Source organism: Sinohyriopsis cumingii, unplaced genomic scaffold (genome assembly GCF_028554795.1).
Source record: "Sinohyriopsis cumingii isolate HCF-2022 unplaced genomic scaffold, ASM2855479v2 utg000127l, whole genome shotgun sequence".
NCBI lineage: Eukaryota > Metazoa > Mollusca > Bivalvia > Unionida > Unionidae > Sinohyriopsis > Sinohyriopsis cumingii.
The window spans coordinates 2,193,625-2,337,803 of record NW_028315871.1 but is presented as its reverse complement, the minus strand read 5'-3'; the positions used below and the strand labels follow the sequence as shown (position 1 = coordinate 2,337,803).

At 36.8% G+C, this 144,179-nt stretch overlaps 1 protein-coding gene and 1 pseudogene across 1 annotated transcript; both read left to right on the top strand.

Annotated features, from left to right (window-relative positions):
• Positions 1 to 47,217: 47,217 nt before the first annotated feature.
• LOC149774841 (hemicentin-1-like) lies at positions 47,218 to 122,272 on the top strand. The gene is made up of 11 exons (XM_089944657.1): positions 47,218 to 47,405; positions 54,996 to 55,346; positions 63,276 to 63,584; positions 69,376 to 69,648; positions 79,889 to 80,161; positions 82,973 to 83,245; positions 99,943 to 100,218; positions 104,371 to 104,670; positions 107,379 to 107,673; positions 109,656 to 109,787; positions 122,242 to 122,272. The coding sequence occupies exons 1-10, from the start codon at positions 47,360 to 47,362 to the stop codon at positions 109,669 to 109,671; spliced, it is 2,412 nt and encodes an 803-aa protein (XP_089800783.1). The 5' UTR covers positions 47,218 to 47,359; the 3' UTR covers positions 109,672 to 109,787; positions 122,242 to 122,272.
• Positions 73,635 to 75,204, top strand: LOC149774842 (uncharacterized; annotated as a pseudogene).
• Positions 122,273 to 144,179: the final 21,907 nt, after the last annotated feature.

Genomic DNA, 144,179 nt, shown 5'->3' with positions numbered 1-144,179 from the left:
ATGTTACTTGAAGGTGTTGGTGGACGAATGCGAATCGTTGATGCACCATTAGAAAACATGTAGGCAATTAGACCAATCGCGTTAATTATAAAAATGTCATACAATCACGTCAATGTCACTCTGACTGCCGCTCAGGCGAAAAAATTGCAATCAAAAAACGCGAGCGCATGTGGGACAAAAATAAAACTAAAGCAAGATCAAATTGCTAATGGTGGTCCAAACAAGTTATCGTTGACTAAAACTCAACTAAAACAAACTGAAGCAAGCAAAAACCGGAGTTCAACTTGATTTCGCTCCAAAAGCAATCAGCGATATGATTAAAACTGGTGGTATATTTCCACTCCTCGCAGCAATACCAGTGCTGATAGCTGCTGCTGCTCAAGCTGTTGCAAAAGCAGCCGCGTTAGGTGCTGTTGAAACAGCTGCTGGAATGGCATTAAAGAAAGCAACTGGAAAAGGATATTAAAAAAGGGAGTGGGTCTAAGACATCCAGGAACTCCGCCCTCATGGTACGGAAAGGGTCTAAGACTACCGGGAACTCCGCCCTCATGGTACCTCAAACGTTGATGATGCCGATGTCAAATTTTGATTTACCCGATGCCGCTAAACAATTAAATATAAAAAGTTTCAGAGGGATTTTATGAGAGATCAGTTACCGCGTGAACCGAAAAATCCAGAAACAGGAATTATTAATCTCGATAACAGCGATGGTCCAGGAACTCATTGGGTTGCTTACGCGATACATCCACGTGGAATTGTTTATTTTGATTCGTATGGGTTAGCAACACCAGTTGAATTTTTAAGATACGCACAAAGCACTTCCGCTCCCATTCCAGTCTGATATTCAATGATACCAACACAAACATTAACCGATCCACCAATATGCGACCGTGAAGTAATTAATTTATCAAAATCAACCAAACCACCTAACAAAATCGTGCACGAGTATACCACGGATAAATTAAACAATCCCTAAAGAATAATGGTTGATGTTTACGGAAGATCTCTCAGCACGAGTAAAAGTAAAAAACGCGACGATGTCGATTTATTAAAATATGCAACCAAAGATGAAATCGATAATCTTTTAACCCTCTCCTGGATAGACCCAGATGAGGTTGTTATTTTTCAGGACCGATATGGCAAGCTAAAAACCAGCGATATCAAATGGTATGACATAGTTCGCAGGGTTCTTGGAGCTACCCCGCGGTAACATCCCTGTGTTCACTGACAGAGGAAAAATCAGAGATTCAAGCATGTCGATTGGCGGCATCAAAGATGAAATTGCAAAAAATGTTGCTAATCGATTAAAAAATACCGGTGACACAATGACAGGTGAACTCGGCATGAATGGAAACAAGATAGAGATTTTAAGATATCCAACATCACCGGAAGATGCCGCGACGAAAAAGTATGTTGACGAATTTTTTACAACCGTTGGAACCATATTCGCTAGTCGTTTAAAAAGCACCGGTAACACAATGACAGACAAACTTGACATAAGCGGAAATAACATAGTAATGTTAGCAGTTGAAACATCCCGGAGGATGCCACGACGAAAAAGTATGTTGACGTTAACTACAGCACCGTTGACGGTAAATTATCCACGTTGCGGGCCGAGCATGACGTTCACGTAAACGCGTTTACAAATCTCCGTAGAAACTTTAGAAAAATTATTGAAACCGCAGAGGAATTCTTTGGTACCCTATTGACCGTTTACACAAAACTTTACGATATCAAAACTAACATTAACACGATCAAGAAAACACTTGAAGATGTCGTAAATGGGATTCCTGAGATCGTTAACAAAATTAATCTTATTAAAATCCCACCTGTTGTAACTTTCGGGCATATTACCAATATCGTATACACTGTGTCATCCGGGTTCGCAACATGGCCAAAACAAAATAATGCTATCAAATATACCGCAACAGTCACTGGTGTGTACAGGCTGTCTGTGTTCAGTATTAATTTTCCAACTGCGATTCCAGTAAGCGAGATCGCGCTAGCACAGTTGCGAGTATACCACAGCTAGCCCAATATCAGATCAAAATCATTTGGTGGATTACCAGCAAATAATTCGTTTGTGTTTGCAAATAAAAATAAACAAGATGGTACACCCGACTGGAACGTTGTTGGAATACCAACAGAAATCTATCAACTCGAAGAAATCAATGAGGAATTGCAACGTCGAATAAAACATATCACCGGGAAAGAATCCAAAATAGCAATAACAGCTCACGAACCAACGCTGTCTTCCGCAATTGAGATAAACTCTCCCGACGACGCCGTGGATATATATCAGAGTTCGATCAGAGCGGTGTTAGGATGGCCTGAAATTGCTCCGGATGCACCTCCGATACTACCAGAACCAAAAAATATCCGACTACACCACGGACATTGTTATCAAGAATAAATCTCAAACTAACAGACCAATTAGGCCACTTATTGGTTTTGAGAATTGAAAACGGTAAATGTTAATTTAATTGTGAAATCGCGAAACTGTTAACAGTTTTAAATCTACGGTTCAAGAAAACAGTAACAAATATAATATTTCTCCTGACAGTCATGGTGGATATCTTTTTAATGAATGTCGCTCGGAATTAAAAGAAATTTATTTTTTACTGAAAATCGGTCGAATTTCTCAATTCTGAATGATATTTAAGTTATCAAAATCGTGTGCATCGACTGATTTCACAAGCAAGTATAATAATTTTATTTTTTGTGCATGGGGAACAGTAAAAATATTTTATATATATATATATATATATATATATATATATATATATATATATATATATATATATATATATATATATATATATATATATATATATATATATATATATATATATATATATATATATATATATATATATATACATACATACATACATATATATATATATATATATATATATATATATATATATATATATATATATATATATATATATATATATATTGTGCATAGAGTGCAAAGCAAAAACAATTATAATATTGTCAGTGAAAAACAAAAAAAATATAATATAATATTTTACTGAAATCTGTAGTGTAATCAGAAATTTATTTTTTACTTTCGATTTCATTTCCATGTACCTACTTGATTTCCACGTACCTACTTGATAAAATCAACGAGTCTAATTTTCGTTTTCGATCGCTTAACGATCTGACATAATTTTTCTTAATTGTCTCACACGATTATTAATTATCTTCTTTGCTTCATATTCAAGAGATAACTGTGATCTAATTTTTTCGATTGCACGATTATTCGCGTTTCTTCTACTGTGGCTAGTGATTGACACATAGCCGTCTAAATCTTATTTATAAATCTATATTCAGACGGCAAAATATATCTTCCTTCTTGTTTATCATCCTGCAGTGTTTCAAAATCAGAAATAATTTTTTCAGAATTTAGTTCATCGGATATGTTTATGCTGTCATGTTCTAATTTTTTAATAGCAACAATTATATCGTTGATATTTTCGTAATTCATTATTATATATACCGAATATTATATATTTAAAAGAACAATATTTTCGACCAAAAATAAACAGTAGCTATGATGAGCGGTTATCGTTTCATGGGTCCCTGCAGTGGCCTGTGTGTCTTTCATGAGATCCTTGTTTGAGACTTTGTCTTTGTTTGAGACTTTTGTCTTTTCTAGAGACCTTTCTTATGGTCTTCTTTTAGCCAAACATTCTTTCTGAATGTTTTTGTGGATACCCATGTGACTTAGAGCTTATTCATCCACGCTACTGTTTATTTTGGGATAGTGTACACCCACCTCAAAAGATCAAATCCCGGGGTAAGTGCAAAAGACGCACTCACTACGTAATTGACGTGATGGGAAATGTACACGGGCTGCTGGCGACCCCATTATATATAGAAAACCCAAATAATCGGTACCATCGACAATATGTCTGTAACGAGATTTGAACCGCTGACCCCCACAACGAGAATCAGCCTCTCTACCACTGCGCCATGGCTCTAATCTACTGGCATATGATTTAAAAATTATTATGTAGTTACCGCATGAGAAGTGTAATAAAGACAGTACTGATTAAAATTACTCTGATAAAATTAGTCCATACCTCCGACTGTTTCCGAAAAAATACATTTATTTCTGCACCGGATCTAAAATTAACCGAAAAAATACACTGTATATTTCTGTAACGGATCTAAAAATAAATCACTGTTGTCCAATGTGTAACCGTAGTTATTTTTTCTGTTTGTAAGGTAGAAACCATAAATATCCTTAATTACGACGTAGGTGGTTAATTAATTAATTACGACGTAGGTGGTTAATTAATTAATTACGACGTAGGTGGTTCATTACGACTACAACTACGGAGAAAGCTACGTTACATAATTATCTCCTTTCGCTCAGGTCTAAAAAGAAATAGTATGTAAATAGGAATTTCTGACCAAAATAATTAAATAAATTTAATAAAGTAACTACATCTTAGCTCTCTCTTAATGATATTTAAAAATAACTTTTTGGTTATATTTCTTAGAGAATGCGGATTCGTATATATTTTCTGCGGCTTTTCGTACTGAGGGTATGCAAATGCCAACATATATTCAGCTGAATTCATTGATTGAAATATTCTCTCTTCGCCAGTCTCTAAATTTATAGATACAGATGCTTTTGGCGCTCTTATCATTATAGCCAGTATTACCAGACTTACAATTCTGGCTTTGCGTGACAGCTATCAGATTGAATAAAGAATTATCGGTTTTTATATTGTTGATGTGATCGATCACAAGACCATCTTTGATTTCTCCAAAGAAACATCCGAATACAAACCTGTGATTGTGATACTTCTTTCTCCCAGCGGTAAACCTAAGATAACCAACATTATCAACTACACCAACTAGTTTTTTCGGCCTACCATTTCGAACTACACCATCAAGAGACGCTTCATAATTCTTAATGATAGGATGTCTGACAAATTCTTTTTCTCCATTATATATAATGTATTTGTCTAAATCATAATTTGTCTGAGAACTTATTTAAATAATCCTCTTCACGTTTTATAACTCTATCACTGTCATTATTTTTCTTGTCGTAATATCTTTTGAGTTCCCTGTATCGCTTACCAGTGCTACGCGCGCACAACTGTCTTCCCCTGGACTCCGACACCACATCGCAGACATGGTATTGGTCCTAAGCTAACATTACGAACACATTGTGAATTTGTTACCCGCAGAATTCTTTTACGCAGGATTTGAGACAGTGAGTCAATATACCCACCATAAGCCATTTACGCTGATTTCGTACTTGATTCATTATATATAATATTTTTTATTTAAATGTTTTTCTTAATTATATATGGATAAGTTTGAGAGATTATCCAGAATTCTGACTGATGTGATTGATATTATCAGGGATGCCAACAAAGAATTTCGTGACGATGGAGCATCTCACGTGTGGTCTACATTCAAAATTATACGCGACGACTCTCATTGATGCTACAATCAACGACACACTATCATCGATTACCCCAATCAGAAATATCTTCTCAGAATAAAGTTTATTGTGCAAGCCGATTCGGATACGTGGATTATCCGTGACAAACGTGATACTGTCCTTGCTAATGGAAAAACTGCTGTATTAAGTAAAGATTCCAAACCAGGAATGTTAGCTGGGATTGACAGATCATATGCTCGATCATATCCTGTGACTGCGGTTATTTATGGCATTTATCAAGTAAATGATAGACCTAACATTAATGAGGTTTTCATCATTGAATTGTGTAGCCAAGCGAGTAATGGAATATTTTACAAATGCGAAGCGTGGAAACGGTTTAACTGATCTGCGACGTGAAAAAAATAGCGAAGTTGGTTGAATCGGTCAAGGCTACAGGAGCGTCAATAAACGATATCGCTGAGTTATCAAGTAAATTAAAATTTCCAATGATAGTAAAAACATTAACCTGAGAGGTATTATATGAATCGCCGATTAAATCGAGAGGGACACCAATTGAAATTATCGATCATAACGCTCATGCGTGGACCTCCGCAGTAACCATATTTCCACGAGATCGTGTCGTGAGATTTTGCTCCCCAGAAAATATGTTTGATTTTATTAAACAGATACATATAAACGATCCCGTTTCAGTGCGGTTGTTTAAGAGCTCCGAAGATGAAGAATATGATCAATTTGTTAGACCTAACGGCGATTTATATCGTAAAGAATCTCTACACGAAGAAATGAGAAACCTCACGGAAAGATATTCAGATAATAATGAACAATTATTAACTAATTGTTTTACAGTTCCGTCAGTTGCTGCCCACGCCGCGAGAGAGAGAAATTCAGGGAGACCAACACGAGATGAGTTACTCGAAGATGTTCAGTTAAGTTGTATCGAATGTGGACATGGTGGTTTGTGGAATATCGAACATAACCACAAGGATGTCATTTCGATGGATATGGTCGCGTGTTATCCGGGAAGTTTTCTCGGGATGGGTGAGTGTGCTGGATATTTTAAAAGATTCGGACATCCTACAAACGAGATGACACGAGTGGCGATTAATGGTCCAATTCCCGATTTTGACCTGACAGGATTTGCTCGCGTATTGTCGTTTGATTTCGCTGAGAATCTTCATCCGTGTTGTTATGTTTGGTTTGGTAGACACTTCTCGGAGCTACGCTGGGTACCAATAGTGTTATTACTATATATGCTTGACAGTAGCGTATTAATATCGTTGACGGTCACTGAAGCAATTATATCATATCGGACGCAGACTTCGGTTTGGTTACCAATACCGGAGCGTATCAGTGTAGATGAGGTCATCAAAAAATATAAGCGGGAATGTTCAAATACTCCTGTTGATGTCATCGTCGATAATGCTCCAAATATTCTTAGGATTAAACTCAGCAACAGTGAGAAAACCGCAAAAGATCTCGATAGAAAAATAATTGGTAAGTTTACTCAGGGTGGTGCATATGATCATAAACGGTATCACGCACGATTGATTATGGATGATGTTGAATTAGATTTTATAATTGCTGATGCCACTGCGAGAAATATATTTTGTAATCGGGAAGAGGCTTACTTGTCTGAAGGAACACGGTTGGGCACAACTGTTAGTTACACTGATGGAGAATCTCCTCAGCATACACGTTTAAGATCTTCAATGATCGCTTATGTTTCTATAAATTTGCTATCGATGATAAATAGATTGCCTGACACTTCAGTTAGAGTTGCAACGGATTCATTTTACTTGAATAAAAAATATTCAGAATTACTGGCTCGTTTCACAAACACTAATGAATCATGGGATTCGTGGAGAATAAAAAAGGAAATGTTACATTGCTATTGTAAATCCGCGGATGTTTCGGTTAAAGATAGTTATCGCAGCGATCATATATCAGAATTATCGTTTATTTGAACGGACTAGGTGGTTCTGGTAAGACAACTCGGGTAATCGAATTATTTCGACAGAAACACGATGATATGATTGTGCTAACACCAAGACACAGACTTGCCAGGGAGATGAAACAACAGGGGGTTAATTCTTGTACTTATCACAGCTTTTTCAAATACAGCGGTGGAACATGGACTCCAGATCGAATGGGAGAGAAATATATTTCAAAGATCATCATTTCGGATGAAGTGTGCACAGTGTCGTTGGAAATATTACAAACATTTCTTGATTGGTTGTTATTGCAAAATACAGCTGTGATAATGTGCGGCGGTCACGGCCAACCACCACCTTTTGTTGGGCCATCTCCACACGATTGGTTGAAGAATTTTGTTGATTATTGCTCGGAGATAACTGATGATCACAGATCTCTTGATGCAGTATTAAAAGAATTAAAAAAATTAATCAGGTTACAACCGAATAAAATTCAAAGTGAAATAGCGGGTAAAATAATTTCAACCAACCCCCCCCCCAACGAATTTCTACAAACGTGGAGACCAAACGATTTAATAGTGGCAAGTAGAAAGATAGTCAGAGACACACTTCAACAGCTGTTATTTCAGTTACATAAAGAAAAATTTCCAACATTGCCAGTGCCGCTGTGTTATGGACCAGCCGATACGCGACGGCAGAATATCAACCTTGATATACCAAGACAGACCGAGTCAAGGAAACATAATCCCGTATTAAATGATATTGTCGCAGTTGATGTCAGTGTTGTTGAGGATGCTCTACACGCTGACCAATCTCAGTGGACGGTAGGATACGCAATGACGATTCACTCATCACAGGGATTAACTATTAGTGATACTGTTGTTTGGATCGTTGATGATCGTATCGAATGGTCGAACTTAGTTTATCTTGCATTGTCTAGAGTTAGAACAATATCTCAACTGCGGAGAATCGTCATGGACTAGTCAGTGATCAATGATGATATTGACAACGATATAATAAGAAAAGAAATGGCTGGTTATAAACAAAGTGACAAAAAAAAACACGATTTTGATCTCGACGTTGAATTTATTAACGCGCTGAAACAACGGCAGAATAATTATTGTGCAAGTTGTAATTGTATAATGTTATGGCAGTACTCAAGTAATAATCCAAGACAATTTACCGTAGATAGAAAAGATAACAGTCGCGGTCATACACGAGAAAATACGATATTGACCAGTCTTGAATGTAATCGACGTAACGGCGCTAGTTAAGTGATCTGGGCGGCAATTGTGTGTCTTCGGGAATTACTTGTAATTCTTCACGTGTAAATCCACGTTGAGGAGCAGTTGAATTCAGTCTGTAGATTGCTATTCTACCCGAGAATCTTGTTATGGTTAGATATCTTGTGTGTCGTGATGCTCCAGACAGGATCAGTCGCTCTTATTTTACCGCCTTCAAGTTCATCGGGCTCATACAAATATCTCACAGTGTCATTACCCAACACTGGCTGTGTTGAAAAATCAGGTCGTTGTACGGGTATATGTTTTTTGTGACTGCGCTAATTGGTTTCATGTTGGTTGTTCGAGTAATCTCATTATTTAGCGCGTCTATCACACTTGGTAATCTTGCAACCCATTCGCGCGATCTCTTGAATGAATTCCTTCGCGTATTGATATGCAAATAACCGCTCAGCAGTGTTCGATTAAATCGTTCAACAACTGCCTGATCACGATGGATTGCAGTATGTTCTCGTCTGATGATGACGTTATGTTGCTTTATCAACGACGATACTGCACAATGAAATTCTTTGCCAGGATCAACGTGTAACAGCTGTGGCCATTGGAAGGGTCCAAGTTGACAAATTCGTTTAAAAGCAGAAGCTACTTCAGTTGCTGTCTTTGTTGACAACGGTTCTGCTTTTTTATATCTACTTGGAACGTCAAAGACAGTCAGCACGTACTTGTATGTTATTTGACGTCTTTGGATTTTAACTGTATCATGTGGTAGAAATAATATATCAGCTTGATGAACTTCATTAGGAACACTAGCATCAAAATGTGCAAAGTGAATTTGCTTAGGTGGCGGTAGGTAAATTTGCCATATTGCCTGTCGGGATAACCATATTTCAGCAGTAACACGTGTAACTTTTGCTGCTTCAGCGAGTTTACTAATCGCTACGTTACCTTTCCAATATCCTTTTGGGGAATAATAATTCGATTCCATTTATAATTAATTACCAGCACCTATCGCTTATTTGCCTTTCATCGCGGATCTTACTAACCAATTAGCCAATGATTCCTTGAAAGGTTTATTTGTGATGGAATTTAGCGCGTGAATTAATTTTACATCTGCGATATGCCTGTGCTGCAGATCTTTACTTTTATAAGTTACATCATTGTGCTGCAGATCTTTACTTTTATAAGCTACATCATGAGCATGACACGCTTTATCAATAGCGTTTATTGGATACTCACCTGATTTTGGTTGGTCTTGGTTGTCAAGTCTGATATCAAGTCTGGTTCCAGGACCACAGTAATTATATCCTGGAAGATGTTTTTCTCCTGCGTATTTAGCCCACGGAGCTCCCGGTAATTATGTTAATTTTGCTGCAATATCACCTCCTCGTTTTTTTTAAATAATATTATTTGCCTTTGACTGTGAGGGAACAAATTTAAATTTCTTTGTACCGCATCGTTCACACTCACCCGTAACCGCTGATCTGTTATTTTTTGTTGTAAAGATCGTTAGATCACCTGTTGGGGCACGTGTCCTGCATTTCACACAATATAAATCGAGATGGCGAGATGGCAGTGATAGATAAAATCAAGGGCTTTAGACCACCCGGCGATCTAGAGCCCCACAAAGTGAATGTAATCAGTATTTCAATATAAAGAAATGTACAGTAAGCAACTTAAAATACTACTACTACTACTACTACTACTACTACTACTACTAATAATAATAATAATAATAATAATAATAATAATAATAATAATAATAATTATAATCATCATCATTATCATCATCATCATCATAATAATAATAATTACAAGAATGGAATTTTTCCGCATGGCATTCCACTTGTTCCAGATGTTATCATAAACACTATTTTATATCTTTGCTACATAGTTTGACTACGATGAATTATTTGTGATTTTGCAAAAGTTGAATCATGTATTCACTTATCTATTTGAAACCATAAATTTATTTTCTATGTCAATATTAAAGTGACTCTTATAGCAATATCTCAGTCCTATTGTCTCTTTGTTTTCATTATACAAGTCCATTGTTATCACTGGCTGCCTTTATATATATATATATATATATATATATATATATATATATATATATATATATATATATATATATATATATATATATATATATATATATATATATATATATATATATATATATATAATCAGATAATAATTCAATTTCATTTTTAAGAAAAGTTAAGCATTATTTGTTTAAACGAAATATAAAAAATGTCACTTCTATATAAAGTGTTAATAGCTCTGTTTGTTAATTGGAGTAGTATGTATCCCCGCCCCCACCCCAGCTTTGATAACAAATTTGTCCATTTGAACATCTGTCCATTTTAAAGGTAATATAATTTTGCAAGTCTGGAAATAAAATTATGATATTGGCAATGAATTGGACAAAATGTCATGCTATAGTTGGGGGGGGGGGGGCAAATATAATTTCTTCATGAGGAAAAAACCATAAATGCTTATGGCTAGGTGAAAATCGTTGGTTCTATCAAGGTTCGTATGTTAACCATTTTTTATATTTTTACCTTTAATCTATGAATACGACCTGCACCCTATAAACTGCAAACACATTATATTAATACATTGTACTACAGGCTAGTGTAGAGCAAATACTAAATCTCTGGAGAAACAAATTAAAAGGAAATTAAAATTACTTCACCCTTCCAAAAAGTGCAATATTCAATTCCAATAATATTGTATTGATTTACATTAAGTAAGTTATTATAAATTCTATACTAGTTTCTTCGTTCTCTACGTACATAGTAAAATAATGTGAGAATATGGATTTCGCGTCTGTTCATCCATCTGTCCTATGAGGGTAAAAGTCAAATTAATATGCATATATTTGATATCTTTGTCAATTGCAATGTAATAGGATATATATATATATATATATATATATATATATATATATATATATATATATATATATATATATATATATATATATATATATATATATATATATGTATGTATGTATGTATGTATGTATGTATGTATGTATGTATGTATATAATGTGTAGGCACAGCGACAGAGTAGATAATGTTTTATGACTTAGGAGTGATATCATATCAGATGAAAAATTAAGTCCTGACAATGACTGGTAAATTAAATTAGTCTTTGCAATTGATATCATTAACTTGAGCTAAGAATAAAGCTTTAAGAATCATTGATTCTATTAACAACTGATAAGTGTTAAAATGCAGTGAATTTTACCCAGACTGTTACCAATGTTTATCTTGTCATCGCCCTTGGTCAGTATTGAGGGTAGTTGTCCACCTAACTAATATCTTTTGGGGGCTTTCATACTGAAAAACATATTATATAGTATCATTATTCATAGGAATTACAATGTGCTCTTTGACGTTTTGGATTATATCATTGTGATACATCAAGACGGTTAGCAAATCAGCACTATTCCAGGGTAGTGGCACATCGGCACAGTCAAGTTTGGAATTCACTCAAAATATCACTGGAGTTTGTTTTGGAATACTCTATACTTTTAAACTTGCGATGGATTGTTTAGGGAATGTGGGATTTAACTCGCAATACTTTATGATTCTTCTAATGTTTTCCTTTGTATTGTAGGGAAATAAATCACTTTTTTAATTTTCTAAACTTGATGGTTCTCGCGCTTTTCTGGCACTTAGTTTACGACCAGATGTAATGATGGATACGCAATCAAATCCAGCTAGAATATTTTCTAGAGGCAGGCATAAAAACACAGATGTGATTTATGTTACTCAACGATATACACAAATCCCTTAACTATGTCAGGTTTTTTTTACTCGCAGTAATACCACCGCAGGATCTTCGATACATATCTACCATTATTCTTTTCTTCGGTTTTCCAAATGGTGATCTAAATCAATGATTTCTCAAACTGTCGACTTGTATAATTGTGCACAACTTTGTGAGGTGGTAATGATGATTTTGATATAGACTCGATCACCGCAATTGCTTCACGACCGCATATTGGCGGATCTGTTAATTTTAGTGTTGGTAGCGTTGAGTACCAAACATTTGCGTGAACGGGTGTGACATATTTGATAAATTCCTGCGGTGGAGCTAACCAATACGAATCGAAATAGACAATTCCACGTGGGCCAATCGCGTATGATACCCAATGAGTTCCAGGTCCAGTGCTGTTATCGAGATTAATAATACCGGTTTCAGCGGTGTTTGGATGTTTTTGTAATTGAGATCGCATAAAAACACCTCTGAATCTTTTTATTTTTAGTTGTTTAGCAGCATCTATTAAATCAAAGTTTGACATTGGTGTTATTAAACTATCCCTGGAAGTCTTAAGCTTCCTTACGTGAAACGACTCCCTGGTAATCTTAGGACTCTCCCGCATGTGAAAAGACTCCCTGGGAATCTTAGGTCTTTTCCCGTTTTTTTGTATCCTTGTCCCGCTGCTTTTTTAATGCCATTTCAGCATCGGTCTCAACAGCACCTAACGCAGCAGCTTTGCAACAGCTGGAGCAGAAGCAGCTGTCAATGCTGGTATTGCCGCGAGAAGTGGAAATATTCCTTCGGTTTTAACTATGTCGTTGATAGCACCAGTGGAGAGTTTAAGTCGTATTCCAGTCTTGGATTGTTTAGCGTCATTGAGATGTTTAAGTTGGCGCGCTGTCAACGACAGTATATTTTCACCTCCTGTGATTTGATTGTGCTTTAGTGTAATTGTGGTCCCACATTTTCTTTGCTGATGCGGGTTGTAGCTTCTTGATCTGACCAACATGATGGTAAGACATTTTTATAAAATACTTGTGTTTCTAAATAACGTTGATTAAAGATTTTCCACTGTAGAATCAACGACTCTCATTCGACCACTACGACCTTCAAATAACATTGCTTTGTCACTGAGTATAACCGCGATTACTCTGTAATTAGCACCACCACCTGTATTTACGCTGGCTCTGAAGTGTATATCAACGACAGATTGTTTGGATAAATCAAGATGCTCCAGCGAAAAGTAATAAATCTGATACAGATTTCTAAAATCTAACTCTGTTATGTGTAAACCAGTATATACGTTTTGATCACGTCCCATAAACGTCATTAACCGATGATACGCACGTGCTATATGATTTTGTTCATAATTTAGTAGTATGTTTTTTGTTGGTTCTTGTTCAGCGTTTATTCGCAAAGAAACCTCGGTAACACCACGTCGGTCAACTATCATATGGGGGTTATTTTGTGAGTTAACTCGATTATAATTCTCAAAAGCAACAAATATATGTCATGGTGCAGAAACACTTTGTTGTGATGCTATGTGCCATGTGAATTGACCGTTAACATCAGTTTGTATGCTATCCCTGGTTGTTGTCAACCAGGACAACAATGATTTACCACCTGTGTCCATAAAAGATAATAGTCGCGGTTCTTCTGCGATCGTTGAAGTCAATACCGGCGTCCATAACGAAAGTTTTGTCAGTATTACCTTACCATCATCACCAGCAGGTCTCCAGAGCGCGTCACTGTCGGAAGGATTTCGCACAAGAGCAACTGTGTGTCTAGCTCCAAAGATAACCTTTCTGACATTTCTGCAAAATCCAAAGATATGCGACAGTGGAATTGCGCATACAAAATTTATACGGTTTCCTTTCAGCATTGCTCGGCGTGTTGTAAATCCTAGGTTAAATTCTGGATTATTATCATGAACCACCGGCCACATATCTGCGTCTTTGTTGTCGGCGAAGTTTCTTGGTCGTCTTATAATATACGGACTGCAATCTGGGAGATTAGATTTGTCTTTCATAAACATCATTGTGGGTCCTGCTGATTTTGTATAATCATCAGAGTATCTTGCCAATCCTATTATTGTTGTAGCAACGTCAACATCTTTCTGAATCGTCTCGATGTTTTTTCCATCGATCATATAGGTGGCGCTATCAAACAATGCCATGATGTTGTTGTTGACAAAGCCAACTCGTACTTCATTTGCATATACAGTATCATCTGTTTTTATAATGTCACCTTCAATAAAAGACTCGGCAGGTTAAAAGTTTCTACTTATATCATGGACTTGCAGTTCAGTTCTTCTCTGCTGATTTGGCAGTTGTGCTTCACAGGAATAAAATTGATAATCACGTACACTTTCATCCTTAAGGACAGGTGCTTCCATGTCAAATGCTGAGACGGATATGCGCTTAAACATTTTTATTATAATTATTTTCGTCTAACCCGTGGATATCCTCTTCGGGAAACGCCGCTTCCTGATATTAAACTTGAAATATTATACCCTGCTTCACCGAGTCCTTGATCTGCTAGCGAAGCCAGTGTCTGATTTGCAGCTTGATTTATTATTTTACTGACATTTGCAGGCATAACTTCCGTGCTTGGTAATTTGACTGGTCGTGATTTTCGTCGTATTAATCGTGCTAGTCTTTCTTTGATTGCCGAGAATGCCTTACCAGCAGCATCGACGATTGCACCAGGAGCTTTATCACGAACAACATCAATAACCTTCACTGATAATTGTTTTGCAACAGGCGCTAGTTTTAGAGCTAACCTGCTGAATAATCCCTGAACTACATTACTAAGTCCATCTCCGTAAATCGCTCTGTAGGTTGGTAATCGTGAGTTTATTGTTCTGACCATTACAGGTCCGTGATGACTATTGTGTATGATCATCTTGTTCTACTTGCCATTTATCTAATCACTGTAATCATCAAGGAGTTCATCAGTAAGTTCTCGGTAAACGCTAATATCCATGATACCACCTGTAAATAATCGCTGACAAATATCGGCTGCTTCATTAATTATTTCCGGAGAATTATTATCAGCACGTTTTCCTCCTATGAGAACTTCTAGCCTTTGCACGTCATTGATGATATTGTTAGGACATGGAGTAACAAGACCACTTCCAGTAAAACCACTTCCGGTTGCTCCTTCTTCCTCAGTTGTTGTTTCCGTGCATTTCTTAAATAGTCTTAAGGGTGTTCTTTCTACTTTTTGCTTTCTTAAGTAGCTCTTCAGACCTTTCAAGTTCCGACATCAACTTTTACTGCGGTGAAGAATATTGTTGTTGTTCTATCTGTTGCAGAGGTGGAGGAAGTTGATATGAAGGTTCCTGCTCAGGTGGCGAATATGAAGGTGGTGGCTGTTGCAGTTGTGATTTGTATTGTTTTACTTCTTCATTATTAAGTCTTTATATTTCCCTCACACAACTCGTAAATTGTGGATCATCATTTCTTGCTTGTTTTGTGTTGAAATATACACGATACATCCATCTGATGAAAGTATTATTGTTTACGGTAGCATACTTTGGTTTTAATTTTTTCTTTTTTTTTTTTAGCCATACCTTTCAGTTTCATAGCAGATAAATATTGTTCTTTAATTTCTTTAAGTTGCTCGATAATGCCTTTGTTAAATTTTGCAATCAGTTCAATATTTTCTCTTATTGGTATAGGTTTAGGTGCAAGTTCTTGTTCTATGCCGGCGATATATGTTTCTTCACCTGCATGAGGTTGAGCTGCAGCTATCTAAGTTGGAAGCGCTCGTAAAATCTTTTTTGTTTGTTTGGTTCTTCTTATTATTTTTTCAGTTTGTTCGGCCGTCTGTTTTGATACTGGAAGAAGATCCTCCTTAATAGCCGTTACGAATTTTTCAGTAACTTTAGTAACAGGTTTAAATAACTGTTATGTACCTTCTGCGTATTCAACTTGTGCTTCTTGCCGTTCTTGTATGTTTTTTTTCTGAAAGAATCTCTCGCGGGGAGAAATTTCTTAATTGCTTCCAGTCGCTCTCGAGCTAACCGGGCAGTACAAGATTCCGGATGAACCATTATTTGATCTAACAGTTTTTAATAAATAGCAGCACTCAATTGGTAAGTCCTTTGCTTCAATCATTGCAACCGTTTTTTTCCAAATCGAGGAAGGCTTATTTTTACGAATAACGAGTGAGTCAATTATAGGTCACTCGACTGGTACAATCCTTCACTTCAATCATTGCGAACCTTTTTTCCAAATCGAGGAAAGCTTATTTTTATGAATTATGGAGTGAGTGACTTAAAGGTTGTTCGCCCTCTCTGCTGCTCATGACGAAGGTTCTCATATTCATGCCACGAGTACAAGAGCAACATCTTAAATAACCGAGAATTATAGTATATTCGTTTAAATGAGATATTTACATTTTTATAATGTCTCAGTTACGTCATAGGGAATCTAGAATATAAAACATTGATTAAAATAATAAACGAAAGGCCATACTAAGAATTTTTTAGATTTTATTAACAGACCGAACGTACATACTAATCTTCCTCATTGCGTACATCATCATTCCACCACACATGCAATGTAAAGTTTGCTGGGATAGTGTGAATATTAATGAATTATATTCCACATTTAACTTGTATTTCTCTTGCAAATATATAGTGGCTGTGTTTCAGGATTAGAACATGGTGATACTCTGTAATGTCTTATCATTTCTAAAATCATGTACGAAGTATATTAATGCAATCTAATTTTTAATTGCTTGTATGATGCATACAGACGTAAGAGTTGTAATTTGTACGCAGTGTGCAGAGACTTCGCCAACAATTTGTAGAACACAAGGTGCGTTCCATAAGCGTTGGTGAAGACATACTTTATAAAGTTTAGCCTCTATCATGTGCAGTTAGCAGAGTTCCTGCTTAACATAAAATAATATATGGACAGAAAGGTCCGTATGGTGCTAAAGTATGATAAAGATTACATTTTTCAATAAACATGCAAAGTTTAGACAGCGAAACTTAAGTTTTGATAATTCGGTTGTGATCAGGATAATAGTAGCTAACTGTACCTCATGGGGGCTTGCCTACACTTAGATGCGTTGATTCATATGTATTTTGTCAAGTGTGTCATAGCGCGTAGAAAATAATTATAATCATTCAGCCAATGAACTTACATGTATACAGAAATCACATTTACCAACATGAATTCGTAATGGTGATAATTTAAACAGTGTGTGTTTTGCAATAAAATAAATGTATTTTCCAATAATAAAACATGGCTGTATGAAGAAAAAGAATGGGTGATAGATACCTGAAACAGTTTGGTGCAAGGGGTTCTGAGAAAGTAAACAGATACATACGGACAGAGGCAAATATTTTAGCCATCGGCAACAATTCACAGCCATAACATTCTATCAGGATTTCGTTCTTATTATAGTTTTATTAAATATGTCAAAACGTACATTCTATGTAGGATTAAACAGTATTTTCCGTGTTAATCTAAAATGTATGAATATCTTTCATTTTGTTTACAGCTATATTTAAATAAATACGCAACGGGCTGCATCACAACATACATGTGATCCTTTGAAAGGACGCAGGAAATAAACATAATTGTACAACTATTTCACTAACAACTATATAGATCGCACATATTTACATATTAATGAGAAATGGCAACAACCTGAAAATGTGTTTTGCAATAAAATAAATACATGTATCGAATAATAAAGATAATATTATGAATTATACATATCCAGGGGCCCCAAGTAGCCGAGTGGTCCAAAGCGCTGTCCGTTACGGATCACTGCCGTCTCACCTCTGTCTGCGTGGGTGCTAGTCTCAGATTCAGCCAATGTGGGTATGTGAGAAAGCTTGCCAGTAACTTCTCTTGGGTCGGTGGTTCCTTCCGGGGTTTTCCCGGGTTCTTCCTGCACCATTAATACTGGCCACCATGTATAGCCTATCGTGTGCTGACGTTAAACCCTATAACAACAACAACAACAACATACATATACACAGGGGCTTATTAACCATTAAGCAGAATAAACACGTGCTTAGGGCACCAGGGCCAAAGGGGGTACCACAAAGAAAAAAATCACACACGATCTGAAAACAAAATCGGACACAACCAACACAAAAAACTGACATAGGTCAATGCAAAAATCACTCACGGTCAGAAATAATCGGCCACGGATGACAAGAATCATCAGCGGTTGAGCTGACATACCGCGGACGTCCACCGTGGATTGTAGGCATCTGCTTGTTCGATCTATTTGACAATTTTCAAACATGCGGACCATGTAGTGTACTCCTAAAGAAATATATATTTTTCATATTATCGATTTCAATTCCCATATGCATGATGCCAAACGTAGATTCAAAAGAAAGACAATATAGAAGTGGGTAAATCAAGCAATTACTGATTATGAAATTAAAGTAAAGGCAACAAAACAACAAAAAAATCTTAAACGAGTCTGAACTGTTAATTGCCTATTTGTACCGCGGAATATGGAACAACTTTCGCGATGACAGGTATCATTCAATTAGTAAAGTAGTTTTTAATTATATCTATTGCGGTGGTTACAAATATATTATTGACATGGCTGCGATCAGCAAACAAAGCGAAACAACTACAATTGCACACCAGTCAAGCTAGTTAGTATATCTAAATATGCATCTCCGTTTGAGCCAATTCCTAAACTGTACACGTTGCAGCCAGAGATTGATACAGTTGATCCCGACAGCGACAACCTAGAAGATGACGAAGACAGCAATGGCACTAAATGTGATTGCATCAGCGTTGACGTTGTCAATGATCCCGATTTTTTCGCCAACCAGGTGTAAACTATCTATAAATATCGATAATATTTATATCGATAATTTTCGACAGCATAACAATTAACAACTTATTTCAGCCATTATTGAGAATTTATATTCATAATATTGGATGTTATTAATTATTATCGATAACGGTATTGATACTTAAATATATCTTTTTGCTATAGTTTAATACCTATTCCAGGACACCCAAGGACGTCAAAATCATCACAGCGAGACGCGAAAGTGACATCGCCGTGATGTACGACATTGGACCGAATCGACTATAACAAATTTGGAAAGCTAACCCAAACAAGCGTATGATCGCTTATGCGCCAAAACATGAACCAGTACATTAATTACCAACCTCTGCATTCACCTGAACTCGATTTTTATTTAGTGGTGGTCCATATGAGGAATAGATCTGTGATCAATACACTAACCTCCTTGCGAACAAACATAAGAAATGGAAAGAAAAAATTCTCAAAATGTCCCCAAAATTCAACAAAGACAAAGAGGCCGTTACGGCAGTCATGGAGTTCACGACAGCGCTTGCCAAAATTTTGACATACATCAACGCTGAGAGGTGTGAATTCCTTCGGTAGCAACGTGAATTTGCGGAACATCATGAACATGATAAATTTGATCCAAACGCGGATATACCAGGTGAAAGAAAATCTGATAGAGAAATACGCATATACATAGTTTTATGAACATCAATCTATCACACAAACAACAAAACAACTGACAAAAAACAGTTTAGACAAGAAAGCAAATCTTTTCGAGGCATACGAGTGGCCCTGAAAAGGGCCTTTGGGGATTTTGTTTGTTAGCATCATTCCGTTAACATAGAGGGCATCGCATAGGTCTTCATCTCTTTCTCAAACTTCTTCTGACTTCTGGACCGTAGATGATGACTCTCTTCAGACAGCCTTGTCTCTTTACACAGATTCTTCTTTTGCAAACGATCGTATCGGTGATCCGAATGATTGTCCATGATGACCTGACATAGATGGGTAAGTCCGTACGGAGAAGCATCGACGATAGAAGAGTAGATGACTCAACGTTAGTCCACATCTTGTGACGAGGACAGGTGAAGCGAATGAAATGAGCCGCAGTTATTTACAATGGAAGAGTGGATCGAGCGGATTGAAACGGATTGAGTTTTTTCACTAATCCGAATACGCGTTACAAAATTCAGTCACAGTACGGTGTCTGTCTTCCAATCAGAAGAGTGCTGCCTGTGACATCACATTCCTTATATAGATGCACTAGCGTCTGTGCGCAGTGAATCAATGAGACAAAGTTTTCAAACATGACGGAAACTAAGAAGACAGTGAATTTGGGTGCACCGGCCGTGGAGACGAGAAGCGATGGCATAGCAGCGGCTACCAAACCAAATACAGTCCTACCTCCAGAAGGGATCGATTATATTTGCGATTTAGTGGACTTTCTATCTTCTTCGCAAGAATTGGTTCCGGTACCAGCACGTTCGTCACCTTCTCCTCCTTTACCACAAATCGAGAATTTTAAACAGAGACAGAAAGAAGACTTGGACAATTTCTTACAGCAGCAGAAAGAAGCAGAACAAGATTTCTCCATGAACAACATCAACAGCGCGAAGAGGCAAGAAGAAGGAAATGATAAGAAGAAGAATCAGCAGAAAGCAAAACAATGCCTAGGAGATAAGGAGGACAGTGAAAGCCAAATGGTGCCTGTACTCTTAGACATTTTAGCAGAGTTAAGGAGTCTGAAACAAATGTATCAGACGTTTTTAATACGACCCAACAGAAAAAGACCTTCCCGAGCCAAACAACCCAACCCTGTTACTACACTTGAGATACCAGCCTTAGTGATTTCTACCAAAATCGGCAGGATCAAGTCCAGAAGTAGGCATGGGCCGTGGCAAAGGCTTAAGGCAGGTAAAACTGATTACTTCCCGTTACTAAGCTTTTTTTAAGGGCCACCAACCTTTTCATTTTCAGGGCCACATACCTTTCTCGAAAAGTGATATTATTCACATTGTCAACATCAATTATAACTCAAATATCCTTTTTTGCCGATGATGTACGTGTGTGCGTGGGTGAGAGTAGTTCCTTTTTAAAAAAAATAAAAACCAAAAGACACTTAGTTTTTTCTAGCTGGTCTATTATGGTACACATTTTACAATCCAATTCAAAACACAACACTTTAAAAGATTTATAGACTTCTGTTTGTTTGTTCACTCTCTCTCTGTTGTTTTTGTTTTTAATTTCTTCACTTTCACAGGCTTTATTTCCTCTTTTCCCCACTTTCTCCTGATCTTCTTTTCTTTTCCTTGTTCTCTTTCTGGACGTGTCGGGGTTCTTCCTTTTCTTTCTGTTTTGAACCCTTCTCTCCCTATTACTCCTGTTGTATTTAAGGCAGTCTGAAGACCAATGTCCTTTCTCTTTACAATGACAAGAAGTATCTCGACTTTTGGTTCTTCTGACACCTGTCTTGCTTTTTTGACGGTCTGGACATTATGTTGCCCAAAGCTCTTTCTTCATACAGATATAGCAAGTATCTTGAATTTTATCTCGAAAGGAGGAGGAGTAGTCCGTCGGCTTGTCTGAATAAAACGTTCGTATGACACCTCGCAAAGCTATGATCAGACTTTCGATCTGTGTGGGTTCTTTCATTGTTCTAATCGGTTTGAGAGTGAAATGAACACTGGGAGGGAAGACATTGACCCTTTATAAAGAAGACACTAGACGTACATTAATATAGGGACCCGTAGCGTTTAAAATGTAGTCCTTTGACTTTTCGCAAACAAGATGAAACGACCGCAACATTTTGTGGAGAAAGGAGACGAAAGTAAGAGGCAGAAACATGAATTATCTCCTAGCACAGTAGCTAAAGTCTTGGCTCAAATTTATGGCAGCGATTTTAAGGATGACATGAGTGAGCCCGAATCCAGACCCAGAGTGCCTACACCCAACCAAAGTCCATCAGTATCACCCGAAAAGTACTACCACATTCGAGAGACGAAAAAAATCGCTCCTCTATAAAATGTAGAACTACGGCTTACACGTACACGGTGACGTTTAAAGATTTCAAGTCTGAAATAACGTTGGAGAATACAGGGGGATTTATCACTGACGTGTGAGATTCTTTGTTATCCACACTTAAACGACAGTGTAACGCCAAAGAATACGCTCGCTTGAGACTTTCCATTTATTAAAACAGTTTGAAGTCACCAATTTGGATCGAGTAGAATTGACACCTTTTAAAGTCATCGACAAGATTCAACACGTGCAACAATCCAAATACAAATTTCACATCACCGATGGCAAAACGACACTCTTCATGACCTACGTATCTCTTCTCCAAGGGAAAGGGCGCAAAAAGGTGTTTTTGGTGGACGATCTTCGCAGCACGAAAATGAGCCTCGTCCAAATTAACAACCCTCAAAACAAGATGTGTTTAGCCCGTGCCATCGTCGTGGGACGAACGAATGCCGACAAGAACGATACGGTAGAATGGAAAAGTGCACCATCAAGAGGTGCAGGGACATCTGTTGTGTCGAGGAAAAGATTTCATTCAAGTGTACCATCACGATGAACATTTCGATGCCATAACCAGTATCACTCATTCCGTGGATACGGTTATTATTGTGAGAAATGTGACTATGGTTATAACAATCGAGAGCAACACAACATTGCGGATCGAAATGCTCAGGATGGCTCTCAACCCTGTATTGATGCAGGACATGAACGAGTGCATTACCCTGCTTGTCAACGCATATGTATCCGATCCATCCATACTTCCAGATGATTCACGAACAAATACATGAAATACTTGGACGTCCTTCGCAAGGACTTGATCTTAGTCAATTAGGAAGAAGAGCTAGACCTTGTAGACGCCGACGAATTTGCAAATGTCATCATTGCCGTTTACGTGACAGCCCATGCTCGCTTGAAATCGTACGGAGCTTTAGAACTGTTTGGAGATCGTGTTCTGTACTTTGATACTAACAGTTTCATCTAGAAATGATCGCCTGGATAAACGTCTTCCTAAAATTGAAGGAGACCGTTTAGGAGCCTGGACGGACGAGAGCCCCGACGACAAGATTCTAAGATTTGCTAGTGGCGGTCCTAAAAATTACGGTTATGAATACCGGGACAAACAAGGAGAAGTGCACATCAAGTGTAAAGTGAAAGGATTGACTGAAAGAAGCCTTGAAGTCTGGACAGGATGAAAACTTTAAAGTAATCACATACGAACCGCACAAGATTGTACGTTCATCCGTTCATCAGTCGATCTTTGGAAAAAGTGTAACAAATCCTGTACCAGAAGCGAGTACGGCTTCCCAGCCACTTCATTTTGCCGTACGGACACGCCGATATTGACCAACATATATGTTAGAGCAGACGCTGTCGATGTTTGTACCGTCGCGTAAACGATACGCGACCTCGCGACGCCGCATCTGAGATCACAAAATCTAGTTCTGCTGGATCCATGATTAATCTCGTACAGCGTTGTTTATCTTTATTTGCCTCATTGAACGTAAACTTACCGAGACCTTTTCTGCAGATATCTTTATCATCTTACGCTAGCAAAACTGTGCTAGCCGGCCTGTACGAACTGATCGCAGAAGTTATAGACAGCAATGAAAGGATCTTGGCGTCCAACGTATATCATGCTTTCCAGTTTTGTTTGCTTCTGCCGCTAAAAATGTGTCTGTTGACTTTAAAAACACCCGGTCCCTTTGACAAATGTTTTAGGAGAGAATGTCTTCAAAATTCAGTCTCGGAGTCCCTTATATTTTCACCCTGGCAGGAATATTGCAGACTGAGTAGATTTCTTTCGATAAGGGCAATATAACCACAAGAAAATTTCGTGTGGGAACCACGCACCTTATTTAGCGTAACCAATCAAGATTAAATATATTTACCGCCTATTATAACTAGGCGCCAAAGTTTAGATAAGCATGACTTATAGAAAACCAAACAATAGATCAAGAAAATTCCAAATGTGACAGTTCCGATATAAAATCGAAGGTAATCTTCCCTTTTCTAGTCGTCTAACGGTTAAGGCTTAATTAAGAATCACTTCCTCTTCCGACACAGACATTGCAGTATAGTGATTTGACAAGCACCTGTCCCCATAGATCTAATTAACTGTTATCTGGCCCAAATTAACGTGTTCTTCATCGATCGACAGAAATGTGCATCCTTACATATAGCCCCCTTCATATGAAGAGTAAAATCAGGGAGTTTTACTCTCGACATTTCGGAGATCTAACCTGATTCATTTACACGTCCTCGTGTGAACCTTTCACCTCAGACGTCCCTAGTTAACTTAAGCAGTCAGCCCCTACATTCTCGTTTCCCTTAATGTACCCTACCTGGACTTGGTACTGTTTAGAAATAATGACCATCTTATTAGTCGTCCATTTGTTAGCATAGCGTGAGCTAAATAGACGAGTGGTTGTCGATCGGTTTCTGAAATAAATTTTCGTCCATGCAGGTAACGTTGGAATTTGGATATTCCAAAGCTAATTGCCAAGCATTCTTTCTCAGACACAGAATAATTGCGTTCTGCAGTTGACAATTTCCTGTTACTGTATTCAACTGGGAATAAGTTTCCGTCATGCTCTTGTAATAGCACTGCCCCATAACCTCTATCACAAGGATCCATACGTAAGACATTATCTAGCGTCACATCAGGCAATTTCACTACTGCGTCTGACGTCAGTCTGTCCTTCAACGTCTGCAATGCTCGTTCACATGCTTCTGTCCATATAACTTTCGTCGGAGCCTTTTTCCGAGTCAAGTTAGTGAATAGGCTAGAAATAGCGCTGACGTTAGCAACATATCGACGATAATACCCTGCGAGTCCCAAGAAAGATCAAACTTCCGTCTTAGTGGTCAGTCGTACTGCGTCCCTAAGTTGGTCGACCTTTTAACTATCTAGGGTTAACGTGTCTTCGCTTAAGGAATGACCTGGGTAGGTTAGTTTCCTAAACCCTACGTGGCACGTAGATGGTAGTGCGGTCTGTCCCGTTTGACGAAGTCGCTCTAAAACGTTTCTCAGCAAAATGATATAATCGTCCCAAGTAGCTGTCGCTAAGACTAAATCGTCCATGAAGTTTGAAACTCCAATGTCTCGTAACGGTTCAAGTAATTTTTGCATCATACGCGTGAAGACACTCTGCGCATTCTGGACCCCGAATGGCATGACTACCCACTGGTTGGTCTCATCTGGAGTTGCGGAGACCAGTTTTGCTCTGTCTTCATTTCGAACTGGAAGTTGCCAGTATCCCTTTGACAGATCGATTTTTTAAAAATACTTCGCATTGGTCTATCCGGCAAATATGGATTCAGGATCAGGTAGGTAACAGTTCCACCTGGAATTCCATGATCCTTTTCAACTACCTGTAATCAACGCAAAATCTGTGTACAGTCTTTTTTCTGTACCAACAGGACATGAGAGCTATACGCCGACACAGTTGGTTCTATAACTCCAAAGTCTATCAGAGCTTGGATCTCATTTCGGACAGTTTCTATTTTCTCATAGGGTAGCGGATACTGTTTCAACTTCACTGGCTTCTCATCCAGTAACTTCAGGGTGAACTCCTCTAACTCCGTCTTGCCAGGTCGTACACAAACGAGAAGAAGCCATATTTAATCCCAATTTTACTATCAACACACGCGAAGAAGCAAACAAACTAAACACAAATCTACTATCCACACACGCGAAGAAGCAAAAACAAACCCTTATTATACGATCCACACACCCCAAATATAATATCCACACACGCGAAGAAGCAATAACTAACCACAAATATACTATTCACACACGTGAAGAAGCAAAAACAAAACACTAATATACTATTCACATACTGAAAGGTGTCATAACTAACCACACATATACTATCCACACACGCGAAGAAGCAAAAGCAAGCCCTTATTATACTATCCACAAACCCCAACAATACTATCCACACAAGCGAAGAAGAAATAACTAACCACAAATATAGCATTCATACACGTGAAGAAGCAAAAACTAACCACAATATCTACTATCCACACAAACGTATGCAAACGCATACAAACCCCCTAAATATACTAGCCACATAAAGCAATGAGAATAAACAACCCCAAATATATTATCTAAATAGGGGAAGGAGAGAAAAAACAAACCCTTATTATACTATCCACAAACCCCAAATCTACTATTCACACAAGGGAAGGAGAAAAAACAAACCTAAATATACTATCCCACACGGGAAGGAGAAAAAACAAACCCTAAATATACTATCCAAACACGGGAATAAAAAAAAACTTATTATACTATCCACAAACCCCAATTATACTATCCACACACGGAAAGAACGAAAAAAAAAACAACCCCACAATATCTATTGTCCATGCTTACAAACCGCAAAATCTACTATTCACACAGCGGAAGAGAAAAAAACAAACCCAAAATAAACTATCCACACAGAGGTGAGAAGAAAAAATCATTATTCACTATCCATACAGAGGGAAGTAGAAAAAATAACCCAATTTACACTATCAACACAGTGACGAAGAAAAAGATTTTACGAAAGCACCTGAGCCTTCACATACAATGACCAACTCTATAAACCCCCCCTCCCCACACGCACATATCAAAACCCATTTAACCCATTATTATATAGCGGTAGTGTGTGATTTTAGAAACAGGCTGACTATATGTTACGCATTTGCATGCCTAAAGTGCGTAAAAACACCCCTTGCATTTAAATTCTAACTAAAAAAAAATGACCCAGAGGGACAGAGAAAGGTGAAAGAGCACATATTCATGCAGTGTCTATAAAACAAAACATACCATCCTTATTATAAAACCTCAAAAAACAAGAAACACGTACGTTTTCTTTCTTGTCCATTCTCTTTTAGAAGTTAGTATGAAATTTCACATCAGGGCCAACGCACCGGCTCAAATTGTCAATTTTTCCATATCCATCTCTTCACTGGCACAAGTTCTTCCTCGTCTTCAATTTCTTCTTCTTTTGAACCTCTCTCCTCTTTCTCCTCTTTTTTCGGTTTATTCTCTTTTCTCTTAGGGCACTCTGAAGCCCCACTGTCCCTTCTCCTGACAACGATAAAAGGTATCTTGACTTTTTCTCTCTTTATTGGACGAAGCTGGTGTTCTGGAGACAAATGCCCATTTGTCTTCCAGATATAGCAAACTTCATCAACACTTAATAATAATAATAATAATAATAATAATAATAATAATAATAATAACACTAATAAAGGGGACTTTGTATAGCGCCTAATCTTCAGAAGCTCTAAACGCTTTACAACATTAGACAACACCTATAAGATAAAAAAAAAACATATAATGATATGATTACAAAAACAAACACCATGAAATTAGAAAACATAAAAAAACACGCTGAGAATATTTAAGGTAGGAAACATTAACAGGTCTTTAAGTTTGTTCTTGCAGTCGAACTAAGTGAGTTTTGAGAGCCCTCTTGAATGTGATCACTGTGTCTTTGTGTCTAAGTTCAGTGGGCAATTCATTCCACGTTGCTGGGCTCTGGTATGCAAACGAACGCTGTCCATATGACTTTGTTTATATAGTGGGAATAATGAGTATACGATTTTCAGAAGAGGAGCGTAAGTATCTTGCTGGTGTGACACATAGGTATGTTGGACGAGAGTCCAACAGTGAAACGTAGCACAGAAGTAGTGAATAGGGATGCCCTAGCGTCAATGGGAATTAGCATTACAGAGACCCTTGGGACACTCTAGCGTCAATGGAAAATTAACATGGAGAAAAATCGTGGGACAATCTAGCGTCAAGGGGAATTTAACATGGGAATAAATCGTGGGACTGTCTAGCGTCAAGGGGAATTGAATATGGAGAAAAATCGTGGGACTGTCTAGCGTCAAGGGGAACTGAATATGGAGAAAAGTCGTGGGACTGTCTAGCGTCAAGGGAAATTGAACATGGGAAAAATTGCTGGGTCACTCTAGAGACAAGGGAAATTGAACATGGGAATAGAGTGTGGGTCTGTCTAGGGACTAGAGGAATTTAACATATGGAAATTGAACATGGTGGGTCTGTATAGCGTCAAGGGGAATTGAACATGGTGGGATTGTCTAGGGACAATGATGGTAGAGGGTCAAACACAACAGAGACAGAGACATACATACACTAGTACAAGCGTGAGATTTATATATAAAGCATTACCAAGACCTGAAATCTTGCTGGTGTGTTCAAAAATTTGCATAATTGTAATGATGCTATAAATATCTATAATCAAGGAAATGCTCAACGACAAAATGGATGTGACTAAAAGTAACGCTAAAATGACGAAATTGTCCCAGAATTTAAAGGAAAATAAACATATCCCCGAAGATTAAGTTACAACGGTTTAGAATAAAATGGATAAAATTAGTAACTACTTACAATATCAACTTGTGTGACGATCAAGGATAAACACCCCTGTATCTATTTATAGCTATAATCAGCTAAAATTCCTATGAAATTCCACTATCTATTTATAGGTCCAACTTGTGGGTTATTCCTTTGGAAAATCCCATTATCTTTTTATAGCTCAGCTTGAGTGACGTTCCTGTTTATGAACTCTAGTACATATGTATAGCTACAACCTGTGGAAATCCCCAAGTCCATATTTATAGTCTCGAAATTTCCAGCGTCAGTGACGTCACTGTACTGAACACTAGGGGATAAGTGTCAACAGTGTTGCAAGTGGCTGACCTGAATACTCGCTACTGTAGGTAGGTAGGTAGAATGTATTTGATAGGGATAAAGGGAGTTTTATACGGACAAACAGAGACCAATAGACACACACACACACACAAACACACAAACACAAACACACACACACACACACAACGTACGCGCGCAGACACACACACACACAAACACACAAACACATGACGTACGCGCGCAGACATACTCACACACACACACACACACACAGAAACACACAACGTACGCGCGCAGACATACTCACACACACACATAAACACACACACACACTATAAAATAGATAAAATTAGTAACTACTTACAAAATCAACTTGTGTGACGATCGTCGATAAACACCCATGTATCTATTTATAGCTATAATCAGCTAAAATTCCTATGAAATCTCACTATCTATTTATACTACAACTTGTGGGTTATTCCTTTGGAAAATCCCACTATCTTTTTATAGCCTCAGCTTGAGTGACGTTCCTGTTTATGAACTCTTGTATATATGTATAGCTACAACCTGTGGAAATCCCCAAGTCCATATTTACAGTCTCGAAATTTCCAGCGTCAGTGACGTCACTGTACTGAACACTAGGGGATAAATATCAACAGTGTTGCAAGTGGCTGACCTGAATACACGCTACTGCAGGTAGGTAGGTAGAGTGTATCTGATAGGGATAAAGTGAGTTTTATAGGGACAAACAGAGACCAATACACACACCCACACAACGTACGCGCGCAGACATACGCACACACACACACACACACATACACACACAGAGGGAAGAGGAAAAAGCAAACCCCAAATATACTATCAACACAGAAGGGAGATAATACAAACCCCAAATAAACTATCCACACAAAAGTACGCGAACGCATACAAATCCCAAATATACTATCAACACAGAGTGAAGAAGAAAAAGTTTTTTGAAAGCACCTAAGCCCTCACCTGCAATGACCAACTCTGCCAAACACCTACACCCCACCCCACCCCACCCCCACTCCCAACACTACAAAACCCATTTAACCCGTTATTTTATGGCATCAGTGTGTGATTTAGGAAACGTCAAGACACAAAATGATGGATGAATAGACTGAATATTGTTTACCGACTTGCATGCCTAAAGAGCGTGCGTGAAGGAAAACATCCTTCCATTTCAATTCTAACTAAAACATGATCCAGAGGGATAGAGAGAGGTGAAAGAGCACAATTTCATAAAGTGTGAGTAAAAAACAAAACACGCCATCCTTATTATACAATGTCAAGACCAAGAGACACTTACGTTTTCTTTCTGGTCTATTCTCTTTTAGAAGGTAGTATGAAATTTCACATCAGGGCCAACACATCGGCTCACATTGTCAATTTTTCCATTTCAATGTCTTTATTGGCACAAGTTCTTCATCATCTTCAATTTCTTCTTCTTCTGAATCCCTCTTCTCTGTTTCGTCTTGTTTTTGTTTCTTCTCTTTTCTCGTAGGGCACTCTGAATTCCAGTGTCCTTTCTCCTGACAACGATATTAGGTATCTTGACTTTTGTCTCTCTTTCTTAGACGAAGCAGGTATTCTGGAGACAAATACCCATTTACCTTTGCAGATATAGCAAACTTCATTAGCACTTACACACTTTCGTCTGACTCTCATCAAATCAACGACCAAAAGAGTAAGTTTTGTTGCCACTTTCGCATGTGAATTATGCTTTCGTATGACTTTTAGCAAATATTTGACCAGCAGGTCGATCTGTGCTGACTCTTCCATCTTCTTGATCGTTTGAGAGCGGAATGAATACTCTGACGCTAAGACACTCTCCTTATATACAGAGACCTGCTGCGTATGAAACCTAGTCAAATGTAATTTTGCAATAAGATGAAACGATTTCATTGAGGAAGTAAATGGCAATGATGTACCGTATCGCCTCACACAAAACCTGAAGTGTTAGTTCAAATCCGTGTCAGCGATTTCGAAGACGACATAACTGAGCTTTAATCAATGCTCTCCAATTATGCCACAAAACCACGAGTCCTGATTCACGCCAAAAGAAATTTCGTTCGGTCCATAAAAAATAGTATCACATCTGAGAAACGCAAAAACGAACTTCCAGAAAACTGAGAACGACGGCTTACACCTACAACGTAAATGTATGAGTTCAAGTAGTGCGTAAAACTTAGTCAAATTAAATTTTTATAGTCAAGACGAAACGATCTCTTTTCGAAGAAGAAAGCAGACACCAAACGACAATGGCGATCCGTGTCACATAACACTTTTCAAAATGTGTATTATCAGAGGTTTGTTCTAGCGATATGCACGGTTAAATTAAATGTTGATGTATTTTGCAATAAGACGGACACAATTTCCATGGGATCGCCCATGGTACGATTGTTCGTGCATTAGTTTAATTTTTAAAAATATTTTTTTATATAAATCGCCTATAGGATAGACCCAGTAAAGCATGGCCATTCTCGTCACTGTCTGAATAGCTACTCAAGTCAATACGAAGCGAACGCGGTAAGAAAATAAGTATAGCCAATGAAATGGCTTACAACGGGTGATGCATTGTTTTGTTCTAGGACTGTGTGGCATAATAATCCCTATGTTCTTGCGTTGTTACCATTACAGTGCAGACACTGAAATGTGAACTTACAAGCCCTCTTTGTGTGTGTGTTGTACCATTTCCTCTTACCACATCAAAATACTGAGCGTCACAGTATTGGCTCGCGTTTTCAAGCTGACCATTTTTTTATATCTCACTTAAACATTTCGACATAAACACAAACACTCACATCAGTAGAGTCAGAACAGACGTGTTACAGTATTGAGGGGCATGTTATCTTTTTTTTCTCAAACTAATAAATTTGGGGTTTGTATGAAGTAAAGAACCGAAAGTACAGTGAAACTCAAGGATGATGACCCAATCTGTCTGTCTATTGATGCGTGTATTTACTTAAGAAGAAATATGACCTCTAAAACACAAAGAGATACGGGAAGCATGATTAGATTAAACACAACGATGTTTTTCCTTCACGCCCGTGTAATTTAGAGTTTCAATCGTCTTTGAAGACAAACTTGGTCTCCTTATGTAGGGCTTGAAATAATAAAAAAAGCTGAAAAATCTTAAGCACTTTGCTATAGATAATTTCATCAACAGACTAAACAACATAAATACCGTTACAACAATAGAAAGCCTTAAATCTTCTATCAAAAAGAAATGCATGAAAAAAATTAAAGATTAACGATAACTAACCAATGAAACCGAATTTAACAAAGGCAATGACATGTGAAGAAATGTCTCTCACTTTGGAAAGGTAGGCGAATGTACTCTGTCATGCACCATCAACTTGAAAAAATTATAAACAGAGAGAAACCTGAACTCAAAATTCAGTTGTTTTTTTTTTTTTCTTCAAAATTATTTCGTTTCTTTTTTCTTTTTTTTTTTGGAACAAATCTAAGCACTAATATAGAGTGGAAAAGGGAAAATGCACATACCAGCTTTGATATTTCTGAAAAAATGAGGGGAAATTCCTAACGTTCATAACCACCTATATATGCTTGGACTTGTCTGTGACTTATCCACAAAACAAGATGTATATATTTCTGGTCAAGCTGCAAGTGTGTGCGTGTTTTTGAAAATGGTAAAACTTGGATATACAATTTTCTCGTGACACTTATAAAGTGAAGAGTCTGTGCAAGTGTCAAAAGTCAAAGTCATATAAGTTTTGTATTTTGTACGGCTTGTAAAGATTTCCACTTTAGGAAATGTGAAGTATCACAAGTTATTATCACAAACAGAAGTGGAACATAGGGGCTTGCAAGAAAGAAAATAACCCAGACAGTTGGTGTCATCAAGAGTGCTAGAGACGGTACCCGAACTTGCTTGCTTGCTTACTTGAATTAAAGTGATTTTCGCTCTAATGGAGCATGTATCACTGGTTTAATAACGCACCGCGTGATTTTTAATTACTCCTGGGGAAGGAAAGAGAGCCTCATCCTCCAGGCTTTTATGTACTCACAGACTATTTTAAAATTTAGACACTCAGGTGTAGGACTAACTAGTCCTGAACAACCTGACTGAAAGGCTTTAAACATGAGTGGGAATTGTCTCACCACACACTCATTTTTCTGTCCGAGCGTGGTAAAGGAGGAAAAAGGTGCTCAGCAAGACAGCCATGGATGTTAAGTACTCACCAAAACGCTAGCCCGTACTTATTTCAAATCAAGTCCCGTTTTTTGCTAATCGACAATAATAAGTACCAATAATGTGTTAACCACCTGTGCAATTAGTTCAAATCTAACGAGTCTGTTAAATTTCCTAACATATCTGTCTAATATTAGTACTTAGTGTACATAAAAATAGCCATACTGATCTTATTTAAATTATTATGTCTAAGCGACATATACCAGTTTGGTCACTGTTAGGTTTAAAAAGTTAAGTTTGTTGCGGTGTTCCAATGGGTCAAGTTTGTTTCGAGAATAGTTTAGTCAAGGAGGGATACCAAGCCAAATATGGTTCCCTATTTAATAAAAAGCAATCTTTTGGAGCCCTAAAAAAAGTCTGTTTTTTCTGTTAGAAGGTAACACGTCTCTCTTTTGCTTTCACGTTCTTTCCCGCACTCCTAGTCTCATGGTTCTTGATATCAGGAAATGCGTAGCCATGATGGGCGGTAATGTAAGCAGCGGCTTCTACCAGTTGACTGAGGGGGTATCCAGTGTAGGTTTGTCTGTAGAATTGGGGCAGAACTCTGACCCCTAATCCCCATTGAGAAGGTCTTGGTTTAAAGGTGTCTAGAGATCTGTAGGCAACGTATTGTATGGCTCTAATAAACTGCCCTGCTATGTTGACGTCATGCAATGCTTGATCTAGCCCCATTTCAGTGTACTTTTGAACGAGGGTCCGCGTCCCCCTCCTCCTCCTCAACCGCCTCAATTTCCTTTTCTGGTTCTGATACTAATTCTTCAGTTGAGGTAGATAGTTTCAAATCCGCTGTTATGGTGTCTGTCGCTGTTATTGTTGTTGTGGTTGTTATTTCAGCTGAGATTGCCTGTAGTATCGGAGTGAGAAAAGAACGTAGTGCCTCCGATAATTACATTTGAGTTTGCCATATCGTTTGTCTAACATAATTGGACCTTTGTTTTGCCACCACTCTTTCCGGGACGGGTTGTTTGTTAGGTATAGTCGGCTGTTGACTAGATGTGATTTGTGTTCTCGAGGTGGGTGGAGTGCTAACTGGCAGAAACCTTAAAGTGGGCAAACGACGTGTCAAAGAAGTCAAAGTACGTTGGAAAGGATATCCGACCAGTTATCATTCTTGGATCGACGCTTCGCACGTTATCGACTATAAAAAGAAGTGACCATCATTCCCTTTCACACAGATTCAGCTACTGCGATCACTCCTTCACCCAATTCTTCTCTGCAAGATTTACAAAAACAACTCTTGTGGGTGAGGTATAGAGAACGTGTGGCTAAAACGCAAATCGTCTTTTTCTGCCAAATCTTCGTGGTGTATTGTGTCATCGGGGCAGCCATTGCCAATTTGAGTTTGCAACAAGGAGACAAACAATTGTGGACCATTGTATTGAGCAGTTACATCGGTTACCTGCTTCCTAATCCCTCCCTGAAATTCTCCTCAAACGGGAACAACGGGAACCTTGTGTCCAGTGTCAGTGCCAGCCACCACTCCAACAACAACTCCATTTTGGGCGGAGACACACCTCTGACTTCCAGTATCGCCTTGGAGAGCCACAAAACTCTGGAATTATGAGCAATAACAACCAATTTTACTTAACCTTACCCAGTGACAGTTCCATGGAGGTGTTTCCCAACAACACGGTGTGCTGTTACACGGTTAAATTACCTCAGACCATCCAGTTAGATCACGAAGCCCATTGGGAAGTGGCTTTAGTGGAAATCATTCACCCAACACAAATCAAAAACATCACCGAAAAGCAAAACACTTTCGAGGTGGAAATCCTGAATGCCCAATTGGAGGAAGAAATCAACAAAATCGGGTTTTTAGGGGACACAAGACCAGCCAGCAATCCAGCCTTCATTATCTACACCTTGAAAATTCCTTCAGGTTATTATTTTAGTGGTGAACATTTGGTGGACACTATTGCGGACAGGTTCAACTTAGCCTTTGGCAAAGCACTGAACAGAGCCAAAAAAAGTGTGAAGATTGAGTACCATAAAGTGGCTCATCGTCTCGTGATCAAATTTCAAGATACGGACACATTGTCCCTCAGGTTCAATGGTAGTTTGTTTGAAATTTGGGGTGGACATGCAGAAATGGTCGCAAACAATATGAGCCCCAAGATCAAAAGTAATATGGATTTTTACAGAGCTTTTGGAAACCCGGTAGAACTGAACCAAGGACTTAATTTGATCTTTGTGTATTCCGATGTGGTGGAGTACAACGTGGTGGGACACACCTCTGTGCCGTTACTGCGTGTCATTCCTTTCAAAGTGGATAGTACCACAAACAATGACCAGGAAGGTGCAAACACCTATCACGTACACCGTGAATTTGTACATCCTCACTATTTACGCGTCAGTAAGTCGTATTTAGGCACTGTCAACATTGCTATAAAAGGAGATCTGGGACAAAATATTCCCTTCTCCAAAAGGGAAAGTTACAGTGAAACTCCATTTTCGAAAACGGTTCTCTAACGAATTGTAAGTCAAGACAGCGACGAGTGATATTTTCACCCTATAAAATCCGGTCAGATGCGTGTGGAATTTCAGTTTGCAGAAAATCTACGCGCAGATAATACGGTGAACGTCCTCCTGTATGCTGAATTGGACAATACGATATAAACCAACAGTTTGAGAGAAGTCATTCTACACTATTAGAAGTCGTGGAAGACTTTTATCAATGTTTATATAGTAGGGATTCTTTGGACATGGAATGTGAAGATCCTGAGGAAGGAGAACCCCAAGACAAAGACGAAGAAGTCATCATGATGAAGTCTAGATGGCCAGAACAAGAATCACATATAGTTTCCTGTTATGCTATAGTCTTGACAGAAAAAAAAATTAAGAAATTGATCAAGAAAGATTGCTATGGATGTCATAACGATCATCCCAGTCAAATTCAACACGATAAATGCCTAATGCTGAGTCAAGAAGAAAACTTGGACGAATATCTGGACGAAGCTTGGGGTCTCATCTCGGAAGAAGACGTGTTACAACAGTGGTATAAAGGCTTGCGTGAACATTATTGTCCTCCATTAACAACTCAAGAGATCCATCGCATCGAAGCTCTGTTGGATCAGAGTTGGGAGACAAGGCGAAGAAAACGGTTACTTGTCAGACATTTTCAAGCAGAAAGTCAGGATCGAATTGATGACTTAAGAAAAAAACAAAAAATGGATACTTGAGAACTTTATTACCTTTTGAACCACAGTTCGTACACTGCTTCTTGGAATCCTGTCGTCTGTGCTAAAGATGATCTCCCTCATCGCAAACCTCAAAACCATCAAGCTTATGTCATTAACACGGACGACAGTCATCTCCCAGGAACCCACTGGGTAGCCGTTTACTTTCCTCAAGAAGGATGTGTGAAATATTTCGATTCGTACGGATTGCCCCCTTTGGAAGACGATATCATTGACTTTATGAGAAGAAATGCTCAAACCACCCGATTCAATAATGTGAAATTACAAGGCACAGTTTCCTTGGTGTGTGGACAGTACTGTGTGTATTTTCTGCATCATCGCAGCGTGGGCTATTCCTTAGAACATTTAGTGACTCATTTTGATCCTCGTTCTTCTTCAAGAAACGATGTGAAAGTAGATCGATGGTTTTGTGACCAGTATGCTTATCTTTTGTCTCAAGCTAGGAAACGTAGTGTACATCAATGGTCTAATGACTTCCAACAGTGGAAATCACAATTTCATTCACAACGTTGTCAGCCCTGTTTAAAGTAGAGTGTGAATTGAAAAAATGTTTGGTATTTGAGAAAAATGTTTGATGTTATAGTGTTGGATTATTGTTAAAAAAATGTTAGAGTTGTTTGTTAGTATGAATAAAAAAATGTTGTGTTTTGAAGAAAAAAATGCCTTTGTGGTTTGTTTGGCTATAGGAATCTTGATTCATGCTCTTTGACTTCTTTCTATCCCTCCCATAACACTATTTGAACGTTTCGGCTCGAAAACCGTGTAGTAATGTTTTCCTTCACGTCCGCGCTTTGACAATAAAAACGGGGCAGTCTCCAGTCTACCCATCCATTGTTAACTTATCTTCCTACGAAGATGTGCTCAAGATTAGCCAAGTTGAACGAAGCCTATGTGAATTTGCATAGGGTCATGACAAGTCTGATACCGAGACCTGTTGAAAGTCACTGAAGACCTGAAAGAAGAGCTCTTCAAGGAGGAATTAAAGAAGGAGAAAGAAGAATGGATGGAGAAGTACAGACTTCATAAACGGCAGAGAGAGCAGCAACAGCAGCAGCATGAACCTGACAGAGACTTTGTCGATTGTCGTATCGACACCAAAGAGTTCTTCTTCTCTTTTCCGAAGAAGCAGACCTTATCCTGTGAGAAAGCCTGTCGTCAGAGGAGGCCGCCATCTTATAACCTAAGCGATCGCCATAGCTTCAAGTTCCCAAAAAAAATTTCAGGGCTACCCCATACTCCCGAAAAGAAATAACATTCCATTGCCTATGATATGTTAGTCAGTTAGAAGAAAAAATACAGAAGTGAGTCTATCAGCACATGATTTCTTTATCTTGGTTAGAAAGTGTGACTCTAAGTTGTTCGTTTCCGTCGCTTATCAAAATTTTAAAAATAGTAATGTTCTGTAAAAAAGTGAGTCAGTGTTTCTTTTAGGTCTGTGCGTTTTTTTTTTTTTTTTTTTGTTTTTGGTGATAATATGGATAATGTAAGTTCGGGTACAACGAAATTAAAAGAATTAGGCCCAGAACTCGGTGTGGAGGGAAGAAATATACGCAACAGCAGCGGGAACAAGAAATGCAGACCTAACCAGTTAGCATTGAGGCATTCTGCGTTTGACAATGCCTTTGATGTCGTACACGTCGTCTTTTTTTGGTGACACGACTTGATTTGAAATAAGTACGGGCTAGCGTTTTTGTGAGTACTTAACATCCATGGCTGTCTTGCTGAGCACCTTTTTCCTCCTTTACCACGCTCGGACAGAAAAATGAGTGTGTGGTGAGACAATTCCCACTCATGTTTAAAGCCTTTCAGTCAGGTTGTTCAGGACTAGTTAGTCCTACACCTGAGTGTCTAAATTTTAAAATAGTCTGTGAGTACATAAAAGCCTGGGGGATGAGGCTCTCTTTCCTTCCCCAGGAGTAATTAAAAATCACGCGGTGCGTTATTAAACCAGTGATACATGCTCCATTAGAGCTAAAATCACTTTAATTCAAGTAAGCAAGCAAGCAAGTTCGGGTACCGTCTCTAGCACTCTTGATGACACCAACTGTCTGGGTTATTTTCTTTCTTGCAAGCCCCTATGTTCCACTTCTGTTTGTGATAATAACTTGTGATACTTCACATTTCCTAAAGTGGAAATCTTTACAAGCCGTACAAAATACAAAACTTATATGACTTTGGCTTTTGACACTTGCACAGACTCTTCACTTTATAAGTGTCACGAGAAAATTGTATATCCAAGTTTTACCATTTCAAAAACACGCACAGACTTGCAGCTTGACCAGAAATATGTACATCTTGTTTTGTGGATAAGTCACAGACAAGTCCAAGCATATATAGGTGGTTATGAACGTTAGGAAAATCCCCTCATTTTTTCAGAAATATCAAAGCTTGTATGTGCATTTTCCCTTTTCCACTCTATATTAGAGCTTAGATTTGTTCCACAAAAAAAAAAGAAAAAAGAAACGAAATAATTTTGAAGAAAAAAAAAAACAACTGAATTTTGAATTCAGGTTTCTCTCTGTTTATAATTTTTTTCAAGTTGATGGTGCATGACAGAGTACATTCGCCTACCTGTCCAAAGTGAGAGGCATTTCTTCACATGTCATTGCCTTTGTTAAATTCGGTTTCATTGGTTAGTTATCGTTAATCTTTAATTTTTTTCATGCATTTCTTTTTGATAGAAGATTTAAGGCTTTCTATTGTTGTAACGGTATTTATGTTGTTTAGTCTGTTGATGAAATTATCTATAGCAAAGTGCTTAAGATTTTTCAGCTTTTTTTATTGTTTCAAGCCCTACAAAAGGAGACCAAGTTTGTCTTCAAAGACGATTGAAACTCTAAATTACACGGGCGTGAAGGAAAAACATCGTTGTGTTTAATCTAATCATGCTTGCCGTATCTCTTTGCGTTTTAGAGGTCATATTTCTTCTTAAGTAAATACACGCATCAATAGACAGACAGATTGGGTCATCATCCTTGAGTTTCACTGTACTTTCGGTTCTTTACTTCATACAAACCCCAAATTTATTAGTTTGAGAAAAAAAAGATAACATGCCCCTCAATACTGTAACACGTCTGTTCTGACTCTACCGATGTGAGTGTTTGTGTTTATGTCGAAATGTCTAAGTGAGATATAAAAAAATGGTCAGCTTGAAAACGCGAACCAATACTGTGACGCTCAGTATTTTGATGTGGTAAGAGGAAATGGTACAACACACACACAAAGAGGGCTTGTAAGTTCACATTTCAGTGTCTGCACTGTAACGGTAACAACGCAAGAACATAGGGATTATTATGCCACACAGTCCTAGAACAAAACAATGCATCACCCGTTGTAAGCCATTTCATTGGCTATACTTATTTTCTTACCGCGTTCGCTTCGTATTGACTTGAGTAGCTATTCAGACAGTGACGAGAATGGCCATGCTTTACTGGGTCTATCCTATAGGCGATTTATATAAAAAAATATTTTTAAAAATTAAACTAATGCACGAACAATCGTACCATGGGCGATCCCATGGAAATTGTGTCCGTCTTATTGCAAAATACATCAACATTTAATTTAACCGTGCATATCGCTAGAACAAACCTCTGATAATACACATTTTGAAAAGTGTTATGTGACACGGATCGCCATTGTCGCTTGGTGTCTGCTTTCTTCTTCGAAAAGAGATCGTTTCGTCTTGACTATAAAAATTTAATTTGACTAAGTTTTACGCACTACTTGAACTCATACATTTACGTTGTAGGTGTAAGCCGTCGTTCTCAGTTTTCTGGAAGTTCGTTTTTGCGTTTCTCAGATGTGATACTATTTTTTATGGACCGAACGAAATTTCTTTTGGCGTGAATCAGGACTCGTGGTTTTGTGGCATAATTGGAGAGCATTGATTAAAGCTCAGTTATGTTGTCTTCGAAATCGCTGACACGGATTTGAACTAACACTTCAGGTTTTGTGTGAGGCGATACGGTACATCATTGCCATTTACTTCCTCAATGAAATCGTTTCATCTTATTGCAAAATTACATTTGACTAGGTTTCATACGCAGCAGGTCTCTGTATATAAGGAGAGTGTCTTAGCGTCAGAGTATTCATTCCGCTCTCAAACGATCAAGAAGATGGAAGAGTCAGCACAGATCGACCTGCTGGTCAAATATTTGCTAAAAGTCATACGAAAGCATAATTCACATGCGAAAGTGGCAACAAAACTTACTCTTTTGGTCGTTGATTTGATGAGAGTCAGACGAAAGTGTGTAAGTGCTAATGAAGTTTGCTATATCTGCAAAGGTAAATGGGTATTTGTCTCCAGAATACCTGCTTCGTCTAAGAAAGAGAGACAAAAGTCAAGATACCTAATATCGTTGTCAGGAGAAAGGACACTGGAATTCAGAGTGCCCTACGAGAAAAGAGAAGAAACAAAAACAAGACGAAACAGAGAAGAGGGATTCAGAAGAAGAAGAAATTGAAGATGATGAAGAACTTGTGCCAGTAAAGACATGGAAATGGAAAAATTGACAATGTGAGCCGATGCGTTGGCCCTGATGTGAAATTTCATACTACCTTCTAAAAGAGAATATACCAGAAAGAAAACGTAAGTGTCTCTTGGTCTTGACATTGTATAATAAGGATGGCGTGTTTTGTTTTTTACTCACACTTTATGAAATTGTGCTCTTTCACCTCTCTCTATCCCTCTGGATCATGTTTTAGTTAGAATTGAAATGGAAGGATGTTTTCCTTCACGCACGCTCTTTAGGCATGCAAGTCGGTAAACAATATTCAGTCTATTCATCCATCATTTTGTGTCTTGACGTTTCCTAAATCACACACTGATGCCATAAAATAACGGGTTAAATGGGTTTTGTAGTGTTGGGAGTGGGGGTGGGGTGGGGTGGGGTGTAGGTGTTTGGCAGAGTTGGTCATTGCAGGTGAGGGCTTAGGTGCTTTCAAAAAAACTTTTTCTTCTTCACTCTGTGTTGATAGTATATTTGGGGTTTGTATGCGTTCGCGTACGTTTGTGTGGATAGTTTATTTGGGGTTTGTTTTTTCCGCTTCCCTGTGTGTGTGTGTGTGTGTGTGTGTGTGTGTGTGTGTGTGTGTGTGTGTTCGCGTACGTTGTGTAGATCGTATATTTGGTTGTTTTTTTTTCTTCTTCCTCCCGATTGTGGATAGCATATTTGGGGTTTGTATGCGTTAGCGACGTTGTGTGGATAGTATATTTGGGGTTTGTATGCGTTCGCGTACGTTTGTGTGGATAGTTTATTTGGGGTTTGTATCATCTCCCTTCTGTGTTGATAGTATATTTGGGGTTTGTATGCGTTCGCGTACGTTTGTGTGGATAGTTTATTTGGGGTTTGTATTATCTCCCTTCTGTGTTGATAGTATATTTGGGGTTTGCTTTTTCCTCTTCCCTCTGTGTGTGTATGTGTGTGTGTGTGTGTGCGTATGTCTGCGCGCGTACGTTGTGTGGGTGTGTGTATTGGTCTCTGTTTGTCCCTATAAAACTCACTTTATCCCTATCAGATACACTCTACCTACCTACCTGCAGTAGCGTGTATTCAGGTCAGCCACTTGCAACACTGTTGATATTTATCCCCTAGTGTTCAGTACAGTGACGTCACTGACGCTGGAAATTTCGAGACTATAAATATGGACTTGGGGATTTCCACAGGTTGTAGCTATACATATGTACTAGAGTTCATAAACAGGAACGTCACTCAAGCTGAGCTATAAAAAGATAATGGGATTTTCCAAAGGAATAACCCACAAGTTGGACCTATAAATAGATAGTGGAATTTCATAGGAATTTTAGCTGATTATAGCTATAAATAGATACAGGGGTGTTTATCCTTGATCGTCACACAAGTTGATATTGTAAGTAGTTACTAATTTTATCCATTTTATTCTAAACCGTTGTAACTTAATCTTCGGGGATATGTTTATTTTCCTTTAAATTCTGGGACAATTTCGTCATTTTAGCGTTACTTTTAGTCACATCCATTTTGTCGTTGAGCATTTCCTTGATTATAGATATTTATAGCATCATTACAATTATGCAAATTTTTGAACACACCAGCAAGATTTCAGGTCTTGGTAATGCTTTATATATAAATCTCACGCTTGTACTAGTGTATGTATGTCTCTGTCTCTGTTGTGTTTGACCCTCTACCATCATTGTCCCTAGACAATCCCACCATGTTCAATTCCCCTTGACGCTATACAGACCCACCATGTTCAATTTCCATATGTTAAATTCCTCTAGTCCCTAGACAGACCCACACTCTATTCCCATGTTCAATTTCCCTTGTCTCTAGAGTGACCCAGCAATTTTTCCCATGTTCAATTTCCCTTGACGCTAGACAGTCCCACGACTTTTCTCCATATTCAGTTCCCCTTGACGCTAGACAGTCCCACGATTTTTCTCCATATTCAATTCCCCTTGACGCTAGACAGTCCCACGATTTATTCCCATGTTAAATTCCCCTTGACGCTAGATTGTCCCACGATTTTTTTCCATGTTAATTTTCCATTGACGCTAGAGTGTCCCAGGGGTCTCTGTAATGCTAATTCCCATTGACGCTAGGGTTTCCCTATTCACTACTCACAAAGAACAAATTTTGTGTTTGATACAACATTAACAAAACAAATTTGAGGCAAGAAAGCAATTATTTTCGAGGCATATGAATGACCCTTACATTCAGTTCACAAATTATACTGTTCACTCACGTGAAGAAGCAAAATCAAACAAAATACATACTATCCACACACGAGAAGAAGCCAAATCTAACCACAATTTTACTATTCACACACATGGAGAAGCAAAAACAAAACACTAATATACTGTCCACATAATGAAAGGTGCCACAACTAACCACAAATATACTATCTACACATGCGCAGAAGCAAAATCGAACCCCACATCTACTATGCACACACGGGAAGAAGCAAAAACCAAACACAATTTTACTATCCACACACGTGAAGGAGCAAAGAACTAAACCAAAATATAATATCCACACACGGGAAGAAGCAAAAACAAACCCTTACTATACTATCCACACACGTGAAGAAGCAAAAAAAAAAAAAAACAAAAAAAAAACCAAATAACCAAAATATATTATCCACACATGCGAAGAAGCAAAAACAAACCCTTACTATACTATCCACACATGCGAAGAAGCAAAAACAGACACAATTTTACTATCCACATACGCGAAGGAGCAAAAAAAAAAAAATAAAATAAAAATAAAATCTACTATCCACACACGGGAAGAAGCAAAAAACAAACCCTTACTATACTATCCACACGTATTTTCCCATTGTCCCTATATCGTCCCACTTCACTACTGCCGTTGCCAGGTCGCTCCTTGCCATTCCAGGTGGTTGGATGCGAGTACGCGATCTCATAGCGCTCGGCCATCACGCTTATATAACCCAAGGTAGAGAATATTCACGCTCCGCTAAGCACACTATTGAGTCTTTTCTGTATGTACTTAAGACATGCTCTTTCAAAATTTCTTCCCGTAAGCCTTCATCCGCTAGCGCGGTACCAGACATTTTCAGCCATTTATCACAAATTACGCGTACACGACTATGGAATTGCGCGTGCGTTTCGTTAGCTTTCTTCGACGATTCTCTGAAGAGTTTCCGAAACGTTTCCGCGGACAGCTCATAGTGCCGTAGTAGCGCTTTCTTCAGAGCGTCGTATTCGTCTACCTCGTTCGGTGTAATATTGTGGTAGACGTCTTTCGCGGCTCCCTGTAAGAATGCCGAAACATTGATAGCCCACTGGTCTCTGCGTAGCTGATGAACCAGTGCCAACTTTTCGAACTGCGTCAAAAAGTTGTCAATGATTTCATCCTTGTCGTTGAATATGGACATGGTGATCGATCGCCTACGTGTGGTTCCTGGACGTTCATTCAGGTCTTCACCCCTTCTGGACTATGCTTCGATCATCAGCCTCTCCATGGCTAACATATGTTCGCTTCTCTAGATTTCTCTTCGGCCTGCAATCTGGCTAGTTCGAGCTCTCGTTCATGCTCAGCTACCTGTATGTCTTTCTCTCGTTCAACTGCATGTCTTTCTTTCGTTCGCGCTCAGCTGCTAGTTGCTCGTTGTGTTGTCTAACACTCCGCTCAACAAATTCAGCTAACTGGGTCCCTTCCTATACTGATTTGTCCTTACCAATCGGCTTAAATTCTCTAACTAATTGTCTGTATGTCGCCATTCTGGTCTACTTGTACGGTGACACAAGAATTAAGTCCTTTATCTACACTTAAGTTTTACTACCCTACTCGGAAATAGCCCCACTGTATTTATCCTACTTCTAGCATGGCCTACTCGATTAAACCAAACTATTACTGCACCAACAATTAATAAACGGGCAGTACACAGCTGGAATGTCTCCCAAAATTCAGCGTGACGCTTACACACTCACGGCGTAATTACTAGTGCGGGTTGGCCTGAATATCTCTTCTCTCAGGAGAATACAAAGGTAATTCGTCGCTTTACTTCACAAATTTAGAAAACGACCCGAACCGCAAGTAATTTGCCTCAGTCTCTTACAATATATTCTTTACAATATGAAAAGAGATGACAATAAAATTGCATGCACATAATATAAAAGAAACTAAGCAGACAACGATTCGATTCACTTTGATCGCTATTTCTTGACAAGTACTATTGAAATTATCAATGTTTAGATACTTATTCTATTCTGTATTTGCTCAGTCTCTTTACTCGAATACAATATTCTGATCCCGGACTAGCCCCCACACTTTGTAGTTGTTGATGGTAGTGGTGGTGTTCTGAGGTTATACCATCTTACAAGGTGTCCGCTTTATTTGGCTATCGTTATATAGAGGGTGGTAGCTGCCGATATTGTTGCCCGGATCGAGTAAATATTAAAATAAAGCGTGAAATTATAGATGGAATAAATATAGATCTGTGCAGATGTAAAGAACAGAATATCACGAGCCCCCCATATATAAAAACAAAAATTGAATCAATTACATAAACAACTGTGATAATACATTATATTAGGAAGATACACATCCTTTTGAAATAAATCTTTCACCTTATTTCAAGCACAAATATATTTATATAAATAGCCAATCTGTTTTAAACGATATAATTAGTTCATCATATTATCCAGTGAACGATCTAAGTCATTGCCTTGTATAACTTCATAACCTATTTATTCCGGTCCACTCCAACTTCACTATCATGGTGGTTCATCTAGGTCCTTTTGCTTTTCGTAAATAACAAATTTCTTAACTTGAGGCTATGATGTGATTTTGTCAGTTATTTTTGTTTAATAACTGAAGATATGGATATATTATGCATTAAGTTTTTCGGGCTTGTGTTCTTGAAATTGATGCGAAGCATGTACACCTCCGATAGTTACCGCCATGTCGGCCTATTCTGCGAGTCGCGTAATTCTGCGAAACGATACCTCATTTCTGTAAACTTTTGATCACGTGCTATTTTGGGTCAAAAATCCATTTTGTATCCAGAAAGAAGAATCGTACATTAATTAAGAAAATTTATATTCATAAAGTGTACAAAAATATCCCACATTTAGACTCGAAATGCACATGAAAATGTGATTTATAAATGGCAAAGTGAAGACCCACTCCATGACCTTCTCAAACCAGTAACCCAGAAAATTCGATTTACTATGCATCTTTTTAGAATCGTACAAATAAATATATTATATAAAGATGGAAATGTGTACCTTAAAACAAAAGTGTACTTTAATCCAAGTTTCCAATTTTGCAAGAAGTTGTCCCACACGTACAAAATCGTCTGCTACCCAACGTGTCTATTTGCCGCTAGAACATATCTTCTCAACATGTTCCCCGGCGTATAGTCTGTGTCTAAATTCTGTAACAATTTTTCCCCATCAACAAGACGTTGTAAACACATTACATCCTATTCATTGTTGTTTCTCTTCCACATAATAGCTTCTTTTTCATAAAATGTTGAACGTTACTAACTTTTTTATAAGATCGGTTTAGTTTACTTAATATCTCTTGCCATTTATTGGCATTTTTAGGTTGAATTTTGTAAAACTAGCTATAAACTTGACCTAATTACTCGCCTGAACTGCTGACAGGAACAGTCCAAAGTAATATATTTCATTTATGTAGCCCAATGGATAAACATAAACATGGATAAAAATGGATCTTTTCAAAGCTATGCGCAGAATAGGCCGACATATCGCGAGTCAGGAAAACGGGGGTGGGGTGGTGGTATCCACTGTGTCCAAAATTATACTATTTTGAACAGAAAATTCTGGTGACAATTGCATCGTTTCAAATAGTAAGCATTGCTGTGTTTTATTTTTGTCAATCGCTCGAATTCGGTATGCGTTTTGTTTCAATATTGGAAACGAAAACCTTAGGTGCGCAGAAATGTCCGACAGCAGTGTACTTTACAGCATGTAGACTGTAAAATACCAATAGTCTGCGAGGAGGAAGAGCTAGTCACCCGTAGCTAGAAGAAGCTCTCAAAAACGGCTAGGATGCATCTATTTTGAATTGCATCAATCTGTTTTGTACGAAATGTTTTTTTCAGAATTATCACCAAGGAAAAAGGCTTGTGGTTTGCTGCACAAGGCGTCAAAAATGATCTTCAAGCAAAAATGATTTTGGATGGGATGCATAAACTTATTTTGACCAATGACTTTTCATGTTCGGATAATAATATCCTTAAGCTTTGGTTTAATAGAGGTATCTCAGAAAATTGACATTTTTAATCTCATTTGCGTATCTTATTATTTATTTTTCTTTAATACTAGGCAGGTGAATCCTGCATTAAAATTGTGCATAAGAACTGTTTTTCACCCTGGCTTCGAATCATAGAGAGTACGAGATGTTCCGATTGATAATTTTTGGTTCTTCCGGGTTACAAGTCCGTGAGATAGCCTTAAAAACCATCAATCCGTAAGTTGGTAGGTTGGGTCGGGGAAAACAGGCACTTGAGAATGGGAACCGTTTTGACTTTATCTAGTGTACGCTAATTTAAAAAAAAGCAAAAAAATAAATAACACAAAAGACCATGTTTTATTTGAAAGCCACAATCATCTGTGCAACGCTCGCATGTGGTAAGTGTAAAACTAACTAAAACTTATAATAGAGAAAAGGAATTGCACCAATGATCTTGTAGGTTAAACTATCAAGTTTCATACTATGCCTGTGTTTGATTTTTAATAAAAAGTAATTTCCAGTGTTTTCCTCGCTAGTTATTATGGTTATTTTAAAAAGACGTTGTTTATCTTAGATATTGTTAAAATAACATTTTATCTTCGTTTTGGTATATGATTAATGCATTTAATTTGGATTATAGAGTATACATCTTGGCTTTACTTCAGAGATCATGTGTATGTCTCAAAAGACTGATGGCTTTGCATGGTCAGTTTCACTTCCTTGGCATTAGAGGTAGATTACTGGTAAATGATTCTCAGTATCCACTGACTATGATAAACACTGCCTTTTTTACTTGACCAGATCTGTCATGAAATAAATCAGTTTTAACTTTTAATTCCCTTTATTTTCATGTACGAATGATGGGTGTAATTTGCATTATCGAGTATATCACTTGCCCTTACTTAGATGTGCATCTCTGAAAAGATTGATTGGTCATTTTGACTTCTTGACTTCAGGTAAATCATTAAAAAAAAGAAACAAAGTGCATTTATCTGATAACTTTGTTTTTGTTTTTTATGTTTATAATTTATTTATGGCACTTTCAGAAGTTAGTGTTGTCTGCTATGGCAAATTCATTTTCCATATTTTGATACCTGCTTGAGTTTGTATACTTTGGACTAGTTCAGGGTCATTTCTTGAGCCAATGAAAGCAAACAATTTGATTAGCTGATTAGTTTTAGAGAGAATGTTGTTTTCCTGACTCCACAATAAGAAATTTTAGTCAGAGTACTTGAAAACAGCACAAAGGTATATCAACATTCTCTTCATTGTTACAAATGCATGCAAGTTCACGATATACCTGTCCCACTGTAAGAAGTAAATACTAACTGTACATCAGAACCTTAAATGCACAAGGCTTAAAAAAAAAAAGAGGAACAATTCTCCAAATTTAATGAATGGAAGCAGGTGTGTTTGCATATCAATCTTACACAGTCATTATTTCAATGTGAAATTAGGAGTCCAATCCCTTCGGAGTTAGTGTGTACCCATGACAGCTTTTGTACATCTCTGTTCATTTCAGTGTCATTAGTTGATGTATCAGTAATTACAATACATTTGGATAATTTTTGTAGTAATTTAAGGCAAACAAAAGTTTAAAAAAGCAAATAGTTATGGAAAACAAACTTCATGAAACTTCTGCAGATGTCCAGTAGCAGCTGTATGTATTGTTCAGGTTGAGGGTTTGACATGTAGAGATGATCTGCTAGCCCAGGCATAGTAAATTTCCAATTGGACTAGTAGTTTTCATATTTTTGGTGGTCCAGTGCCTAGTCTGAGTTATTGCCAGTCATCTAACAAAGAACTAGACTGCATATTATTCAGCAGGACTTGTAAGTTTCTCAACCTCTATCCCTTTTGGCTTTGAAGAAATGCATGGTTAATTCAAGACCTGAATTGTCACATTTTTTCATCTATGTGTGAAAATGAAGTTAAAGTTATAGCAGACCCTATATCGATCATGATTTTTCATCACCAATATCCACTTTAACAGTTCAATTTGCATCGCATACGCAGTTAACAACTTCCTGATATGTATGAAATTGATCATATGTGCCGAGTTTGTGTTTGGTCACCACATTAATTACCTTGTTATTTTGAGCTGCAGTTTCATCTTGAATGTAACAGGACCATGTTGCTAGGTAAAACCATGTTTTCCAAACTCTTGAAATTCATTGCCCATTTGTTCATAAGAACACACTCAATGACAGTTGTGTTTTATGTGTTACCTGGCAACAGATTCACTTTCCTTATTGCAACTTGGATCTTTGCCATATATTTTCTGCATGTGCTCTTGTCACTGGATGTGGTATATAATTTGTGAATATATCACCTTTTCTGTCACATGGGATGCAACATTGATCATATATTATGTTGCTCACTGGTTTCCAAATGGCTTAATTTTTAATATACAAAACCATTTAAAGGTATTACTTTGAGTACATCGGTTATATTTTCTAGTCTAATGTTTGGAAATGAGCTATACATCCCATAGTAATATATCTGAAAATAAACACTAAAATGGCATGTGCAATTTGCATTTTTTATCACATTTAGGAAATAATAACCTTTGTGTAGATATTTTGCAAACTGTATTTTTGGATGAACATTTTCTTTTTATACATAGTGTTATTTTCTGTTTTGTATTTTTTTGAATTTTGTATTTCTGGATTGGTATGTGCAGAATAACAAATAAACTGAATGGGTTGTTTTTACTGACATCATGATCATGTACACAAATACCCAAAATGCAACGTGTGGGCACCTTGTGCCTCCAGTTGGATTCCATGAGAAATCATTATCAACATCAGTCATAATGTATATGCAAGTTAAAAATCTGATTTAAATGTCAATAAGGCTAATTACTTCATCTAAATGATATTTTGATTATACCTGAAGTTATGTGCTCCTATAGCACAAAAGATAACAAAGCTGGATGTTCCCTGGCTTATATCAAAAGACATAATAGTGAAGTTGAACTGCAAGCATGCATATTACTATCACATACAAATGCAGTTGTTTCTGACAAAGAAAGTTATGATTTTTAAAAAAAATTATTTTGTATGATGTCCCCCAGAGTATCATTGTTTACGAATATTTCCTGACAATGATCTTCATGATGCAATATCAGTTATGAAATTAAAATTCATAGCATGTGTATTATGACAGAACTTTTATGTACCAATACTTTATGCAGAAACAAGTGCTTAACTGTCAATGACAGCTGAAAAACCAGTTTGGTCATCTACATTCATCAATTTCAGATTTGACACATGACGTCTTGGCTACTATAAACTCTTCTTGTTAAAAAAAAAACAAAATACTTTAAACATACATGCAGAATGTCAACTTTACACCATAAATTGATGCCTCTGATTACATAATACCCATTGCTACATATATCTCATGCATGTACATCTCAACTGCAGACACACAGGAATTAACAAACACAGGAGACAGACTAGTAAAATCATATGTAATTGAGAGTCGTGATAAGTTTTTTACTTTATAATATCTATCTGATTCCAATTAAACTGGGGATGGGGAAAATTAGAGATTTTGTACATCTGATGTTTTACATCAACACTGTCTGGTTATGGTAGGTTTGGTATATGGGTATGTGGTCTATCCAGTTTTCTATCTGGTAAATGACTAAGGATCAGCCTGGGTTGTCTACCATGGTTTAACCTTGGCAAGGTACTTTAATCCAGTTAACTTCTCAAGAGTTCGAAATATATACTGTTATCTAAATGCAACAAGTACTGGATTGATTCTAGTGATGCAGGCAAAGTTTGTAGGAAGCGGTAAAGCTTACTCTGTCCTGCAAGCAAAGTATCTGACTCCAGTTATACCGTGGCCTGGGGACAAAATTAAAGACTTTATACATGTTCTATGACATGACTATGTTTACATTAATACTGTTTGGTTATGGTAAATTGCATAATTTATGTATATCAGTATTTGGATAATGCATTTGTCTGCCTGGCGAGACTTTATAAGTCTGTTTACATTAGCCTGGTTATATCAAGTTGATAACAGTCAAAATTTACATAAACTGATATAAGGCAAAATGTACCCAGACTGAAACATACCCAAGTCAAAACATACTCAAGTCAAAATGTACCCAAGACAGAATGTACCCAAATTAAAACATGACCCACACTTGCTTTAAATAATGAGATAATTTTTTTATAGTGTATGTATGTGTGTGTGTGTGTATATATATATATATATATATATATAAAATATTACTTGTTCCTATAATGACAGATTACAGTATTATTTCATTCATAAACTGATAAAATGGAATATATGCATGTCATACAAAATAAACTTTTTTTGTAAGAGAGCAATCAAAAGCATGTTGATTACAAGTTATGACGGACAGATTTCAAATGACGGTATCATGGTACCAATTGTTTTTCTGTACACCTCAGTGCTAATGTTTAGTGAAATAAATATACTTTCTATCCTATCTCAAATGCATGTCACACACTGTCATAGAGAACAATGCTAGATTGTCAATTTGACAAGGACAAAACCAGGTACTCCATTGCATTTAAGAGAGATAATTCTATTGGAACTATACAGGGGTAAGAGTTATCTAGTCACAGTATACAAATTTTCAGCCACGTGTACCACATTTAAATCTTAAAAAATACAAAATATGATCTTGATATGAAATAACATAATCTCACATGTTGCCAAGAGGCACAACTTTTTTTAAGCTTAACATAAAGTACAGCTCTTACATAATGCACCAATCACAGCTAGTTTTGTTTTTTATTTCTGAATACACCTTAAGCTCTGCCCACTGGGTTTGTTCAATTGGTACCATTATTCCTGATGATATACATATATTTATCCACACTTATCACTTGCCTAAGCATTACGTCATTTGGTTCTGGTAAGCTGAGTGGTCTAAAGTGTTTGCATTTACTGATTACTGTCAGCTCTCCTCTATCCATGGGGTTTGAGTCTTGGGCACAGCTAATGCGGGTATATGATAAAGTATACAAGTACCTTCCCGTGGGCTGAGGGTTCTTCCCAGGGTTTTCACAGGTTTTAAGAATTTCCTACACCAATGATGCTGACTGCCATGTATGGCCTATTGTGTGCTGAAAAATAGTGTTAAGCCTACAGCAACAATAATGACAACAAAAACCAACACAGATTAAGACCAGGGCAAGACACTGTGGAAAATGCTTTGACTTGGGCTAATGGCCAAATTAGGAAAGGGTAGAGCCAGGACTTGTTATCAATAAGAGAGTAAAGAATTAATAGTCATGTTGATTGTTCTAATCTAGGTATCAACACTTGTATTAAAAAGTCATCGCTATGATTTTTTTTTAATACAGTTATGCATCTGCTATATTATCAGTATTATCACTTTTGGGCATATTGTTAAACATTGAGGACACAAACAAATCATTGGTATTGTGTACATAACTCCATTTGATACGTAAAAGTGAAGTAAAGTGAACAAAACTCATCACTTGGAAACTTGCCCATATCATATTGCCATGTTTCAGTTGCTTAATATTTTCATATTAGCCTGGGTTAGCTATTGTGGTGCGACACTGGGCAATGCCCCATCAATATCAACAATAATAATAATAACAACATTTTTTTATGTTAATATATGTATGTTTTATTAATTCAATCAAATGTTTAGAAGCCATGTGTCAGAAGTTCTTATTTTCCATTCTGAAAACATCAGTTTTGCCAGCAATGGAATTTGCAGAGTATTAATATCCATGGAAAGAAAATCCATTGTAAGCTGGAGGGTATAAGGACAGAGGTATCCATGCTTACAGAAATAGCATCATTTGTGGCAGCCTCCGCTGCATCTTTTTCTATGATGGGACCTTATTTGTAATGGTAGATTTTATTGTTGGAGCATGAACTTGACAAATAGTTTGTATGTAAACTGTTGGTGAGAAGGCAAAATATGTCACTAGGACACCTTTTATGAGGCATGTTACTCAATTTATTTGTGAGAAAATGTTTCATTAGGGTGGACATGAGTGGAATGATGGCATAGATTATATGCATCTGAACTTTTTTGCACTTCAAAGTCAGAAAACTGATTATGGTCTGATGTCATTTTTAATCCTGTTTCCAGATTTACCATTGGCACTGTTAAATTCTTACATTTCTGCTCTGATAACTGCTTTGATATGCATCAGACAATTCACAACAGTAGCCATTTTGTCAGACACTGCTGGCCCTATATGATCCTAGAGCTGATACACGTAGAACTGTGATAATTCTGCCACAAAATGCAGTGAAAAGCTTTTTGCAAGTTCATTTGTAATACTTTCCACAAAAAAGCCATTGAATTCATCCCCATTGTTGCTCAAGTGATTGTACCATTTTTTTTGTGGTGATGGGTGATTCATCATCACTATCATTAACTTGCGATGGTAAGATAAGAATAGATAAGAGAAATATTATTTATGGTCTGCTTGGTAGAAAACAAAAGCAAAACATTTGAAATGCCTGCTTGTGCATGGACTTTCTAGAGGATGATACAGCCAACATTTGGTTTTGATGTGATGTGACATTACTAGAGAGTTTTAGCAGGAGATTAGCATGTTGCTACCATAATTGTTAATTTGTAGTGTACTGATTATTTATCTGGTCTGTAAGGGGCCATGTTTGTGTCACATGACCCATGATTTTGCTCAGGGCAAAGAGGGCAATACTAGCACGGTTTATTAAAATGACTCAACATCAATGTTATTAACCACTTTGATATTAGATATTGATGCAGTGGGTTTCCTGCAAGAATGTAGCCATTTGTTCTTCTCTACTGATGTTTCTTGAGGCAAGCCCTGTTAAATGAAAACTGTTCTGCAACCCTATGAGCTCCAACAACTTGCTTGAACTCATCATTATGACCTTTACTGATACTAGATTAAATATAGTTGGGTTTTCTACAAGAATGAGAACATTTTGGTCACTTTTAATCATGCATGGTGCAGCCATAGTTTCTTTCAAATATCCATACGCCAATGGAACCTGCTTTTAGTTTTGCAGGTAGCACGCATGTCATCCACCATTGTGATATTACAATTGCTCTAAGAAAGAATTGATGTAAATGTATGAAGGAAACAGTACCAAGTACTGTGAAATCTGTTTTACAGGAATCTTATGGGTAGCTGCGAAACTTCATTAGTAGCTAAAAATGTAAACTGACCTTAACTTGAGACTTGCTTACTGACCAGCCATGCAGCCTATGTGTCATCTCATGATATCTCTTAGGCAACAAAAGGTTCACCGAAATTTAACTTTTAGACAAGTATCTTTAACTGCCAAAAGTTGCCTGATTGACTTACAGGGATGCATGAGAAGTTTGTAGGTTTCCCATGTTGCAAAAATGTTTGAAAGGAAGTGATGAAATTTACACTGTTCTCAAAACAAAGTTCATCTTAGGACCTTTTGATGATTGTTGTCAAATTCTAATGGATGTAGTAATATAGAAGAGTTAGAAATATAAAGTTATGATAAAATATTTAACAGGGTTCCAATTAAAGAAGGCATATTGCTAAAGCATAATACATATTGTTACACAGAAAACATGTTGAAGTCATAACAAAATCCTCAGAATGTGTCAAATGATTTTCAAATTGAGAGACCTTTATTTCCATGTTTAAAACCATTAATCACCTTTGTTATTTAGTGCAAAATATAATGTGAATTTTGCAATTCCTGTGTGTTCTTTTATATAGGTGACAAAATGTACGTATATTTGGATTAAATTAAATAAAAAAAAACTCATTCAAAACATCCGTGCATGATCATTCATTGAAAGTGCCAATACTGATAAATTTCGGAGAGCATTTACATGTAGTTTTAAACAAGTGTCCTAAATTGCCTTGGGATCAGGCAAAACAAAATGCAAATAAATAACAAAATAAAAATATTACTTATGTTGTATTTTATTGAAATTGCAATTAATTGTGATTTCTTTATTTTGGTTTCAGTTGTTGCACTGACTACCCTGGAGCTAGATGGTGATGTTGTGTATGGTCAATCCTTTAACTTGGTTTGTTTCACTGTCAATAATGGGTCATACCAAACTGGTGCTTTTTTCAGAAGTTTTAGCTCATCACAACCTGGAACTAGAGTTGCAACTATTGCTTACTTCAATTTTTCATGTACTACACTACCAGCAAGTTTTAAAAACTACACATACATTTGTAGCAATGAGGGAAAGAATATGACTCTTACTGTACCTGCTGAAAATGAAGTTGAACACAACACTTTCTGGAGGTGTGCAAATCAAGGATCAACTAATGAAGGAAACAACAATGTCATCCGAGTTTTTGTCAATGGTAAGTGCATGTGAATGCATATCTGTGTGAACTAAGGCATTTATGTTGAGAAATGACCAGGATATAGAGTATTGGTAGATATAGGAGAATGCCTCGAATAAATATGATCAAAATGCCTCTTTCTGTGATTGTTATATTTACAACCTGTTGTGTTCGTGTATAGACAATATAACATTTTCGCCATTTGAGCTGTGTATCAACTGACGTATTTGTAAATTCTATCCGATATTCCACTGACATGATAAAGCATACATGTACATAAAAATAAGCAAGCACATTAGTTACATCATTACTTTAAAAGAAGTTTTAATCCTCGCCTACCACTGTGAAGGTGAAGCCAGTATGCAAAATTTGAAACAACTTGGAAATGTGGTTAGCCTGATATTGGCATATCAGTGTTATTTTTGCCTCAGACAACATGCCAGTAGTAGTAAAACTCCATTTCCAGGGAGGTACACATGCTCGTTCACATACTGTAGAAGTCTGGAATTTTCCTTGGGCAGTCTCACAATATATAACTAGCTAAGTCTGCCATCTTCCCGATAAAGGGAATATTCTGGTAGACAAACTGCATTTTTATGTCTCTCTTGTACTATATAAGAGAACCTGTGATTTAAGTCTAGATTGTCATCATCTGTATACGTACACCCTCCAACCATTCAAAATAATTTTGTAGGTACTCCATTAAGGCAGGATCTCCAGATAAATTCATTTATGGTGAGAGATGTTCAGCATGTAGAGTAATACAGGTGTCCATTGACTTACCTGAGTTCAACTTGCATGTATTATGCATTAAAGCTACTGTATTTAATGAATTCTTTTGTAATATAAATTGTTTTTAATGACGATTGAAAAAAATAATGAAATTATGTTTTTAAAAAAATGTAATATCAGTAATACCATATCTATTGCTATTGCACATATAGTACCTTTCCAGAAGGAAAATACGCAACTGAACAACATAAATTCTATCCTCCTATTAGGGTGAACCAGAAACTTCCTGAACACGGGATCATCCCTGCTTAAGAGTTGCATGTATCGACACCTGCATGGAAGACCCTCTTCGTATATTTTTCATTCACCATGTAAGAGTCATTACTGTTTACTTAAAAAAGATGGGTCAACAGGCAAATTAGTATCATGTTGCATGACATATATCCATTGCAAACTTAAGAACTATACCCAGATCAATTTGTATCACTGTTTTAATAAGCTCTCTTTATGTTTGTGTAGACTTCTTCTGTGCATTTGGTATATGTCTTGGTATTTTACTTTTAATTTGTGAGGGTTTTAGTATTTCAAACTGATTGCTTTATTTGTACTGTAATCTCCCGATAGTAGTATAGAAAAAGGGGGGTCTGGACCACTTTATCACTGCATGCTTGAGGGAGCCCCCATTGATCTATACTACTGTGTTGTGGGGGGTCTTGGACTACTTTAGAGAAATTGGGGTTTTGGACCAATTTTGTTAAGCTCACTGTTGTTGGAGCTGCTGGGGGTTCTGGACCACCGGGGGTTGCCTTTTGATGTGAGGTTTTTGGTGTGTGCATAAAACATAGCTATGATAAATTTATTGAGTTTTGGCTTTGTAGTGTTTGTGTGCAATTGTGTGAATGCCATCGGTGGAATAATGTTTATTGTCAAAGGGGTACAGTCTTTTTTAGTTAATGAGCACTGTTGATATTTTATGCTGTTGTGATCAGAAAGTTCTCATGGAGTAATAATTAATGTGTCCATGTAGTGCTTGTGTGTACTGTTTGTTGGTGGAGATGTGTGCCATGACGTTTTATTTTTTACTCATTAGGCTTTTATTCATGATGGTACCATTGTGCAGGTTGATGCAGTACATTTTGCCTTGAAGTCCGATGAATTCCATGATGGGTATGCTGCTTCTTCTTTGAACTTTCCTAGCACTGTTTTATTGTCATCACAGTGGAATGGGCTGTGTGGGGGATAATCACTGAGATCAAACAGTTCTCGGTGTTGATACATGTAAGTGTAGATATCACTGGTGTTAATTTCATACACGAGAGAGTCGGTGTCGGTCATGAGCAGAATGGCTTTGTCTCCGTATTTGCTTTTCATCAAATCATAGTGAAACTCGAGCATGAACATTTTGGATAGGTCGAGAACTGCAGCATCAATGTGGATGGGTTTGTCCAGCTTGAGATTGTTTTTTCTGGACTTGATCACGAACAAGTTCTTTGACAAAGATTTTCATGTGCACAGAGGCGTCATTGGTGACCAATTTATCTAGCCATTGTAGGTTATTGACAGATTCAATTTTCCTGTTGTGTTGAATGTTTTCAATGGTTTTTCCAAACACGATATTGTTTATGAGTTTGAAGAAGTCTTTGTCAAATGCCGTGGTGGCACTGGCTCGTTGTGTCATGTTAAATCTATGTATTGGTTTCATCCGAGGTGACTGATTAAACTTGAGGTCATGAAAAACATTTTAAAGAATGAGTCCATGCTGGAGAGCTTGTTCGAGCAGTCGATGGTGTAATTTATACTTGGTTTTGTTGGCGAGATTGGGTACGAGTTTTTTCATCTTTGTGTCTCCGAATCCGAACTAACTCTTCTGCTATAGTTGTTGTTGAAACAACATCGAATTGGTGACAAGAATTTGTTTGGTGGAGAATGGATAATCGTGTGCGTGATGGAGATGCCATGGATATCCAAGATCTGCTTTGACAATATATCCCCAATCGTTGACGTATCTGGCTTGTCTTCCCTCAATGAACTGTGGTGTGGTAACCCAATGAAAATCTCCCAAGGAAGCGGTTGTGAAGCGTAGAGGTTGTTCATGTGGCGGTAAAGGATGTACATGGGCGGCTTTGTCGGGCTATGGTTTTTCATGTATTTGTTGTTGGCAATGGCATGTCTTTTGCTGATGACGGAAATTAAGCCCATACCATCTGCCTGGTGAACATGAACATGTCTGGATTGGTAAAGATTTCTAAGTTCACTCCAGAATGTTATGGAGGGCATACCAGGAGAGTGCTGGCGAGGAGAAATACCAAAGTGGATTGAGTTGGTAATGGTCCATGTTCATGTGTCTGAAATTGTCAAGCACGTTGAGTACATCCATGTTAAGATAGACATCATGATAATCGCCAAGGGTTTTACAATCAAACTCATTCCATATCTTGTTTGCTTACTGGTATTCATCGTTTGTGATTCCTGAGACCTGTAAGTGGGAATACAGGCGTCTTGGGGTGGCAACTAAGTTTCGTCTAATCGTAACCATGCATTAATGTATTTGTAGGGATACATTCCTTTTTGTATGAGTAGATCTGCGTTGGCTCCAAATTCTTTTTCCAGGTGTGTGAACGTAGGGTAATTTCCAGCGAATTCTTCTAGCGAGTGGCCAGTATGAACTAAGCACTATTGAGTCCAATCGAGAATGACATTTACTGTTCAAAGTTGTTGGGGGTGCATTTAATTTGTGTCCTGTCTCAGCGAAAAGTTGTTTGAGGTGCAGATGATTCAGTGTTGCGATGATAAAATGTCCATTGTACCCTTGTTTATTATGAGCGATCACCGGTAGTAATTCTGGATCTTTGAAGCATAGAATACAGTCAGCACGAGCAGCTCCTCGATAAGGTCCGGTCACATGGCAATGATCTCTGACTTTTGTTTCATGTGGTTTAAAGTACTCTTCGCATATGTGGCACTACTTTGTTGATTTGTGCTTTAACAGTTGTTGAGTGAGTGGGATCAGCGTCGTTTGATTTTTTCAGATGTCGCTGATGCGTTTCTATTCTGCAATGAGCTGTTCAAGTAACCACAGGATGCAAACCATGCATTTGATGCTGTTGATATGGTGAAGACAAATTTCTTAGAACAGCATGTCTTATAGCTGATCACGCATGGGACAAGTTTTCTTCCACTTGGGTAAAAGAATGGTCTGGATCATGTTAGGGTCCTTGTACTTTTTGAATGATTGGCCCTGAGTCAAAGTTGATATGAAATGTCAGTGCATATTGTCTGTAGTGGTGTTTGAACTGTTTTGTTCCCTCACATGGTATCTGAACAGTTTGTAGTTCCTGACAGTAACCCGACGACACGTGATCATGCAGTGTTTGCACCCGAGGTAAGCATTGTAAGCAACGATAGGAGAAATATCTATATTCTTACGCTGCATGTACTGCGATCGACATAGCCTACTGATGTCCTTGATGTACACAAAATGGTGCTATTAATAAAGTATATTGATGTTGCGTTGTGAGGCTGTTTTGGAAACCATCATGGATCGACCATGAACTGTTTATCGCCTACTTTTTTTCATCGAGTCTGAACACGTTGATGGAAAGTCCTTCGTTGAGTGCTTCCAGTTTAAGAACATCTTTGACCGCTGCCAGAAACATGATACTGGTGGTTTTAATGGTATCAAAATACAGCTTGTAGTTGGAAACATCTACATGGTCTTCAGCGAGATGTTTTGCAGAGAGGACTGCCCACAGCAGACAGTTGCTGTTGTTGCTTTTGATGTTGATGCATGCTTTTGTTGTGATGATTTGTTTGGGAAATGCTACGTGCTTAATTCCTCGCAACTGTGTGAATTTGGAAGCTTAAAATGTGGCATTATTGACTCCGGCGAAGATCCATACCGATTCTGACTCTTGATAATTTTCGATGTGACGTTGGATAAATGATCATGTGACGTCAATATGTAGCTGAAATCGTCACTGCAATAAAAAATCTACGATTTGGATTTCATCCAAGCATCTGTGCTCTTTGATTCATAGCTCACACAAAATGAACCTTGAGAGCTACTTCGAGTTTGATGGCTGTGTGTGTTTGGTTCTGCATCCATGGTAGGTTATAGAATATGTTGCAGGAGTTCTTTATCAACTCCCTGCCTAAGCACATTCTGGTGATCATAAACAGATCCCTTGTCTGTGCCTCTGTAAGCTGTTTTTGGTTTGTTGGGGTGGTAGATGTGCAGTTGACAACTTTGCTGATGCCCACATACTTTTATTGCGTTGTCATTGAATGGCTTGTTGGTTGATTGTTTTGGTTGTTTTTTCTTGATGTCGTCTTGTCGCGATCGGCTCATGATCTCGTGCTGAAGCCATTAGGGCTTTGAGAGTTTAGCAGTTTTTCCAGCGTGAGCTTTGTACTTGTCTCACAGTTGCTTCATGTAATGCTGCGACGTGATGATATCTCATCCCGGCAGCGCTTTGTACTCACGAGCTTACAACGTGCAGCACTTCTCGGCATCGGCTTTAGGTTTCTTCTGACATGTTCAAACAATTCATGCAGAGAAGCATTCGATCTTGGATAGGACACAATTACCCAAAGCATGGACTGATTAATACTCATGAGACGACAAGCAATATCCTGTCGTAGGATGAAAATCTTTCCTTGGATCTTTCACTACCTTGTTCAGAATGTTATGCTTCATTTGTATAGTCAAGCTTTTTATCTATCTTTGAGCTGATAGGTGAATATATATATATATATATATATATATATATATATATATATATATATATATATATATATATATATATATATATATATATATATATATATATATATATATATATATATTCTTTCGTTCATCTCACTGGGAATAAATCCGATAATCTGCTGGACCACTTAGAGATAAGACCTGACGGATAGCAAAAAAAGTATTTTTTCTAACCTGGGGAGTTCCTCTCAAGAGATGCCAGAGATGCAGCGCCCGACTACTTTGATGATCGCTAGAAGTTAGATGTCAGTGTTGAGATGGAAGGCATTCATGATGGCATCCATGAGATCCTTTCGATTTTCCACAATGACATAAGTAGTATATTTGGTATGGTCCACTAGGTCAGCTTTGTTGACTGTGATTGCAGCTGAGTTGATTGTATCCACTGCATGGTCAGCCATTGCTCTATCTTAAGACTAAGATAATTTTAAGATCTTTTTAAGTTTTTTTTCATTCATACATCTCATGCAGTGCTGCTTGATTCGATCCTCATCATAAAAGATCATCATGATATTGTTTCTGAATAAATCGGCACACTGCTCTCGTGTGTTCGCACTGTATCTGGAAAGGTGTTTTTTATATACTTATTTTTAATTTATATGACTAACAATCCAGCCTGAGTGTGTCAATAATAATGTTTAAAATATTTAGAATGCTTGTATGCTGTCTTCAGAATTTCTGCACAGGAAGAGCTTCTCCTGTATGCATCAGAAACTGGCACAGAACGAAATGAACGAGACCTGAACATGTCAGTGTTTATTCCAGACCAACACAGCAGTACTTTCAGCCACCTGGCTATTGTGCTGGTAGTAATGTCTTTGAAAGTGCAAAAGAAAATAATGACTTGGTCACTCTTCCTTATTGTCCTGTTCTTTACAAATAATGCAATAGTGTTCCAACTGCACAAAATTCAAGTTTATCAAACCACCTGATGTGCATAACAAACAAACTCCTGATTTGGAATCCTTTAACATATCTGTACATATGAAGACATTTCTATCATGGCAGATCTGAAAATGTTCAAATTTTAGTCTGTTCTAGGAGGCCACTAATATAACTTCTTCCAAAGTCAATTTCCGTTTTATCAGTGTGTATAAAGGCTAATAGCTATAACACATGGGAAACGTCCGAAGTGAAGTTATAGCTAGGCTTAGTGGGACATCGTTAAGAATACCTCTCATAAATCTAGTGATTATGGTGGATGAAGTACCCCATGATATATACAATATTTCAAAGTCTAAAAGAATACTACTTTATGTGGATTCACAACACTATTGTACTCTTTTAAATTCACAAGAAAGGTCAAATATGACACTATATCTGCTTCATTTAGGCAAACGGGACTGCATTCCGTGATAGACTTCCAAAAATACCACTTCTTTCAAGCTGCCTCATATTGCTTCTGTGTTTCTGAGTGCCTAGTGATGAAGATGTTGATAGGCGTTTCCGGAAAGCCCCTATCACTGAGGCATTTCTGGACATGAGCACTCCATGAAGGTGAGATGTTTCCCCATGGGACATGTATGCCCTTTGTCAAGGAGCTGCAAAATGTCCTTGTGTCTTGGCAGCCTGACAGGGAAAGAAATAAAACACTGCAGCAATAATGGTAACCAAGTTTGACTGATTCAGTGGGAGAATGTGCTTCCCAATTATGGTGCCGAAATAACGGAGCTTGATCTAACCAGGACATTGAGAAAGGATTTGTATGGTAAGCCCTAGGATCTGGTATCCAAGAAAATTATCTAACTGAGCATTCAGTCTAGAAGCAAAGAGATCAATATTATGCAGTACCCATTGTATGGATAAACAATTAAAAATGCCCAATCTACTTAAACACAGTTCCTGCGTTTGTATTGCACAGATTGCACTAGCAGAGGTCTATGATGAAATAACTACGGCCCGTTTGACCAATGCAGATGTTTTATAGTTCGGGTCATATGGTCTGTTATTGGAATTTCAAAAAGGGCAGCGGGTAAGATGAATGCATCTGGAATATCTTAACATGCTGCTTAACAATGAGGGGCTTAGGCATGGTAAAAATAATGACTGGATAGTTAGGCATTGTAATTAAATGCATAAGGGTTAGCTTCAAACAAAGCGTTGAGAAACACACAATAACTAATAACTCGTGTGCAAAGCCTTGTAAAACACTGAATAGCTTTACAAAATAACAAATAACTTATGAATAGAGCCTTGAAAAACACCCAGTGGCTTCATACTCAAACGCACACTTTAATAATGTGTTATCATTACAAAAATCTCTTTACGTTTCATGGGAAAGATGGATTGCCAACTGAGGTACATGTACTATTGCTAGGTGGATTCCATCCTTTTGTCAGCATCAGATACAAACCATCCCCTCAAAATTGACAGTAGATCTTACTTTTTTCCCTTTGTGAGCAGGTCAGCTATATGCCACATTAATCTTATTCATTTGTTTTCTCCTTCAGATCCAGTGCGCAATGTAACACTAGAAAACAACACAGTAGTTAATGTTATTGAAGGTATTTCTGAGACCTTTGTATGTGAGTCATCTCCCTGTCGGCCCAGTGCTGCCATCTACTGGATGAAAAATAGAATTAATATTACAGATCCTCAAGTTAACAGCAGAATACAGGAATATGGAACAAAGAATATCACGTCAAGCAATCTTCAGTTCGCTGCAGTAAAGGGAGACAATGGATCACTACTGGTCTGTGGTGCTTACAATGGTTATGGAACTGGAAAGTTATCAGCGAATGTAACCATTCTTGTTCATTGTGAGTAAAATAGCTGGAATATATGTGCTGTCACAGCATGACAAATTACAATTTTGAAATTTAGGTCTATGACTGGCATGTATTTTTGGGATCATTTTTTAAATACCCCATCCAGATCTACCAAAAGATTTACAAAACCAAAAATTATTAATGCCAGTTGATTTGAAATACTGTCTTTTAAATTAATAAATTAATTAATCATAATCTTGAAAATCAGATGCCTATTCTTTTAAGCTTTAACTTTCACTGATAAGTCGTTGTTGTTGTAGGGTTTAATGCCATTTTTCAGCACACGATAGGCTATACATGGCGGCCAGTATTAATGGTGGAGGAAGAACCCCGGAAAGAACCACCGACCCACGAGAAGCTACGGGCAAGCTTTCTCACATGCTCACATTTGCCGAATCTGAGACTTGAACCCACGCAGTGATCCGTAATGGAGAGCGCTTTAGACCACTCAGCCATTCGGGGCCCCGTGATAAGTCGTAAAGTCAAGTCCACAAATTCTGAATGCTGTATTACATCACAGTCAGATTCCTTTAAAATTTGTAAAGCACTGATGATATGTCCTTTTCCATATGCAACATGTTCTTCAATTTAACAAACGAACCGTTCCGTTGGCCTAATGGTTAGAGCATCAGCCTTGGATGTGGGAAGTTGTGGGTTCAATCCCCAGCCGAGTAAAACCAAAGACTTAAAAAATGGTACTAACAGCTGCCTCGCTTGGTGCTCAGCATTAAGAGGTTAGTGTTAGGACTGGTTGGCCTGGTGTCAGGATAATGTGACTGGGTGGGACATCATGCTACATGTCTGCAGCATGATGCCCCAGTGCTAGACATCACTATAAACTGCCACACTGCAGACATCATAGCGCTATGACTGAAAAATTGTTAAAGCTACGTTAAACAAAATCCCTCTAAGATTTGTTAGTCATATTATAACATCCATGAGTCACATTGGTAAATCCCATTTCACTTAATATATGGTGCCATGGTTTTTTTTCAATATTGACTGGTTATCTAATTATGTGTGTCAAACTATAACGAATCTGTGACACATGGTTTAGTATTGAAGAAACACTTCTCTTCTGTTTTCTTGGAAACATGTCATGCTCACTTATTATAACTAGAAAATAAGGAAACTGTTTTATGTATATAGCCAGATGGTTGCACACATTGAAAATATAAGATCAGTAGACATCCCAATGTCATATGCATCAGCCTCAAAAAGTACTTGTTATTCTGTGTCTCACTTGTTCCTGATGTTGCCAGATATAATGTTTGATCTGAACTTGGAAGCTCTTTTTATTACAGGAACTAAATGGGTACCCTATAATTAATTGCATTACCTGGGTAATTATAAACAGGAGGGTACCTGAGTAACCGGGTTGCCATTTACACCTTTAGATTTGGGACTGGCCATTTCATTTTGGGAGGAGGGCATACAATTTTCAAGTTTAATGGGGGCTTAACAGGTAATATAGCAGTAACAAATGCCTCTGTCCAGTACAGATGGTAATACTTTATCATCATAAATCAACTGTGCAAACATGTGTGTGCTTATTATTGTCTTTCAGTCTATCTCCATGGATATTATCATCCTGAACAGCATATGCAGATTAACAGTATTTAAAAAAAAATTAAATGAATGATAATAAAAAGAACTAATCTGAATGTTCAATTCATCATGTTGAATATTACTTACATTGGCTGCTCCTATTTTGACAGACATTGTACAAACACAGGAACAGCATAACACCTCTCCCTCGATAACTCAAGTACGACGGGCTGCACAAACATAGACTGCACTATAAGTGAGGGCGCGAGTTACCGAGGGACCTCCAAAAATTAAAAAAATCTGCTTAGGCTATACTTCAAGAAAATGGCTGGGGGGTTAGGGAACTGGGGTGTTTAGTGACTGAATCCTCGTTTTACATTCACGTCGATAATAATTGTTAATGACACACTTTTTCTAAAGACATTTGTTATTCTGTATAAATAACATTTATTTTCAAAATGTCCAGTATGAAAGATCGTTCCAACTGGTTTCAAGATTCATCATGTGTACGCAAAAACATCTGTGTATTACATCACTGCTTTTTGTTTTGTTGATTAGTCTGGTTCCTGGAGTGGTATTTCATGCTATACTGACAAGTCAGGAGTCACAGTAGTAGGGAACTAGTCTAACTGATGATACACCACCAAACAAGATTACTTTTTTTTACAAACACTAGCGACATTTATTTTGTGAATCAACCGCTCCAGTGGCCTAGTGGTTAGTGCGTCTGCCTCGGATGCGGGAGGTCGTGGGTTCGATCCCCGGCTGAGTCATACCAAAGACTTACAAAAACGGTACTAACAGCTGCCTCGCTTGGCACTCAGCATTAAGAGGTTAGTGTTAGGACTGGTCGGCCCGGTGTCAGGATAATGTGACTGGGTGGGACATCATGCTACATGTCTGCGGCATGATGCCCCAGTGCTAGACATCACTATAAACTGCCACATTGCAGACATCATAGCGATATGACTGAAAAATTGTTAAAGCTACATTAAAAAAATCCAAATCACATCACATTTTGTGAAACAGTTGTCAACGTCAAAACTCAGTCTTTGTATTGTTCAGTTTGTACAATACTGATGCCGTGATTTCATTGGAAGTAATAGATCTCTGAGTGCAAGTTCAGGAATTCTTTGAAACTCGCTTGCCCACAATGGTCCTTATCTGTGAAGCCAAGCTTCATATCGCTTGGTTTCCTTGTTATCTTTGATCACAATTATGAATGAATTGACTATATTAAGGTAGTTTATGTTAGATAAACAGTAACATTTATACCATTTGTAACAAGATAACCGGGTGGGATTTCGGATTTACAACAGAACACATTTGATGGTAATACAGTTACAGTGTTTAATGATAAATGACTTGAATGAGAAAAGAGTTGTGATTATTGCGTGCATATTTAATATCCAAATATTGGATCAGTTAACATCATCTGCACGAACTTAATAATGAAAATATAAATAAATGACCTTTCACAGTAAAAAGACAAAGTGTGAGAAATTCAGTGATTTCACACCAAAAGAATGATATGTTTTACTGAAATAGTAAAACCAGTTGTATTTTGCTCATATAGTAAAAATGTATTCACTCAAATAGTGAAAAATGAGTGTGACAGTCAAGTGGAGATTTATTATTTTAAATATTACAATTAATGGCAACAGAATAACCCTTGTGAATTTGTATGGTTATAATGATGATAATCCTAGCTTTTTCTTAGAAAGTTAAAGGATGAGATTTTTTTGAGAACTCATCAGTTATAATGTGCAGAGACTGGAATACTGTTCAAAACTTATATTTGCATACTTATAATATTTTACATGGCAAACACCAACACTCTAGGGCAGCAATTCAAGACCTGAAAAATGAATTGGAATTAATTGATCCCAGGCGAAATTCCAATCATGACTTAAAGATGTATACCTGGAGGCAACAGGTGTTGTCTAATGTTGTAAAGTGCTTAGAGCTTCCCAAAAATTAGGCACTATACAAAGTCCTCATTATTATTATTATTATTATTATTGTAATTGCAAGTTAGTGCAACTGCTTGATGAAATACCCTTAACGAAGGATATTTATTTTTACTTTCTGAAAGTTCACCATATAATAGCAGTTGAAAAGATAATTTGTTTGAAACAACCTTTGTATCATGTACATGAGGGCAAATAAACAATAAATTGTCTTTCAGATCATTCTGTTCGTCCTAATTTATTTCTTGCATAACTGTTCATTTGCATAACTGTTCATTTGCACAACTGTTCATAGCTAACACACTGAAGAATTAAAGTCAGTAAATCAACCGAATCAAAACAGCCAACATGCAAGTGCATCTGTATTTAGAAAGATGGGTTTTCTTAATGTAAGCATTCACTTTATAACTTTGCTACAACAATCCATGGATAGGATTGCAAATACAAGGTTTTATTATTTCTCCATATACTTGGTGTAATGTTAAGCACTGGTTAAATGTTATTTGCTTTGCTGTTACTTTTTTCTTCTTCTTATTTTCACAAAAATGAGTAACTCAGAATACATTAACTTGACCTTACAGCGTCTCGAGAATTCCACAACATAGCATTGTCCCATGTGTTTCTGACCTACATAATTGTAATTTATAGACTCTGCTTTGAGTGAATTGTATATTTTCCTAACTATATTTGCCCAATGGCTTATGAAAAGAGACAATCTAGTAAAACGGTTCTTCCCAGAACAGCAATATCTGCCATTAGTTCCCCATAACTGGTTTACTTACGGTTATAAACTGATTTTTTTCTGAAGAAAATAGTGTACATGTAGCAATTAAAATATTCATGTTACTCATTTTATTCTTAAAACTTGAATTGTTATTTACAGAAGTTTTAATTTTGAAATACAAGTTGTTGTTGTTGTAGGGTTTGATGTCATTTTTCAGCCCACTATATGCTATACATGGCGGCCAGTATTAATGGTGGAGGAAGAACCCGGAAAGAACCACCGACATACGAGTAGCTACTGGCTAGCCTTCTCACATAACCACTTCGGCCGAATCGGAGACTCGAACCCACGCAGACCGAAGTGAGATGGCAATGATCCGTAACTGAGAGCGCTTTAGACCACTCGGGGCCCCCGAAACACAAGTTTGTATGTTTTTATCGTCAAAGGATAACTTGCAAAAATGAGGCAGCAATAGTTGCTAACTTACCCGGGAAATGGTTAATGGTCAGTCAGTTATCAATACACATGCCTGTAAATGTACAAAAGTTTTTTGGGCTACATAACTGATGCCAACACCAGGGTCCCTGAGTGGCCGAGTGGTCTAAAGCGCTCACTGTTCCGGATCACTGCCATCTTACCTCTGTCTGCGTGGGTTTGAGTCCAAGGCTCAGCTAGCGTGGGTACATGGGAAAGCCTGCCAGTAGCTCCTCGTGGGTCAGTGGTTCTTTCCTGGGTTTTCCAGGGTTTTTCCTCCACCAGTTATACTGGACGCCATGTATAGCCTATCTTGTGCTGAAAATGGTGTTAAACCCTAGAACGAGAACAAGATACCAACACCAACTATCTGATGGCTTGAAGGCTACATTTTAACTTGAGCTGTATATAACATAACACTGGAACCAACTTGGCCATCATGTGAGGGAGGATCTCAGAAAGGATAGGCATTCAATGTTCCTCTAAAAAATCACAGGGAAAAGCTGCTATCCTAACAGATGAAGGCAAAGTTGACATTTTTTTTAGACGGCTAGATTTGCCCACTTAAACTGAAACATGAATATCATTTGACAATACTTGTTTGATTGGTAAAGTATTGTCAGAGGTAGATATATTTTCATTGATAATTCATCATAGATTGTGTTATTTATTGAAAAGAAAACGTTGTTAATTTAGATAAGTCTTGTAGAATGTACAATTTATTAAAATTTGCAAATCTTGTGATGTTGATTTCAATGTATTAACACACAGTACACAATCCATCATGTTTAAAATAATAAGAACCTTTTTGCATCCTTTCGGTAAAACTAAGAGGTTCACACCTGCCAAAACATTAAAAGTGGTTTCATGAGCTATCAGGTCATGCTAAAAGTTATTTTTAAAAAAGTTGTATAATTTACAATATCCATTGATATTCTAATTTTTACTAAATGGGGATGAGTGATTGAAGGCAGCAGGCAGTGGATTTCCAAACTATTTCTAGCCTTCCAGGAATTTAATATTTCTGTGACTGTTTGTGTGTATGTATATCATTATATTTCTCTAGATTCACCGATAGTGAACTCCTTCACATCACCAGTAAAAGTAATACAAGGTCAACCGCTGGTAGTGGTGTGTAGTGCAGATGGAAACCCATCTCCCTTGCTGACATGGAACCCTGCAGGTGAGGATAAAGTGAACAAGTCCAGGCTGTACTACTCTGCTATATCCAGGGATAAGGCAGTTGTCCACACATGTACAGCTACAAACAACATGGTACCCACTACTGGTAGTCAACAGATAGGGTCAGATTCCAAGGAACTTCTCATTGATGTGCTTTGTAAGTACATTACAATGTTGTCTTATATATGTTGAATACCAAATGACTGGTACAATGGGTTTGTGAGCACAGTTGTTAGACAATTTTGATCCTGTGAATATCACAGTAATCATTACAAAAAGACTGACATTATCTCATTTTCACTCATACACATAGAGAATTTAAAAAATCCAAAGAAGTCAAGCAGGTCAAGCAGAAATAAACTCAATTTTGGATAAGGTCAAGTCAAGCATACCATGTAACATTACAATATCATGTCATGAAGTAAAAGAGAATTTTAAACTACCAAACAATTAAGTTAAATTTACATAGCACATGCTTATGTAGACCTGGAGATACAAAATAAATGTGTATGTTGACAGAAGCCTTAGGTCCTAAATTAACCAAATCCTTTGTTTTATAAACATTTATGTCAACATACTGCCCAGTTCCAACACATACTTTGTTCTCTTTGATCTTGCTACCACAATAATGAACGGGCATTTGTTTAGTCTTGCAAGTTTGGTTTTTCACTGCTCTTTCAGTAACACGTATGCCCTTTATCAAAGCAAGTCAAGTAGTCTTCAGTAAGAAGCACCTTTTATCTAAGGAAGTCCAGGCACCAAACTTGAAATAAAGCAAAGGAATCTGATATGTTGTTGCATTTTCCAGTGAATGGGACAGGTATTGTGCTGTGAAAGCTTCCTTTTTGCAGGAAAAAAGTTTATGCATACTATCACTAACAATTGCAGCATAAAATACAAATTAAATTTCCAATTATTTGACAACTATAGATATCTGGTCATCGAGTTAATTGAAGGTGGGACATCTTGCAAGGATGTTAGCCAAACATTAATTTATTCATGTTTTCATTTCCATATGAATAGCTTTGGCATAATGATACTTGTCTCAGGTTGACTAAAATCTAGGTCAGCATCAGTACATGTACATACATCATGTAAACAACTATAGGGGGTTTCACGGTTGCAACGGAGTTACTGATCGTAACGCATAAAATTGCCTCCCTTAGCTCCAATGCGCAAGTCCACAAAAAAATTCCAGTTCCGGATAGTTCACCGTCCTAGACTTGGTTAGCGAAACAAAGTCAACAAAGGAAGGTATCTTAGCTATACTACAGATCAGTATGGTTAAACCAATGAATCAGTTATATATGCCAAACATCTTTTGTTCATACTATGAGAATAATTATAGACATCAAATCAAATAATTAGATTCAATGTCCATACTTAAGATGATTAAATAATATTTACTTTCCATACTTAAATGATATCAAATAATTTAATTAAATACACTGTCCATACCTGTTAATATAAATTAATTATCCATAATTTCAAATACATTTGTTGGAACATTTCACTCTACTTGCCAATTTTAAATATTTGTTGCTCATTTTTGGTTGAATAACTTTAACGAAAACATTCTCAACAAATTTTCATTTTTCATATGTTGGTATATCCTTCTTTCTCAGTTATTTTCGCAAGGCTAATAGTTCATTTATAACACGTGTTAAGAAAGTTATAACACAAGTTTGATAAGGAAATTATAACACAAATTCGATACATCAGCTGATTTGTAATCTGAATATTTTAAACCAGAAAAGTTTTTTTTTTATAAAAAAATGGAGCACAGTATTTTAATGTATTCTGAGGAACTTAAAGCAATGATTACATTAGCTATCACAACAATAAATGAGTGTAATTAATGTAGACAGAATATTTATTCATATTTGGGTGTAAATATCGTACAATATTCAGATTAAATAACATGCCCAATGACGTGTTTTTTTTGTTGTTTCATTTTCTTTTTGACTTTTGAAACATCAAATATTGGACGATACATGCGATAACATTCAGCATGATTTTTCTTTGCTTAAGCTGACATGTAATAACTCTCAAACTTGCTGGGGTCTTTAGACAACATTTCTGATTGCCACCAGCAAATTCATCTAAAACTGCCTTCTTAAAATTAGTTTAATTCTGTTTTAATTTCTTTGTGTCAAATATGTAAGTTTTAAAGATCCAATTATTTCACAGATTCCGTCATATTACTTTGGTTCGTCTTTTAAATCAATATTGATCCACGTGAAAGGATGTAAAATTGCAAACAGTATGATTTAAAAAAGAAACTGCTTGTAAGAACATACTCAACAAGTCAATAATAAATGGATACTCACAAATATTCATATTTATTGTTTTTATCTATCAGTCACTCTTTCTAACTTGGCATCACTTTATACTCATTTTTAACCAGAAGTATATTTATGTAACATACGTATGTGAACACGCATTCATTTGAGGATATACATACCCATGCACCAGATGAAAGAAGACAGACAGATAGGTGAGAGCCACAAATGTCCTATACATGCATAATGTGTCTAACATCGATATTTTTCCAAATTGTATATTACTCTAAAATTTTCAACTGTTCAAGAAAATAAAATTAATCATCAAGGAGAACATACTTGCGCCTGGTTGACATTTGTGCATTTTGAAAAAAATTCAAGTTATTTCATGAAAAATATAATGAGCAATAATAGAAAAGCCAAGGAAATAAATTTAAAATAATCATCAAGGAGACTCGTACGTGCGCCTGTCTGTTCAAGCTTGGTTGACATTGTGCATTTTGAAAAAAGTCAAGTTATTTCATGAAAAATATAATGAACATTAATAGAAAAGCAACAGTCTAAATCAATAATAAAAAAATTATCGTTGTCATTCAACCTCCATTAACTGCTATGATTGAATCTGTTCATGATTCTTCAAGCGAGATAAATTGCAAGAACATTTTACGCAGCGATACACTTTTGCACAGTCAAATAATACAAACTAGAGCATAAGGTAGTAATGGAAAGATAATGAAGTTCTGAAATGGGCAGATAATATTTATTTGAAAGCAGAGAGCAGCACAAGTTAGTGAAAATAAATAAAAGATGTAAAAATAATTGATCAAATATTGATACAGTTTCCTCTAAGATAGTGAGATATCGATCCTGCTTGCATAATGTGAGCAGTCTGTCACATTTTCTTGATCTACATCTGCCATCTTAATTGACTGAACTATCCGAAAGTGAGTTACACTGACATGCCCTCTGGTGTTTTCAAAGGGAGATACTAACTGTGAAACCCCCTATACAACAGTGAAGAACAGGGCGATTGTTCAGTGACTCATGTTTGTTAATAGTGGGATATAGATACAACAAGGACTTGCATTTTTATATATATATTGTTGTGTATATTTAATTTGTGTTGTTATTTATTTTATTTTATTTTTTCATTATAGTCAAACGGTGTATTATCGCGGGCTTTATATTATCGCGGCAAATGGGATTTCCAGAGTAATTTTGCACATGCAATGCCTGGTGGCTGTGCACCTTGGTACAGTTGCAGAAAAGAGGTTACACAGATCGGTTAGAACACACTTTCATCAAAATGTTAACATTTTTGGTAAGTATACTTTGAAAATGTGGAAACGCACTATCTGTTAAGGTGCATGCAATTTCATGGATCACTATATACAAAAGTACTATTGATATTTTAATGTCTACATCAGTCTTGAGTACTAAATATACTAAATTTGTCAGCTGCACTTTAATAATTATAGGTTATATACTGGTGGTCATGTACAAACCATATCAAGGCTGCGCATGGAATTAGATTCTATGGTAGCCAATAAGGACCAAAATGGATAAAACGTAAACGATGATCATGCGCATCATACATAAATATGAAATTATTAATACTTAACTGTTTCCATTTGTTTTTTTTAAATAATAATAATAAGAACACATTCCTTAGTATGCATACCTTAATATATATATATATATATATATATATATATATATATATATATATATATATATATATATATATATATATATATATACCTATTATCATCACAAACCTATATTATTTCTGTCTTTCAGAATCAACAAATGAAGAAAGCAAGGAGACAGTATAATTATACACATTTACAAAGAGCTTTTAATGCAGCTCTTGCAGGCATGTCTGTATCATGCAGCTAGGTAGTTTGGTGTTCCAGAGTCAACCTTGAGAGATAGGACTAGAGGACATGTATCCCTTGATGCCAAGCCAGGTCCAGAGAGAATCTTCAGTGATAATCAAGAGCTTCAACTGGTAAATCATCTCAAGTATATGGCTGATATCGGATATGGATATACAAAGGCAAATGTGCAGTACCTTGCAGCAAACTATGCAGTGTCTTGTGGAAAAAAAGATTCAAGTGAACGACCATTGAATGATTGCTGGTTTTATGGGTTTATGTGCAGGTGGCTAGATTTAAAACTTGCCAAGCCACAGAAGCTATCTATCATGCAAGCAAAATGTGCTTCAAGGGATGTAGTAAACCACTATTATAATAGTCAACAATTCAAGAGAAAGATAAAATATTTAATGTTGATGAAACTGGAATCAATACTGAGCATTCACCTCTATGTGGCAAGGATACTCCGGTACAAGCAGTGGTATCAACAAGATCACAAAAATGTAACCATCACTTGATGTGGCAATGCGCTTGGAAACCACATCCCACCATACTTTGTCTTCCCTGGGAAGAAGTGGAATACTCAGTTGTTAGAAGGTGCACTGCCAGGATCTGTTGGTGAGATGTCAGATAGTGGTTGGTCAAACTCAACCATATTTCATAATTACATCACTAAACACTTTGCAAAGCATAGTGGAACAGCTGATGGAAATAACTCACAGCTCACCCTCATATTGTATGATGGTCATAAATCACATATATCTTTTAACACTTCTAGACTGGGCGAATAAAAACAATGTCATTCTTTTTGTACTGTCACCTCATACAAACCATATCACCCAGCCTCTAGACATTGGCATTTTTGGACCCTTCAAATCAATGTACAACAGTGAATGTCATCTATTTCTGCAGAAGAACCCAGGACAACACGTAACAAGATATGACATTGCAAAACTTATTTGCAAACCTTACTTGAAGGCAATGTCTCCTGAAAATGTAATTTCTGCTTTTGGTAAATCGGGAATTTATCCATTCTCAAATAAGAGAATTTTAGATTCCCACTTAGCACCAACAACAATTTACCATGTGGAGAATGATGCCAGTCACGGTGAAGAACAAATTACAGAAACCTCTCAAGCAGCAACTCAGGATTATGATAAAGATGTTGTTATTAATGTCAAAACATCAGAGCAAAATGAAGACATACATGATTTCTTTAAGAAGAGAAAAATTATAAAAATTGTCCAAAAGCCACACAAAAGATTTGTTACACCGTTCCTTACTGGTAGCCTACCAAAGAAGAATGTCAACATCATTCAAAACCTTACAAGAAGCACCAATTGTTCTAGACAATTCCACAAGTTTCATTGTCAGGAAATCATCTGTCTCAACTGTGAAGTCAGCAAGTACAGAAATAATGAATATCAGAATAGTAGTAATAGTACCTATTTTCTCAAAGAAATCTTGTACTACAGCCAAAGTAATTTCGAAAACATCACCTATGATTACAGTCCCTTCTCCTCAGCCCGGTCCCTTTGCATATTATGTAGATAATGATGATGAAAGCATATTTCAAGGCAGCCTATCTGTATCAGAGGTTGAATCTTCAAATTATCATGTATGTCAAAAGCATCAGCCACCTGCACTTAGGGGTTGTGTTAATCTTGTGATTGTTAAATGGGCACAATGTGACAATTGCCAACATTGGACACACCTTTCATTTTGTTGTGCAACATCAGTTGTTAAGCGACATAGTTCATTTCTTTGCCCACACTGCCTTTAAAATTCATAGATATTTAATTTTTTTAAACAATTTATTGCATTTTTATTAATGGATTTCAAGTTTAATTACATTTGTGTATTCCATTTAATCAATAAATCCTTTTATTTATGTAGAATATTCAGCCAATGCAAGTGTGGACATGCATTCTTATAGGTACTTTCAAAATTTACGTTTATTATAATACGTGCAAGCTACCACCCAAGTTATGTAAACACCATGATAATATAGAGCTGTTCCCCCATGGTAATTGAATCTGGGTCATCAACTATATTTGATTTTATGTACATTTACGGGCTTCGATTGACATAAAATTTGTATAGGAATAGATAGAGGGAAAGTCACAGAAACTTTACAAAATGTAACCATGTAGTAACAACAAAACATTTTTAACATATACCGATAACAACATTATGTACCACGATAATACAGCATTCCGGGCTACATGCTATTGTAATCAGGGTACCTCCGCGAGTCTGGAATTCTGGAACAAGTCAGGCGATGAAATTTTAGATGTTCCTTGTCACATGATGTCATTAACACTCATTCCCTTCACTAAGTTTAATTATCACATTGAGTCTTGGACAAGACATTCTTTCGTAGTTCGAACCATGCATCGAGGAAGTTTTACAAATGCATGTTTCAATCACAGGTGCTCGACGCAAGCTAGATGTTTGTATGATTTTTTCCTTCAGATTATTGTAGGTTTTTTTCTCAACATCAAGCTCGTGTCAAGCACCTGTGGGTTCAAATACGGGCTACTTAGACAATCCTAAAGGCCAAATCCTAGCAAGGTTCATATTAGACGATTCATTTTGGCAAATAGGCCTACTGGCTAATGATAATGATGGCAGTTTATTTTAAAACTATGAATTACATCAAATTGTTGAAGCTAGAGAAATGTTAAAAAGAATTTTAGCTGATGCATCTTTACTGAAATTGAACTTTGAACTGGGAGGGTCACACATGTAATCAGAACTTATATGAACATCATTGTGAAAGCTCAAAAATTTATTACACTGCAAATATATGTCAACCTTTTGACCAAAATCGGCACACCACATAACAAATTCATAACTTTCAAACACTAGATATGTTAATTTTAATTTGATCACCAGCATAAGAGGTATAAACTTCTGAACTATTTGGCGATTGTTAGCACACACAAAAAAACTCTGGATTTACAAACAAGGATTAACTTAGTCTTATTCTTGAGGAGTGTTTTAATGTATTGCATGGATATTTTATTTGTTACTTTGCTCACAGGTAGAGGAACGACTATTACAATAAGTGATTTGAAAAAGTGAAACATAAGTATAGGTTATGTTAGTGACAAATCTTATGTTGAACATTACCTAAGAGCAGTGAAAAATGTACATAATAAACATAAGGGACAGTTTCCAAATTTGTTCCAGCTGGCTAAACTAGCTATGCATATGCCCCATCATCAGGTGTGTCTCAGCATAGAACGATATTCATACGCTGGAACAGATTAAGATCAGAAAAATTAACAGATTAATGCGTATACAGCTAGACATCTTTTAAAGATTTTTATTTCATTAGAACTCTAACAGAATGTAGCTGGAAGAAAGATAGATGGATAGGGCCATCCAGACTTAGGACTAAAGCATCATGTCAGCAATGTAGGTCAATAAACTTGTCCCATTATATCTTCTGGAAATTTTTGTTTTTTGGTCAAGGAAAGGTCTGGAAAAGGTCTTAAATCTTTTTCTAAAATTTGTGGCAGCCCTGTGTATTTAACATTGTACATTGGTCTTAGCCTTATCCAGAATCAAGTTTATTTTTAACTCGACCTGAATTGCTGATTTTTTTTGTAAAATTCGGTAAACAACTATTACATAACTAAACTATTCTCTTTGTGTATTGGTTTAATAGCAAGATCATTATTAATTGAAATTATTATGTTTGTTTGGGTCTGGGTCCAGGTTATTAGAATTCCCTTACAAATTACCTGGTGTTCTTGACATAGCCCAGGTTATATATTATAATTTTAGTAACAGACCTTCTAATTATAACTAACATTTTATTTTGTAAACATTAACTCTTTACTTATAAGATGCTGTTCATGCTGTGTTGTTTATACAACATGTGCATTGTTTTAGCAAAAGTATCCATGCATCGATATATCGAATAATTGTTTCATCTCTAGTGATGTTTGGAAAACGCTATTTGTGACCTGATGTCAAGTAGAGGACTTTACAATCTTGTCACTGGAAACATTATTAAGTTGTGCTTTAAGATCTAGCAGAATCAATTTGCATTATTTTTGTGTCTAGAAGATCAATTGGACTGGAATTTTTTTCTTTCAAATTATTTAATTGAGTGATTTTGTTTATCTGGAAGTACAGAGTGCTCATTAAGAAATAATATTCTTTGACATATATATTCACTGAGATTTTTTGTGAATTAAAAACTGGGAGAATATTACTATGTTTCCACAACATAATGTTAGTACAACACCACGATACAAGGCACCAAATGCGCATCAACACTTTCAGCATTGGATTTAATTTGGATTTCTCCTAAAGTTTATTAAGAATTTTTATTAGGATGTTGTGTCTGTAATTCTAGGATTGTTTTGGGATTTAATTTGCATTATTGTGAGTTCTTCACTTCCATTTTCTCTTTGTTTTCTAGGGAAATAAATTATTTGTTGAATTTTACAGTTTGTCTCTTTTCACTCTTTTCCGTTACTTATTTGAAGTTAATAGACTTATAGCAGAAAATTGGATGCTTGTCTATGAGATATAAATTTCTTTAAAGAATTTTTGTAAAAATTTCTTTTGAAATTTAAATTCATCTAGCTATTAAATTTTAAAAGTCCCATATATTAATTCACATTTTAGACATCTGTGTTGAAACCAACAAGCATTTGTTGTATCCTCTAGAGTAGAGAAATTTCTTTTGAATCCTATCCAGGAGGGTTTAGAATGTTTTGAAAATGGAATTACAGCTAAAAGGGTTCGGTTAAGACAGGTTCTGTTTAGATATCAGTGATGCAGATGCAAAGAGAGAGGGAAGAATGAGAAAGACAGCAGCAGAGAGAAAAATAAGATAATGCAAATGCAAGTCATTTAAAATATGTCATAAATACTCCTGGGAGGTAAAAACAAAAATAACTTTGTCATATAAATATATTAAAGTAAAGGAGTATGTTGATAGCCAGGTTAATCATGTAATTAATTTAGTTGTACCTGTCCCACACAGTGAGGATTTATGTGATGGAATGCAAGCAGATGAGACTTTGGAATAATCAGTCTTCACAATTCAGAAATAATGAATAATCTGGTCCAGTAATTTTCACATCTGAAGCAACAAGGAAAGACTGAACTAAAACAGCTGTTATATGAATATGAGCACTTGTTTTCAGATGTTCCTACATGAACAAATAAAATCTACTTTGATGTTTTCATCATTGCTTCCGGTGTTAAACAAAATCTGTACTGGATGAACCCTCTCAAACATGAATGTTTTAAAAAGAAATTCAGTATTTGCTGGAGAAGGATTTCATAGAACTAAGTAAAAGTGACTGGAGTTCACCACGTATACTAGTTATGAAACCAGATAATACTTTCTGGATGTGCATTAAATACAGAAAAGTGAACAGTCTGACTAAAACAGATTCATTTCCATTGCCAAGAATTGATGACATCATTGATAACATTAGAAATGCAAGGTATGTCACCAGATTTGACCTTTTGAACAGATTCTAGGCAGGTTTTAAACTGGGGCACTAAAGAAAAAGTTGATGTGTATGTTTATTTTAAGTGTGCATACACTCAATAAACATGTGCACGAATAAAATGATAGTCAAATTTAAAGTGACAGGTGACTGTATGTTTTTGCTTATGTTTGTTTAGTGGGGGGGGGGGAGTGGGCCTGATCCAGAACTGATGAGTTCTCAGTAGCATCTTGCTTGTGCTATTTCTTCTGACATCAAATCACAGGATTATAGGGGTACGATTTAAACTTGAGATTTGTGTTATAAAAAGAACACCATGCCATTACTTTTCTTATTTGAAATAAAAGTATCTTGCGATGAATGAAACAACAAAAAATATCTCATGTGGAAAGAACAGTTTAGTCCCATAAATTAAATGGCCAGTCCCATGCAGTACAATTATAGTTAAAATTGAACAAGTGTGCATATTCAGTCTGGCTACTGGGTCATATTAGATGCATAAATTCAGAATTTGCTCTTGTTTTTGTTCATTTTGTTTAACAGAAGTGGTGGCCAACTGGAATTAATCATCTGAACTTTAGTGGTATCTGATATAAAATAAACTGGTTTTCTGGTGATCATTTTATAGCACAAAATCATTGCCACTAATCTGTGGTTTAAAATGTTTCAATAATTTTTAAATATTTTGAAAAGTTCGCAATGCAACATTAATTGTATAGCATCAAATTCTGCAACATATCATTTCTTTTCTCTAGATTCACCAGTTGTTAACAACTTCACATCTCCAGTAAAAGTAATACAAGGTCAACCACTGGTGGTGGTGTGTAGTGCAGATGGAAACCCATTACCCGAGCTGACATGGAACCCAGTAGGCGAGGATAAAGTGAACAAGTCCAGGCTGTACTACTCTGCTATATCCAGGGATAAGGCAATTGTCCACACATGTACAGCTACAAATAATGTGGTACCCACTACTGGTAGTCAACAGCCAGGGTCAGATTCCAAGGAACTTATCATGGATGTGCTTTGTAAGTGGAATGATATGGATAATTTTTTCTAACACTTGTTTCTAGATGCTTTTTACATGTTGACAAGTATGTTAATTTATGTCTGTCTCTGTGGACTAAAACACTTTGCCTGGTGACCTCAATACTGTGAACATGATTTAAGAGAAAGTGATAATATATTTTAAGATGTTTTTCTGAGAAAGAGTGCATTGCAATGAAGAATTTGGATTGTGAAGTAATAGTGAAATTTTTGCTCATCATCCCTGAGCAGAAATTTTACGTTCACCACAATCAAATCACTTCTCCATAATGATTAGTATTCACCAGATGCCCCTTTAGGTCGATTGGCTTTTGATTTTGAATCAAATTTATTAATGACTAGAATAATTTAGGGTAGTTTAATTGTTACTTGCACAATAATATTTATAATATTGTTTGAGTTATCAGTTGAAATCATTGAAACTGAAAGCACAACTGTGCTGTCTCTTAGGGAGGTAGGATTTTGTATGCCATTTTTTTTTAAAAATTTATTATGTCCAGTCCCTTTATTTGATTTATTGCAAAAGACATTAATGAAGTAATACAAAGCAGGTCAATTTTTAGATCATAGTTCAAAACACGTTTGTCAGTCAGTTGAATTCTTACAGAAATGCCATAGGATGAATCTGTAACAGTAGATATTTTAGAGGGCAAATTACCTTTATGATACTGAATTAAATATATGACCAGAATACACATTTAATTTGACAAAACTTATTCTATTGCTATTTACTTCTTAAATTGTTGCCATTGGTAGGCATTAGCAACATTGTCGCTGATCAAAATTGTATCCAGTATTTTTATTAATAGTGTCCTGGGACTTTTGTTGCTAAAGAAAATGCAACCTAATATAGCATTTATTAAAAGTTGAGAATTTTATGATGTTGGTTCAATGGTCAAATGAGCAATACATCAGTTTCATTTACCAATTTGGACTGTGATTTTCTTCACACTTAACAAATTAGTGTTGATAACAGTCATGATACACAGCCTACAATACAATATATTATTGATATACATATTAGTTTGACGGCCTATCCATCTTTAGAAGGTCAGTCAGTGGTAGGGTTCCCCTTTTGTGTGGTTTATTGGTTGTATTTCCAGTATCCAGATTACATACAGAAATATACCTATCTCCTATTTATATTCCATTCTGATTCATGAAAAGACAACATAAATACTTTCAAACCGACTACCTGTTAATTATCAGTCATTTGTAATCAACATTTTAGGTGATATAAGGCTGGTCATCTGATCAGATGCTTGACTCATTTTAGCAACCTGACAGGTATGTTGACCAAAATATCTGAAGTTTACATCTTAATTTCATTCCTGTTTATTAGTGTATCTTAACCCCACATGGCTATATTGTTTGTAGGACTCTTATTTAAGACCATTTTGGGTTTCAGTACTTCATAACTTTAAAAATTATTGTCATCATAACTATCATAAGACAGTATTTGCCATTCAAAATTCTCATCTGAAGATGAATCATGCTGGGAAAAACCAGTTTGTTTTCTCGAGGTAGCCCATGTTTTACACAAGCATTTGTAAAAAGTCCTTTACGCAAGTTCAAAATTACAACATAATAATTACCCCAGAGCACAATATGCCAATCAAATTTAGTTTAACAACAATTTATGTCAAGTGACTAGCAATGCAGATTGAGTGTTCCAGGTCAAATTTCATCAAAAGCTATTGTTTCATTTTATTTTGTCTGTCAGAAAATATGACAGAGAGATCATTATGCTCCCGATTCCTGAAACTGTTACAGTAAAATAATTACCATATAATAGGGGGAGTGGGGGGGACAGGCAAAATCATGAACAATGTCACTTGGTGTTAATTTGTGGATGGTGAGTGAGTGTTGTCATGTATTTTTCATTTAACTAAAATGTGTCTGCAACAGCTGTCTCAGATGAAATCTAAATTTAAAGAATAACAAATAACGAGGCAAATGACCAGTACAATTTCTGACAGCTGGTGAAGAATAAAATAATTTGCATATAATAAGTATTGTTTTGTACCGATTTTCCACCCTGTGTATTGATATGTGTACCATTATAGCAAACGTATCAATATATCGATGAATCATTTTACCCGTACAAGTTAGAATCACTTTTGGCATATTCTAAATAAAATAGAATCCACATGTGCCCCACATTATAAGTGAGTTTGCGAGTTGTCCAGGCATGTGTTACTGAGATAGTGGTGAATATGAATCAAATATCTAATTTCATGACTAATGTGATCATCAAACATCAAACTAATGCAGCAAACATCATGAACACGCATATTCATTGTATCATGGATAAACACAGTTGGTGACTTTGTATACTTTAAAGTCATCTGTCAACAGAACATGTCAGTTAATAATATCCTCCCAGTTTAACAGTTCACAAATACATCTAATACAAGAATGTTATTTCATCTCATTATTCCATCACAATTACAATGCATGAAATAAGTCACAGAGTGTAATAGCTAGTAAATTGTTACTGAATGATAAATGTGTACATTAATTAAAACACATGAAGCTTTAGATGTTTTGCCAATTGAAGCAAATAAATTGGTAATTAAACACAATTAAATCTTGTCCACTCTGACAATGACTTTGCAAGCTGCCATATTTTACAGTTTTGTGTAATTTATTTTAACTTAATAGGAAGTCTCTCAATAACCAATATTTGATCAAAGCTAATCAATAAAATTATAATTGATTCCCTCTTCTGAGAACTATCATATCATTTTGGTGTTTTCATACTCATAGAGCTGGCATATTTTTTTCTCCAGATTCCCCAATTGTGAATAACTTCACATTGCCAGTAGTAGTAATAGAAGGTCAACCACTGGTGGTGGTGTGTAGAGCAGACGGAAATCCACCACCCCAGATGACATGGAACCCCGCAGGTGAGGACAAAGTAAATGGGTCCAGACTCTACTACTCTGCTATATCCAGGGATAAGTCGGTAATCCACACATGTACAGCCACAAACAACATGGTACCCACTACTGGTAGTCCACAGACAGGGTCAGATTCCAAGGAACTGCTGATTAATGTTCTATGTAAGTAGAATCACATTTCCATGTTGTAATGCATGCATTTCATATAGTAAAATGGTTCAGGAGCATAGTTTTGAAAGTAGTTTGAGCTTGTCTATAGAATCATAAATGACTGCCATATTACCAGAGTCAAAAGTCAAATAATTATTATATTTCATTTCTGGAGTGTGACTCTATTAGTTATACATTGACAGTAAATCAGACAATCAGTAGCCTCAAGGTCTAATTAATAGTTGCAAACATATATCACATGGGATAGATGTTTTTCAGAAACATGTTGAATTGTATGTGGATATTTCCTTTAACTTAGCTTGATATTACTGTGCTTTGTAAGTTAATGTTTAGCTCTTCAAAGACATTATGAGCGCCTACTCTACTAAGAGGAAAGTCAGCAGTTTCATCTTGATGTCTATATATCTTTAATGACAACGATGTTCTGTGACCCCTTGACTTGACCACCCTGACTCTTAGCAGTAGGGAGGGTAAATAGACCAGAGTTTCAGACCGAAATAAAGTTTCCTATGACTGGTGAAAAAATACTAGCGTTATCAAGACCTTTAACCAGGTTATTTTTTGTATGTCAAATATATTTACTGGGGTTGTCATCGTGTGTGTGTATGTGTGTCATCGTATGTGTGTAAAAAAATGTAATGGTCAGCTTGTGTAGTTAAATCATTAATAATATCAAATAATAACCCAAACCACGATTTCTCGCACAAGTAAACTAGTTCGACAACGACTAGACGCAATTAAAAAATATCTTTCAGTTCATGATTCTGTCAAACAAATATTACAAGAGCACCAGGAGTCTCAGGTGGAATTCACAGAAGGTGCAGAACAATTATTTAACTGGTTACGAAAGCTACTTTTGGTATTCTTCTCATGTTTGGAGCAAACCGCTGAAGCAACTGGAAAAATAGCAGAAAGAACTAAAAAAAACAAAAATGATTTTATGAGAACTTCCACGTGAAGTAACTGGTGCTACTTATCTACCACAAACACAAGAACTGCTTGAGGGTATTGGCGAGCTTCGTTCTGAAGTATCCGATATAAAGGACTTTATACTAGAACCAGAATCAGAACAAGCAAGAGAGAGAACTGAGGTGAACGATAAATTTACCGAATAGAGTATTGCCCTCATAAAAAAATTGAAAACATGAAGGAATGATCTGTGTTTGTCGTGGTAAGTTTTGATCGTACAGAAAAAGTATTGAAACCCAAGTACACTGATGATGCTGTAGATCGTGAAAAATGGTACAAATGTATTTCTCGCATGCACTACAGAGTTAATCAGGCCTGAAGTAATGATACAAGATATATTGCATTTAGTAATGGAATAAATAACTATATTAGACAATTACAACAACCACAGCTAGCATTACAACAACCAAGCAAAAAATCTGGAAAAGGTCTTGCCACAGTGGCAGGCAGTGTAAAAACCCTTCCGTTACCTGATAAATTTTGTCCTAATAATGTTCTCTCCAATGTTGAACAACTAGCAATTCTGATTGGAAGAAGACAAGCTGGTAATAATTCCCCAGAAATAAGCAATGAAGCAGCTGCTATTTGTCAGAGATTATTAACAGGCCGTATCATGGAAATTAATGTTTATCGGTCTCTCATTGATTAAATTGTTGATGATTACCACAGGGATTGAGGGTATGCAATTAGATACAATGACTAAAATAAGATGATCATACGTAATGCTCAACATGGACCTGTAATTGTCAGGGTGATAAATTCGCGATTAGCTACTTATAAAGCAATCTTCAGGGATGGGCTTGGTGATTTTGTTCAGGGTCTATTCAGATGGATATCCCCAAAAGCAATTCCTGTTACAAAGCAACTGGGAATGAAAGCTATTGACGTTGTTCATGATAAAGGTATTGGTGCTGTTGGTGATGTTGCTAGTAAAGCGTTCTTGGCAATCAATGATAGACTATCACAGTTAATACGATGAAAACTGCAGCCAGTAAAATTGCCCAGCACCAAAGTTATGCCTGTAAATATTAGTAAAATAATAATTCAAACTGCAAATCAAAAACTAGCAGAGTTAGCTGGTGTATCCCTATCACAAAAAGAAAATATATAACCGCTAGTCTAATAGTAGGAAGTGGTCCTCGTGTTAGGCGATAACAATAATAAAATGTTTAGGCATGTATTTGATCATACGTTTGATCATACGTTCTACATGGATATGCCAGTCCTCAAAGATGAATCGGCACATGATGTAACAATATTTCCATGAGACAGATATGTTAAATTTTTTAACGGTAATATTTTTGATTTTATAATAAAAGTTAGTAAGAGTGACACTGTATCAATTTGGTTGTTTCAAAGTTCCCAATGTGAAAATTATGATCAGCTTGTACAACCTAATGGAGATATTTATCGGTCCAAGTCCCTCCACTCAGATATGAAAAATCTTGCGTTTAAATATGACGATGATGTTGAACAATTACTCAGTAATTGTTTTACTGTTCTGTAAGTTGCTGCTCACTTTGCTGAGGAGAAAAATTCATGATTGTCAACAAAACCGGTATTTCTTGTCGATGTCCAACAAAGTTGTGTGGAATAAGGAGACGGCAGATTGTGGAATACTAAATATGATTATAATGATGTCATCTCCGTTGATATGGTTGCATGCTATCCTGGAAGTTTTCTTGGAATGGGAGAAAGCTCTTAATATTTTAAGCGATCTGGACATCCAACACACAAGATGACCTGAATTCCGATAAATGGACATTTCCCAGATTTTGATTTAACTGGATTTGCATGTACAGTAAAACCTGTCATGAGCGACCTCTGCTATGAGCGACCACCTGTCATTTCCAACCACAATCGTAATGCACGGATTGATTTTACTATAAAATCGATCTGTTATGAATGACCACCTTCTGAATGCGACCAGCGACCATGATTTCTTGGCACAATGTGCATTTTGACACTGCTTTGAACAACCTTAACTTAATCCTTTGTAAACAGTAGAGCTCGGGATAAATGTAGTATGCAAACAAAGTGCACATTAAATAACACTATAGTTGAACAACCATATATCGAGATAAACACCTCTAACCATCATTTAATCCTTTGTAACAAAGACTGCATAAATAGTACAGATTGCTCTAATAAAGTATTTAAAAAGAATTTGTCTTGCTACAGTACCATTTTTTTTAAATTTACAACTCCAGCGTACGGTGTCATTTGTAAACTGCAGTAAACCAGACTAAAGTACGTCACTAACCGCCATTGTAGTGCTGAAGTCATGTGAATAGCCAGTAAGAGTAACATCAAAGAAAGTAATAATAGATATACATAGTCAATTTAGAGGTTTGTATTTTTTCTTTATCTTTATGAAAACTCACAAAACGCCGGTAGTCCATATGTCACAGTGAGAGATCGTTTGAAATGGTGTTAGTGTAGGTTTGAGTACATCGTTTGTCTTTCCAGTTAATCCAAAATGCCTGGAGGGTGAATGAGCTCATTGTCTTTAATACTAGTAAGTGAGAATCATTTCTGGATTTTTTTAAAATTATTTTTTATTTCTTTTGTTAGTGTTTCACCAAGCCACCATCTGTTTACCTGGGTGCAGATGGTCACAACCTTTGTTTATTGAGCTATAATGCTGTTGATTTAAACTTCGTCTCAGAATAAATGTATTGTTTCTTGATGAGTTAATTATGTAATTATGTCTTTTGGTTTCATTCATTGGTACCTAATATATATTTATTCCACATTTCCCCAAAACCTGATCAAAACTGATAGTCATTATAACGTCAACACTAATAACAATGGCAGAACCTCCGGTGAAAAACAGAAAAAAAATTTAACACTGGAAGAAAGGATTAATGTCATTGAAAGAAACTGGTCTTTCTGCCCCCAAATACAACATCTAAACTACAGCCTTGTGTTGCAGGGATAAGTCAGACTGTAAAAATTCATTATTGGAAGAAACTGCTACGACACATTCTTTCTAAAATGGTCGAGTGCTCTACAGCAACTGAAATATCTAAGACTGTCACTGTTCTAGATGCCATTTTATGGATCAAGTCTGTGTGGGATGCTCTGTCTTCATACACCATTGAAAGGTGTTTTGCCAAGTGTGGCTTTTCTGTAAGTGTTGAAGCCATAATGCCAGAGAGCGAAGAGAGTGAACAAGATATGCATCCATCAATAAAACCTCTTCTTAATGGCATGGCATTGGAAGAATATGCCAAATGGATCACAGTCTAGAAACTTCTAATGTATTTTCAGGGCCAGACTGGGAGAAGGATATTCTTCAGAGTGGTAAATCTGGTACTTCTCCAGCTGCAGACAGTGATAGTGACAATGAGTCATCTGTTGGTGAAATTCTGCCTCAGGTTATTTCACATTCTACAGTCATAGAACATTTAAAAGAGATTAAAGAATATGCTTTAAAACATGGATTTCCCAAAATTTTGCTTCTTTGCTCAGAAATGGAGATACATGTTCAGACCAAACAGCTGAGTAAAACATGTCAACAAAGACGTATAATGGATTTCTTAAAAAACAAGTGAATAAGTGTATATAATAAGATATGTACATGTACACCATATCTAACTGTTCATTTTTGTACATATTAATGTGATGTTGAAATATTAATTGTATTCTCGTTGTTTGATAGATGTATATCTTTATTATATAAAGATAGTTTGAGAGGAACGCATGCAATATTTAACAAGATTTATGAATAAAGGATATGATACATGTACAGTGAGTATGGGTATTATTTATTTTTCAACAATGCTAACTATTGACCCTGAAAAGCAGTCCATTTTCACACACCTCTTATAAGAGACCACCTGTCTTGAGAGACCGCTTTTGTTTGGCAGAAGGGGCGGTCTCTCATAACAGATTTTGCTGTATAGAATCATTTGAGTGTACAGAGAATCTCCATCTGATTGATTATGTTTAGTTTAGTCATCATTTTTTTAAATATGGGCTCTAACATTGCTGTTACAATGTATATATTGCTGATGCAGGAGTTTTAGTGTCTTTGGTGGTATATGAAGCAGTAATATTGCATCGTCCATGGAAATAAGTTTGGCTGCCAGTCGCTGAGAGATCTGTTATCGACTAAATATTTGAGCTTAATCCTGATGAAATTGTATATGAAAATAAACTTGCAGAGGATATCACCAGAAAAATAATTGGAAAATTTACTCAGGGTGGTTCATGTGATCATAAACAACATTGCACAAGATTAATCATCGACGATTTTATAATTATTGATACAACAGAGAATGGCACATTTATAAGTCGTAATAATGCTAACTTGCCAGACAGAACTAAATTAGGTACAGTTGTCATATACAATGATGGTGACTCACCACAGTTTACTCATTTAAGATCTTTGATGTTAACATATGTTTCTGTCAATTTATTATCGATGATAAACATATTTTCTGATAACTCAGAGTTGCCACAGACTCATTTTATTTAAATAAAAATATGTGGATTTGTTAAAGATTGGTACCAATGCATCATGGTGCAAATTGGGAATAAATCGATAAAAGATACTTAGTTATTCTGAATCAGCCAACGTCGACTCTAAGGATATATACCACAAAAGTAATCAAATGTCAGCATTGTCATCAGCACCATTGGTATATGGTCCCATAGCTAGACATAAAACTGTTTATCTTAATGGGTGTGGTAGTTCTGGTAAAACAAGTGGGCAATTTAATTACTCCTGAACAGTTGTTCATGGAATTTGTATATGGTTGTATTAACTCCAACTCAAAGGCTCACCAGAGAAATGATCGAACGTAGAGTTAAATCTCAAAATTATCACAGTTTCTTTAGATGGACAGAGATGTATGGACTCCTGAACAAATGGGTTAAAAATACATTCCCAAGATCATTGTTTTGGATGAAATATGCACTGTATCGCTAGATGTGTTAAAAAATGTTTCTTGATTGGTTATTGTCTTGGAATACTGCTGTTATTATGTGTGGAGATCATGGTCAACCGCCACTTTTGATGGATCATCCCCGCATTAATGGCTAAAAACGTTTATAGATTATTATGAGGAAATAACTAATGATTACCAAGCGCTTCATCCAGAATTAAGAGAGTTTAAAACAATTAATCAGACTGCAACTAAACAAAATTCAGTGTGAAATAAAGATTGAAGTAAATCAATAAATCCTATGAATGATTTTTGGAATATGTCGAGACCAGATGTTTTGATAGTTTCAAATAGAAATATAGTTCGTGATACACTTCAACAACAATTATTTATGTTGCATAAAGAAAATTGTTCAGATCTACCTGTACCATTGTGTTATTGCCCAGCAGATACATGATGGCAAAATATCGATGTTGAAATTCTACAGTGGTAAACAAAATCCTGTACTAAATGACATTGTTGTAGTTCCTGTGAGTGCTGTTGATAGAGCAGTAATGATGGATAAATCTCCTTGGATGCAAGGATATGCTATAACAATTATTTCTTTACAAGGATTAACTATTTTTGGTACAAATATTTGGAATGCTTTTGATTGTATTAAATTGTTAAAGTTTGTTTGTCTGGCAGTGTCTCAAGTCAGAAAAATATTTCAGCTGCGGAGGGTTATCATAGACTTCACAGTAAATAATAATCAAACTACCAGCAATGGTGATAATGTAGTAAGAAAAGAATTTGCTAGTTATCAACAATATGATAAAAAAATAAGTGCAACTCTGAATTTATCATGACACTCAAACAACAGCAGAATAGTCACTGTGCTTGCTGTAACACAGTAATGTTTTGGCAGTACATGTATTCCAGTAATAATGCAAGACAGTTTACTGTGGATAGAATTAATAATCTTGGTCACACAAGCGAAAATATGATGCTGAACTGTTTTGAATGTAACCCACGTCATGGTGCTGGTGTCCTGCTTTCACAAAAGTGAATGCAGTGGTAATTGTGCATCTTCAGGGATTACTTGTAGTTGTTCACATTGAGGAGCAGTTGAATCTAGTCTGTAAATTGCAGGTCTACCCATGGATCATACCACGCAGGAAATTGTATGTGTGGTTACACTCCAGACATAGTCAGTCGCTCTTTTATTTACCTCCTTCAAGTTATAATAATAAGAATAATGACCTTATTTAAAGAGGGTAACACAATTAGCTAAGAACTAATCTACCTTGAGGCCCTCATACAAAGGAATGTATTTATTTTTTTAGCTGCATCTCTGAAGCCACTGGATATATTTGGTTTGGAAGAAGGAAATAGAGTGGGCATTTCTAATCTCAACTGGAATACTATTCAAGAGCAGAGTTCCAGAGTATTGGAAACTGTTTAAATAACTCCTTATTTGGTTTGGGAATTGTATACTGTTTGGTAAACATGGATCGCAAGTGATATTCAGGAGCACTTTTATGGGATATCCTGTACATTAATTTGGCTTTTCTCAAACAGATTCGGTCTTTAATAGGTAATATTTTTAACCTATCAGCTAAACTTTCCTTGCTTTCTTTCTGGATTGATATTAGCCCAAATGCTCTTTTCTGAAGATATGCCAACTTTTCTATGTTTTTATCATTTGAATTACCCCATACTGTATTACAGTAGTCTAAATAGGGTTGTATATAACTCTTATAAAAGAGTCTTCTGTGCCGTTCAGGGAGAAAATGTCTTATCCTACTGAGAAGACATAAACTTGAATTGACTTTTTTACTGATATGTTTGATATGTTCAGTCCATGATAGGTTATTATCTACCAGAACACCAAGTAGCCTATCATAATAGACTATTTGCAGATTTGTATCCTTCCATGACAGACATAGTTCATCACTATCAAGATTTATCCTTCTTTGCCATGTTGAGATAAGTAACATTTTAGTTTTACCAGTATTTACCACCATGCCATTGCACATGCACCAGTTTTCCAGTTTGTTTAGGGCATTCTGTAAAGAAATTTCGAGTTCATGCTTTGTGTTTTGGATGTCTGATAATGTTATGTCATCTGCATAGAGATCTGTAGACGATATTGAGTCTCTTAGTAAAAGTGGTAGGTCATTAATAAATAAAATAAGTAGTAATGGACCTAGAATTGAGCCTTGTGGTACTCATATCTAATTGTTCCAGGTTCAGACAGAGTATTATTTATGTAAACATGTTGTGTTCTCTCACTTAAGTAAGAAGTAAGTAAACCATCTAATTGTTCTTTCATCACATGATCCACGATGTCAAAAACTTTCCTGATATCTACAAATACAGTTCCTATTATTCTACCTTGGTCAAGTGCTTGAAGCCATTTATCAGTTAGGGAGATCAAGGCAGTCTCACAGGAATGGTTCTGTCTAAAGCCTGATTGATTAGGGTGTAACAGCAAGTGTTTGGTTAAATATGACATGAATGAGTCATGGACATGTTTTTCAATTAATTTTGACAAGTTTGGTAGTATTGAGATTAGGCTGTAGTTATCAGCATCATCCTTAGAACCAGATTTGTGAATAGGAGTTACTTTTGCAGTTTTCCATATTTTGTAGACAGATTGGTTCCAATACTTGAATTAATTATGAATGTTATGCTATCTACAATAGCAGAGGCAGAAGATTTAATGAGTCGTGGACCAGTCCTGTAGCTTTCTTGGTATCAAGTTCACTGAGACATTTTTTAACAAAGTTTTCTGATACTGGTGGGATAGAGAAAAATACCTCCTTAGAGATTTTGCTGCTGCAAAACTTTTTCAGTTCATTAAAGTTGTTTTCTATCACTGGTACTTTTAACTTTATGGTAATGTTGGTGTAAAAATCATTGAAAACATTTGTAATGTCAGTGTCATCATTGACTATGGTGTAATTTACCTGAAGTGAGTGAATTTTATTTGTCTGATCTTTGTGCATTCCTCCACTGAGTTCATTCATGACTTTCCAAATGGAGTTTTCGTTGCTCTTTTTATTTTCAAGCAATGATTGATAATAAGTTATTTTAGCTATTTATTCATACTTGTTTTATTTCTCCAAACTTTATATTGTGCATGGTTTCTCATAACCTTGAATCGGTCTCATGTTTTCATAGTATCTAGGATCTCAATAGTAAGTCAGTTAGGTTGGATTTCATTCTTTACTCAATGTACTTTCAATGGTGCATGCTTAGAGACTACATCCATTAATAAGTCAGTTTCCACCCTCAGGGCTTCATCTATGTCATCCAAATGTTGGATCATATTCCATGGAACTTTTTATAGGTCATTGATAAATTGTTCTTCATTAAAATTTTTGAACGATCTGTAAGTGATCGTTTTGTGTGTATTTTTCTTATTTTTCTTGTGTTTAACCTTTCTTGGCAAAAGGTAGGATAGTGGTCACTAAGACCAACATTCAGTACATTAACACAAGCCACATTGTCGGGTAGGTTGGTATAAATGTGATAAATAAGAGTGCTTGATTTTTCTGTTACCTAGTTGTAGGCTCATTTACCAGCTGGTCTAGGCCTAATGATTCAATAAATTCCATCCAGTTGTTCCTTATTTGAGTATTGAGAAGGTCCTTATTTATATATCTGAATATATATGTTTCTTTCTCCTATGCTATTACATTTTCCATTGGTTTCAATAAGTTATCATTCCAAATTACTTTGGAGGAAGGTGGCCCATAAATGAAACCAACTAGGAATAATTTTGCATTATTTTGAAAAATTTCCACCCCGATACTCGATTTCATGTGACTCCAAGTCAAGTCACCTTTCTACATTTACATCTTCCCTGATGTATACAACAAGACCCCCTCCGCTGTCCCTCTGTCCCTATGTAATGGTTTCTTGTAGACTTGACAGTGAAATAGATCATCATTGCGGTTAGCAATTAATTATGTTTCAGTGAATCCTAAAATATATTATTTTCCTTGGAAGATAACATTAACTTAATCTGGTTTATTTTTCCCACTATACCTTGTACATTTAAGTGACCTATGTTAAAACCTTTTGTATTTAGTTTCATATCAATTATATGTATGTCATCATGCAATGGGGTACTCACTGAGATAGTCTCCATACTACTTTTATCATTTTTACATCCTATTTCAATATTTAAATGTTCATATATATTAGCATCTTCAAAGTCACATACAAACCTTGAAAATCCATTTAGGTTTGCAGCTACAATAGTGTCCATTGAAAGGTTAGAGTGAAGAGTCTCACTAGATATATTTAGATTTGTTGTAAATGAAGCATGGGCATTCTCCTCTTTGCCAGCTTCCTAATATGTATATACTGACGGACAAAGTCTTTGTTTGTGTCCATATTTATGGCATCTGAAGCACTCAATCTGTTTGCCATGATGGCATACCTATGCCATGTGCCCAGTTTATACACAGTAGAGACAGAACTCTTCATTATAGTGCATGGAAATAATAATAATAATAATAATAATGATAATAATAATGAGGACTTTGTATAGCGCCTAATCTTTAGAAGCTCTAAGCTCTTTACAACAATAGACAACACGTTTAAGATAAAAAACATATAATGATATGATTACAAAAACAAATACCATTAAATTAGAAAATATTAAAAAACATGCTGAGAATATTTAAGGTAGGAAACATTATTAGGTCTTTAAGTTTGTTCTTGCAGTCAAAATAAGTGAGTTTTGAGAGCCCTCTTGAATGTGATCACTGACAGTATTTGTGTCTAAGTTCAGTGGGCAATTCATTCCACTTTGCTGGGCCCTGGTATGCAAAAGAACGCTGTCCAAATGACTTTGTTTTCATAGTGGGAATAATGAGTATACAATTGTCAGAAGAGGAGCATTAAGCATCTTGCTGGCATGTACACATGGGTGAGATCGGATAGGTATGTTGGACTAGAGTCCGACAGTGAAACGTAGCACAGAGAACAAATTTTGTGTTTGATTCTGGATCGAATGGATAGCCAGTGTTGGGTACAGAGCAGCAGGGAGGTGTGCTCTGATCGTGGTACTCTAGGTATGATCCGAGCAGCTGTGTTTTGAACTTTTTGAAGTTTCTGGAGCAGATATTCAGATGAACCCAACAGAATTGAGTTACAATAGTCCAGACTTGAAAGTACTAATGAACACACAAGTGTTTTAGTGGCATCAACTGAAAGATATTGCAAATTGAGCTGATGCGTCTCAGCTCAAGATATGCAGCCTTGCATATGTTCGTGACATGTTGGTGCAGTGTGAGAGTACTGTCTCAAGTAACACCTTGGTTTCATACTGATTGTGAGAATTTAATGTTGGCATTGCTGATATTTATTGTTTGAGGTAAAGGATGTGAATGAGAAAGTTTTTTTTGTTGTGATCAGAATGGCCTCAGTTTTATCATCATTCATCTGCAGTTTTCATCCATGATTTCACATCAGAAATGCACCTGTCTACATCTTGGATGGTAGCATCAACTTCAGTTGGGTGGCTAGATTTGTATATTTGAGTGTGCAATTGGTGAGACACTGGATGATGATCTATGACACTTGAGAGCGACTGAGTGTACAGAATGAAGAAAAAATGGAGGCATACATGTTAATATTTCTCAGTGGTTGAGAGGTTCCTTTTCTGCTTAAATGAATTTTGTCTCTGTGGTAGAGACTAAGGTTTACATCCTGGTTCTGAAGAAAGAAAGACTTGTATTGTGGAATGTACTGTAGGTTGAAGTCTTTACATAGGTCAATTATCAGATCATTGATTTCTTTGACCTTGGTGCCCACATGAGGAGTTAGTCCTGATACCATTTTTTTACATGTATTTGGGCTGCAATACATAGCAGCATACAGTAAACTTCAAAACCTGTTCTGATTTGATTTAGTGACCTTCCCTCACTGGCATTATTTCCACCTACTAAAATAATAATTTGGTTGTGTTTGGTTAGGTCACTGTTCATTATTCTGTCCTTGATGTTGTTGATTTTGCTCCTCTTAGAGTCTGTACATCTGTTTTAAAAAGTCTCCTTGGTATTATACTTTTCAATATTGAGGAGCCGATTATTAGAGTCCTATCTTTTCTGGCTTGTGATGTTATGTGTTGGACTCTGGATTGTATTCCAGACCCATATCATGGAGGAAGAGGTGCTGAAATTGACACATTTTTACACATTTATCTGAGCACTGGGAAATGCAGTTGTTGGTGAAGGCAACATACTTGTCTGAGCTGAGGGCCATGGGTGTACACTTATTGCTGTTACAGGTGTGACACATGACTGAGAGGGGGGTACTGTTGTTTGCAATGCAGGATTACTTTGGGTATCAGTTTTTATTTGCATGGTCATTTTACATTTTCTTTTGGCTGGCACTGGGATTGTCTGTGTCTGAGCATCTGTTACTGTTGATATTTGGGAGTCTGTCTGAATTGCTGTTTCACGTGAGGTTACTTGCTCATTTACCCTTCCCTGTGCTGACTTAATATCATGTAACCGTAGTTTTAATTCTTAATTTGGGCCTCCAAGTTCCAAATTGTTTTTTGATATACACACATGAAGAAATCATTACAGTTTAAGTCATCACTGCTGTGGTCATGATTTATGGAGCGTGTAATTGTCTGACACTATGGAGGGGTGTTAATTTGATTGCCTGAGTCATTTAGGTCAAAGACTTTAGGAGCTGTTGTTTCATGTTTGGTACTACATTAGTTACTGGTGTAGACGTTAGCATATAACTGTCTTTTGCATGGTTATTCTCATCCTGTCTACATTTACAGATAATATGATCTAACCATGTGAAACTGTTCAGTCCCTGTATATGTAAGACACAAGTTGTTTTATACAAATTGTAGCTGTCAGTGTTTTTCTCTTGTGTTCTGTAGATAGTACCATTTTGTACACTTGAACTGCATGCTGTCATGCAAGGTTCTGAATCCAATATGTTTTACAAACTCAAACTTTTGTGGATCTATATTCACAGTGATACTGTATTTATTATGTTTGACCCTCAGGAATTCTGGATAAATGTCACCCATATTGAATAACTCCAAATCTTGATCTGCACTGTTGTTTAGATTTTCACTCTGAACATGACTTTCCTGCATGGGATTATCTGTGTGGCTCTCATCTTCAGGTATATCAGACATACTAAAGCCAGAAAATGATGCACAAAAGGTTGAGTTAAGTGTGCTGAGTAAGGAATCTACAAGGCTGGTATTTAAATATGTTTCCATGATTCTGATATTTTCAGCTTGTTCATAACAGTGATTGCAAAAGTATATGAAATCTTTATATATGACTAGCACATATCCATAAACTTTTGAATGAAACTTGTATAATGTGTTTGAGTTGGTATCAACTGAAGTTCATGTATGGTACATGTAGTTCAGTTTCAAGTATATCCACTTCAGTAGCCATCTTGGATAACCAAAACTCCTTTGTTTTGAACAGGTGTCCAAATTCACTTGAATAAATGAAAACGTGCACATTAAATTTCACTTACATTAACTTAATATTGTCATAAATCCACAGTAAAAATTATGGCACTCACATTAGCTAGTACTGGCTCTTTTGAAGAAGAGTCATGTCGTTGTATTGGTATATGATTTTGTGATTGCATTGGCAGGTTTCATGGAAATTCCGTAAGTAATTTCATTATTTAACGCAGCTATCATGATTGGTAGTCTTGCAACCCATTTATGAGATCTCTTGTCTGCCTGAACTTTGTTAAGTGATATTTCCAGCGCGTATTGATATCCAAACAATCGTTCAGCAAGTATTTGGTTAAATCATTCAACGATTGCTATCACGATGAATTGTGGTGTGCCCTCGTCTGATTTTGATGTTATGTTGTTTCATCATCAGTGTTACTGCACCACGAAATTCCTTGCCAGGATCAACCTTTAGCAACTGGCCATCACAGACCATCTTGTGGTCTGGGTCCTCATTAAATTCATTCAAACATAGATGCAACTTCAGTTGCTGTTTCTGTTGATGGTGGCTCTGCTTCTTTATATCTGCTTGCAACATCAGTGACAGTCAATTTGCATTTGTATGTGCATGATTGACATCTACCAACTTAAATAGTACTGTGGGGTAAAAACAAAATATCTGCCTGATGAACCTCATGGGAGTACATACTGAATATTTGCAGGTGGTGGTAGATAAATTTGCCATTATGCCTGTCTTGCTAACCAATTTGCATCAACAGAACATGTGACTCCTGCTGCATCAGCAAGTTTACTAATTGCTTCTCCACCCCTCCAATATCCTCTTGACTATAATAAACATATTCCATTATAATAATCATCCGACTAATTACCAGCCCCTAGCACAAGTTTATCTTTCATTGCAGATCTTGCCAAAAAATTAGCAAGCAATTCTTTGAGAGTTTTTTTTTTTTTTTACAGACTTTAAGACATGTATTAACTTCACGTTTGCAATATGTCATTGTTGCAGATCAATCACATTTATTGGATACTCTCAAGGCCTTGATCGATTTCGCTCATTGTGTTGGATTTCAGTACCAAAATAATTATATTCAGGAAGATGCTTTTCACCAGGATAATTAGCCCAAGGAACCCCTGCTAATTTTCCCAGTGAAGTAGCAATATCTCCACCTGTTGTGTTCGAGATAAATTTGTACCACATTTTATACACTGGCCTTTAAGTGCAAACTATTTGTTCCTTGTCATTATAGTTGTTAATCCACTGGTGGGGGTGGGGGCTTTGTATCGAACACAATATAAATTCATATTATTTATTATATTTGTACAACATAGATATCAATGACACGAAAGCAAGAGCCAGTCAAGCATCATCAAGTACTACCAAATTTTATCAGAGCAGTTATCATAGGTCCATCTGGGTCTAGTAAGATGCAATTGGTGCTTAACAAGATAATGAGATGGCTCAAATGGGATAAATTATATTTAGTGGCACCATCTGTAGATGATCAGCAATGCTATGACGTGCTTAAAGATTTTAATGAAAATGCAAAGTTGTTGGATGAGGACAGTAATGATATTATTGATTTGTTATCAATGATATTGATGAAGCTTCATCAGTGGATGATCTTGATGGATGTGACAATAATATCGCAGTATATGATGATGTGATGATGGACATACAATCAAATCCAGCTCTGATATTATCTCAAGGCAGGCACAAAACACAGATGTGATTTATGTTACTCAGCGATATACACAAATACCTAAAGTGATCAGAGATAACTGCAATCTTCTGATCATCTGTCATGGAGTCAGTACACAGTGACTGTGCAAAACATTCATCATACTTGGTGTTCAGGGGACATGAATATGATTAAATTCAGAAATGTCTTCTCATGTGCTCAAACAATTCCTCATAGATTTATCCTGATAAATCTACATGATCCTTGGTCACAATATCGTGTAAGGCTCGATAAAATTTTGGTTGAGAGGCTTGTCACCTTTCTTTTTACACCTTGAGTCTGTAAGGTCACACACACAATGACGACCCTGGTAAATATATTTGATGCACAAAAAATAGCCCAGTTAAAGGTCTCTGTGGTGCTTCTGTTTTTTTCTCCCATTTAGGAAGGCTTTATCGTGGAAATAAATTTAGTCTATTTACTCTCCCTACTTTAGTGTTATTGATGCTTATATTTTTTACCTTCCATAAGAAACCTTATTTTGGTCTGAAATTCTGGTCTGTTCAAACTGCCTGCTGTTCTATTCCTCCTGCATCAGTGGTCATAATGAACATATTTTGTATGATGGTTTACTAAAATCAACTGGGACATGCCAGACAAAGGCATCATTTCACGCAAGCATCACATAGGGTCAAATATTCAGAAAGTAATTTGATGATGTCATTTTAATGAGGCAATTACCATAAAAAGATGTGGTAAATGGTGATAACAATAAAGAACTCTCCCAAACATGATTTCCAGTAACAAAATTATTTCTATATAAATAATTTCTGACAGTTGCAACAGCAAAGGTAAGTACACGGCAGACCAGTTTTGGAGCACTTTTGACATCCAACTGCACTGCATGCTATAGCTGCTATCAGAAGAGAGGCTTCTTTTCTACTGTCCAAATCCATGTTTTTGGCAGGGAATCATGGGCTGAGGTTCTGTACTGGTGGTCCAGACATCATCTCTGCTTGACCATTCGCTTGACTTTTGTCACGGGGCATCTTAAAGAGACAAAGAAGTGTCATTTATATAAACAGAAACAAAATGTTACAAATGTGACTGCTACATGTATAAATAACAGTAGAAAATCAACTACCTTCAGCAGGACTTTTTTTTATAATGATAGCAAGATGCAATGAAAAAGTCTAAGGTAGCGGTTTGTTCTGAAAGGAGTAATTAGTCCTTGTATAATTAACTAACATTAATTAAGCATACTAACATATCGGAGCCCTTTAATGAGACAGAGAATCCTTATGAAATCTGATCTGGCACAAGGTCACATTGACAAGACATAGCAACACATTATGTATTGTTTACAGTATTCTTGTTAATAATTTTCTTGGATTTCTAGAAAGAAAAGATACATATTTTGTGTGTAAGAGGTTTTCATTCTTATGTCTGGTTTATGGCTTTGAAGTGATGCTTCTTTTCAGTGATATAGTTAGTATGATAAAGCAATGTTTTGATAGTGTAGTACCTTAGAACAGCATCTGACCATCCCCTCTTACCCCTCTCATAGTGAAAGTTATCAGTTAACTTTTCTTAGTCTGACTAGCATCCTAGATAAAGTAGTTTTATTTACTTGTTCATTATAAGCAACCATTGATTTAAATTTCTTCTTCTTTTCAGACAATGCTTCCATTTCAAGTTTCACTTACAAAGATAACATTTATGTGCTAAATGAGAATAGCAGCTTACAAATCCTGTGCCAAGTGGACAGCAACCCAAATTCAGTCATCTCTCTTTACCTAGAGAATGACCTGAAGTGGAAGGTGGAAAATGCCCAGAATCTGAACTACATGAAAACAGCTACATGTCTTGATGCTGGAAAATACACATGTAGTGCTAGAAATGAGATCATGAATGGAGATGCAGTGTTCAGAAGTATTCAGATAAATGTTACATGTAAGTTTTTCATAATCACTTCTCTTTCTATTAGTTTCTTAGGTACTGATCTTCGCCATAAGGAATTCTGTAAACTTTTTTTGAGAAATCAATAGTTATTTCATGTAGTGTACAGTTTGGGTAAGAAAATGTCATGTCATCAATGCAAATATGTAAATGAATCTTATTTTGTGATTCAACAATATTTAGCTGTAATAGTCATTGACCAGAAACGATTGCTCGTTGTTCATCATGTCGATATATTAGTACAAGTTTGTTATCAATACCACTCCAAAATTATGTGGGGGATTCCCATGAAATTCTGTACATATTATCATCCCATGGTGAAAAGGACCCTGATTTGCTGTCCAATATAGCTCTCAAGAAAATCTTGTAATAGTTACTGCTGAATGGAGAGTCATAATGTTGAATAGAGAGTGATAATGACATGGGTTTTTCACCAAAAGTATTCTTATGATGTCTAGTTGGTGCCACTCAGACATCCAATATGGCTGACACTGCATTCATCTTGAAAATCTTATTGCTACTCCTCCTGAATGGATGATCTTATCAACATAGAATTTTACAGTACAGATCACACAAATTTTTGGAACTGCACACATCGTTGTGAAAGTGGATAGGATTAAGAAAAAAAACTCTCCTCCATCTCTCCATGTGACATTGCATAGTTGCCGTTGGCAGCTTATGGAGAGTTGCTCTGCACATTTCGCTTTCTCATGGAGTTATTGCAGATGACCACTGCAGGGTGGACATGGTCACTATCAAATGGTTTACTGTGTATGATTCCTGTAAGCATACTCATCAGAGGTTCGTAGAGAGAGAGAGAGAGAGAGAGGATTTATCAACATCGTTATCAGCTGATTATGAAAATTTGTTAGTTTTAATGAGGGTAATAGATATAACGAAAAGTCAAAATTTGAGATAATATTGACGTAGTCGCAATGCCTTCCAAACTGTATTACTACTATTGTACATTTTTTCATTTAGAAAAAGCTGAGTGACAACTAAGTCGATACTTTTACTGATCACTCACACCTCATCTGCATTTGCATGGGTTTGAGTCTCATGCTCAACCAGTGTGGATATGTGAGAAAGTTGCCAGTAGCTGTGGGTCAACGGTTCTTACCGCCTTTTTGGAGGTGGGGTCTTCCTCTACCAGGTTATACTGGCCTCCGATATCTAGCCTACATTGCACTGACAAATTGTGTTAAACCCAAAAACAACAACAATTTCATAAGAATTTATTTTACCAATTTTCAGAAATAAAGCTAACATGATTATTGACATTTTTAGGCATTACAGTAAAACCTGTCTTGAAAGACCAATGTTATGTGAGACCATCTGTCCTGAGAGACCTTATTCTCAATGCACAGATTTATTGACAATTTAGTATTACAACCTGTAATAAGAGACCACCTGTCTTGAGAGACCATTATTTTTTGGCAGAAGGGGTGGTTATTCAAGACAGGTTCGAATGTATCATTCATTCAACAATACTTTGAGGTCAGATTACTTGGGACAACACGCCAAGTTGGATGGCTTCATGTTTTAGAAACTCACCATTCCCTAAAATGAAATTAACATCATCTGGTGCCAATACTTGATAAGTGTTTGCTTGGTTATTGCCTTTATTTCTGCTGAACATCTGCTGAAGCCAAGTCTCTATTAGGGAGAGATCGTTTAACTGTCTATACATGAAAGAATAAAAAAATAGCCCAGTTGGACAGAACAGTTTCACTCCACAAATTGTGTGTGTGTGTGTGATTAACGTAGCTTTAACAATTTTTCAGTCATATGACTATAATGTCTGCAGTGTGGCAGTTTATAGTGATGTCTAGCACTGGGGCATCATGCCGCAGACATGCAGCATGATGTCCCACCAAGTCACATTATCCTGACACCAGGTCGACCAGTCCTAACACTAACCTCTTAATGCTGAGCGCCTAGTGAGGCAGCTGTTAGTATCATTTTTTTTAATCTCTGATATGACTCTGCCAGGGATCGAACCCACAACTGCCCACTTCCAAGGAGGATGCACTAACCACTAGGCCAACGGAGCAGTCCCCATAAATTAAATGGAACATTAAAATTTAGTTATGCAAGAGGAACAGAACTTTATCACCAGGTAGAAAAGTTCTTTTCTTTTTAGTTGTATCATATCTTGTTTTCATTTGTAATTGAGTAGATGTAAGATTTCTTGCCATTTCTGGTTACTTGCATTTAAAATCAGAGACATAATCAAAATGCCTCTCAGAACAAAAACAGATTTGCTTGCTTGTCCTTTCTAAGGGAATTTTACTGTAGTAACAATACTACATTGTTAATTCCCAAATGTGATATCCAAAACCTGATGTAGTAACAACACTACAACTGATGTAGTAATAATACTAGATAACTATTCTCTCAAACCCATATAGTAACATTACCATATGTCCAGGCACTGATTTTTTGATCTCCAAAACCTGATGTTACAGTAGTAACAATGCTACAACTGATATAGTAACAATACTAGATAGCTCTCCTGCTATCCCCCAGACTCAAATGTAGTAACATTACTCTATTTCCATGGTAACAGTCTAACGTTCATTTTGTCATTTAAATTATATGATGTAGTAAGATTATTACAGCTATGCCTGACACTGTCTCCAGAACATAAAAGAAAATTCAGTGTTTTCTGACTTACAGGACATTACATTTGTATTTAATATTAAATATCATTACTATTGGCAAATCCCTTATTCATAGTAGTATTACCAATCTGGTGGCCTAAATGGATAGACTGCCCTCAGATGTGGGAGGTCGTGGGTTTGAACCCTGGCTGAGTCATACCAGAGACTTACAAAAATGGTACTAACAGTTGCCTTGCTTGGCACTCAGCATTAAGATTTAGTCTTAAGACTGGTCAGCCTGGTGTCAGGATAATGTGACTGGGTTGGACATCATGCGACAAGATGCCCCAGTGCTAGACACCACTATAAATTACCACACAGACATCATAGCGATAAGACTGAAATATTGTTAAATCTGCATTAAAAATCCAAATCACACACACATATAGTGTGAGATGGGATTTGGATTGTTAATGTAGCTTTAACAATTTTTCAGTCATATCGCTACTATGTCTGTAATGTGGCAGTTTATAGTGATGTCTAGCACTGGGGCATCATGCCGCAGACATGTAGCATGATGTCCCACCCAATCACATTATCCTGACACCAGGCTGACCAGTCCTAACACTAAAATCTTAATGCTGAGTGCCAAGCAAGGCAGCTGTGTAGCACCATTTTATAAGTCTTCGGCATGACTCTGCCAGGGATCAAACCCATGACCTCCCACATCCGAGGCCGACGATAGTTGATGATAGTGTTTTGACACACTGTAACGATGACAACGGACACATGAACACAAAACTGATGTGAGAAATAAATGTTAACCACCTCATATATACAGTGTACATCATATAACGATATCTGGAGAGGGGGCAGAAAATGGCCTTTGTACAAATGGTACCACTTCACATTCCAAAATGATTGCCATGTTACAAAAGTGTTTTAACCTATAATTTTAAAACTGACCCACATAATTTGACCCAATGTTTTGGAATTCATCCTGCCATTAAAGTTGTTCAATTTGGATCAATGTTGTTCATCTTTCGTACAAAGTAGTTGCCATAGCTAAAAAAGACAGAAAATTAAACAAATTCAGTATATAAGCCACTCAGAGTAATTTAACCAAAACTGGCATTAAGGCCTTTCATAATATTACAAATGGTGCCCACTTAATATTGATTTTTTTGTTGTTGTTGTTGTTGTGGGGTTTAATGCCATTTTTCAGCACACGATAGGCTATACATGGCGGCCAGTATTAATGGTGGAGGAAGAACCCGGGAAAACCCCGGCAAGAACCACCGACCCACGAGAAGCTACTGGCAAGCTTTCTCACATACCAACATTGGCCGAATCCAAGACTCGAACCCACGCAGATAGAGGTGAGATGGCAGTGATACGTAACGGAGAGCACTTTAGACCACTCGGCCACTCGGGGCCCCTCTTAATATTGAAATGGTTATCTAAAATAAAAATGCTTAAAAGTCTGTCTTCATAGTTTGAAAAATAAACTGAGTCATTTACCTTTTGATCCTTTAATTTCAAGGTTACCCAAGGTTAGATCACAGAAGAAATATTTCAACAGAACATTATGGGGTCCTGGGTGACAATGTGACCCTGGAAGTATATGTGATAGCTTATCCAGAGCCAACAGACATCACATGGTATCACAGACAGGATGAAGCAGACATGTGGCAGATGTTTCCATATCAGTCTCCATCATCCAGTGGATTGTACTCCAGCATCATGGTTCACCTTGCCAGTGAGAGGGAATTTGGGTACTATATGGTCAACATGAGTAATGGCTTTGGAATCTACAACAATACATACCGCATCATGCCAGAAAGTGGGTATAACTCTGATAAACCTATGATTTTTCTCATTAGATTTGAGCAGAACTGATCAATGCAGTTTTGTGAATAAAATAAAATAATGTAATTTTGAGTATAATGGTAATGTTTTTCATTGGTCTTCATCTTGCTGAACAATGCATACTATAAATAGTTTGAAATACTTTTGTATACAGGACAGAAAAAGAGGGCATTTATGTTGGTCTTGTACTGTACCCAGTCTAAACAGTTTTGAACAAACAGGTTGACAATTAGCACTTTGACATTGATTTCAGTGTCATATATATTGACTTGGCATTATTTTTCTTGATTGACCGCTTAAGTGGCTTAGTGGTTAGAGCGTCCGCCTTGGATGCGAGAGGTCGTGGGTTTGATCCTTGGCCGAGTTATAACAAAGACTTCTAAAAATGATACTAACAGCTGCCTCACTTGGAGCTCAGCATTTAGAGGCTAGTGTTAGGACTGGGCAGCCTGGGGTCGGGATAATGTGACTAGGTGGGACATCATGCTACATGTCTGCAGCATGATGCCCCAGTGCTAGACATCACTATAAACTGCCACACTGCAGACATCATAGCGATATGACTGAAAATTGTTAAAGCTACATTAAAAATCCAAATCACACACACACACACTCACACATAAAACGTAAAGGTCTGACTCGATTTTTATCAAACGTGCAGTAGTATATGAAAATGGGGGCTCTGGATCACTTTATCACTGGTCTAGAGAGCCCCCCTGAATCTATGTACTACTGGGGTGTCTGGCTCACTGCATAACAAAGAGTGTTTCTTTGTGGTTTACTTTTTAGTGTAATAATGTCTGTGTGCGAGTGTGTGAATACCATTGGTGGAGTAACACTTATCATCAAAGTGACAGTCCTTTTTTTGTTGATGAGCATGGTGGATATGTTATATCAATGTGATCAAAAAGTTCTTATGGAATAGTAGCATAGATGTCCTTATAGTGACTGTCTGTAGTGATTGATAGTGGCAATGTGACCATTGGTAGGTTTTGTTTTAGACCTTTGGCTTTTGTCCTGATGGTATCACCATTAAGTGTGTGGCAATACATTCTGCACCAAAGTCTTATGAATTCTGTGATGGGTATCCCACAAGTTTCACCTTTGAACCTTGCAAGTTCCTTTTTATTATCTTTGCAGTGGAATGGACTTGTTTCAGGATAATCACTAAGATCAAAGTGGTCTCGATGTTGAGAAAGATCCATGTAGACATTGTCGGTATGAATTTCATTGATGAACAGATCCATGTAGACAGTGTCGGTGTGAATTTCATAGATGAGTGAATTGGCATTGTTCATGATCAGTGTTACTTTGTCTCCTTATTGTCGGTTGATGAAGTCATAATGAAACTTGAGCACAAGCATTTTGGAAAGGTAGAGAACGGCCGCGCCAATATAAATGTTTTTGTCTGGCGTAAGGTGTTTTTTTCTGGATTCGATTGCAATGAGTTCCTCAGGCAAGAGTGCTATACATTTGGTAAATGTGGGGGAAAATAAAGAAATCTTGTAATCATGAACCAACCAAACAATTTTGTTTCATAAAACTAAAAATAGGCATTCTATTTAAGTGTAGCAAATATTTCTTTCCACTATACAAAATGGGACAGAGCCTTTCTTTGCATAAACACATTTAAAATTTAAGCAATTGATTCCAGGCCATCCAATATGTCAGCTGTTGCTAAAAATAGTCAAACCTTTAAATAACATGTTTGATAGTGATGAAGACAATTTGACCAAATTTGACAAAATCCTTGATTTATATTTGCAAAAATGCAACTGATCCACCATTTAATTTTAATTACATTATGGACAACAAAAATAGAAAACTGGTAATGACTACACAAGAATTGCTGAACAAAGTTTAAATATATTTGACAGTTGTTGTTGTTGTAGGTTTTAATATACATGGCAGCCATTATAAATGATTGAGGAAGAACCAGGGAAACTCAAGAAAGAACCACGGACCCATGAGAAGCTACTGGCAAGCTTTCTCACATAACCACATTGGCCGAATCTGAGAATCGAACCCACACATACAGAGGTGAGATGACAGTGATTCATAACGGTGAGTGCTTAAGACCACTCGGGGCTCCCATATTTGGCAGAATCTTTACTTAAAGCATATGTCAAATTTGCACAAAATCATTCTGATATATTTTTAATATGATTATCATTGATATAAATTTAAAAAAAAACTTGGAATGGCTTCTAAAACATAATGGTGAACTGAGGATTACCAGATTTCCCAGAATTCATCCTGGTATCTTTCTTTAATATTTGCACAAAATGAAGCTGATCATCTGCCCAGTATGAGGACCTAAGGTGAGCAGTTGGACTTAGGAGTGAGCCTTTACATATTTTATCATTTGCATCCCACGAGTCTGTGCATGTGGGTTCTAGTCTTGACTTGACCAGTGTGGTTCTCTGGTTTATCCCAAGTTTTTCCTCCAAATACTGGTCAACATTTACCACCTGTTATGTGCTGAAAATTAAATTTATAAAATCCAAACAAATCTGTCCAGTGTAGTCATTATGAAACCAAAATAATGTAAATATTCTTAAATGCAGGAAGCATCACACCAACCCAGGTTTAGTTGCAACTACCCATGTATTTTGCTTTCAGGTAGATGTCAGCAAGGTGAGCCGCTTGGATCCACTTGGTCTTATTTTTCTTTTGTTACAGGCATACCAGAAGTTCCTAAAGACTTAAATGTGACTGAGAGTGGCCTAGACTCTCTTACATTGGAATGGGCACCAGGATCAGATGGTGGCCATCCTCAGCATTTTATAATTGAGTATGCAACACAACCTGATGGAGACTGGCTTAAATCAGATGAAATTCTGGATGTTGGGTCACCAAAGCAATCTTTCATCTTATCTGGTCTACAGCCAAAAAACATCCTACCTATTACGCATGTATGCTCAAAATATAATTGGGCCCACTCAAAAGACACAGTTCATAACTGCCACAACATCAGGTAATATAGCACTCATATTTAAACATAAAATTTGTACTGACAAAAAGATGATCGTACTAAGTTAAACAATACTTAGTGTCTGAACATCAGACTTCAAAATTTTCATCTGCCAGTAGATTTTTTCTTGATATAAATTTTATGTATATAAGTCAATTGAAAACAATTCCTCCTATATATTCTAAGTGATGACTCCTACAAATTTCAACTTTTATGTCAGTTGATATGCTAAAGTGACAATATGTGTTGTCTTTGTAAGCTGGGATGAAAATTTATGTGCAATCTCTGAATCTGGAACATGATATAAACCAGTATAATCAAATGAAGTTCATTGAGCATGTATTCTGCCACAAAAATTTGCAAAGTCTCTGCAAGGTTCACTTTATCCACGTTTAGCCCAGTCATGGCAAAGGCCTTCAAAGTGGGTGTGTTTGTTGCAGAAGATTCATTGCAATGGTGTCTGCATATCTTATATCACTTTTTTACCATATATTATCTTTAAATCCATTTCACATGAAACATTCAGTGAAAATGCTGGACCTTTTCTACTCACCTGTACACATGTTAACTCAAATAATTAGGCATATTTAATTGACCAAATTAACAAAGATAGAAGTTTTCTCTTAAATATTCCTCTTAAAAATCGAAATACTAATTTGTTTCTGCCAAATCCTTTTTTCGTTTTTCTCTCTTTTTATCTTACCTCCATCAAAGATCGATCACCTTTTAATCAAAGACTTAAAAGCCATCATGGACCATCTTTGATCCCTTTATTATGTACAAAACCATATAAAATATCACATCCTTGGCTTTAAACTCTACAGATTATGAAAGTGGGGTATTCTATTTACAACTTGTTGAATACACGTTAGGCATCCTTTTACAATTCTTTGTTTGTCTGGAGACTGGCTTAAATCAAATGAAATTCAGGATGTTGGGTCACCAAAGCAATCCTTCATCTTGCCTTGCCTCCAACAGAAAATGACATACCAGATAAGAATGTATGCTGAAAATAAGATTGGACACAGTGAAAAGATGCAGGCCATCAAAGTAACTACATCAGGTTACTTTGCATAAACTTGAACATAGAATTTGTAGGGACAACAGATTCATTTTACAGGATTGTCTATTTCAAATGATGTTGAATAATATTTAATGTTGGAAAATGTGAGATCACATGCATTACAATATGAAATAACTAATTTCTTTTTATTATGCCACAGTGACTATCTTGAAAATCCTGCTATAGCTAACCCAGAATGGAAAGTCATATTGAGATGGGGTTTTCACCTAAACATTATCCATGTCTACTTGGTCCTTAATGAAGATGGTGCTGCTGGGATATCCAGTATATGGCATATGCAGCTGTCATCTTGAAATTGCATTATTGCTACTCTTCAGAATGTATTATCATATTAACATGGGGTTTTCATTAAAAGGCATTCTGTCATGTCTAGTTGATCCAAAATGAAAATGGCTCTGATGTTACATCCAAAATGACCACCATAGCAGACATCTGAAAAATCTTTTTATCTCTGCTCTTCCTAAATGCAAAGTCATATTCACCTGGAGTCTTTACTGAATGTCTTAATATAATTATATCTTGTTATTCCTAAATGAAGATTTGATGTCCAGTATAGCTGCAATGGAAGTAGTTTTGACAATCTTGTCACTACTTCCTTGAGCGGATTTCTTGTGACAGTACAGCTCATGCAATTTTTCAAAAGCCCCGCTTCACAGTAGGAGTGGAAAGAGAATGAAGAGGCTGCTTGCATAGAAATCACAACATGCTTTCTCATGATTTTCATAAAATGGGCTTGGTTGACCACTGATGACCCTAAGCATTCATAAGAATAACATTTGTTTGTTTAATTGATTTCAAACTGCATAAGAACCTGACTTGGAACAAAAATTCAGTCTCATTAATACTGTCAATGAATATCTCTTTAAGAAGACTCAACCACTGTGAATGGTATCTTTTGCAGACAGGGATCAAGCTGAGGCTTTTCCAGTTGGTGCTGTAGCTGGAGGCATTTCAGGAGCAGTGGTCACAGTGGTTGTTGTAATCCTAGTCATCATTTTTTTGAGACTTGGTGGGCTGAGGAATAAAGACAAAGGTAACCCCCAAAAATTGATGTATTGTCTACTAGTTGTCATTTTTTATATGATTAGTTTAGATTACTCATTTAATGTTAGTGTTTTGCCCATGCCAAGCATGTGATTGTTCAGCCATCCTGAAAATATGGCTATACCTCCTGAACAAAAAATCATATTGACATAGGTTTTTTTACTGAAGATTTCTTAAGATGTTGAGTTGGTCCGAATGAAAATGATGCTGCTTGCACATTCAGTATGGCCAGCACAGTGGCCATCTTGAAAATCTTATTATTGTTATGGAGTTGAATGCCATTTTTGCAGCACAAGATAGGCTATTCGTGGCAACCAAATTTCTTATATGTGATGGGCATGTAAATTGTCCATTATCATCTGATGATTTAAGCATTTTCTTGCTTTATGCAGGATATGGACTCCTACACATACTATGTATGACAATTTAGACCTAAATTTAAAACACCTAGAATAATATTTACATAAAACAAAGATATTCTGCCACATTTGCTGGGAACAACATAATTATTCACATTAAATATGACCCTGTTGATTACAGAAGTCACTCAAAATGTTTAGGGTTACATGTACTATGGTGATTTGGTATGTGCAAAAAGGTACACAGGTCAATTAGTTATAGTAACACAGTTAAAATAATGAAAGGCTATAAATAAATAAAGAAACTAGTTGTGGCCTGATGCATCTGGGAATGTGTTGCATACAGTTGACACTAAATGTTATTCCTCGTATCTCAACAATACTTAGTTCTGAGAAATGTTAAACTACAGAAAACAGTACAGGTGAAAAGGAGGGAAAGGTTGTTTTCATGTAGATTTGTTTAATGCATTGGATGAGTTAAAGATATATAAAATTTTGGAAGTGTCTCATTTCAAAATAAATCAGTGGATTTTTTTAAAACCATTTTAAAACCAATGTAGGGGCCCCGAGTGGCTGAGTGGTCAAAAGCGCTGTCTGTTACGGATCACTGCCATCTCACCTCTCTCTGTGTGGGTTCGAGTCTTGGATTCGGCTAATGTTGGTATGTGAGAAAGCTTGCCAGTAGCTTCTCATTGGTCGGTGGTTCTTTCCGGGGGTCTTCCGGGTTCTTCCTCCACCATTAATACTGGCCGCCATGTATAAGCCTATTGTGTGCTGAAAAATGGCATTAAACCCTACAACAACAACAACAAAACCAATGTACTCTAACTTGCAGTCATATATAAAGTCAAGTGAAGGTTTAACTAAACATGTTGATTGCATATTGGAATTAAACAAAATGGTCTTTCAAGTTCAGTGTTTTTTGTGAGTTTGTATCTACTGTTATTTTCTTTGTTTGTAATGATTTTATTATTATGTTGCTAATAATAAACAGCTACAGGTATATTATATCAGAACATTATCTGATAAATTGCACTGACACAGCAGGAGCTTTGCAATAATATATACACATAACAGAATGCTTATGTAGTATCACTTGAGTTACACAAAAGTATAATCTCTAATGGATATTCTCAAAGAAATCATGAAAAGTGTTTTTTAAATGGTTATACATTGACACATTTTATTCTTGGAGAAAGTCAAGCAGAATATAAAATCATTTATTTATTTATTATTACCAAAGGAACTTTGGTCACTTAAGTTGTGAAGCTGTGATGAATATTGAATAATATTTTAACACCTATAATATATTATCATGGTTCTGAAATTTGGGGTACCATATATAGCAGCACAGGAACAGAGGAATATGATGGCCAGACCAGGTGAAAAAAATAATGCTCCCCAAAAGTACATGGAATCGTTGTAATGACTAACTCATGGTAATATAAAGCATATGTGAGACATTGTGATGTTTTTTATGTGCTATTTTATTTGATTTTTTTTAGTTGTGATATGAACAACATAGGAGGAATAACTGACAAAATGGTAAGAAGAAAAAGTGAAAATGACACACAAAAAATACAAGGCTTTTTTTCAGTAACTAACCATTGTAAGAAAAACTGTTCATAGCTGTTACTGGTCAATTTTCAGGCTTTGTTGATTTTGTTTTGAATTTGACAAGGTTTATTTTTTGGCCTGGTATATCAAATTCTGGCCAAAAAATATAGTGATGATTCACAAAAGATATTGAATATGTAGTTGTTTACTGATCAATATACTGAAATTTTATTCTTTGATTGAGCCTCTTTGATATAGCTGAATTTGTTATACCATTTTCTATGTAGTGTAAAGCTACAGGATTAATATAAAAATATTTTCCTGCAACTAACACTGAAGAAAATGACTTTATTTCTCCTGTATGAAGATTAATTGATTTAACTGAATGAGGAGTTTTTTATATGTACCAGGTTTTCCTCATTTGCTATTCTCTCTCGATGTGATAGCTTGAAGGTTTTCAATTCTATAATCTATTTTATCAGAGTTAAGATGATCAATCACTGGACTATCAGTGATTCATCATCTTAACTCTGATAATACCATACCATGGAAAAACTCTATAAGCTGTGGGAATTATAGATTTTATTTTCTTCCCGTCAGGAATTACAATACCAGTTTGTACATAACCTGTAAATAACCTGTATAGTTGACTCTACCGATTGGTTTTTTAAGTCAACAGTGTCATATAACACTCACTCTGCTCCCTTCATAATAAGTAAATTGCGGGTGCTTCACAAATACATTAGTGTTATTGACTTCATTCTTTGCTTGTTCCATTGTACAATATTTTAGTCTAAAATATTATTTTCCTTTTGACATACCATGCAATATAACCTTGAGTGTCTTTTATTTTCATCTAATAATCAACATTTTGTTATCTCGATATATATTTTCAATGCTCTACAACAGGGGTCGCCAAACTACGGCCCTCAGGCCAAACCTGGCCCACCACTGATTTTTGTACGGCCTACGAGCTAGGAATGGATTTTACATTTTCAAATTCTTTAAAAGTATGCGCTATAATGGAGCAGCAGACTGCTAAGTTTTGTGACACTGTTGCGACTGAGGAGGTGCAAGAAAGACCGTATGTGGCACTACTGTGGTGGTCTCTCCCGTGAGTTTGACCCCTGGCCTGCGAACCCTAAAATATTCATAATGTGGCCCTTACAAAAAGTTTGCCTACCCCTGCTCTACAGCATTGTCCACAACAAGTGACACATAATTGTGTATTTCCTTTCACCCCTACCGCACAATGTAGACAAGGCTTTTGTCCAGTCTGGTACTAACATGTTGAACACTCTGTATATGAATCATGCAGTAGTCATTGCAACAATTTTTTCCCTAAAATATAGCAAATCCCAATATTATCCATTATCCATTTACAACTATTATATCTTTTGTTAATCATTATATTATTTATTAAAGTCTAATTTGAGAAATATTATTATATATATTAAAGAAAAGCAATTATATAGCATGGGCTGGTGGGAAGATGCTAGATTACTACAGCAACATTATCAAGATCTCTCTGGGAACAAAGTCACATTACCAAAATTGAAAACAGATTTAAATCTCATCAAAAAATACATCATATAACTTTAAGCAATACACGATGAGTTTATAAGGTTATCAGCGATTGAGACATCAACATCAAGATTTGATTTTGACCAACTGAATGATGATAGAAAACAAATACAGTTTGAGTTACAGTTGCATGATTTTATCAAACAAGCAAACAACGAGTTTTGCAATGATGGTTCTATTCATGTTTAGTCAACCTTTAAAATAGATAGTGATTGAACACTTATATATTCAAAAATGAAACAATCCAGCTCATAAAATAAAAAAAGTATACAAGACAACAAGAATTATTTGTTTCAGGATAAAATTTATAGCTGAGCAAAATCACCAGTTGGATGACAGTGGATCATACTTGATAAATTGAATCCAGTAAAATAATCAAGATCAGCATCACTAGTCATACTGGACAAAAATACAATGCCAGGAACATTTATCGGGATAGACAATGCCTGCTATAAGAACGCTTATCCTGCCACAGCAGTTGTTTATGCAATTCAATACATGAATGAACCAGACATAGATGCTCTTGCTCCGATGGAAACAGGAATATTAAATTGTATTGCTCAACATATAATGGAGTATTTTGTAAACTCCAAACATGGAAAGAAATTAACAGAATCAAGAAAATAAAAAAATAACTGGGAAAAACATGTCATTGCAACTGGAGCTCACATGGATGAAAAAGCTGAATTAGAAATGTTTTTTAATGTTTAGGATAATTGTGAAAACAATGACAAATGAAGTTGTATCTAACTTGAACAAATATACAACATGTGGTGCTCCAATAACATTCATTGATCATAACTCCCATGTGACGACAGAAGCAGTAACAAAATTTCCATGAGAAAGTACAAGATTTTTCAACAGATATATTTTTGAGGAAATTCACAACATAAGTAAGAACGACCCTGTATCAGTCATTATCTTACAGAGGTAGCATCATAGACGCTTGCATAAATAGCTTCATCGACAACTCATTTGATCAGTTTTATTTACCATATGGAATCTTCATTGGAAGGAATCACTCCAAAGTGCTATGAAACAGATTGTGGTAAAAATATGACTGTGACAATAATGATTTACTCATTAATTGTTTTACTATTTCATCTGATGTGGCTCATGTAGCTCAACAAAAACATAAACAGTGTCAAACACCAAAAGAATTTCTCAATGATATATCACAATCTTGTGTTGAATTTGTCATGGCAGTCTTTGGAACACAAAATACAATTACTCCGATATGATCTCAGTTAACAACTTAACAGCTTATCCAGTGGCTTTTCTTGGAGTTGGTGAGTGTCATCATTATTTCGAGCAATTCAAGCATCAAACACACGAAATGAGTTGCAATAAACAGGCCACTACCAAATATTGATCTTACTGGATTTGCCGTGATTCAATCATTTGAGTTTTGGGCAAGTATTCACCCAGATATACCAATTTGGTTTGGTAGACACTTTAATAAACCAGATACCAATGTCAATCTCAATGACTGCTGTGGAAAAAATCAGAGTTGTTGACTCCATGATATTACGATATATATGTTATACACTAAGATTTTAATGTCATTAGCAGTAACCTCTGTGATATTTTCATACAAACTGTTTGGTTACTGCAAGATGACAAAGAAATATGCAGAAAAATTATTGGTAAATTTACTCGGTGTTCATCATTGCACAAGATTAAGTATGGATCTTGCAGAATTAGATTTTGTCATCAAGTGGCAAAGGTTATATTGGTGTCATGGAGAAATGCTACAACACGAGATGGAATAATGATTGGCATGATCATTAGCTACTGCGATGGCAATTCTCCTGAATTTACTCATTGTATGCTTGCCTACTCATCAAGAAACCTATTATTGATGATCAATATATTTCCCAATGACACTGTTAGATTCACCATGAATTATTTTTATATTAGTTATTGTAAAATGGACCTTCTTGAGCCATTTATCAAAGAAGAATGGGGTTCATAGCAAATAAAACGTGAGTAAATACATAAATATTCAGAGTCAGCTGATGTTAAAGCACCTGATGTTTATTATCACTAAGATAATTTATCAGACCCATCATCATCACTGTCAGTCATGAGACATAGCATGGTTTATCTGAATGGTCAAGGTGGTTCTGGTAAAACAACATGTGCAATAACCTATTTAAAAGCTCTGACATGATTGTGTTGACTTGAACTCACCATTTTGCCAGAGAGATGAGACAAAGTGATGTCAGCTCGTGCACATGTCACAGTTTCTTTAGGTAGCAAGTTGATGCATTGACCCACAAAAGAATGGGTGAGAAATATATCCCAAGTATAATTATCTGGAATGAGATTTAAACATTAAACAATATCCTAAAATGTTTTATAAATGTTTCTTGGTTGGTTATCAACAAAATCTACTGCAATTATCATATGTGGCTATCATGGACAGCCTCCACCATTTACAGGTGAATCACCACACGAATGGTTGATTAGCCATGTTCACCATTATGAAAATGTTTTGTATCGATAAAGGATGAACAACAGTGACAACTGAAATCATTAATCAGATTACAACCTGACAAAAGTCAATGTGAAATACTGTGTTCCGTAATTTCAGAGACTCCAATGTCAGATTTCTGGAACTTATGGCACCCTAATGATCTAATAGTTGTATCCAGGAAAAATTCTGTGATTCACTTCCGCATAAATTGTTTGTGCTTCACAAGGAAAAATTTCCTGATCAACTAGTTCCATTATGTTATCGACCAACAGATACACGCTGACAGAATATACTTCTTGTTGTTGCTGTACAACAGGGGTTGTCAGCGCCAGAGATGCAAGTCGTTTCATGACAAAACACACGTGCTAGACTCTGGGATATGCAGTAACAATTCATTCATCTCAGGGATTAACTAAATAAGATACCATTATCTGGATTGTCGATGATCATATAGAATGGTTAAATTTAGTTTATATGGCTATGTCCAGAGTAACATCTCAGTTACACAGGTTTGTCAACATGTTGGAGCTTCCAACAGCATCACAAACAAAAACAGCATCACCAAGAATTATCAACTTACTCAGTGAAGAAAAAATTAGCTGGTTATGCATGAGATGATACAAAATACAGTGCCAGTTTGATCTGGATGTTGAATTTGTCATGATGCTGAAACAATGACAAAATAATCACTGCATCTACTGAAAACAATAATGTTGTAGCAATATTGTTGCCATGGACAGAATTAATAGTAGTCTTGGCCACACATGCAAAAATGTTTCTTTGACATGTCTTGATCAGAGCATGTGACTCTGTTAGCTGTTATTGTTGGCATGTATCCAGCCTAGTAACTGGGGGTTTTCAGGAATTACCTGTAATTGTTCACTACAAATCCACATTGAGGAGCTGTTGAATCTAATCCATAGATTGGTGGCTATGTAGATCTTACCACACTGAAAATTTTTGTGCTGGTACACTCCACACAGGATTGGCTGCTCTTGCTGCACCACCCTCAAGTTCGCCAAGTTTATATCAATAGCTCACTGTTACTTTACTGCCCAACCCTGGTTGTTGTAGCTGATCTGGTGATTATCATCGTGGTATGTGTTTTTTCAAAATTGCATTGACAGGTTTCATATTAATTCCTCTTGTGACCTCATTGTTAGAAGAAAATGTATTTGTGACAATGATGGATTATGTGTTGGCTTGACTTCGCTTGTGAAGATTTAGGAAGGGGGATGTCCACGTCTATTGCAGGTGCACTGGTGGCTGAGGAGCCCAATATGTGACAGACATGTCTGCCCACAGAGGCTGCAAGGAATTGTCTGGGTTGTATTGGGTGCTGCTGATGGTTCCAGGTTCTTTCTTCGCCATCTTTTTTTCTCTAAGCTGGCCCATCTGTTTTGTTCAAAAGTGGCAGTGGCCCGATGAACTGTACATCACCATCTTTCATGGTCAGCAGCTTGTGATGCCCATTGGTGGTAGTCAATGCCACAGGTGGTGAGGGTCTTTTTCAAGGAACCTTTATGTCTTTCGAGGTGCCCCTCTATCATGTTGGCCAGTGGACAGCTTACCATACAGTGTGATCTTTGGCAGGTGATGATCCTCCATCCTGGACACATGCCCTGCCCAGCATAGCTGTATCTTCATGAGCATGGCCTCAACGCTGGTGAATAGCCATTGGAATATCTTGGAAGATTGATAATTGTAATAGCAACATCAACGTTATCAAGACATGCTGTGATTTCTCTATCATCAGTGATATATCTGGCATTGTTGTACATTGCCATAATATTGTTGTTGACCAAATTCACATTGTTCATTTGATGTGTATGTGGTATCATCATTTTTCACAAGTTTACCATGAACTTAAATAAATGCCTCAGCAGGCAAGAAATACCTTGATGCATCTTGGACATATTCATCAAATCTGATCAATTTCCACTGGGAACTATGAGCTTAACAGCAGATACAAATTGTGCAGTGTGATTTTCAGCAATTTGATTTTAGGGCCATATAATTCAAATTACTATATCTTCCCTAATTGTAAGAATTTTTCAAAGCAGTGAAAATTTAATTATCAATGTGAGATATTGCCTATTTGAAAATAGGTTTCAAGTGGGAGAACAATGATACATTTAATTGCTATGGACTTTTTTTAATAAAATTTACATTTAAAAGAAAATTTAAACCTATAAATAAACTTTTCGCAAAACACAGACCAGCTAAATGTCAGAGGCAAAGTCTTCCAATAAACTACTTTTAAACAACAGGTATATATATATATATATATATATATATATAATGGTAAAATTCATTTAAGCAGAATATTAACTGCTAAACTGTCCCAAAGCATTAATAAGTGTGCCAGGATTTTCAAAAATTTAGCCAATGACAGTTGCCCTTGCCATGGGGAAGCTTGGACATTAAACATTGTAACTTATGCAGGAAGAACGTGGGGAAACCCTCAATAAGAACGACTGACCCACAGGAAGTTACTAGCAAGTTTTACACTTATTCACATTAGCCAAACCACATGGACAAGGGTGAGATTGCAGTGATCTGTAAAGGCTACCACTTGGCTACTACTACTACCATGCCGTTGGCCATAATTCAAAACCAGTTCTGTGGCATGAGTGTGAAATATTAGGACATAGGCATTCTCTTTGTCACCACGTACTAATGCACCACCTGTATAGGATGAACGTTCCATTTGGAGAACATATTAAGTTAATCAAAGTAAGGCTATAAGACATGAAACTTTCATGATGAAAATAAATTTGATATACAGTTTGTATGGTGCGAAGAGGGTGATACTTTAAAATGTATGTGTAAAAGTACTTTCCAATCCAAAACCGAGAACGCATGTTCAAGAAGTAGTAAAATTTCATTTAATCAATCTACAACTTGCAATAATATATTCAGTATTAAATGTCAATCCTACAGGTTACATTGGCCTTTGTGAAGTTGATAGTGTTGTTGTTGTTGTAGGGTTTAACGCCATTTTTCAGCACACGATAGGCTATACATGGTGGCCAGTATTAATGGTGGAGGAAGAACCTGGGAAAACCCCAGATAGAACCAACGACCCATGAGAAGCTATTGGCAAGCTTTCTCACATACCAACATTAGCCAAATCTGAGATTCGAACCCACACAGACAGAGGTGAGATGGCAGTGATCTGTATAGGAGAGCACTTTAGACCACTTGGCCACTCGGAGTCCCGAAGTTGATAGTGCTTATAATTGACCACATAATAACACTATTTAAATATATAGTAATCCTGTCAAAGTAATATATGATGATCTTTTAATTTCAAATGCATGTAGCATAAGGATAATAATATTTGTATTTCCAGTTGTTCATATCCCACTTCAAACCAATTTGATGCTAAACAATCTCAAAACTATACTACTCTGTTCAAGAAAGGGTCATGCGTTACAAATCTAAATGTTAGACACATCCTGTCAAATTTGATAAGTTGAGTTGTTACAACTTACATCAAACAAACTTTCAGTTTACTTTGGTGACTTTCTTGCATGAAAATACTACAAATGATGTACATGTACCTGATATTTAAGGGCACCTGTTACAGAGAAAGGATGTGATCCATAGGTGCAGTGGCAGCATTATCCTTTGAAATTTCAAATTCAGTTCCATATCAGTGGCATCTTGAAAATGGTGAAGTTGAAAATATATGATAATAATAATGAGGACTTTGTACAGCACCTAATCTTTAGAAGCTCTAAGTGCTTTACAACATTAGACAACACCTATAAGATACAAAACATATAATGATATGATTACAAAAACAAACACCATGAAATTAGAAAACATAAAAAAACATGCTGAGAATATTTAAGGTAGGAAACATTATTAGGTCTTTAAGTTTGTTCTTGCAGTCGAAATAAGTGAGTTTTTAGAGCACTCTTGAATGGGATCACTGTGTCTTTGTGTATAAATTCAGTGGGCAATTCATTCCACGTTGCTGGGCCCTGGTATGCAAAAGAACGCTGTCCATATGATTTTGTTTTCATAGTGGGAATAATAAGTAGACACTTTTCAGAAGAGGAATGTAAGTATCTTGCTGGAGTGTACACATGGGTGAGATCGGATAGGTATGTTGGACTGGAGTCCATCAGTGAAATGTAGCAGAGAGAACAAATTTTGTGTTTGATTCTGGATCAAGTGGATAGCCAGTCTTGAACTTACTAATGAACACACAAGTGTTTTAGTGGCATCAGCTGAAAAATGTTGCATATGTTCATGACATGTTGTTGCATTGTGAGAGTACTGTCCAGAGTAACACCTAGGTTTCATACTGATAGTGTGAATTTAATGTTGGTGTTGCTGATATTTATTGTTTGAGGTAAAGGATGTGAATGAGAAAGTCTCTATGTTGTGATCAAGATGGCCTCAGTTTTATCATCATTCGTCTCCAGCTTGTTACGTGTCATCCATGAGTTCACATCAGAAATGCACCTCTCTACACCATGGATGGTAGCATCAACTTCAGTTGGTTGGCTAGATTTGTATATTTGGGTGTCATCAGCATACAATTGGTGAGACACTGGATGATATCTATGACACTTGAGAGTGACTGAGTCCAAGGACAGATCCATGTGAAACACCACAGCATAGATCAACTAGGCTGGAGAGTATACCATTTGCAGATAAAATTTGTGTCCTGTTGACCAAGTAGGACTTGAACCACAGTAAGGCTGTATCATGAATGCCAAATACATTCTGGAGATGAAGTAATATATCATGGTCTATTGTGTCAAATACTGCAGACAAATCAAGGAGCGTGAGGACTGTAATCATTCTGCTATCCAACACAGAGAGAATATCATTAACTACTTTTAGAAGAGCAGTTTCAGTACTGCGGCATGGGCGATATGCAGATTGTACATTGCTAAAAAGACTGTTGAGATACAAGCTGGGATAGAACAACCTTTTCTAAGATTTTATATGAATGGGAGATTAGAAACTGGGTGGTAGTTCTTTAAATTGTTATGGTCTAGTGTTGGTTTCTTCAGCAGAGGCTTTACAATGGCAGTTTTGAAAAATGATGGGAATTCCCCTGATGAGAGAGAGGTATAAATAACCCAAACAGTAATTTGCTAAGAATTTAACTCAAATTATGTCAAGAATATCCAACTAAAATGGGTGTATTCTTTTGAAATGTATGGTTTCACAAAACCTATACTTAATCCTGCATGGATGACGTGGAAGATTATAACCATCATAAATCATATTTATACAAATGGTCTGGAAAATACAAGTGAAATACATGTACTATTATACCTATGTCACAAGTCATATCTCTCATTTCTCATCAGATTGGAACTTCAGAAGGTTTAATGCTTAATAAGTTTATGCTTAATAAGTTTATGCTTTTGCAACAATTACTATTTTAGAGATTATTTTAGATACATGTAGACTCAAAATATAATGATAATGGATAATAAAAGTACGATCTTGTGTCAGATTAGTTGAGCTTGACCAGACTTGATCGACTGGCAGTTTATTATATTTTTTTCAAAATTCATAAATACATATGACAAAGATATCAAATTATTTTAGTTATAAACAAGATATATGCATATTGATGGGGTCATCTTACTTTAGATTCATTAAATTCTTACTATAAAAGTGCATTACCCAGTTTTAGTAAAAGTTGGTAAATGTAAATTGACCAACATCACCAAGACCTTTGATGTTTAAACAATTATTTAGCTGTCTTGATCCTTATTTATCTCCCATCATTCATAGTTCCCACTTGTAATGGCTATATCAGTATCATAGATGCTTTGATTTTTAAGTTCAGCAATTATATAAAAAAATTAAAAAGAAATTTGTAGTGTAGTAGTAGTAATCTGATTGGGTGCTAAATGTTGGTGACTACCTGATTAATTGGAGAAACCTATCACCTTTCTGACCACTTGTCAGTATTAATTGGCTGCTGAAGGAGGATAACTCAGCTGACATTCATGATACCATGATATTGACCAAATTAGTAGCTGTTCTATTATTTTTTATCTTTTTCAATACAGTTAGGAAAGCATGTTACATCTATTTGACCATGCATACTTTATATGTACTTCATATGTACCCTAGGGGCCCTGAGTGTCCGAGTGGTCTAAAGCACTCTCCGTTACGGATCACTGCCATCTCACCTCTGTCTTTGTGGGTTCGAGTCTCGGATTCAGCCAGTGTGGGTATGTGAGAAAACTTCCAGTAGCTTCTCTTGGGTCGGTGGTTCTTTCTGGGGTTTTCCCCGGTTCTTCCTCCACCATTACAACTGGCCACCATGTTTAGCTTATTGTGTGCTGAAATATGGCATTAAACCCCACAAGAACAACAACAACATATGGACCCTATTGCAAGGATTGCCAATTATAAACTTTGTCCAGTAAAGATTATAATGCATATTACCTTGATTCTTATTTCTTTATCAATTTCAGGTGATGATTTTACCAAAGAGCTTCAAGCAGAGTAAGTTTCCTTTTACATTAATTTTAGATGCATCTTATGATGTGTAAATCCGGAAGTGAAATGGCTGATCACGATTTAATTCCTGCTTGTCCATTCATACTTGTGTCCTTAAATCTCTATGTTTCATGACGCTTCATAGCAAGGCTGTGTCAAAAGCACTTAATGCAGACAGTTTCAAGTTCTTTTCTATACACCACTCCCTCGATAACTCGCACACATCGGGGTCCAGAAACATCGACTGCACTATAAGTGAGGCGCGAGTTATCCAGGGACCTATAAATTAAGCCCCAAACCAATAAAGTGAATGATGACATAATGGAGAAATGGGGGGGGGGTAGGCAGATTATACTGTTCAATACTCAATTTATAATCGTTCTGAGATTAAATGTTAATAAATATGTCTTCATAACGGTGTACTTTATTATGTCCTCATAGGACAACATTAATTTCAGGATAAATTACAGTATATTGAGGCGATCATCGAAAACATTGTTCCACGTGGTTTCCGTTCGCTTAACATGTGTACCACTTCACACATTGTGTACTATGTCACTAATTTTTATGTTGAATTGGATACATTCTAGTTTTATTGTTTGATCCAAATTAGACGGTTTTTTTATATACAAAAGATCGACTCTTTTCGAGAAACAGTGTCCATCGAACGATAGATAAATATTTTTGAATGTGATAGAAATCAAATGGAAAACAAAAAAAAAACAAGGGATAATCAGTACAGACGTATTTAATTGGTCTACAAATTTAAAACAACGTAAATTAGAACAAGTTAATACTTGCCATTTGTGCCACGCTTGATAAATATCAATTCACTTTTTGAAAAAATCAGTTATTTTTTTGTGTGTGTGTTACTTCTTGGTTTCTCTGCCGCCGCGCAAAATCCCTTAGATTCCTCAACTGCATGAGCTTTATGTAGTGAACATTTTGGGTCTCCAGCCACCTTATGGCAATATCAAAATATTTGATTGTTTCCTGTGCAGAGGGGTGGGGGGTGCAACATCTGCGTCTGCATCACTTTCAACACTTGTGTTACTCCAGTTAGAATCGTCTTCTGCTGCAAATTTGTTCGCTATAGAGATAATTATAGTTTCATCTGACATGTATTCGGCTGTGGGGCAATCTTTGTCGGCACAAATCCACTCCTCCGTATCATCAAGAGAAACGCCCATCTCAGGACCATGAGTCTGTACGAATTTCTCCGAAACAGCCTCGGCATTAATGACATCAGTTTCACTAAAACATTCGAAGTCACTATCATCGTCGTTGTCTCTGTTACTGTTTTGCTTTACGTCAAAGGCAGCTCCAAGACCCTTAATCCAGCACCCGAGGTCTCTTGTAATCGATTTTTTTTTAATGCAACAAACACTTCCCCAAGTTGTTGATCAAAACAAAGCCAGCATGTACATGAAATTAGGTTGTCACAGAAGTACTCACGGGTTTCGATGTGATGGTCAATTGACTCTTTTCATGTTTTCAATGAACAGAATATGCTGTGATTATAATGTTTATACTGAAACGGAATTAAAGGATTAGAACGTGGCTTTCACACAGGAAGACATTTAATTGGTGTTTATTTCATTCTCTGTTGCCACCTGTTAGCATTTACCAGAAGTTTTCATTGATCGCTATTTCACCAGATTGTTTATTAACAGTATATTGACAACTATTTATCATAAAAACTTACATAATATATGATATCTTTAAACAGAGGTCTCGCTTGGATTTTAAAACTGGGTCTTTCTGTCTCTGAAGTCAATCACTAAATATCAGTACATTTTCTCCTCGGCCGCTAGTCAAAGCCTTTGAACTAGCCGCCTAGCTGTTGCATCATGTTCTTTTTTTTTTTAATGTACTCTTATAAAATGGCAACAGTACATCAAAGAGTCTTTCAGTCACTGAATTCTGTCATTGTAAATATCAGCACAGTTAACTGATCAACACATTTTCCCACAAAGCAGTGGCTGAAACAGGACCGGCAAATCTTTGAATTTTCCTGCGCACCTATTACGTGCGTACGAAGGACTCCCGCCTCAGTGATTTTCTGCAACCCAGATCAAAAATTGGCGTCAAAATACGCGTAATTAAGCATTTTCAAGATCTCTGAAATTAATTCTTCTTTAGAACTTGCAAATTTCAAAATATGGATTATATTTTTACGGGCATTAATCACCATTTTCGATGATAAAATGAGCAACGTATCAAGGTGTAATTTATCAGTTCTTATCGTAACTTTTTCATGTTCAGCATATTTTAAAGATATTTTAAATATATTTTCTCTGGAAAAAATTGGGAGCCAAGACGGACACCGCGTTATAAGCGGGATCACGAGTTATCCGGGCGCGAGTTATCGAGGGAGCGGTGTATCTATATGCAGATGTAGTCTGACCATTATAGCTGTATTTCAATTTTGGACATATTTTTTAAAACTTGTTTGATTTGTTAACACAAACCTTGTTATCTTATAGGCTTATATTTGTTTGTTTGCCAATTAACCCAATTAGATAATCAGCTATTTTTGTATTTATTTAAACTTTTTAGCTCACCTGTCTATTAGGTCAAGTAGACTGTGGCATGGCCAAGTATCACTCTTGCTTGTTCTGTTTAGCATACAGTGACAATACAATTTTTATTCTTCCAAATTATGAATTTAACACATTACTTTTTCATTGCAGAGCTATAGTGTTAAGTGCTAACATTATATTTAGTTTAACTTTTAATATATTTCTCTATTTCTTAGTTCTTTCACCAAAATAGAATGGTTTACTTACATTATTTGCATCTTATATTTGACAAGTTATTTGTATTTGTGAACCACATGTGTAATTAATTATTGAGCTTATACGATACATTATCTATAGCAGTAGTTTCTGTATCAAGAATTTCTTCTATAATTTTACCATCAAAATATTCTTCATTGTCAACTTCAGATCAGGATTATCATGTTCTTGGACAAGTCACCTTCTGCCATTTCTTTTTGCTCTTTAAAGACCATAATATTGATGGCAAAGTTGAGTTACACTTTATGTGATTACTATAAACATAGCATAGACAACTGTATACACGGGGTAATAAATTTTAAACATTTAACCACAATCACTTGGATAAATTAAATTTAAACCAAATCAAGAAATTGAATACAATTTTTGTAACTTTGTCAGACTTAGTATAACCAGCACTAGGAAAAATATTTTAGTAAATGATTACCAGCTGACAATTTAAATGAATTATGAAGTTGAAATAAGATTGTTTGACAACAGCAGGAAATACAATAGTTTGTAAAATTTTATCTTTAAAACAGGATTAAAATTTCAGCATCATCTGCTTGTGCTTGATAACTTTTAGAAAAATTAATTTGAAAAACTAACATGCAAACAAAATGGAGCAATCAAGAAAACATTCACACAAGCTTATGTAAACCGTAACAATGACAGAATGCAGGCAATACATTAGATGAGACAGATTAAACTGTCAGAACCTGATGGCATTTGTTTTTATATTAGTTTTCACTAGCTAAAATGTTTTAAACATGTTAACAAATTGTTTAATTCTTCAAGAGAATGTCTAAATTTCCCTTGTCATCATGCAAGTAGCACTTCTAATCAGTGTTTACTTTCACAAAATTAATGAAAATACATAGCATTTTGAAAATTGTATCTTTCTTTCTTTGACTGCAAATATTATTTATGGCCTGGTGAATTTATTTGAAATTCGCGGCATTGCGATATCTTTGAATTATGTATTTTCTGATTTGATTCCTTCACCATTTGATGTATAATTTCTTAAATAAAACTCAGAATTTGGTCCAGGTAAATGTAAATCATTCTTTTAGCTGGATTTTTGTTCATATCTATGAGATTAAAATGACTTTCTAGATAATCAGGAGCAAATTTTTTGATGTTCAGTTCTCTATGAAAATGGACACCATAGAAGGATATTTGAAAGACATTGTTGGTGTATCTGTGTCAGGATTTAAAGATACAACTCGAGTCCAACTGATAACTGTGTTTACATGTAAACTGATCAGATAGACAGGCAAGGATGAAGGTACAGAAAGTGACAGTTTGTAATCGCCTGTTTGCTGATGACTGTTCCCTGAATGCCAAATCTGAGTCTGACATGCAACAGAGTGTGGACAATTTCCCTTCAATTTTGACAATTTTGTTGTCACAACCAGTATTAAGATGACAGAGACGATACACCAAAAAAGCCTTTCGTAGAATTTACATAGTAAATGGCCAAACCCTTCTGGCAATGGACAAGTACTTATCTAAGTAGTATACTGTCCCATGCAGTCCACACCAATGATGAAACCAACACCAGAATTTCTAAAGCAAGTGTCTTTTGGCAGACTACATGCAAATTGTTGGGAGTTCAGAGGCATCAGTCTGCATACAGAACTGAAGGTCTACAAAGCCATTGTGTTGCTGATCCTACTGTATGTATGTGAAACCTGTACAAATGTCATGCCAAGAAGCTGAATCAATATGATGTTGACTGCATGAAGAAATTGATGAGGATAAGCTGGCAGGGCAGGGTCCCAGACACTGAGGTTCTCAACAGGCATGCATTCCGTCAGATAGTCTGACTGAAAAACATGTCTTTATACAGGCAGATCAGATCGGATGAAACCTATTTGTGTGTGTTTAAAGGATCTATTCCTGCTGTTTTTCTGTCATTCTTTGAACATTTTTTTTTTTATGAAATATTTAATAGTGGTGTCTCCTTTTATAAATCTAGAACATGTATGTATTAGATACATTGTGTGTATATGAGTGTGTGTGTGTGTGTAACAATTACACGATACAGATACACTGTGTGTGTATATAGGTGTGTGTGTGTGTAACAATTACCTGATACAGATACAGTGTATATATACATGTGTATGTGTGACAGTTACCTGTAAAATGGTATATGTGGGTAGAGTATTGGAGCATCACTATCAGTACTTCTCAAGTGGACACTAAAATGTAAATACTAATAAAATGTACCATTATGAAAGACCATCTGACTGCCTTTACATGTAAAATCACTAACCTGTCACTTATAGTAGCTATGATGTGGATGCTGTGACTAAACTATGCATAGTCAACTTACCTGCATGTATATGTCATAAACTATACAGCAGTGTAATTCTTTTTTCCAACATGCTGATACATCATGAAAGATAGGATATCAAACAAGACCTATTTGATATGTTATCATTTTCAAGTTCACATGTCCAAAGGCATCGAGTTTGTGTCCAAAGTGGAACTCTACTGGATGCTGACCTGACTGAATAAGACTGTTTAAATGGTTATTGAGTGCTTGATTGGTTCACCTCTTATATAAGATCTGCTTCCTACTCACACTAGCAATGCCAGGCAGAATTTGTGAGACTCTTTGGGGAATCAGAATTGTGAAATACATGTAGACTCTGTATACCTCATCTCATGATCATCAAGAGGAACCAGTGTGATCTCTAAAAACACCACTTCTTACCCCTTCTTACCCCTCAAGGAGGGAAAGGACAGGATATCAGCACAGACACTTTGATTCTTGATAAAATGTACCATTCAATATGTTTAAGTGGAAATAATCACAAATCAGATACATTTGCTACTCATTTTGACTAATGAAATTTAGGCATTTGCCACAATCATTGTAAAACAGCAATACTGTTACCTTGATTTCTTTATCCATGCCATAGGACCGTGTCATGTTTACCCCGACCCAGAGTAGCCCAGTTTGAAACATGTATAATCAAGGTAATTCTGACGGGCCATTGTTTGATGTCAAACATTGCCGAAGGCTAGCACTAATCCGTTACGTAAGATTGTTGTGGCTAGAATTGAAGAACCGGACATCGGAGTTGCGAAGTCACAGACAGCCAATTATCACCTAGGTGTCGAAATGTTTCCAAGATCAAAAGAAATTGCCTGAAGAAGTGGGAGTGTCCTAACTTCTTTCCTCTGCAAACAGACAGACAGGTTGAACTGGCCGCTAAGACGATTGGACAGGGGCACAGCGCCACCCAATCAGAATCGAGATGGGGGAGACCTTGATTTGGGTAGTATGATATCCCCGCGTTTTCCGGCAAAAGTTAGTTCGCTGAGAGAAATTACCCAGAGAAGAGGTTAGCGTAACTCCGAATAGCCATTTGTTATTGGCGGGAAAATCTTAGAGCGGGAAATTCTAAGTACAGAAAGCATCAAAAGCTTTGAAGGACAGACCAGTTAAAGCTTGGTCCCGTAGTCTCAGATAGAGAGACGGAGGAAAGGAGAAGAAAGGAGAAGAAGGTGAAGTTTGAAGTCTGGGAGCGAAATTGGAGGAGGAGATAGTAGAGAGGGAAACGGAGACAAAGGAGGAGTTAGAGGAGCGGAAAGAAGGAAGGAATCAGCGGGAAGAAATAGATGAGTAGATGCAAGGACGGGGGAAAATCGAACTCACACTGTAAATCACGGGATGAATTAGGCTGTCACTTGGTCGAGGGAAAGACGAGTGATTGGAAGTTATCGTTTTTGAATTATCAAATTTATTAAATTGTTATTGATTGAATTTTCATCTTCGTGTTCTCTATAATTTAACCGTCGGCATTGCTGACTGGGGGCTGAGAGCTGTAAATCTACATCGTCACTAATTTAACTTTCTAACCTAACGAGCCAGGGTGGAACTTTCATCATAATTTAATTAAATTATTTTGAAAGAACCCCACCCCAATACGTCAAAACGTCACAGTGGGCGCTTCGTCTGGGATTTGAATTAGACATAAATATTATTTTACGACCTAAAGTTTATTTGTTAGGAAGTATTAGCGAACAGTGTGAGATATTTTCCATCCTGTGTATTTTGAATTTTTATGATTTTCTCATCTTGTGTTTGTTATATTTGATATTTGCTTGTTTGGTACATCTTTAATTACTTGCAGTAATTGTGAAGCAAATATCGAGCAAATATCTTACCTGAACGAAATTAGTTGCTGTCGACAGGTAAGTATTTGGCTGGGAACTTGTAATATCTGTCCATTGTTAGTAAGGTCGAGACAAGGTATCACTTCCTATTAGTATAACAATATGGCGACAGAAAGGCAAAATGATCAAGGAGTACCGTGCCATGGGTTCGGAAGATCTCGGCTACGAGGGAGATCGCCTGGCAGCATTTATTGAAGAAAGAATCAAGGAATGGCAGGCAGAAAAAGCAGCGGAGAAGGCGCTGGCTAAGATAGCAGCGGAGCAAGAGCTGGCCAAGATAGCAGCGGAACGAGAACTGGAGCTGGCTAAGATAGCAGCTGACGGAGAGTTGGCCAAGATAACAGCGGACAAAGAAACCCAGAAAGAGTTGGAGCTGGCCAGGATATCAGCGGCCACAAAAGAACGAGAGCTCGCTCACACTCTCGAAATGGAGAAGGTCAGGTTAGCGGCAAGGGACACCGATCTGGATGATGCCAGCACAAGTTCTGGAGGGACCGGACGACCTTTCATCGACCACCGAATGGTCCAGATAAGTATGCCGCGGTTCAGCGATAAGGAGGAATCTATCGACGATTTTCTTGTGCAGTTTGAGAAACTCGCTCACGCTCATAAAATTCCTGAACAACATTGGGCGATTAATGTCTCAGCTTTTTTGCAAGGTGCAGCTCGTGAAGTCTACCACGGCTTAGCTGCAGACGATGCTGACGACTATAATGCGCTCAAAAGGGCCCTTCTCTGCCATTATCGGCTGACCGCCGAAACATATCGTAAACTTTTTCGGGACTTGGCGAAAAAGGCAACGGAGACCCACTCTCAATTCCACACCTGTGTTCGAGGGTTATTTGAGAAGTGGATGAAGATGGCCGAAGTCGAACGATCGTACGACGGGCTACGCGAGGTTATACTCAAGGAACATGTCCTGAGTACTTACCGTCGCGAGTTGACAGTCTTTCTAGCAGAGAGAGAGAGCACCGGACGCTCGAAGAGATCGCTAGCATGGCGGAGCGATACGAGCAGGCACACTCGAAAAGTGGAGGTCCCGGGGGTGCGGACCGACCCCGACCCACTGAGTCGCGCCGTGTGGTTGAGGTAGAGCTGGCTGTCCGTAACCGTCAGGGCGACGGGAGGGTCGGAGGGGGATCTACAGGTAAGGATGCCAACCATAGACCTGAACAGGCCTCACCCACGAAAGCGGGACTTGCAGGTCGGCGAGGGCCGCCGACGTGTTACAACTGCAAGCGCCCGGGGCATATTGCCAGGGACTGTCCCAGGGGCAGGCAGGCCCAGGTGAATGCCGTCGCTAGGAAGGAACGCGAGCCGAGGGCAAGCTGTAACCCAGCCAACCTCGCGTCTGCTACTGTCAACGGAGAAGGTGCCACAATCTTGTATGACACTGGGTGTAGCATCCCAGCCCTTGTCGACAAGAAGTACGTTAAGCCCAAGGATTACACAGGGGAGGTAATCGAAGTTCAGTACGCGAACAGCGCACGTGACTCATTGCCAGTGGCTGTCATTGACCTCGATTCACCGTACGTGAAGGGGAAAATTGAAGCCGCGTGCTTGGATGGTTTATCACATGACTTCATACTGGGATGTCGTTATGTGTTGCCACAACCGAACCCCGAAACCTGCACACCGATGCTGGTGAGTGCTGTGGAAACCAGGTCCAAGAGTCGACAGACGAAAGCGAAGCCGATGGAAGTTACATCGACACCGGTGAGTAACGTTCTTCCGGCCGAGCTGAGGAAGCTGCAACAGGAAGACGCAACTCTGGCGCAGTTGCACAAACACACTGCAGCAGAAACGGAGAAAGAAACTCCGAATGGCGGGGTGAAGTTCGCATACAAGAAGGGGATCTTGTATCGCTACGCCAGGAATGGTAACGAACACTTTAAGCAAGTCGCTGTACCAAAGGAGAAGCGAGGGGAAGTATTGAAACTCGTGCACGAGAGTCTCATGGGTGGGCACATGGGAATTGCCAAGACGCGTGACCGTCTTGTCAAAGGATTCTACTGGTCAGGGGTCCAGGGAGACGTCAAACGGTTCTGTCTCTCCTGTGACAAGTGTCAGAGAATGGCACCGAAAACGGATCATCGACCCGTCCCCTTGGGGAGTACACCCCTTATCGATGAACCGTTTAGACGCGTCGCGATGGACTTGATCAGACCGATAAAACCCGCGTCGTCGCACGGAAATCGGTATATCTTAATGGTCGTAGATTACACTACACGCTATCCGGAGGCCGTTGCGCTGCGTAATATTGATTCGGAAACAGTCGCTGAAGCGCTGTTTGGGATTTGGTCAAGAGTTAGAGTGCCCGACGAGATCCTGACCGACCAAGGGACACAATTCATGAGTCGCGTGAATGCAGAGGTAAACCGACTGATGTCAGTTAAGCACCTCACGACTACACCGTATCACCCCCAATGTAACTGGTCGAACGGTTTAACGGGACCCTAAAGAACATGCTCAAGAATCTGTGCGAAGGCCGCCCCAAGGATTGGGATCGGTATATTCCTGCCATGCTTTTCGCATACCGGGAAGTACCTCAAGTGCGTTTAGGGTTTTCTGCCTTTGAACTCTTGTACAGGAGGACCGTGCGTGGCCCAATCGCCATACTGAAACAACCGTGGACGGACGATCACGCTGTGGAGGAAGTACGCACTACCTACCAGTACGTTGCGGAACAAACTGGAGAAACTTTGTTCCCTCGCACAGGAGAACCTCAAGCGAGCGAAGGCGCTTCAGGCGAAGAATTACAACAAGCGCGCAAAACCACACCAGTTTGAAGTAGGGGACAAGGTGTTGTTACTGCTGCCCAAAGAACACAACAAGTTGCAAGTTTCCTGGAGGGGTCCATACGTTGTCACTGAGAAGGTCGGAGGTCAAACATATCGGATACGGCTACCAACGAAGGAGAAATTGTACCATGCCAATCTCCTTAAGAGACACTGGGAAAGAGAAACCGTCAGCGATTTTGTTATCGCCACGATAGTCACCGAGGACGCCGAAGGCGATACGGAAGGTGCCAACACTGTTCCGAGCTGTCCGTTAACGAGGGCTGAGACACCCTCGGACGTGGAGTGCGATCCCATGTTGACTGCGGTACAGCGGGAAGAGATTGATACGTTGCTGGCCGGGTATTCCGATGTGCTTACGGAAATACCCGGGAGAACGTCGCTAGTCGAGTTCGGGTTAAAGCTGGTGGATAATCGGCCAGTCCAGCGGAAACCCTACCCCTTGCCCCACGCAAAACGACAAGTCGTAAGGGAGGAGATCGAGCAAATCATTGCTCTGGGAGTAATCGAACCCGCCGACCCTCTGTACAGCTCTCCGGTAGTCCTAGTGCAGAAGAAGGATGGCACCCATCGGTTTTGTGTCGACTACCGGAAGCTGAATCAGGTGACAGAATTTCAAGTCGAAATGCTACCTGACCCGGAACATATTTTCGCTTCTGTCTCGAAAGCGAAATATTTCTCCAAGCTGGATTTGTCCAAGGGCTATTGGCAAATTCCGGTAAGGGAGGAGGATAGGGCAAAGCACGCTTTTGCTACTCTCGACGGGACCTACCAATGGTTGGTCATGCCGTTCGGGGTACAGAACACGCCCAGCATCTTTACTAGGATGATGCGGAAGCTGTTGGAACCCTTGCGCGATAGGGGTGTCCACAACTTCATGGATGATCTCTTGTTAGCCACAGAGACGTGGGGTGAACACCTCACTCTGTTAGCTGACGTTTTGGAGTGGCTACATCAGGCCGGATTGACAGCTCGCCCTTCCAAATGTCACCTTGGGTTCCGGACATTGGACTATTTGGGACATACCCTGAGCCAAGGTACGCTGTCCCCAGAGAAGTCGAAGGTGGAGCAGCTGAGAAACGACGCACGGCCCACCACGAAAACTGAGGTGAGGTCATTTCTGGGATTGGCCGGGTATTACCGGAGGTATGTGACCAATTTCAGCGCGATTGCGGGACCGTTGTCTGACCTAACCAAGAAACGTGCCCCGACTAAGGTTATTTGGACAGATGCGTGTGAGCATGCTTTCCAAACGCTGAAGGATAGACTTACATCCGACGCAGTTGTCCGTCTACCGGATCTGGCAAAAGACTTCGTTCTTCGCACCGACGCATGTGACACGGGACTGGGAGCAGTACTACTGCAGGAGTACGATGAGACGCTTTTTCCTGTCGCGTACGGCAGTCGGAAGTTGTCAGCTGCCGAGAAGAACTACTCCGTATCGGAGAGAGAATGCCTCGGAATCGTGTTCGGGATATTACGGTTCGAGCGGTACTTATATGGGCGGAAGTTCGTATTGGAGACCGACCACCAACCACTCGCGTATCTCGCGCAGGCGAAATTGTCGAATGGACGATTGATGCGATGGTTGCTGTTTTTACAGCAGTCCCAGATGCAGATCAGATACGTGAAAGGAACTGAGAACGTAGGCGCCGATTTCATAAGCAGGAGCGCTGATATGGTATAGGTCGCTGTATATATATATTCATGTTCGTACTCAGTGTGCAGTGTCGCGATAATTTTTGTTCTTTATTTCGTGTATTAATGCCATTGCATTTGAAGTAATTTTGAGGGAATAAAATCCCGATTTTATTCTCAAGCGTGGGGGGGGGGGTGTCATGTTTACCCTGACCCAGAGTAGCCCAGTTTGAAACATGTATGATCAAGGTAATTCTGATGGGCCATTGTTTGATGTCAAACATTGCCGAAGGCTAGCACTAATCCGTTACGTAAGATTGTTGTGGCTAGAATTGAAGAACCGGACATCGGAGTTGCGAAGTCACAGACAGCCAATTATCACCTAGGTGTCGAAATGTTTCCAAGATCAAAAGAAATTGCCTGAAGAAGTGGGAGTGTCCTAACTTCTTTCCTCTGCAAACAGACAGACAGGTTGAACTGGCCGCTAAGACGATTGGACAGGGGCACAGCACCACCCAATCAGAATCGAGATGGGGGAGACCTTGATTTGGGTAGTATGATATCCCTGCGTTTTCCGGCAAAAGTTAGTTCACTGAGAGAAATTACCCGGAGAAGGGGTTAGCGTAACTCCGAATAGCCATTCGTTATTGGCGGGAAAAAACTTAGAGCGGGAAATTCTAAGTACAGAAAGCTTCAGATAAGGAAGCTTTGAGGGACAGACCAGTTAAAGTTTGGTCCCGTAGTCTCGGATAGAGAGACGGAGGAAAGGAGAAGAAAGGAGAAGGTGAAGTTGAAGTCTGGGAGCGAAATTGGAGGAGGAGATAATAGAGAGGGAAAGGAGAAGAAAGGAGAAGTTGAAATCTGGGAGCGAAATTGGAAGAGGATATAATAGAGAGGGAAACGGAGACAAATGAGGAGTTAGAGGAATGGAAAGAAGGAAAGAATCGGCGGGAAGAAATAGATGCAAGGACAGGGGGAAAATCAAACTCACACTGTAAATCACGGGATGAATTAGGCTGTCACTTGGTTGAGGGAAAGACGAGTGATTGGAAGTTATCATTTTAAATTGTCAAATTTATTAAATTGTTATTGATTGAATTTCATCTTCATGTTCTCTATAATTCAACCGTTGGCATTGCTGACTGGGGGCTCAGAGCTGTAAATCTATCTTGTCACTAATTTAACTTTCTAACCTAATGAGCCAGGGTGGAACTTTCATCATAATTTAATTAAATTATATTGGAAGAACCCCACCCCGATACGTGCAAATGTCACAGACAGATGTCAGAGACCACTGTCCAGTGTTTATCTCAGAGATCTTTAATTAAAAAAAGATGCATCTCAACCTGGTATGACCTAGAACCATGGTGCAACATGTTAGCTTCCCATATCATTTGACACCTCCATAGGTATGCAGTTTCATGACTTCTGCCAGATCTGCAGGAGGAGGAAACAATATTCCCTTTGGAAACTAGTCTTGAACAGATGCAGTCTATTCTCCGGTTGAGTTATCTTGAAGATGTCTCAAATGCCTTAGGGGACCATAAATAATTCTTTGCTGTAAGAGATGTAACTCCCTCCAGTTTTTATCTATTCTCCTAAAGTAATATATTTGAATAAGAAATCAATTTGTTCTAGTAAAATATTTCTTAAATAATACTTACATGATCATAATATACATGTATCCTCCCAGCCTTCATGCAGTTGGAGCCAATACCTTTTTCATAGGGAGCATCACTCTATCTGTCACATATGTGGGCAGACCACTCAGCTTTAGAGGTAAAAAGTTGTATCATGGGACGGTTGGATTTGTTAGTTAGTAGTCATTCTCCTAAGGTATTATGATTGCAGGCATATTACTGAAGAACATGTTTTATTGGAAGAAAAAAATTGGTTTTCAAAAGCTAAAATATTTTCACTGTAATGATGTATCATGGATTGTTCTTTCACTTTTCAGAAGGGGGCCTTTCATGGCTGGTATTATCTTAAAACCATTATTTCATTAAATCCTGTCTTCTTTAGGGATTAATTTTATAATTGCATTTTTGATACATAAAATTTTCAAAAGCCCTTGCCACAAAGCAGTTCTGAAACCATGCCTATGAGTACAGTTTTACTAATGAATAATAAGTGTATATTTCCAGGGTTTACTTGCATTAGACAACATTTGCAATAGTACAAATTAATTTTAGATTATTGAGATACTATAATGTTTTTCAACATGTTGAATCTGAAAGAATTTACCTTCATCTTTTACAGAAATTTTCAAGTTTACATAGAATGGCCTTCAAGTAGGAATTGTATTATTTTGACACTCTTTTTGTGATTTCTCAGTATTATTTATTAATTGGATTTCAAGCTGTGTTACAGATTCACCATGCTCATATTTAATTAATCGATACTGCTCTCATTTTAACATTTTTGATGCCTGATACAAATAGCAGGAAATATAGTAAAGGACTTATAATACTGTATGCAAATGCAGTTCATAAATCTCACTAACATATGGTTTGGTGCAATTATACCTCCATTATGTAAGTATTTCTGGTGATATTTTATTTTGTCATCCTATTTATACCATGGATTTATTATTCTTTTCCAACAATACAGTGGAAAATCCATCAAATACCATGTGTATGCCAATTCAGGTACATCTTGTATACCAACTGGTGGGGAATACGAAGCCCTGCAAGCCAACAGGAATGAAGGCAGTTTCTATCAAGAACTCTCTGGTCAGTTGTTGTATTAACAACATTTAAAGGAGTGATAATAGTAGCAGTATTAATAGTATGGCATTGGTTTTCTTGTTTTATTTGCTTTTATTGTTGAAGAAGAAAAACATCTATGTAATTTGTTCAATAGTAATTCATTATTACAATCTAAGGCCTGCAGTGTTATATTCAGCATGAATGTTCAAATATTTGGGGGTTGAGGATGGAGCTTATGGTCTTCTGTCATCTATTCTGTGAGTTCTCGAAAGATGCTAATAATATGGATGTTTACTAATTGATATTAATGTAGTAGTGCTTTATAGCATCTCAGTACAATAGTGAATATATGGTATTTGTAAATTGCCATTCTAAAATGAATTGCGCAAAATATAGGAAGATAACCCCTTCCAAAGAAACGTAAACGGGAAGAACAGCAATTTAAAAAACACTTTAAGAGGTAAACATTCTGCAAAATTTGAAATATTAAATAATTGATATATGTGACACACGTAAACTTCTTAAAGCATGGTTAATTTTCTATTTTAATTTTGCTCATGCTTTATTATGATTATTCTGATAAATCAGACCCCAAACCTATACTGATACTTATTGATGTTTTGGGGTTGATCTGGTGTGTTCTTAAAACATGCAGTTTAATGCACTTTTTGCAGAATATTTCTGGATCAAATCCTATGTCTGACAACTTGTAAATCCAAATGGAATGATATAATCCTGCCTTCTATATTCATTTTGAATTTCATGGCTATGTTGGGTGACAACTTGAAATAAGTGTTTTGGGGTAATACAGAGTTGATGCACTCTTTCTTGGGAATTTGCAAGACTACACACAGCAAAGTAAATAGACCAGACCTCCCAGGAATAAAGTTTGACAATTTTACATTTATTTTGCATGAAATGACAATTTTACATTTATTTTGCATGAAATTTGCATTGTGAAAATTGGATTTATAAAATTACTTTTTCATTGTAGAATTTATATTTTTATAAATTACACTTTCATGAAATTGAAATTATAATTCTTGTTAAGAAGATATGCAGTATATTAAATTAATGATTTAATTAATGAAAAATAACACCAATGAATTTGCAATAGATCATGAAGTGTGAAGATAATGTCTTCTATTCCCACCTTATACAAACATGACATGAATGTTAATATTTGCATCTCAAATCACTATCAGTGCCTTATTAAGAAAGACAGTACTTATCAAGATTTCTGAATCTTCCTCTTAGTTAAATTTTGAAATTGTTTCTGCTATGAATGTTTTGCATGTTATTATATATCGGGCAGACTGGTCATTTGTGGGAATTAACATTATGTATAACTCTTTGAAGATCAATATGAATTTAAGTGATATAGGTTCTGTTGAAAATGTTGCAATAAAAAATGTTCATAGCTTAATAAATAAGATGATCTTTGGGATCTTATTTAGATTTAACATGGTGGAATTCTGGGAATCAACACCTATCATTATCAACCAAGAATTGTCTTGATTTGCAACACATACACCTGCAAATTACAAAATTATAAATGAACATGTAAAGTCGGCAGGTAATGTCATGAAGAGTATCAATTATTGACAATGAACTCCAACCTTCACTATGCACCACTTATCCTTTACAAACCAAACGGGAGTGAATGTAGAAATTGGTGATTCTGACTCACTTTCAGGACTATCCAACATATCATGTCACATTTATATGCCACAAATAAGTAGTATATGGTCTGTATATACTGAACCATTACAAGATACCAAGGAACAAACCTATTTCATTATTATCAAACCAATATCATTAGCATTAATTTTGTATTGCTTTATATTCTGCAAGTTTTATTTTATCTCTCCAAAGTTCACAGGTTAGCATGTTTATTTAGCAGTTATATGCACTGCATTCTTATATTGTAAAACCATCCAAAGTTTCATTCAGCTTTTGATCCTTTTTTAACATGGCTATATGGTATTGGACTCTTGTTACAAAGACATCATCAGGCAAATTTCCCATTCTTAACATGTGTTTTGCATTTTATATCAGTACACCCTCCACATGATGAGGTAACAGTGTTGATCAGACATTGTATGTGGTTGTTAGCTAGCCTACCAATTCATTTCATCACATCTCAGTCAGATCTAATAGGATGCTCTTTTTTTGCTACTTTAATCAGTGTTTGCTGATGTGTTTTCTGTGCTCTTCATCTTAGTCCTTGTGTACTGATGATCATCTAGATGTGTAGGAAATCCCTGTGCCATACTTCAGCTGGAAATAGTTTTGCGTTTTTTTATTGACAGCTTTCAGCTCTTGATTTTCCTCCATCGTCCTTTCATGTGCTCTTCCATTCATTCTTCCAATGGGACAGTAAATTCCACCAAGATAATCCTCTTTGCAGCCTCAAACCATTTTACAATGGATGTTTGCACAGCTTCTGGATATATGAGGGTTTTTTCCCGGTCTATTCTCATGACTTGACTTCTTGGAAAATTCCAGCATTTTCTTCTGTTGCAGGTTCATTTGTTCCACTTTAACAAAAACTGGATGAACCATTGACCTGATCTTTCTGGGTTACCGCTCCAGTGGCCTAGTAGTTATAGTGTCTGACTTGGATGCAGGAGGTTGTGGGTTTGAACCCTGGCCAAGTCATACCAAAGACTTATTTAAAAAATGGTACTAGCAGCTGACTCGCTAATCGCTTGGCATTAAGATGTTAGTGTTACGACTGGATGGCCTGGTGTCAGGATAATGTGACTGGGTGGGACATCATGCTACATGTCTGTGGAATTTTGCCCTAGTACTAGACGTCACTTTAAACTGCCACAGTGTAGACATCATAGTGACATGACTGAACATTTTTAAAATTGTTAAAGCTACATTAAAAATACAAATCATACAAACACACACACCTTTTGGGGTTCTGGAGTTTGCACCTTTTGCTGTGCAACATACATGCCATCTCTCTTTAGACCTGGTTTTGTCTCCATCTATATCTCCCTTGGGCTAAGTGAACCTGACATAATGATAAAATATGCTGGGATGTAGCTCTTTTCTGGCATTGTGGGCATGTGGAATCATCTATCATGTTCCATCTATGCTATTAGAAGCAATGTGTATATGGACCTAAGCAGAAACTTCATTGGCAGTGGTTCATATTGTCAAAGGTTGTCCATGCAAGTTTTCTCTCTGATAATTTCCATCATGTCCACATTCCTTAAGCACACATCTGGACTGCTCTCAATTTCTTCTTTTCATCCTCACCTATGCAGATTTCTCCCTGTACCATGGTACATCAGTCTGATGTGCTTCATTCATTTCATCACAGGGAAGTCTATGAACCAAGCCATTATCTTCCCTCATCCACAGTCCTAACATATCAATATGATTCAGAATACTATTATCTTCATTCACCAACTGACTTGTGGACCACTTTCTCCTGTCCTAATCTCTGTTCTGGCTGCAAATTTTTTCTTTGAATCATGCAAACGAGCCTGGCTTTGTACACCTTGTATTCGTCAGTCAACCATGTTGGAGGCAGCTATAGCTTAAATGAGATACCATAAAGACCAATACTGGTAAATGATGGAGGAACAACTAGTCTTCATGTTAGTTATTTGTTGATAACTTGTCCTAGTTTCTCTGCTGTGTAACATTATGAAACAAACCAAAGCTTGACATCAAAATGGACAAATAATCACCGTTGACTGCCCCCACCCCACATCTACATAACAAAATTCAGATAAAATGACCAATATCTTCATTGTGTCTAATCTTGTAAATTTATATTGTGCAAAACATAAATTATTCCTGTCCACCAATGAAAACCTTGAAAAGATTCTTTCTGATCAAGATTGGCTTTAAAACACACCACAGACCTCACAATGCATTTTCTTCACATCACAACAGTTTGACACCACCACTTTCTTATGACAGAAGTTACCACCTATACCAAACTGACATTTGTCTGTCCTAAAAGTTTAGCTTGATGAGTGGTGGCCAGTTTTCTATGGAACTTTGCCAGGATAATTTCTGAGATCGTCATTAGAGTATCAGTGTGAAGCTTGTTATCACAGCCATGTATGATGATTGTTCCTGTTTTGGTAGTTTCAGATTGGACTCCAGCCGATTGCCTCTGGTTGTTTACTCGTTCTCACTGCTTGTTTGGATGACTGAAAAGCACCGGCCTAGGCACTTGTACAATTTTTTTCACTGCACCAGCAGTTTCTTGGTCAATCATCCTCTTGTTACCATCCTTTTCAGGTTTGTTTAATCTTGGACAACTTTTATTAAATGGCCTCAATAGGAAAATTTGAAACATGATGTGAATCAGGGATGAAGAGTCAAAAGTCATATAAGAACCCAATATATTATTAGCTCCTGTTACCTAGTTCAGTTACTTTTTCAGCTGTTTCAAGTCTATGCTCTTAAAATTAGTAACAGAAAGGAGTGAAAAGCAGCAAGCTTTGTAAAGTTCAACAAATATTTAATTTGCTAGAATAACAAAGTGAAAATGTAAACAAAGTACTTACAGTGTTGCGAATTAAATCCCAAAATAATCTTAGATAACAGGCTCAAGTCCTAATGATAAAAGTTCTGAATAAACATTAGTGGATATCCAGTTTAAGTTCCACATTGAAAGTGTTGATGTGCCTTTGTTGGCTTGTAAAATGATGATGTGTAAAAAGTCTTTTATTGGATCACAATAATACAATCCAAAAAGAAATCTTGTTTAAAATTTTATTTTAAGTTCAAGTCTCTATTTCCAAAAATGATATCAGAGCAGATTTCTATTTCCAGATTATAATATATAACCTGGACTGTGTCAGGTACATCAGGGGAATCCTAATAACCTAGACCCATACCTAAATAAACATGTTTTCTTCTGTTAATAACGATAATAATATTAAACCAATACACATAGAGAATATTTTAGCTATGTATTAGTTGTTAACAAAATATATTTTAAAAAATAATTCAGGTCCAATAGAAAAGAAATTTGTTTTTAGATAAGGTTATGTCCAACATTCATTGTTACATTAATGTAACATAATGAAATAAAAAAAAAAAAACTAACAGACAATGCAAATTAAATATGCTTAACACAGCATACATTTTTATCTCAAAGCTCTCAGAAAATTAGTTTCAGTAGAACTAGCATACACTGCATTGCCACTAAAGAGGAAGTCACCCTTTTGCTTAATAAAATCCTGGCAGCATCTCTTCATATATTTGTTGTTGGTCCTTCATCCCTGTGATATTGTTCATGAGAATAAACACTCGTTTACTTTCAGCTTTCACAACTAATGAGATTTCCACCAATTTCCCAGTTTTGCAATGCTTAGGTGTGGAATACTGAATATTTATGACATATTCCTATGCTCTTTCAGCAACATTAGCTGCTACAAAAGGGCACTGATGATTAACAAGTTTGATAAATGTTAACCTCATCGCACCTGCAGTTTTCTCTGCCTTCACAGGTAAAATTCCAACAGTTCTACATCTGAATATATTAATGGTTTAAAGGTCAGTTCACCATAATTGGGATATATGCCATAGGGAGATGTGTTGGGTAAATGGGCATGTCTAAGTGAATAATCTACACCTTTAGTATCAAGCATTCCCTCTTAATTTTTGTACTCTGGTTTACTGGTGCCTGATAAATCTTTTTGATCCCAGCCTATGCATACAAGATAAAAACAATTATTCCTTCTACCTTTTAGTACCACTATAGTTGTGGAAAGCCTTCTTTAGGCACTTCGCCCATAGCCAAGTTGTTTAAATAGTTATCTCATGATTATTTTGACTTTCTTGCTTTTTTCTTTTGTTCTATGGATAATAAACATCAGAATCTTTAACCTGCTCAGTTTTTGGCTTTTATATACTTCAAGTGCAATGTGATCTTTCATATCACCAGATGAGCCTATTCATAACTGGACTGTCTCATTTTTTATTGGGGTATGCTTATCAGAATGTCTGACATAAGATGCAGGGGAAAATCGCTACAGGTTATTTCATGTTATTGCCCAAAAATAGCCTCAAAATTCAAAGTGTCCACAGGAGGTACATTTGTGTCATTCAACTTGGATTTACGGTACAAGTTGTCAACAGGCATTGAACTGGAAACTTGAAATATTCTTAGCATGTTGCCACGCATTAAATTGCATTTATCCAAACTGCCCATAATTACCATTGCAGGTTTGAGGGCTAATTGTTTTTACTATATCAGTTTGCTTCCCCGTGTTGCTTTATTTGCTGTTGATGATATTCATGTTGTTACTATTATTATTATTATTATTATTATTTTAAACCTAACAGCAGTAATTTGTTTATCAAATTTGCTTTTATCTTTTACATTAAATGATGTCAAAATTGCATTGTATACAGTCAAACATTCCCTGGCAGTCAATTTCATGCTGTGCTCACCTTGTCTTGATCACCATTCCCGTCTTCCCTTTTGACATTTCCTCTGTATAAGTTGTGTATTAAACAGACACCTGCTTTCCTGAATTTGCTTGAGTTGCCAGGTTTTGACATCATTCCATACAACACTTACCTGTTGTGACTTAAGTACTAAAATAAACGTAACAAAATGTACCAGAAGGTCAGAAGAATAACAGAAACATGACAACATGAATTTTATTTTTGTCCCAGAGTTTTTAAATGTATTGTTGAATTGTGAGGTGTTTAGATCATCCGATTGTTTTAACTCTATGTTCTTAAAGTATGTAACAGAAAGAAGCAAGACCAAAAAGTTTTGTAAAGCTTAATTTATAATTTAATTCTTTATGTTATATTATAAAAATTTAACAGTAACATACAGTATTTGAATTAAAACCAAAATAGTCCTAAAATGTTCTAAAAAAGTCCAAAAGAATCCAGTGTTCCAAATACATTTCAGGTCCTCAAATGTATTGATGTGCTAGCACTCTTCATGTATCACAAGTGCATTGTTCAGAACTCCTTTGAATAAATTTATAATAGTTTTAGAATAATATAGTTCAGTCCAGAGTCTAACACTTTGTAATTCTAGTGAATAATGCAAATAAATGATTTCTTCTCAAATTATATCTAAACATGCATCTGCAGATTCATAGTGAAGAAAGATGACCTGTCAACCATTGAGTTGAATCTCTCTAGATGAATAGTTGAAAGGTGAACCATAAGAAGTCAGCTGTGTTCAAATGTCATTTTCATCATTTCACATGGATGACTGCCATTGAATGGTTTGATTGCATTATGTCAGTATTTGAAACGCTTAAATAAGTCAGATTCATCCATGCCAGTAAGTACTTTTTGTTGATGCATTTGGTATAAAATTAGCCTTTGGTTCTTGAACTGGAAAAGCCCATGATGAATATTGCCATGTTTGGCTGCCATTATTAGGTTTGACTTTATTGTGCCAATGCATGTATTCAGTATTCTTTTTATTCACCCAGAACACTCAAATAAGTAAGATTTATCCACCCTAGTTATTTGTATTTATGGATTTGGCATAAAATTGGTCTTTGATTCTTAAATTTGAAATTCCACTATAAAAGTAGTGGTAGTGGAAGAATATTTTGAGAAAATGAAATTATTACAGTTTCTTCTTAATAGCATTTTTAAAATATCAGAATCAGAACTAACAAACTGGGTATCAAATACAAAATGTGCCATTAACATTTGTACCTTGAGGTAATTTTGATAGATACAGTACATGGATGATAATAAATTATGAACATAATTTTTCATTTTCATATTATTTATTTTCAGATATAAAGAGTTGTGCTGATGCCAATTGTAGCTTGAG

Excerpts from the sequence above, each read along its gene's own strand:
- LOC149774841 (XM_089944657.1), top strand. The coding sequence starts at position 47,360 with ATGTTTTATTTGAAAGCCACAATCATCTGTGCAACGCTCGCATGTG. Across the intron at positions 55,347-63,275 it reads CATCCGAGTTTTTGTCAATG|ATCCAGTGCGCAATGTAACA; the intron begins GTAAGTGCATGT and ends TTTCTCCTTCAG. Across the intron at positions 104,671-107,378 it reads ATACCGCATCATGCCAGAAA|GCATACCAGAAGTTCCTAAA; the intron begins GTGGGTATAACT and ends CTTTTGTTACAG.